The following is a 144179-nucleotide window of genomic DNA, read 5'->3' on the forward strand; positions in this document are numbered from 1 at the left end:
GAGCATAAAAGGCACTGAGCTCATCTGGGAGCAAAACCTTGTTGACACTTATGTCGCTTGGATTCACTTTGTAGGAGGAGACAGCATTCAATCCCTGCCACAGCTGTCAAGCATCCTTCAGTGATGCAAGCTTGGTTTGGAATTGCCACTTCACGTGTAAAATGGCCTTCCGAAGATCGTTCCTGGACCTCATGTATTTTACTCGGTCGCTATATTTGAACACCACTAGTCTCATATAGATTGCAGATCTCATGGTTCATCCAGAACTTTTGGTTGGAGAAGACATAGAATGATTTTGTGGGGGCACCTTCATTTACAACTGCTTTTATAAAGTCCATGATGACCATGGTGTATTCATTCAGATTCTCTGATGAGTCCTTGAACACAGCCCAATCCACTGACTAAAAGCAAACCTGTAGCCACCCTTCTGCCTCCTGTGACCACCTCTTTGTTATGTTAACTTCCAGAGCCTTGCTTTTTAGCCCCTGTCTATATGCAGGTAGGTGCAGGACAGATGGACAAATCATCAAATTTCCCAAAATATGTGACCAATAATTACTCCTTATATGAGCAACTGATATATTACATTCTTTATCAGAGCCTCTAATGGCTCTGGCTTTTTCAGTGCCCACTGCTCAGGTCCACAGCGAATAGGATTGATCCAGCATTTCACAAGTAAAATTAATTGCTGTCAAAATCATGGAGATGTGATACAACGCTAATGCAATCTATCATAATAGCTTATTCAAAACATATTCCAACTTCATTGCGGTGTATGCATCCTTACACAACAGTGGTAGAACAGACTTTTAATTGTCACATTGTTCTCACATCAAGGTTATCAAAGGTTTAATATAAATGCAAGTTTTCTTTTCTGGTAAGTCATCCTGAGGCACTTCAAAACAAAGTTTTTCCAAGTCAAACCGAGGAGAAAATAGGGCAGGTGTTCAAAGGAATAAAGCCAGAAAATGTTGGAAACACTGAGAAAATCAGTCTGCATTTGAGGAAAGAGAAACTTAGTTTATGTTTCAGGTCAAAGACTCTTCTTTCTTTTCCACAGATGGAGAATACCTTCTACAGTATGTCCAACATTTTAGGTTAATATTAGATTTCCAGCATCTTTTTTTTTTATTTTCATAGACTGAAGGAGTTTAGAGTTTTAAGGAGTGCTGAAAATTGATTATTTGCCATGCTATGGGTGAAGTTTAAACACACAGAACAGTACAGTAGAGGAATAGGCCCTTTGGCTCACAATGGCTGTGATGGACAGGATGCCAAATTAAACAGGATTTCCCAGTGGCCAACCATTTTAATTCCAATCCCCACTTCCATTCCAGCACGTTAGTTCGTGGCCTCCTCTACTGCCATGATAAGGCCAAAATCAGGTTGGAGAAGCAATATCTCGTATTCCATCTGGGTTGACTCCAACCTGATGACATTATCATCGATTTCTTTAACTTGCCCTAATTCTTCCCCTCCCACTTCCATCTTCTTCCATTCCCCACTCTGGCTCTTCTCTTACCTCATTGTTTCTCCTCATTTTCCTATCAACTCCCCCTGGTGCTCCTCCTTCCCTTTCTCCCATGTCCACTCTTCTCCTCTATCAGATGTCTTTTTTTCAACCCTTTACCTTTTCCAGCTCTCACCTCCCAGCTTCTCATTTCATTGCCCCTCCCCTCCTCCTCACACTCAAATTGTCAATCCTCGGGCCACAGTGGCAAATTTAAAAACTAAGCTTTGGGGAAGAGACCGTATATTATACTGCGAGATTCAAATCATAAAATAGTTGGTTAAATTATACTTCACCTCTGTGTTTTAATAATATCTGTAACATCACATACCAAAATGCCTGCACTGTTTCCTCACTGCTGCACTCTCCTTTTCTGAACACAGAACAAGTACACAGACTGCGCCAGCTGCAGAACCCTCAAGGCCGGGAGCATTTCTGACTTGCATTTCACAGTTTTTTGTCAGGTTCTACATTCCTTGTGGCAATTTGTTACGGAGATAACAGGGAGCATCACTCTGATTTAATCCCTATTGACAAAAAAAAAGAACTTGATGATTTCACTGAGAACAAAGAATTCATTTTCCATGATAATGTGACATCCTTCACTTTCATGGACTCTTCATTCTATCTTAAGACTTAAATAAAAAATTAAGCAACCAGATAATCTCTTTTATATAATACACAAAAAATATTGAGTAAAATACTCAAACAGAGAAGGAATTGTAACAATAGTATGTGAGCCACTTTGCATTCCAGGGAAACATGTAACATATATAGAATTAATAGCTCACAGACTGTTCAAGTTCCTTCAACTGATCAATCAACTTTTTCTTCAGTAGTTGCACTTCTGGATTTGATTACCTAATAAATAATACGTGTTTCATCAGAAATGTATTCAAATACTATAAACCACCATATAAACAACATTTTAGTTATATACTGTGTTTGCATATGTGTGTAGGAATATGGTATAAACTACCACATAAACAACTATTTTAGTATATACTGTGTATGCGTGCGTGTGTAGGAATATGGTACAAGCTACCATATAAATAACTATTTTAGTTACATAATGAGTGTGCGTGCATGTGTAGGAAGGGCGGAATTCACTAGGAATCTATTTCCTTTCTATATCTGTCCTGGTATCATACAGTAGAAGTTTTCAAGCCCCACCTCAAGGAATGTGTAGAGATAAAGGCTTGTTATTGTATAAACTCTGACGTATAGGATGTGAAAACATTTCACTTACCTCTTAAAGTATTGCCCAAGGAAATTAGTAATGGTTATAAACCTTGGGAGTGTTTCAATATCTCTGTAACTTCCAGAGCATTTTCCCACCATGTACTGTCAAATATATTAAAAAAGCAAAGGATTAAGCAGAAAATGTCCTTGGAAAGCAAATTAATGTCAACGTGTTAAGAGAGTAATGTTGGGTGGTGCTATGGGTTGTAACCTCAGGCAACTTAATGATATGGATTTACGCCAATGTAAACTTAACAATAGATAGCCATTAGTGTACAGTTATAGATACCATAAGTTCAATTTTTATCTTCATTCTGTGGTTCCCTAGATTTAGTAAAATCGTCCCTTGGCATTTGTTTCAACAATTATGAGCTCACATCTCAGAAAGAATTTCTAAATTCTCAGCTCACAGCTTTTATGCGTTTTCACTTGTACATTCCTTAAAACAAATTGTTCAGGAGACAAGAGAAATCCTTACTCTCAATTATGAGCCAAAAGCATTTGATGATCACATTGGAGACATGAAAAAATTGACTGAAGAAGATTTAATGGTAATTTAAAGCTATTGTTAAGTATCATAAATGTCAAGTTAGAAAGGTATGAATTATTCTCTTAGCTTTGTTAACTTTATAAGAAGTCACAGCTTTATATGACTTATCTACCTATATATAAATCTCCCTGCCTAAAACAATATGTAAAAATTTTAACTTAAACAAGTACTTACATATTTACTCACTTGTGGGGGAAACTATTACTTGTGAAACAATATATTAAAGGTACAAGAACTTTATGTTCAAATTTCAGTATCAGAGTTATTGTCACTAACATAAGTTGAAATTAGTTGTTCTGTGACACCAGTACAGTGCGGGCATAACAAATTACCAGAAGTTACAATAAAAATATAAATATTGCAAAATAGGAATAGTGAGGCTGTGCTGATGGGTTCACGGACAGTTCAAAAATCTAATGATGGAAAGGAAGGTGCTGTTCCTATAATGTTGAGTAGGGTCTTCTGTCTCCTGTACCTCCTCACTGATAGTAGTATTGAGAAGAGGGCATATCCCAGATGGAAAGGGTCCTTAATGATTAATGCTACCTTCTTCATGTGCTGCCTTTAGAAGATGTCCTCAAAGGTGGGGAGGCTTGTGGCTGTGAGGGAGCCGGCTAGGTCTACAACCCTCTGAAGTTTCTTACAATCCTGTGCATCATTGCCTCCAGAACAGATGGTGATGCGATCAGTCAGAATGCTCTCCAATGTACATCTGTAGAAATTTGCTAGTCTTTGATGACATACCAAACCTCCTCATGTAATGGATATTCACTTTCCAGGGCCCAAGAGGCTTAGATGAAATGATGGAATACGAAGGTAAGCTAGCCAATAATATTAAAGAGGATACCAAAAGTTTCTTCAGATATATTAAGTGTAAAAGAAAGACAAGAGTAGATATCGGACCACAGGAAAATTATGCTGGAATGGTAGTAATGGGGACAAGGAAATGGTGGACAAACTGAATAAGTATTTTACATCAGTCTTCACTGTGAATGACACAAGCAGTGTGTTGGAAGTTTGAGAGTGTCAGGGGACAGAAGTGAGTGAAGTTGCCATTACAAGGGAGAAGGTGCTTGGGAAACTGGAAGGTCTGAAGGTTGATAAGTCACCTGGACCAGATGGTCTACACTCCAGGGTTCTAAAACAAGTGGCTGAAGAGATTGTAGAGGCATTAGTATTAATCTTTCAAGAATCAATGGATTCTGTCATGGTTCCAGAGGACTGGAAAATTGCAAATGTTACTCCACTCTTCAAGAAGAGAGAGAGAGGGGCAGAAGAAATGAAATTATAGGTCAGTTAGTCTGAGCTCAGTGGTTGTAAAGATGGTGGAGTCGATTGCTAAGGATATGGCTTTGGGGTATTTGCAGGCATGTGATAAAATAGACCAAAGTCAGTATAATTTCCATAAGGGAAAATCTTGCCTGACAAATCTTTTGGAAATCTTTGAAGTAGTAACAAGCAGGATAAACAAAAAAAAAGAATTGGTGGATGTTGTGTACCTGGAATTTCAGAAGGCCTTTGACAAGGTGCCACATGTGATGCTGCCTAACAAGTTCTGAGCCCCCAGTATTAAAGGAAAGATATTAGCATGTATAGAGCATTGGCTGACCGGCAGAAGGCAAAGAGTGGGAATAAAGGGAGCCATTTCTGGTTGGCTGCCAGTGACTAGTTATGTTCTGAGGGGTCCATGTTGGGACCATTTCTTTTTACATTATATGTCAATGATTTGGATAATGGAATTGATGGCTTTGTGGCCAAGTTTGTGAGTGATACCAAGATAGGTGGAGGGGGCAGGTAGTGTTGAGGAAGAAGAGGCTACAGAAGGACTTAGACAGATTAGGAGAATAGACAAAGAAGTGGCAAAAGGAATACAATGTTGGGAAGTGTATGGTCATGCACTTTGGTAGAAGAGAAAAAAAACTGTAGACTATATTCCAAATGGAGATAAAATACAAAAATCTGAGATGTAAGGGGACTTGAGAGTCCTCGTGCAGGGTTCTCTAAAGGTGAATTGCAGGTTGAGTCCCTGGTGAGGTATTTAAATGCAATGTTAGCATTCATTTCGAGAGGACTAGAATATAAAAGCAAGGATGTAATGTTGAGGCTTTACAAGGCACTGGTGAGGCCTCACTTGGAGTATTGTGAGCAGTTTTGTGCCCTCATCTAAGAAAGCATGTGCTGACATTGGAGAGGGTTCAAAGGAGGTTCACAAAAATGATTCCAGGATTGAAAGACTTATCATGTGAGGAATGTTCAATGGCTGTGCTCACTGGAATTCAGAAGAAGCTGTGGGGGGTAGGTCAAGCTTATCAAATGTTGAAAGGCCTCGTTAGAGTGGAGGTGGAGAGAATGTTTCCTATAGTAGGGGAGTCTAAATCCAGAGGACACAGAATCAGAATGGAGGGATGTCCTTTTAAAACTGAGATAAGGAGGAATTTCTTTTGCCAGAGAGTGGTGAATCTGTGAAATGCATTGCCACAGGTGGCTGTGGAGGCCAAGTTATTGGGTATATTTAAGGTGGAGTTTGATAGATTCTTGGTTAGTCAGGGAATGAAGGAATACAGGGAAAAGGCAGGAGACTGGGGCTAAGAGGGAAATTGATTAGCCATGATGAAATAGCAAAGCAGACTTGATGTGCCAAATGGCCTAATTCTGCTCCTATATCTTATGGTCTTGTATTGCTAACCTCAGCTTTCTAGCTCAGTGGCATGACCTTTTCAAAGGGTCAGAGTTGTTGGTGATAAAGTTAAACTTTAAGCAAGTAATATAAATTGCAATCAGTAATCAGTTTGAAGCTGGAGGCATAGGTTTGTAAAGTGAAGTGACCAGGAAAGATTTTGCCTGCATTAACCAGATGCAAGACAATGGAGTTTTGCCACCTAGCACACCAAACATGTTTAGAAGTTGGGATGTTTGTGTACTCAGAGGGTCAGGCTGCACAGCATTAATTGTAGATGTGTGAGATCTCTGTCACTAGAAGCTTTAAAGTTCATCTGTGTGATTTACATTGTCCCAGCAGAGTTATCTGGAAAACATCATATGCAGATGCTCAAATCTAGTAGAAAATCATAAAAATATCCACAGCATTGGGAATTGTTTAGGAATGACAATGACAGAAAGGAATAGAATTAATTCCTTAACGTTTGGCTTCTGCAATGGATAACTCTTTTCTCTGCACCTCATTGATATGTTCTTCAAATTCATAAGATTTGTACTTGTTTTTGGAGATCTTTTGTAGTTTGTAAATCTTTTGTAATACGGATTTTTTTTTACATATTAGAAATCCTCTGTGAGCGTTAAATGTCTGTTAAGAACAATTTGTCTAAATTTAAAAGTGTATCATAAAAATAACTGTATTTAAACTACTTTGTTAGCTGTATCTCCTCCTTGATAATGAGGGGTTATCCACCACTCAAGCAGTAAGGATTAGCAGATAAACCTCACCACAGATACTAGACAGGGACATAAGCTAGTCCCTGAAGAGTAGCTGGATACAGTATAACCTCCCTATAGTGTGGGTACCCACAGATATCTATATTGGATAGGGCTTAAAGTCAAAGTTATCTCTAGTCCAGTATTATGTTTGAGCTCCACTGCTGGAGGTGATATCGTTTGGACTAGAAGTTAAATATAAACTCTTTTGATTCTCTCAGATGTGTAACATTGACCGTCGTCTTATTCTTCAATACTCTAGCTAACGTTTATCCCCAGCTAACACTCTAAACTGGAATATCTGGTCATTAACACATTTGGTTGTGCTAATTGGTTGATATATTTCTGTAGATGCCAAGGGTCAGAAATTTAAAATTTCTTGGCATTATCATTTCAGAGGATCTGTCCTAGCACTAGTACTTAAGTGCCATTACAAAGCAAACCAAAGAAGGCAAGGCAGTGTCTTTACTTTGTTAGAAGTTTGTGGAGATTTGGCAAGTCATGTAAAACTTAAGCGAACTTATATAGGTTCACAGTGAAGGGTATCCTGACTTGTTTTATCATAGTCTGATATAAAAACAGCAATGACCAAAAAATGGAAAAGCCTCTAAAGGTTAGTGGATAATGCCCAGTCCATCACAGGCAAAGCCTTCCCCATCACTGAGCACTGCCACTAGAAAGCAGCATCCATCATCAAGTGCTCCCACCAACCAGACCATGCTCTCTTCTCACTGTTGCCATCGAGAAGGAGGTACAGGAGCCTTAGGTCCCACATCACCAATTTCAGAAAGATGTATTACCCTTCAAACATCAGGCTCTGAACCAGCGTGGATAACCTCACTCACCTCAACACTGAACTGATTCCACAAACTATGGACTCCCTTTCAAGGACTCTACAACTCATGTTCTCAATATTATTTATTTATTTGCTTAGTTGTGATTTTTCATTGTATTTGTACAGTTTGTCTTCTTTTGCACATTGGTTGTTTGTCTGTCTTTGTATGTAGTTTATCATTTGATTTTATTGTCTTTCTTTGTTCTACAGTGAATGCCTGAAAGAAAATGAAACTCAGGATAGTATTTGGTGACATTTACAAAATTTGATAATAAATTTTCTTTGTACTTTATTCCTATAGTAACCAGTTCAACAACTTCCTACGTTCACTATCTATCAAGTTCTCACTGATTTTTCATCACTACCATTCTAAATTGAATACATAAATGAAATATTTTGTCATCTGTCCACTTATCCTACAACGCTACATGTGTTAAGCTTATATAACTACTTTTCTTAGTTCGTCTTCTAGACTGCATGTTGATGCTAGCTGCACTGAAGCAAGCCCAATGTAGATCCTGTTTAAAAACACATGGTGAATGTTACCGTGCCACTTTGCTTTAACTCAAAGTTTTCCACGAAGACTGATCATGAAGTGAGAGAGATTTTCAATCTCCCATGGTGACCTTCCTATTATACACATTTGGGATTCTCCACAGGTATTTGAACTCCTTCATGAACAACTTTGCATGACTTCACATTCTCACAGCAGTGACAGTCATTAATCTTTCAGCACAAATAGCACAATACATTGATACTGCGTGCATCAGGCTTTGACACTGACATCTGTAGATCCTCTACAATTCCTGACATAAGTAACAAAAAGGCAGAGTAGCCTGAAGCAAGTTAGCTTCAGCAGTTTAATCTTTAGGTTTGTCATAAATTTACAACTATCTGTGCATTTTTAGCAACTTCTAAATACCTGACCTACTGCATTGCTGATAACCACTCTGAGATAACACATTTAAGCATGTGATATAAATATTTATTTCCTGAAGGCAAAATATGGCTATACAGAAAAAGAAATTGACAAAATTATATGTTAATCATAACTAAATTATGGTCAACAATTTGACTGAAGCGGTTCATTTGGAACCACATAGAAATATAATTGAATCAGAATGGTACTGGACCCCAAGAAAGGGAGTTTGTGGAGTGCCTCCAAGATGGATTCTTAGAACAGCTTGTACTGGAGCCTACCAGGGAGAAGGCAATTCTAGATTTAGTGTTGTGCAATGAACCGGATTTGATCAGGGACCTCGAAGTAAAGGAACCATTAGCAGGTAGTGACCATAATATGATATGTTTTAACCTACAATTTGAGAAGGAGAAGGGAAAATCGGATGTGTCAGTATTACTGTTGAACAAAGGGAACTATGGAGCTATGAGGGAGGAGCTGGCCAAAGTTCAATGGAACAATACCCTAGCAGGGAAGACAGTGGAACAACAATGGCAGGTATTTCTGGGAATAATGCAGAAGGTGCAGGATCGGTTTATTCCAAAGAGGAAGAATGATCCTAAGGGGAGTAAGGGGTGGCCGTGGCTGACGAGGGAAGTAAAGGGCAGTATAAAAATAAAAGAGAAGTATAACATAGCAAAGATGAGCGGGAAACCGGAGGACTGGGAAGCTTTTAAAGAGCAACAGAAGATTACAAAAAAGGCAATACGCCAAGAAAAAATGAGGTACGAAGATAAACTAGCCAAGAATATAAAGGAGGATAGTAAAAGCTTCTTTAGGTATGTGAATAGCAAAAAAATAGTTAAGACCAAAATTGGGCCATTGAAGACAGAAACGGGTGAATTTATTATGGGGAACAAGGAAATGGCAGATGAGTTGAACAGGTATTTTGGACCTGTCTTCACTAGGGAAGACACAAACTATCCCCCCGATGTAATAGTGGCCAAAGGAACTAGGGTAAAGGATGATCTGAAGGAAATTTATATTAGGCAAGAGACGGTGTTGGATAGACTGTTGAGTCTGAAGGCTGATAAGTCCCCGGGACCTGATGGTCTACATCCCAGGGTACTTAAAGAGGTGGCTCTAGAAATCGTGGACACATTGGTAATCATTTTCCAATGTTGTATAGATTCAGGAACAGTTCCTGCTGATTGAAGGGGGGCTAATGTTGTCCCACTTTTCAAGAAAGGAGGGAGAGAGAAAACAGGGAATTATAGACCGGTTAGCCTGACGTCAGTGGTGGGAAAGATGCTGGAGTCAATTATAAAAGAGGAAATTACAACACATTTGGATAGCAGTAGAAGGATCAGTCCCAGTCAGCATGGATTTATGAAGGGAAAATCATGCTTGACTAATCTTCTGGAGTTTTTTGAGGATGTAACTATGAAAATGGACAAGGGAGAGCCAGTGGATGTAGTGTACCTGGACTTCCAGAATGCTTTTGATGAAGTCCCACATAGGAGATTAGTGGGCAAAATTAGGGCACATGGTATTGGGGGCAGAGTACTGACATGGATTGAAAATTGGCTGGCTGACAGGAAATAAAGAGTAGCGATTAACGGGTCCCTTTCAGAATGGCAGGCTGTGACCAGTGGGGTACTGCAAGGTTCGGTGCTGGGACTGCAGCTGTTTACAATATACATTAATGATTTAGATGAAGGGATTAAAAGTAACATTAGCAAATTTGCTGATGACACAAAGCTGGGTGGCAGTGTGAAATGTCAGGAGGATGTTATGAGAATGAAGGGTGACTTGGACAGGTTGGGTGAGTGGGCAAATGTATGGCAGAAGCAGTTTAATGTGGATAAATGTGAGGTTATCCACTTTGGTGGCAAGAACAGGAAGGCAGATTACTATCTAAATGGAGTCAAGTTAGGAAAAGGGGAAGTACAACGAGATCTAGGTGTTCTTGTACATCAGTCAATGAAAGTGAGCATGCAGGTACAGCAGGCAGTGAAGAAAGCTAATGGCATGCTGGCCTTTATAGTGGTGGTGGCATCCGTCGGTCTCCAGAGACTATGGATCTGCACCTGGAGTTTCCAGGGCGCAGGCCTGGGCAGGGTTGTATGGGAGACCGGCAGTTGCCCAAGCTGCAGATCCTCGGCCTTCCCCTCTCCACGCCACCAATGTTGTCCAAGGGACAGGCACTAGGACCCATGCAGCTTGGCACCGGTGACGTCGCAGAGCAATGTGTTGTTAAGTGCCTTGCTCAAGGACACAAACACGCTGCCTCAGCTGAAGCTCGAACCAGTGACCTTCAGGTTACTAGTCTGATGCCTTGCCCACTAGGCCATTATAACAAGAGGAATTGAGTATAGGAGTAAAGAGGTCCTTTTGCAGCTGTACAGGGCCCTGGTGAGACCCCACCTGGAGTATTGTGTGCAGTTTTGGTCTCCAAATTTGAGGAAGGACATTCTTGCTATTGAGGGAGTGCAGCGTAGGTTCACAAGGTTAATTCCCGGAATGGCGGGACTGTCATATGTTGCAAGATTGGAGCGACTGGGCTTGTATACACTGGAATTTAGAAGGATGAGAGGGGATCTGATTGAAACATATAAGATTATTAAGGGATTGGACACACTGGAGGCAGGAAGCATGTTCCTGCTGATGGGTGAGTCCAGAACTAGAGGCCACAGCTTAAGAATAAGGGGTAGGCCATCTAGAACAGAGATGCGGAAAAACTTTTTCACCCAGAGAGTGGTGAATATGTGGAATGCTCTGCCCCAGAAGCCAGTGGAGGCCAAGTCTCTGGATGCATTCAAGAGAGAGTTAGATAGAGCTCTTAAAGATAGCGGGGTCAAGGGATATGGGGAGAGGGCAGGAACGGGGTACTGATTGTGTATGATCAGCCATGATCCGAGTGAATGGTGGTGCTGGCTAGAAGGGCCGAATGGCCTACTCCTGCACCTACTGTCTATTGTCTATATTGTTTTGTTTCTCCAATATTTGCTGAGAATTATATAGTAATCTGCCTCACATCATTTTTTATTTTATTTCATTTATTTAGAGTACAGCGCAGAACAGGCCATTCTGGTCCAATAAGCCAAGGCACCCAGCAATTCACCTATTTAACCCTAACCTAATCACAGGACCTTTTATAATGACCAATTAACCTGATTTTTCAAGTGTTTGACAAGCTAAATGCGAGGAAGATCCTTTCCCGGCTAAGGTGTTTAGGAACAAGGGCTCAGTTTAAGGATATTGATAGGTTAAATAGAATTGAGATGAGGGGAAAATTTCTTCACTCAGTGGATAGTGAAGCATTAAATTTCTCAGCTGCTAAGGTTTGTGGAGATCAATAAATAGTACTCAAAAATGGTGCAGATTTAAGACCAGTCATGATAGAGCAGGTTCATCACTTTCTCCTAATCCTATTTCTTATGTTCTTATGTTTTCATATAAACTTTATCAACTCTGAAATTCCAGTGTGACCAAAATAGGTGCAGCAGCAAAGTGCCAAAGATAATTTTGGGCATTGCATATTTTCAGCATCAAACATTTCCCCTGTGGTTCGGAATTTTGACATTGTATCTGATGGCTGCACACACCTGGGTCTGTGGTAGGGCCATGGGGCCGGGCTGAGGACTTTGGAGTGAAATCAGATTTAGATTAAAATTCATGTATTTATCACAGGTATATCGAAGCATACATTTGCATTAACAACCCACACAACTTAATGATGTGCTGAGGACAACCTGCAATTGTCGCCATACATTCCGGCACCAACATGACATGCCCACAACGTTCAGCAGAACAACACCAGCAGCAACAAAAACAACAACAGCAAAGCACGCACCCACTCACGCACTGAGACAGGCCTCCAACCCCAGGACCGGCTGCCTAAGACTCAGACTCTCAGACCTGCACACTTTGGGCCTCCAATCTTGGCCTGGACTTACAGTTGTAGAGTCACAGACATTGAGCCTCTGGCTTCTGGACACATTGACTCAGTGGGTTCAGTTTTCAGGCACTCACTGACTATAGTCTTTGATCTTCAGGCTTCAACCTCCAGTATCGACCCCAGGACTCAATAATTGTGGGAGTTTGATCTCTTGTACCTCTTGCCCGCACAGTGCTGCAACCCTAGGACTCAGTGACCTGGATGGGCTACCGGTCTTTGTCTTTGGAGCCAGCTAACCACAAACCATGACCGCAGGGATCACTAGTCTTCGTCCTCAGTGCCTGCCAACCCAACCCAATCAGGTTACACTGATGTTCCAGTGCTGACAACTGGGGAGAGGTTTGAGAGTCTGGGACTTATACGTGGATGATGGATTGGTGAGGACATTGAAATACAGATGTTTGAGGTAGCAGGGAGGAGAATGTGCATTGGAATCCCTGCAGTGTGCTTGAATGGTGGAGGGAAGAAAAATCAGTATGTCAAAAAATATAATGCTTCATTCAGGAATTTTACAAATTACAGAGGTTCAGTTGCTGGCTTCCATAACCAAGTACCACAAATCATTTATTTGGCAACTCAGCCAAAACAAAAATAATGGTCAACATGTTCTATACACAGAAGTAACATAACTAAAGAGCTCTGAAATGTGGCAAGGGATTTTGGCACATATTGTGTTAGTATATAAACTGAATGCATGAATAGAACATTCTTGCTTCAGTTAAGTTTTTGTATGTAAAGGGGCACTGCTTGCATCATTAAATTTGCTCTACAATTCCAAAATGCTTTAAGAAAATAATGTAAAAATGAGCTGAAGAATTTACTAATGTAACACCACAGAGGAATAGAGTAGCAGAACTTGGTTAGCTGCACACTCGGGTAGACATCTGATTATTGTGGAACTTTTCTGTTGTTGGTGATTAGCTCCAATGTCAAGTACAAGCTTGCTATATGAAATTAGGAATCTGAATGGAAAAAAAAATAAGAAATATACAGTTAGTATTGAATTCATTGTTTTTGTTAGTTTAAAGTTTTGTCAAATAAGACTGAAGTTTTGAGTAAGTAGTATCTGAAAGTTATGGCAATGATTTTAATTGGCAGGATCACAACACAGATGGAAATTTAAGTGTCAAGAATTAAGGGGATAATTTAGAAGCAAACTCCTTTATGGTGTTTTGCATGAAAGTATTCATCAAGGAAAGCAAGTGCTATTCATAGCTCATCGCAATCTACAAATAACGTGCCAAGTACTAAAGTGTGGATTACTCCTGCTTCACCTGACTGCGCCTTCATCCCAATTGTTTCTCAATTCACCGGATGAGCCATATGGTGTCCTCGGGCAAAGTTAGAGACGGAAGGATCTGCTTTGTAATCAACTCCTCGCAGTCCTCAGGCATGACTGTTCTAATAAGCACCTGCTTACTCAACTTGGAATATCTAACAATGAAGTATCATCCATTCCACCTGCCACAGGAGTTCACTTCAGCTTTCCTGACGGCAGTCTACATCCCACCTCAGACAAACATGAAGCCTGCACTCAGTGAGCTATACTCTGTGGTTAACAGCCTTGAAACCTTGGAGTCGGACAATCCACACCAGGGGTGCGTAAAAAGAGCTACTTTTTATTCAGGGTGTCAATCGAGATCTCAAATGTAGAGTTTCGCTGCAGTTTCTCCGAGTTGAGGAGCGACCAATCAGCAAGAGGTATTACGTAAAAAGCGGTACCTTTCAGTCCGGCCTACATTCAATATTTTAAAAGCAGGGCTTTGAGCCGGTTTTCTCCGAGTTGGCCATTCATTTGAGTGTGCTAGTCTTTAGAGTGGCTTTGGCTCATCCGGCTTGGGTGAGGTAGACTGTCTTGTAAGCTACTCTCTCTCTGCTCTGTGTTCACTCCTCATCCATTTGTGCATAGTATAGTGTGAATAGCTCCAGAGGCAGTATTTTGTAGTGTGTGTGGAATGTGGGAAGCCTGGGAGACCTCCAGTCTCCCAGGTAAACACATCTGCACAGGTGTAGAGAGCCACAGGTCCTGAGAGAATGTATTAAGGAACTGGAGCTACAGCATGATGACCTTTGACCTGTATGGGAGAATGAGGTGATAGGCATGAGCTACAGGGAGGTAGCCACCCCTACATTGCAGGAGACAGGTAACTGGGTGACTGACAGGAGGGAAAGGGCACAGCCAGTACAGAGTACACCTGTGGCAGATCCCCTCAATAATAATTGGACTGGAGGGGTCCAATACGCTTGTGGGCAGGTTGGCTACAGTTGTTCAGGTGGGTTTAAACTAATTTGGCAGGGGGTGGGAACTGAAGTGATAGGGCTGAAGGTGAGGTAGCTGGTTTACAAACAGAGACAATGTGTAGTGAGACTCCTAGCAAGGAGAGGCTGATGACAGGGCAAAATTGCAGTCAACAGGATGTGTTGCAATGTAAAAGGAGGAAAAAAATCAAAAAGGTCTAAAGGTGTTATATTTGAATGAGTGCAGTATATGGAATAAGGCTGATGAACTTGTAGCACAGTTACAGATTGGCAAGTATGATGTTGTAGGCATCACTGAATCATGGCTGAAAGAAGATTATAGCTGAGAGTTTAGTGCCCTTGGTTACAAACAGACAGGCAGGAAAGTAGAGGGGGTGGTACAGCTCTAATGGTTAAAATGATTCATACGGGGAAAATTCATTAATTACATAATACCTCATAGGCCTGATTTTATTCTCACAAATCAATGAATATGTTGTAAAAAAAAAGATCACTCCGTACCTGTACATAATTTTCTCCTTTTGCTTGTTCTTTCTTTCCTCTCCTTTCTCTAAGTGTATACCTCAGATAAATATTATGTGGAGATTTGTGGCAAATATGACTATATGATATATATGTATAATATCTGAAATAAAGTTTTATGGAAATGTTTGCTTGATGATGAACTTCAATAAAAAAATAAATTACAAAAAAAAGAAATTAAATCATCAGAAAGAGGTAACATGGGGTCGGAAGGTGTTGAATAGAGCAAAGGAACTGCAAGGGTAAAAAGACACTGATGGGAGTTATATACAGATCTCCAAACAGTGGAAAGGATGTGGTCTATAAGTTACAATGGGAGATAGAAAATGCATGCCAAAAGGGCAATGCTACAATTGTCATGGGGGATTTCAATCTGCAGGTAGATTGGGAAAATCAGGTTGGTGCAGGATTCCAAGAGGGGAAAGTTCTAGAATGGCTAATGAGAAGGCTTTTTAGTGCAGCTGATGTTTGAGCCCACTAGGGGATCAGCTATTCTGGATTAGATGTTGTGCAATGAGCCAGAATTGATTAGAAGTAAAAGAACCCTTAAGGGCAAATGATCATAATATGATCAAATTCACTCTGAGATTTGAGAAGGAGAAGCTAGTATCAGATGTTTCAGTATTACAGTGGAGTAAAGGAAATTACAGAAGCATGAGAGAGGAGTTGGCTAGAACTGATTGGAAATGAGCACTGGCACAAATGATGGCAGAGCAGCAATGGCTGAAATTTCTGGAAGTAATTCGGAAGGCACAGGATATATACATCCCATGAAGAAGAAGTATTCTAAAGGAAAGATGACACAACCATGGCTAACAAAAGAAGTCAAAGTTTGCATAAAAGCCAAAGAGAGCATACAATTGAGCAAAAATTAGTGGAAAGTTAGAGGATTGGGAAGCTTTTAAATACCAACAGAAGGCAAATAAAAAAAGTCATTAACAAGGTAAAATTGGAATATGAAAGTAAGCAAGCCTATAAAATTAAACAGGATACCAAAAGTTTCTTCAGATACATAAAGTGTAAAAGAGTTGCGAGAGGCAATACTGGACCGCTGGGAAACAATGCTCGAGAGGTAGTAATAGGAGACAAGGAAATGGAGGATGAACTGAATAAGTATTTTGCATCAGTCTTCTCTGTGGAAAACACTAGCAGTATGGTGGCAGTTCCAGGTGTCAGGGGTCATGAAGTGTGTGAAGTTAGCATTACTAGAGAGAAGGTTCTTGGGAAACTGAAAGGTCTGAAGGTAGATGAGTCACCAGATTGTGGGAACATTAGCTTCTTCTGGGAGACTGGAAAACTGCAAATATCTCTCTACTCTTCAAGAAGGGAGAGAGGCAGAAGAAAGAAAATTATAAACAAGAGAAAATCTGCAGACGCTGGAAATCTGAGCAACACACACAAAATGCTGGAGGAACTCAGAAGGCCAGACAACCGGTCGACTGTACTCTTTTACATAGATGCTGCCTGACCTGCTGTGTGGTGAAAGGAAACTATAGGCCAGTTAGTCTAACCTCACTGGTTGGGAAGATGTTGGAGTTGATTGTTAAGGATGTGGTTTCGAGAGACTTGGAGGCACATGATCAAATAGGCCATAGTCATCTTGGTTTCCTCAAGGGAAAATCTTGCCTGACAAATCTGGTGGAATTCTTTGAAGAAATAGCAAGCAGGATAGACAAAGGATATTCGGTTTATTTTGTGTACTTGGATTTTCAGATGGCCTTTGACAGTTGGCACATATGAGGCTGCTTAATAACCTACAAGCCCATGATATTGCAGGAAAGATTCTAGCTTGGATAAAGCTGATTGGCAGGAGGCAAAGAGTGGGAATATAGGGAGCTTTTTCTGTTTGACTTCCGGTGACTAGTGGTGTTCCACAGGGGTGTGTGTTGGGACCGATTCTTTTCAAAGGTATGTTTAATGTCAGAGAAATATATACAATATAAATCCTGAAATTCTTTTTCTTCAGAAACATCCACGAAAACAGAGGAGTGCCCCAAAGAATGAATGACAGTTAAACCCAAAGCCCCACTGCTCCCCCCACCCACTCATAAGCAGTAGCAGTGCAATGAACCCTCCCCATCCCCCACCAGCAAAAAAAGCATCGGTGCCCCCACCGAGCACTCAAGCATGCAGCAAAGAATCAATAACAACAGACTTGCAGTACTCCAAAGACTACTCATTCACCCAGTAATTCGACATACCACAGGCTCTCTCTCCCTAATAAGGGAAAAGAGGTGTCCCCATTTCACACCAAGAGGGGAGACATAACAAACAACTCACTGATTTACAATGTTAAAAGTCTGTTGCGTCGCTTCTACCGAGCTCTGTGCCCAAAGAACTCGGGTCTCTGGGCACACAGCCAGCAGCCAGCTTGCTGCTTTTGATCTTCCATCTCCCACGACGCACCAATTTCCTGCGGTGGCACCAACCACAAGTCCACCCACCTCCAGAGCCACAAAATTTTGGAACCCTAAAGGCGCACTAGACTTCTAGGCCGTGTCCTTGGCATATCGAATAGCGGCAGGTCGTGACACCCCCAAGAGTGGATCCCATTCCCACAAAGAACCGAAGTCAGCGTGTTACTCCAGGTCAGGGTCTTCAAAAGAACCCTGAAAGGGTAAAATAGAGATATTAAAGATAGAAATAGAGTTGTTTCTGCAGATGTAAGCAAAGGAGTCGCTGTTAGGTGCCATCATTCTTCTAAGCTCCTCCTCTTACTTTGTTATGTGTCAATGATCTGCAATTGTTTGCTTTGTTGCAAAGTTTGCAGATGATACAAAATAGGTGGAAGGGCAGGTAGTTTTGAGGAAACAGAGAGGACTTAGATTGGGAGCATGGGCGAAAAAGTGGCAGATGGAATACAGTGTCAGGCACTGTATGGTCATGCACTTTGGTAGAAGAAATGAAAGGGTTGGCTATTTTCTGTGGAGAGAAAATACAAAAAACTGAGGTGCAAAGGGGCTTGGGAGTCCTTGTGCAGGATTTCCTAAAGGTTAATTTGCAGGTTGAGTCTGTGGTGAAGAAGGTAAATGTGATGTTAACATTTGTTTCAGGAGGACTAGAATATAAAAGTTAGGATGTAATGTTGAAACTTTATAAAGCACTGGTGAGGCCTCAATTTGAGTATTGTGAGCAGTTTGGGCCCCTTATCTTAGAAAGGATGTGTTGACACTGGAGAGGGTTCAAAGGAGGCTCATGAAAATGATTCCAGGATTAAACAGCTTATCATATGAAGACCATTTGATGGCTCTGGACCTGTAGTCACTGGAATTCAGAAGAACAAAGGCTGACCTAATAGAAATGGTGAAAGGCCTTGATGGAGTAGATGTGGAGAGGATACTTCCTATGGTGGGAGTGTCTAAGACCAGAGGACAGACTCAGAACAGAGGGGCATCATTTTAGAACAGAGATGAGGAGGAATTTATTTAGCCACATAGTAGTGAATCTGTGGGATTTGTTGCCACCGGCAGCTGTGGAGGCCAAGTCTTTATGTATATTTAAGGCAGAGGTTGATAGATACTTGATTGGTCAGGGCATGAATGGATATGGGGAGACGGCAGGAGATTGGAGCTGAGACAAAAAAATGGATCAGCTATGATGAAATGGCAGAGCAGACTTGATGGGCCTAATGGCCTTGCTCTGCTCCTATGGCTCCTATGGTCTTGAAACAAGATCCTCAGAGGCCCTTTCCATAATTGCGAGTGACTTTAACCAGGCCAACTTCAAGAATGGGTACTCACAATATTACCCACCAGAAGCCTAAATATCCATTGTTGTACAACCACCTAAGATGCCTACCAAGCCATCCTCCTCCCACAGTTTGGTAAATCACAATACAAGGTTGTGTTTTTCTCACTGAATAAAATGCTGAAGCTGAAATGTGAAGATCCAGCACAGAAATTCATACAGTGCTAGTCTGAGTAGACAAATGAGTTTCTATGTGACTTCTGTGAGTCAGCAGACTGGTCCATGACCCAAGACTCATCTGCCAGCATTGACGAGTATGACACCACCACCATGGTCCACACCACAACCGAGGCCATGCAGCTCCCCTGCCATTGGTCCCGCCAATGAACCAGTGAACCAGCCTTACAGTATTCTATATTACCAACGTCCAACAAGGTCTTGTAATCACAAGAAAGCATCCAAGACAATCATTTGCACCATCTGTTGAAGCACCTGTCTCCTTAGGTGGCTGTAGCCACTGGCAACACAATACTCAACATGTCCAGCTACACCACCATTGTGCAACTTGCTGGTGGGACAGACCTGCTGCACTTGATGTTCTCAATATCCAGCAGTTTCTTGCAATCGCACAAAAGATGCAAAGGACAAACAATTACACCTTGGTTTGTTCCTGCATAGGCCACTGTGACTGAGCATGCTACCAACTTACAGGAACTCCTACGTCAGACACCTGTGACAGACAATAGTTCTGCCTATTATTCCAAGCGAACTCATACCAAACTAGGAAACCGGGATGCCAATGCCTCCTTCTGCAGCTGAATCGCTGACTTCCTGAACAAAAGAACTCAATCTGTAAGGTTAGTCAGAAACACCTCTGCTACAATTATCCTAAGCACTGGTGTTCCTCAAGGCTGTGTCATCAGCTGCTACCCCGCTCCAGCTACACTCATGACTGCATGGCCAGATTCTACTCTAACCCATCTATAAGTTTACAAATGATACCACCTTAGTGGGCCATATCTGAAATAATGATGAGTCGGACTACAGGTAGAAGTTAGAGCGCTTGGTGACATGGTGTCAATGCAACAACCTTTCCCTCAATGTCAACAAAATAAAAGAGCTGGTCATTGACTTCAGAAAGAGGCACAGTGCACCAACTCTTGTTTATATCAATTGTTTTGAGGTTGAGAGAGTTGACAGCTTCAAGTTCCTAGATGTGAACATCAGCAATAGCCTTTCCTGTTCATGACTTCAACTTGATTGGGCTTCCTGACTCAATCACATTGATGTCCTGGCCAGGAAAGCTCACTATTGCCCTTACTTCCCCAGGAGGCTAAAGAAATTTGGCATATCCCTATCGATCTTTACCAATTCTTATTGATGCACCATAGAAAACATTCAATCTGGATGCGTAATGGCTTGGCATGGCAACTGTCCTGTACGTGACCACAGAAAATGGCAGATTTGCAGACACGGCTCAGCACGTCATGGGAACCAACTTCCCCTCTATGTCTATACTGTATACAGTACTTCTCATTGTCTCAGTAAAGCAGCCAACATAATCAAAAACCTCACCCACCCCAAGCATTCTCTCTTCTCGTATCAGGCAGCAGATACAAAAGACTGAAAGAACATACCACCTGGTTCAAGGACAGCTTCTATCCCACTATTATCAGACTTGAATGGAGCTCTTGTACGATAAGATGAAGTCTTGAGCTCACAATCCACCTCATTATGATGTTGCACTTTATCATTGATCTGCACTGCATTTTTTTAGTAGCTTGTACACTTTATTCTGCAATGCCATCATTTTACATTAATCTACCTCAACACTATTGATTTGATCGGTATGAACAGAACAAGCTTTTCTCTGTATCTTGATACATGTGACACTAATAGAACAACCAACCAACCAATAATACAGGAAATTGAAGTGTTAGATTTTAAGTGTCTACCAATGGATGTGAAATGTGCATCTGTAATCTTGAGTTTAGTTGCTTTTTTTATTCTTTTTTTCACAGCTTCTGGCTGATTTACTATGCTATTTTCCCCAGTAACCTAAGGGCTAAACAGCTCAAGAATTAAGCACCATCTAAACCTGTTCATAGAAAGTCAAAAATAATACTTTGTGCATATGTTCCTTTCATCAAATGGTGTTTCATTTGTTATTTGACACAACATTTTGCAGATTGACATGGTCTCAAATTTGAATTTGATTCTTTGGTCAAGATGTTCCATCTACATGGCATTGATCCAGAATTATCTTGAACTCAGTTCAACTAAATCATATTTGCTTCCATTACCAGATTCAATACAATGATTGTTCCTGGTACAGAAATGGATCCACATCACTAGATAAAATAATAACTGGGAACTTAATAGAAATGTCGTCCAAATTCCAACATTATGCACATAAAATACCCTAGATCATTTTGTTCCTCAGTTCTGATGTTCTCAACAAATTAATCCAAGATCAATGTCCCTGAGGGCGTGGAAGCCTGATCTGGAGGAAATGATTGAACATAGTGAACTATGGGACAGGTTTACACTTAAATTATCCCAGAAATCTAATTCATCACTTCTAACACCAACATTCTAATTATTTATATAAAAGACAGACTACAGCAAGGATTGATCTTACACCCTCCAGTCTTTTTACACCCATTACATTAGTTTCAACTTGATCATGGATAAAGATAGATCTGGTCCTCGGGTTGAAGTTCTAAACTGGAAAAAGGCCAAATTTGAAGAAATGAGAAAGGATCTAAAAAGCGTAGATTGGGACAGGTTGTTCTCTGGCAAGGATGTCATTGGTAAGTGGGAGGCCTTCAAAGGAGAAATTTTGAGAGTGCAGAGTTTGTATGTTCCTGTCAGGGTTAAAGGCAAAATGAATAAGAATAAGGAACCTTGGTTCTTGAGGGATATTGGAACTCTGATAAAGAAGAAGAGAGAGATGTATAACATGTATAGGCAACAGGGAGGAAATAAGATGCTCGAGGAGTATAAAAAGAGTAAGAACATACTTAAGAAAGAAATCAGAAGACATGAGGTTGCTTTGGCAGTCAGGGTGAAGGATAATCCGAAGAGCTTCAACAGGTATGTTAAGAGCAAAAGGATAGTAAGGGATAAAATTGGTCCTCTTGAAGATCAGAGTGGTTGGCTATGTATGGAACCAAAAGAAACGGGAGAGATATTAAATGGGTTTTTTGCATCTGTATTTACTAAGGAAACTGGAATGGAGTCTATGGAAACAAGGCAAACCAGTAAGGGAGGTCATGGAACTTATACAGATCAAAGAGGAGGAGGTGCTTGCTGTCTTGAGGCAAATCAGAGTAGATAAATCCCCAGGACCTGACAGGGTATTCCCTCGGATCTTGAAGGAGAATAGTGTTGAAATTGCAGGGGCCCTGGCAGAAATATTTAAAATGTCGATATCCATGGGTTAGGTGCCAAAGGATTGGAGGATAGCTCATGTAGTTCCGTTGTTTAAAAAAGGCTTAAAAAGTAAGCCGGGAAATTGTACGCCAGTAAGTTTGACATTGGTAGTAGGTAAGTTATTGGAAGGAATACTAAGAGATAGGATCTACAAGTATTTGGATAGACAGGGACTTATTAGAAAAAAGTCAGCATGGCTTTGTGCGTGGTAGGTCATGTTTAACCAATCTATTAGAGTTTTTTGAGGAAGTTACCAGGAAAGTGGATGAAGGGAAGGCAGTGGATATTGTATACATGGACTTCAGTAAGGCCTTTGACAAGGTCCCGCATGGGAGGTTAGTTAGGAAGATTCAGTCACTAGGTATACATGGAGAGGTAGTAAATTGGATTAGATGTTGGCTCAATGGGAGAAGCCAGAGAGTGGTAGTGGAGGATTGCTTCTCTGAGTGGAGGCCTGTGACTAGTGGTGTGCCACAGGGATCAGTGCTGGGTCCATTGTTATTTGTCATCTATATCAATGATTTGGATGATAATGTGGCAAATTGGATCAGCAAATTTGCTGATGATACAAAGATTGTAGGTGTAGTGGACAGTGAAGAAGGTTTTCAAAGCTTGCAGTGGGATTTGGACCAGTTGGGGGAATGGGCTGAAAAATGGCAGATGGAGTTTAATGCGGAAAAGTGTGAGGTATTGCACTTCGGAATGTCAAACCAAGGTAGAACATACAAGGTAAATGGTAGGACACTGAGGAGTGCAGTAGTGCAGTAGAACAGAGGGATCTGGGAGTACAGATACACAATTCCCTAAAAGTGGCTCCACAAGTAGATAGGGTTGTAAAGAGAGCTTTTGGTACATTGGCCTTTATAAATCAAAGTATAGAGTATAAGAGTTGGAATGTAATGGTGAGGTTGTATGAGACATTGGTGAGACAGAATTTGGAGTATTGTGTGCAGTTTTGGTCACCTAATTATAGGAAGGATATTAGTAAGGTTGAAAGAGTGCAGAGAAAGTTTACAAGGATGTAGCCAGGACTTGAGAAACTGAGTTACAGAGAAAGGTTGAAAAGGTTAGGACTTTATTCCCTGGAGTGTAGGAGAATGAGGGGTGATTTGATAGAGGTGTGTAAAATTATGATGGGTATAGATAGAGTGAATGCAAGCAGGCTTTTTCCACTGAGGCCAGGGGAGAAGAAAAACAGAGGTCAAGGGTTAAGGGTGAAGGGGGAAAAGTTTAAAGGGAACACTAGGGGTGGGCTTCTTCACGCAGAGTGTGGTGGGAGTGTGGAATGAGCTGCCAGATGAAGTGGTGAATGCAGGCTCACTTCTGACATTTAAGAAAAACTTGGACAGGTATATGGATGAGAGGGGTTTGCAGGGATATGGCCCAGGTGCAGGTCAGTGGGACTAGGCAGAAAATTGGTTCGGCACAGCCAAGAAGGGCCAAAAGGCCTGTTTCGGTGCTGTAATGTTCTGTGGTTCTATGTTTCTAACTCTACAGAATTTCATTCTTTTCACATAGGAGTTTTAATGATATAAAAATCAAAAATGCTGTTGACACAGGAAATCTGATATAAAATAGAAATTAATGGAAACACTCAATGGATCAAGTGACACCTATGGGAAAAGAAACACAATTAACATTTCAGTGAAACTGATTTGCTTTTGATTCTAGAAAGCTGCAGCAAGCTTCAACAAAAGATGAGGTGCTTTTCACAACTAGAAATGGGAATGGGATGAAAATGGGAGTGGGATGGAGAACCATCCTTACACATCTAGAGAAGAGGAATGCTAATGTGAGAATGCTGTTCTTGGACTACAGTTCAGCATTCAACACCATAATTCCCTCTAGGCTCAGCAAGAAGCTCAGAGACCTCAGCCTTCACCCTGCCTTGTGCAGCTGGATCCTGAATTTTCTGTCAGATCGTGCGCAGGTGGTAAGAGAGGGCTCCCTCATCTCTACCCCTCTGACCCTCAACACTGGTGTCCCTCAGGACTGTGTCCTAAGCCCCCTCCTTTACTCTCTGTATACCCATAACTGTGTCGCCACCCACAGCTCCAATCTGCTAATTAAATTTGCTGATGATACTACACTGGTCTAATCTCAAATAATAACGAGGCAGTCTACAGAGAAGAAGTCATCACCCTGACACAGTGGTGTCAAGAAAACAACCTCTCCTTCAATCTCACAAAAACAATGGAGCTGGTTGTGGACTACAGGAGGAATGGAGACAGGCTACCCCTATTGACATCAATGGATCTGGGGTTGAGAGGATGAACAGCTTTAAGTTCCTCGGCATACACATCACCGAGGATCTTACATGATCTGTGCATAACCGGCCATGTGGTGAGAAAAGCACAACAGTGCTTCTTTCACCTCAGACAGTTGAAGAAGTTTGGTGTGGGCCCCCAAATCCTAAGAACTTTCTACAGGGGCATAATTGAGAACATTCTGACAGGCTACATCACTGCCTAGTATGGGAACTACACTTCGCTCAATCACAGGACTCTGCAGAGAGTTGTGCGGACAGCTCAACGCATTTGTAGATGTGAACTTCCCACTACTCAGGACATTTACAAAGACAAGTGTGTAAAAAGGGCCCAAAGGATCATTGGGGACCCAAGTCACCCCAGCCATAACCTGTTCCAGCTGGCACCATCTGGGAAATACTACCACAGTATAAAACCAGGACCAACAGGTTCCGGGACAGCTTCTTCCACCAGGCCTCAGAATGATTAATTCATGCTGATACAATTGTATTTTTATGTTATATTGACAGTTCTGTTGTATATACTGTTTATTATAAATTGCACATTGCACATTTAGACAGAGACATAACATAAAGATTTTTACTCATCATGTATATGAAGGAAGTTATTAATAAAGTCAATTCAATTCAATTAAAGTGGCAGGCAACTGGTGTGGCAGCAAGTGCTCCCCAAAATTATCAGTCTGCTACTGAAAAGAGTGTAATTGATTTACTACTTCACCTGAAAAGAGTTATCTGTCCTGGATGGTGGGGAGGGAAGAGATAAAGGACTATTGCTGCACCTCTTGTCATTGTATAGGTCGGTGCTGTGAGCGGGGAAGTGATTAGCAGAAACAGAGCAGTAGAGCAGGAAGTTACAAAGGAAACAGTCCCTTCAGAATACTAATGTGGTTATATCTGGTGGTGGAATGTTGATCAATTGCTATTGATAACCTATTCAATATGGAAGCTGAGTGGGCAGAACCTGATGACTATGGGGATTTTACTCTTGTTTTGTCTCCGTTATCTCCTCCCTTGCTTCCCAAAGCAATCTGGGGTTGATTTTAACCAGATCTGGAGAATTATCAAACCCTTAGTGTCCAATAACATTTAACACCTTATTCTTACTATGAATCTGCTTCACATTATTATTGCCCCCATCCCTGAATTCATTATTTCCATGTCCTTCTCATTAATGAATTCAGCTGAGAAGTATTATTTTAGTACTTTATACACATTGGCTTGCTCGACACATAATAACTCCTTTGGTGCCAAACAGGACCTCCGTGTTCTCTTTCCTTAATGTACATAGAATGTCTTGGTATTCTCCTCAATTTTATTTGCTAAGGATATTTCAAGGCCACTTTTGTCCTCCTAAGTTCTTTCTAAACTTCTCTCCTACACATTGTACATTCCTGAAGTGTTTCCTTTGATCCCTGTTGCCAATATCTATCACGTGTATGCTTTTTTCCCTGAATCAAACCTTCAATATCCTTTGTCATCCAAGGTTCTCTAATCTTGTCATATTTGCTTTTCACCTCTACTGTAACATGCTGTCCTTGAACTCCCCCAGTTCTCTTTCAAAAGACTGCCACTTGCCAGTTGTTACTTTATCTGTGGGAATCTGTTTACAATCTACATTTGTCAAGTCCTCTCTTACTTTACTAAAGTTATCTTTCCCCAATTCAAGAACTTAACTTGAAGACCAACGTTACCTCTTTCTGTAACTACCTTAAAATTTAAAGAATTATGGTTACTGTTCCTGAAATGTTCCCTCACCAGCATGTCCACCAATTGCCATGTTCCACTTGCAAAGGTAAGGATGGGTACAGCTCCCTCTCTACATTTGTCTCGAAACATATTGTCCTGGTCATTTGAGCAGTTGTCCATCAAATTTGGTTTACCCCAAACTCATTTTTATGGTTACCTTCAAATTAGAGATTTCCTGCGTTCTCAATTGGCTACCTTTCCTTCAAGTTCAGATAGGAATCTCTCAGATGATATTTTAAATTTGAAACCTTTTTAGATGGATCAATCTCTGTTATATATAATAAACTGCTTATGTTTAAGCAGCTTTCTTTACATAATATTAGGCAAGCTTGGGAGCATGATCTGAATATGCAAACCTCTGATGAAGATTGGAATGCCATTTTGAAATTAGTGAATAAGTCATCTTTTTGTGCTCGCCATTCTTTGGTACAATTTAAAGTGGTACATAAAGGCCTATTTATCTAAAGAGAAATTATCCCGTTTTTAGTCTGATATTTCTCCAACTTGTGACAAATGTAATTCAGCCAATGCTTCGTTAATTCATATGTTTTGGTTATGTCCCAGCTTAGAAAAATTTTGGAAAGATGTATTTTCTACTTTTTCTCAACTTTTTAACACTAACTTTGAACCTAATCCTCTTACTGCTCTCTTAGTTATTCTCAGAACTCAAGATATAACTTTAACTCCCTCAGAGTTGTATGTTCTAGCTTTTATCTCACTTATGGCGAGAAGACGGATTTTGCTTAAATGGAAAGAAGCAGTCTCTCCTACTCATATGCAGTGGTGAGAAGACATTATGACTCATCTTAGTTTGGAGAAGATTCGGTGTTCGATTTCTAATTCAGTACAGTACTTTTATACAACATGGGGTCCTTTTATGAACTACTACTCTAACTTGTGAGTTTTTTTATGTAGATGTTATTAATTATGTTATTCTTTGTTAACAACTTAGCGACACTTAAAAAAAAATTTTTTTTTCCTTGTTCTTACCTACTGGCTTTCTTAGTAGGGGCTAGATGTTTTTTCTTATATATATAAAATTTCCAATGTATACTCTTTATAAATTTGCAGTATTAGTAATCATTACCAGAATACTATATACACATATGTTACTCAGTCCTATAGAGTTCAATTTTTCTATTGTCTGTATTCTGTTAGCAATATATATATATACACACTCTGTATTTGTTATATATTCTTGTATACATTAATAAAAATATTGAAAGAGAAACATACTGTCCTGGATAGATTCAGTCACTTGGTAATTCCAGTCAATATTGAGAAAGTTAAAATACTCCACTACAATAAGGTATTGTATTTACAGCTTTCTGTGATTTCCTTACAAATATGCTCCTTTAATTCCCACTGACTATTGGGAGAGCTGTAGTGTAACCCTCTTACCCTTCCGCTTCTCCAGAGCTGCCATCACTTCCCTCTGATGCCACCTTGTCCTTCCCTTTGTCAATTAATCCACTGTCCTCTTCTATCAGATTCTTCCTTTGTCAGCCCTTTACCTCTTTCACCTCTCAGCTTCTTACTTCATCCACTCTTCTCCAGCAACCCTCCCCCTCAACTAGTTTCACGTGCCACTGCCAACTTGTACTCCTTCCCTTCTCCCTACCGTGTTATTTTTGCTTCTGCTCCTTTCCTGTCCAAGTGTGATGATGGGTCTCAGCCCATAAATTCAATTTTTTGTTCTTCTTCATAAATGTTGCCTGACCTGCTGAGTTCCTCTAGTATTTTATTTATTTTTATATTTATTGAGCGATACACTGTGGGGTAGGCCCTTCCAGTCCTTTGAGCCACGCCATCACAGCAACCCCCAACAAACACAGTCAAGCCTAACCTAATCACAGGACAATTTACAATGTCTAATTAACCTACCCAGTAGGTCTTTGGACTGAGGGAGGTTACTGGAGGACCCAGAGAAAATCCATGCATTCCACAGTGAGGGTGTACTCCTTATAGAACAGTGCCAGAATTGAACTCTGGACTGCCCCAAGATGAAATAACATTGCACTAACCATTATGCTACCATGGCATCCAATCAGCTCGGGGCAAGTGGTGGACTTGCCGATGGTGGAGCACGTCAGGAAGAGTGACCATAATTCTATAAGTTTCAAAGAAGTTGGGGAAAGAGGTACAGAGGTGATCTTTGTTCTTGAATGGGGGGGAGGATAATTTCAGTTAAGTAAGAGAGGACTTGACAAAAGTAGATTGTAAGCAGATGCCTGCAAATAAAATACCGGTGTTTTTGTGTGCAACTCCAAACAAAGTAATCTCTTTTCTCAAAGTGACCCATGTGGTGTATTGGATGATTACTTCAGGATATCCTAAGTACTACTAGTCAGCAGTATGACTCTCCTTTTCTTTTGCATTCCCCTTTGACACATCTGAAACTTCGATATACTGGAACATTAAGCTGCCAGCCCTGCCCTTTCCTCAAACACATTATCATAATTGCAGTAAACATCATAAATGCTGAACCATGCTCTAAGTTTACTTGACTTGTTAATAGGCTCCTTGCATAAAATACAGCTGAGTCTGCAGGCCCTCTGTACCCCATAACCTGCCTCTGACTGCTCTGCCTGCAGGACTTGCTTAATTTATCCTCAACATTTTCCCCACCTGCTGCACTTTTGCTATGCTTCCATTCACTTGTCTCGACACCCACACGCACCCCCCCCCACCACCACATTACCTTTAAACCATCCTGAGTAGCATGAGCTAACTTTCCTGCAAGATTATTGGTCCCCATGCAACTCATCCTTCTTGTACAGATCCTTTTGATGTAAGTTCTCCAAGCTATACCTCCACAACAGCTCTTCAGCCATATGTTCATCTTCCCTAACCTATTTCTTTCCTTACTAGCAATGTGGCACAGGGAATAATCCTGAGATTAGGACCACAGAGGTCCTATTTTTTAAACTTTCTGCCTAACTGTAAGCAAGCAAATCTCAAAGCTGTATAATTTATACATTCTTTGATCATAGATTCACTTTGAAACTGCCCAGACTCACTTTACAGGTCCGTGTTTCTGCCTATATTGTTAGTAACAATCTTACTACTACCCCTGGCTGTTCTCCTTCCCCCTTGAGAATGATTTGTACCCAATCCAAAATATCACAGGGCAGAAGGGAGGCAATTGTCGCTTCCAGCTACAGAAGTACCTGTCTGCTCCCCTCACTACCAAATCCACTGCTTGCATAGACCTTTCCTTCCTCTGTCAGGTGAGTAGGAAAGGAAGAGGGCTGGTGGGGACCCAGGGGAGGTGGTATGCAGGTGAGAAGAGGTAAGAGGCCTGAGTGGAGAATAGAAGAAGAGGGAATTTTTTTTACTGGAAGGAGAAATCGATATTCATGCCATCAGGTTGGAGGGTACCCAGATGGAATATAAGGTGTTGCTCCTCCACCCCAGGGGTGGCCTCAACATGGCACTAGAGGCAGCCATGGACTGACATGTTGGAACAGGGATGGGAATTGGAATTAAAATATTTGGCCACTGAGAAGTTCTGCTTTTGGCAAATGAAGCAGAAGTGCTCAGAGAAACAATCCCCCAATTCACAACTCGTCTCACCAATGTAAAGAAGGTCACACCGTGAGCACCAGACAATAGATAACCCCATCAAATTCGCAGGTGAAGAAATACAGAAATTATTAGAAACACTCAGGAGAGTGCCACAGTAGGGTAGTGGTTAGCTGACACAATTACAGTTCAAAGTGCCAGAGTTTGGAGTTCAGTTCCAATGCCATCTGTAAGGAGTTTGTCCATCCTCCCAATGAACGTGTGGGTTTGCTCAGAGTGCTCCAGTTTCCCCTCACATTTCAGAGACATATTGGTTAGTAGGGTTTGTGGTCATTGTAAATTGTCCCGTGATTAGGCTAGGGTTAAATATGTGGATTGCTGGCCAGTGTGGCTCATTGGGCCAGTAGGGCCTGACCAACATTGTATCTCTAAACAAATAATAAGTAGATCAAGTAGCACCTATGAAATAAGAAATGACTAATTTTCTGTCAAAGGATCAATCTCAAAAACTGTGGATGCTAGAATCTTGAAGACATTCCATGGAAGAATTACACTTTTAAAAAAATGAATGTTGGAAATCTGAACATGGATCTAGAGAAAGTTAAATGGGAAATTCCATGGGCTTAGCCAAGCCTGTCTAATTTGTGAAATAATTAGTGCAGTCTTTACTTAAATCCTCCATTGGTCCTCTTCCTCATTTCCTTTCCCTGCATATCAACAACCTTATTTGTGCTGTATCCTGCACTCAGTTTTGGTCTGGCAGATAATAAAGACACAATAGTTATTTGCTGTTACCCAGAACAGAGAGGACACCAAAATATGGAACTTATCATATGCTGAAGGTTTATACTTGATACTGATCTTAGCCTACACAAGCTTGGTAAAAGTGGTACTTCTTTCTGCAATAGCAGTTCTGTATTGCTCCTATACTTATGGCATGTATCCAACTTGAACCCTCCAAGAGGACTAAAACCTTGTCGTGGTTTGGAGGCTTGTATGCCTCAATGACCCACAGAGCTAGTTTGGCTGGAGTCAGGGCTTTATGTCTTAACTCTTGGCAGGGTCACCCAAGCCAAACTGTTCAAAGGGTAGAGGGCAGACCAAGAGTGGTCCACTGGTCCTCCAGGTTCTGGGGTTCAGCTCAGGGCTAACAACCTTGACTGTTGAAACAAAACTGTTACGGAGACAGCAATGAAGAATCCTTCTACATCTGAGTGCGATAGTATTCCTGAGTCTCCATCCAGGACTTGCATGACTGACAGTAGTGAAAACCGAAGGGAAGTTACTGACACAATGAAGGAAGCCCTGAACACCACCAGTGACCGAGAACTTTCATTGCTGCCCTAAACATTAGCGGTGTAACGGGCAATAAGATCAAAATATATGATCTCATATTTTATTCTTGCCTGCAAGAAAATGAATCTCAGGGCTGTATATGGTGACATGTGTACATGTACTTTGATAATAAATTTTCTTTGAACTTAGAATTTTGAAAATTTTCTGGTAATAACCAACCATTACATTCGCACTGTCATATTTATGGAATATAAAGTCACTTAAGATTTCTTCAATAAAAGATAGATTGGCCATGTATTCATATTAATTTAGCACTGGTGAACATGGAGTGATAAATATTCAATTGTTATATGGGTTTCCAGCTAATCAATCTGAAATGAGTTTTGCTTTTAATGTGGATTATTAAAAACGATCCTATTTGCACTATTATTTTGGACTGGGTGTGAATAATATGTCAGATTGGTGAAAGACACCCTGCAGAGAAGCTAATATTCCTAAAATAAATCTCCTTTCAGGCAGTGGGCTGTCAAACTGAAGGAAAAGTCTTGCTGCCAAACCAGTTTAGAGTAGCACTCGATGTTATTAATGATACTGACAGTTTATCGCATCACTGCTAAAACTAACTGACTGGATTGTGCCGCTGGCTTCACAAGGATGATATTTTGATGCAAAAGCAGATGTTTCCACTTTCCAATATTCTTAGTGAAATAAATAAAGCTATAGCGACTTTTACCTTTAATCTCTGGCCACAGCAAAGACACCAATTTTGAGAAGTCTCTTCAATAGACCTGCTATATAGAGGGTTAACACGGTGTATTATTGCTCAGGGGAAAAGAGGTCATTGTAACTGGACTGCTGCTTCTCATACCACTCAGCAACACAGTTTTAAACTTTTCAGAGCTGAAAAATATACAAAGATAATGGATAGGGTGGCAAAGAAGTATTATGTTGGTGTAGTATAGGACGCATTTCTAAGTCAGAGTTGAACCATGTTGTCAGAATAAATTGTCTGGAACCAAGTACTACGATTGACCCTTGTTATATCTAACCTCCAAGAGCACAAAGCCATTGATCATATGATGCAAGAAAACCGCTCAGTCCTTGTGAAACTCAAAGGAATGTGAATCCAGCCCACAGAAAATTTGTGAAGTTACTTCTTTGTATAATCTCAAACTATGAATGCACTATTCTGAAAACATGCTGTAATCAATCAGAATATTTTTTGAGTTTTCTTTTCACTTTCTAATGAATTCAGTTTAATAGAAGGTGACTGAAAGAAAAGTGAAGATTTTCTATTAAGTGCATAATTGTGCCCATAATTTGGTACTGATATTATTCTGGAATCGACATCTTGGATAGCTACAAAGATTAGGATCATAAGATTTTCAAACAAGTGCAATAGAAAAAGTGCAACATTCCTAAACACACTGCCTTTGAATTTATCCAAAATCCAGTCACTAAATTAATTTTTTGTGCATGGATGGTACAGGTTGCCAAATTAATGCCAAGTGAAATGCACTGAGACTAGCTGATACATTTAGTTTGTGTGGTGAACTACATATACCTGTCTGGACACCCCCCCCTGCTGACTGCTCCTGTGGCTCCTCCCACTGACCGTGGCTCCTCCCACGGACCCCGGTATAAAGGCGATTGGAGACACAGCCCCGGCCTCAGTCTCCAGGATGTAGTGTGGTGGTCAATTGCTGCTTGTTCTTTCTTCCAGCCAATAAAAGTCTATATCTCACCTCATGTCTCCGAGAGTTAGATGGTGCATCAGTTTGCAATGCATTTTTTGTGCCACTTGTGTAGAATTAATCTGCATGTCATAGTCTGTGAAAAGGTGCAGGCACTTGTCCTAACAGAAGATTGTTTTTATTGTTATTTAAAGGGGATGAGCCTTACCTGTCCATGGCCATCAAGTCCAACACCTGAATCATACAAGATTTCTTTAAGATTCTTACTTACCCCTCATTCCCAACAACTTAATCTATTGTGAATGTTATAAATTAAGTCAATGAATTTCAAATTTCATAAATATCTTGTTCTGACAAATAGTGACTTATCAACAGTATGGTCAGCTTTCCCCAATGAATCATTCCTTTAATGTGACATAACCCATCCAAAAATGATCAACGGATAACATGCTCATGTTAAATTCCTTCAGCCGAAATTAAGCTATTAAGGCCTTCAGCAAATTAGCACCATCAGAATCAAAGGAAAGACTTACTCTCTTGTCCTCATCTACCACACACAAGCCTACCATCCAACATCTCATTGTCCGCAACTTTGACCATCTCCAGCAGGCATAGCTTATCTTCCCCTTTCCTTTCTCTTTTCAGCATGCTCTCTGTGACTCTTCTGTCCACTCTCCCCTTCCCACTGATCCTCCTTCAGGAACTTATCCCTGCAATTATGCTAAGCGTTACACATGCCCTTACACTTCTTCCCTTGCCACCATTCAGGGTCTTAAGCAGTCCTTCCAGGTGAGGCAGCATTTCACATGTGAACCCATTGGAGTCACCCGTTGCATCCAGCACTTCCTCTACATGTGTGAGACGCAGCACAGTTTGGGGGAATCACTTCATCAGAGCACTTTCGCTCCAGCCACCATAACAGCCAGGATCTCCCAGTGGCCATTTGTTTTAATTCCACTTCCTATTCCCACACCAATATGTCTGCCAATGGCCTTCTCAACTGCCGGTTTGAGGCTAGACACAATTTAGAGGAACAGCACCTCGTGTTCTGCTTTAGTAGTCTCCAACCTGATGGCAGGAATGTTAATTTCTCTTACAGCAACTATTCCCTCTGTCCCCTTTTGTCCCTTATCCCACCCACCACATCACTTCACCTCTGTTTCTTCCTGTACCCTCTCAGTCTGTCCATCACCCAGAGACACGTAATACACCATTTTAATAGGGAAGGCAATAATGATTAAAAGGCAAATGAATTAAAAAATGGTTGAGGCTGTGATGATGGCTCATCACACCTCTATGCAATTAGATTTTTCAGTTTATTTTTTTACCAAGTTAATAAGTTTTTGAAAGACGAGAAAATCTGCGGATGCTGGAAATCCAAGCAACACACACAAAATGCTGGAGGGACTCAGCAGGCCAGGTAAAGAGTAAACAGTCAATGTTTCGAGCCAAGACCCTATATCAGAACTGGGAGAAAGATGAGGTTAGATTCAGAAGGTGGGGTGTGGAGAGGAAGAAGTAGAAGGTAGTAGGTGATAGGTGAAACCGGGAGGAGGGAGGGGGGATGTAATGGGCTGGGAAGTTGATTGGTGAAAGAGATAAAGGGCTGGAGAAGGGGGAATCTGACCGGAGAGGGAAGAAAACCATGGAAGAAAGGGAAGGAGAAGGAGCACCAGAGGAAGGTGATGGGCAGGTAAGCAGATGAGGTGAGAGAGGGAAATGGGAATGGCAATAGTGACGGGGCAGGGAGTCCATTACTGGAAGTTTGAGAAATCAATGTTCACACCATCAGGTTCGAGGCTACCCAGACAGAATATAAAGTGTTTCCCTTTAAGCTGAGTGTGGTCTCATTGCAGCTTTGAAGTTTTTGAAGTCATTTTGTTGAACTGAGCATTGATGACTAAATACTGCACTGATGAAGACACTTATTGTAATTTTACAAATGATTGTGAATACACTGAAGGGGCAATGGTTAAATAGACTAGATATGTCCCTTTTGTGGACAGGACAAGCATTGTATATAGGTGCCAGTGATTTTGCTATGCTAGAACAGGTATGGCTGGATTTTGACAAGTTCTGAAGAACAAATTGTGATTACTACAACCAGCATTGTGTGCTTTCAAAGCCCACATTATTTCTAGCTTATATTGAGATTGTCTCCATTTAGCATCATGCATTCTGCTGTTATTGCCATGTTTTTCTTTACCAAATTCAAAATGTAAATTGCCTATGTAAAGGTGTAACACTGTAATCATATCTTCTTGCTGGATATGCTGATTTATTAAAACTGGTAGGTATGTCTCTAAGACTTATGCTGTAGATCTGCTACTTGAATCTTCCTGTGAGGAGATTCTTTTCGTAAAGTTATCCTGAGATGACTTGACAAATGGTTAAAAGAATGCAGCACCCAAGGGATAGTTAATGTGACAAAGCTTTATCGCTATAAACTGAATGATTCAGGCAGCTTCAGGTTGATATTCTGTGTTGCAATATGTTAAAAAGAGAAACATAGTGAACAGCGTAACCAAAGATATATCCCCATTTATAATTAGTGATAAATGGTTAACCCTGACAAACAGTCTTTATTTTAAAATGCAGTGGCCTTCAGCACTGCCCATATGGTTTCTCAATTTTAAGGGATAACAACAGCAGATTTTGGTGGAATAATATTTATACTATGATGGCTGCTGTGAAAGCCATTAACCTTCTCAATGTTCTGCTTGCATTGCACATCAACAAGCAGTAGTAGTCTATAAATGAATAAATAACATTTCTATTTTAGCATCAAAGCTCCATTTCAAAAATCAATAGGTGGAGAAAATTGAATCTACTAAATGTCAAACTAAATTCGGTTGGCAGATTGTTAAGGTGAATAAATGACTCTTAAAAAGAATACTTCTGTGTAAATTTGAGGGAGGGGAAATGACAGTAATGAATTAATATTAAAATATAGCCAATAATAATTAGACATACATATACCCATAATGCATCAGTACAGCACAAAGCCAACATATATATTTTATAAAATGTTAAGAATCTTTTGCTTTTCCTTGGTCTGTACTTAAATATAGAGCAACATTTAACAGTTTACTTGTTGGAAAGACCAATGTCAACTTTCCATTTTCAATGTATCTTCAATATCTGTTCAGTTTATTTAATTTTTTAAAAACTGTTTAGATTCCTACTGCTGCTTTATATCTATGGTCCATTCAGTGTAAAAGTTTGACCTTAGGGTTACCCCTGCTGTTTGCATGGAGCACTTTAATGTAGATCCTCCTTGGATTTTGTTTTAATACAAATCCCTTTCCAATACATACACATATAGGCACAGCTATGTAAACAGATTTTAGATCACTCCATTAATCTCAAGAAACATGAGCTCAAATCCAGTGTGGGACAAGATTAATGCTGCCCTCTATGAGATTAACAGCTAAAACTGTATATGATATTCACAATTTCTTAGCCTAGTGTTTTCATTTAAAGGATATTGGCAGCACTTAAAAAGTTGTAGTAGCACTATGGGAAATGCAATGTTGAAAACTATCTTTTACCATCTGTTTTGGCCATAACTCAAACCTATTCCATGCAAAAAACAAATTGTTCAATTGACATTAGGTGTCATGAGCTAGTGTTTCAAAGCCGTCCCCTGCATTTTTCAAGTGTTTTGGAGACAAGAGGAAAAACATCAACTCAGAATATCTTAATACTAATTTGTCTCTTTATTCAACAAATCCCTGATCAGTAGTACTGAACACTCTGTAAAGTAGTGCTGTACGTTCTACTCCATTTCCAAAATGCTGTCTCCATGATGTCATTCCCATTCCTCTTAAAGAGATTAACCATTGAATAACTCAGAGAGCACTCCGAGAAGCCATGGAAGTACAATACCACAACTTATTCACACTGCCCTGGAAACCCTGATAGAAGACATGGAAACCCCTGCATATGAGATATCCAGGCACACCCACATGCAGAGAAGGTGGCCATCAAGAGATGATGGCCACAGAAATTAATGGCTGGAGCAACGATTCCAAGAATCATACATGAGGTCAAGTTCAATAGAAACAGCAGTAAATTCAATCTGCCCACACGAGGTCAAGTTCAATAGAAACAGCAGTAAATTCAATCTGCCCACACAGGTACCACTGCACTCACATATACAAATGTATTTCAATTAGCACACAACATATGGCTCTTAGACCATGGCAACGAACATATAAAAAATTGCAACAAATGACAGAGAGGATCCTGAACTCAGGCTGGCTCCTAGCAGGAATGAGGTTAGCCAATGGAAGAACCTTTGGGAGTACTTAAAAACAACCAAACATTTAATCTACCAACTCTTTTCTGCCTTATACTATGAAGTTGGCCCAATTCCCTCCATGCCCCTACCTTTGACCCTTTCTCATTTACTTACACAAGAAGTGTTATCTGTTCAAGTTCTAGTAGCAGAGCCATGAACAAGAGAAGGAAGGAGACATTGTGTTGCATCCATATCTATTGGGCAAGGTGAATTAAAAGAAGCAGGGGTCCAGTCTTGCAATGGATCTTTACATGAAGACTAAAGCCAGTAATATGCAGCATGGAAGCCAGAGTCATCTCTTCAGGGCCTGCAGCACCTGATAGGCTCAAACAATGCCACATAATCTTTCAGAATTGGAAGTACTGACATCTTCCATGCAATATCTAACTGTTGGCATCATGGCTCTGCTTTCCGCTGTTGCTAGGGGCTCTGAAGAACAACAGGATTCCCATGCTCTATACTCCAGCAGATGGCTTAGCTTTCTGTGAGCTTTCTGGAGTCTAAAATTGTCGCAGTCTATTTTCTACCTCTGGCAGTTCCCCTGACGAGTTAGCCAAGACTGCCTGCAACTAATTCCATTCCTGGTGAATAGCCATCCATCTGCTCACTGGGGAAGGGATCTGGTAAGGCGTGCAGCTTGCTCAATGATGTGCATCAGGCAAAGTTGTGCAGACGAAAAGCACAGGAAGAATGTGCAATGGTGATTAGTTAACAATTGGATGCCTTTGGTTCTCATTTGATGCATGTAAATACACAGCAAATTGAGTTCCTCCAGCACTTTGTGCATACAGCACTGCAAATTGATTTACAGCGATCTGGCTTTTACTCTATCAATACTTCACTGCTGTAAAAGCTCAAGGTGGTTCATAATTGGTCATGCAACAGGCCAAATCGAGTGTGGGTCATTACATTCAGGACTGCACCCACAGGGGAAATGCAAAGCATTCTTCAGTGTCCTCCGGGGTGAGAGCTCACACACGCAGTCCAGTCTTTTAAATGGTCATCTGTTTTATGACCTTTCCCAGATAGTTGTCAGGAATGTAAGAGACGTGCTACGAGAATATTTTGCTCAAGTTTCCAGGTTCTTCAACAGTCTAACTAATGATCCTGATGGGGATAACTGGAGCCCAACAGTACAAGGAAGATAATTATTTTTGGATACTTGTGGATGTGGGAAGGAATGGATTGCACATCCTGTTCTCTGAAAAATCACCTTGCTACTCCCAAACCACAGAGACACAGAAAATAGGAACAAGAGTGGGCCATTCATCATACTGACTCCACACTATGTCTGTGGTTGATCATCCATCCAAAAGTGCTCCTGACTTCTCTCCCGCAAACCAGCCAGTTGTTTTATGATGTTAAATTTGTTGTCCACCTTGCAAGGGAAGTTCTCTGGTTGGGCTTCGTGTTTAATTCTGATCACATAGCAGGACTCTAGATTCTGGTAGTGTTAGTGTAAACTGCATTAGAATCTCCATATTTAAGCTCAATTGTAAAATCAGCTATTGGCACCCCAGTGCTCCTAGGAAGAAATGGCTGCCAAACTTCCAATCTGAAATTTTTGGGATCTGCAGTGGGGAAACAAAATCTAGATGGGGAGACTTGGTCTATGAACTTAACACCAAAGTCTAGTGCCTGTCATTTTCGTTCTCTGACCTACACCACTTCGGCATCCCTTTACTAGTGGAAGCCTTAATGTAAACTCAAGGAACAGTGTCTAATTTTTCCAATCTAAAACAATATCACTGTCAGAGTCAATAGTGAGGTCAACAATATTAGAAAAGACACCTCTTCCTGACCTGCTTTTTAATTGTTTATCCCATTGCCTTGGATCGTCCTCACATCATCTGTTTAATCTCTGTAACAGACATCCTCTTTAGTTCTATTCTCCCATTCTGCACATACCCCGAATCATAAAATTTGTTATTTTTCTGGTACTGATGACAGCTCATCGATCTAAAATGGCAATTGTGTTTTCCTCTCCACAAAAGCTACCTGGCCTATTCAGTATTTCTATGATTTTCTCTTTTTGGTTGAGGTTTCTATCACTGTTGTGCTTCTCCAACCAGACATAACTAGCAGGAAATCAAAGAAGCTCAGGACCAAAAAATTAGCCCCTAATTTCAGTCAGAATAGAGTTCATGGAGGAAAAACTGCTGACGTGAAACAGAACAAAACAATAAGGCAAAGTTATAAACTTCTTTTAAGGATTGAGAAATAGAATCCCCTTGGAACTTATTTAACAAAATTTAACTATTATACAGTATATTGTACTTTGTTTAAATTTGCCTATTAGATTCCCTGGAATTGGCATGTTAAGTATGCTTTGAAATTTCAAAATATAATAATTTTCCCTAATAACATCAGTGACCATGTAGTCAGCAATTATCTAATTTTGCTACAGAATTGCAATTAGATTGCTATGAAAAGCAACATTCTGTGTGGTACAAAGCATGCTCACCAACAATACAGCTTCTAACATAAATTGCCAATCTTTTCGGTTCATTTAGTAAAATAAATGAAAATAAAATCTGGAATCTAAATAACACTGATTTAATCTTTTCCCCTGGGAACTTGATTTGGAAGATGTTTGATTGCTACTGTCCATGCAACTAAACTACAAAAATATACACTAGTTCCAGTAGAACTTTTCGAAATTTAAACTAATGGAAGCAAATGGTTAATCCATCACATGATGAATAAAAGGGGAAGGATGGCCCCCACATGACTGCAAAGAAAATGCGCACAGTTAAAATGCATTTCTTGCATTGGTTGTAATATCAAACTCTTCAAAACTAATATCTCTTGGAAATAACCCTACTGTGGTCGAAGTGAACAATTGCAATTTCTGCAGTATCTCACTGCATCCGGCAGCTTAGGGTGGTTTAATTTCTTGATGAAATGGAGAAGATAGGTGGGGTAGTGAGGGGCAGGGCGGATAGAGTTTGCAGTTACTTACTATTTTCACTTTTATCATTTACTTTACATGGTGGAAATATATTTTTCTCTTAATTTAGACAATAGACAATAGGTGCAGAAGTAGACCATTCGGCCCTTCGAGCCTGCACCGCCATTTTGAGATCATGGCTGATCAATTACTATCAATACCCAGTTCCTGCCTTGTCCCCATATCCCTTGATTCCCCTATCCATATGATACCTATCTAGCTCCTTCTTGAAAGCATCCAGAGAATTGGCCTCCACTACCTTCCGAGGCAGTGCATTCCAGACCCCCACAACTCTCTGGGAGAAGAAGTTTTTCCTTAACTCTGTCCTAAATGACCTACCCCTTATTCTCAAACCATGCCCTCTGGTACTGGACTCTCCCAGCATCTGGAACATATTTCCTGCCTCTATCTTGTCCAATCCCTTAATAATCTTATATGTTTCAATCAGATCCCCTCTCAATCTCCTTAATTCCAGCGTGTACAAGCCCAGTCTCTCTAACCTAATCTTTCCTTTCCATTTTTGACTAATTAATGAAATACTTTGTTCAAACAACAGGGAATTTGCTAAGCTTGTTATATTTCTCCTCCTCTTTCCCTCATCATCTGTTCTCATTCCCAGTCTTTTATGTTAAACTTGACTTGGGCTTGTTGCTTAGCTCAATCTAACCCAATTTTTTTGTTATAATTATTTTCTTCAGTTTGTTTACTTGCCTGCTTTAACTTCAGATTATTTACTCGTCTCCTTTGACTTTGTTGGTACCCATTGAACTTCTTGAAAATGTAATTTCATTTTAAGATTAATCTAAATACATTAATCACTCTTGACAAAACTGAAAGAAGTGCATTGAACAAGTTCTATACACTCGTAATCACGAGTGCCTGCTGGTGCCCTATCAAGTAAACATATCCAAAGTGCTGAAAGAGCTATAAACACAACAGAAGTTCATAATCTGAAATGTGATTTAACCACAGGTGTTACTCATTAGCACTAGCTTTGTTCTCTATCTGCTTACTTCCCTTCAAAGAGCCGGTGTGTGCCCAGGCAGACTTGGTGCAAAATCAAGGTGATTTGATTTGAGTGACTCCACATAATAAAAGAACATAGAATGTAGAACTGTGTAGCACAGTGGGCTGAGTTTTTAATCCACTCCAAGATAATTTAATGCTTCCCTCCCACACAGCCCTCTATTTTTCTATTATCCAGGTGCCTATCTTAAATGTCCATAATGTATCAGCTTCTACCACGACTCTTGGCAGCATGATCCAAGCACCCACCACTCTGTGTAAAACACCTATCTCAGAATTCCTTCCCCCCCCCCCCCCCCCACACACATACTATCCTTCAATCACCTTAAAATTATGCCCTTTCATATTAGCTATCTTTGCCCTGGGAAAAAGGTGCTGGCTGTCCACTCTATCAATGCCACTAATCATCTTATACACGTAATCGCCTTCTCCCATCCTCCTTAGCTCTAAATTGAAAAGCCCTAGCTCACTTAAACTTTCCTCATAAGACATGCTCACTAAAACTCCGCTGCACCCTCTCTAAAGCTTCCACATTCTTGTAAATCTGCACAATTATATTTCAGTTAAAAAATGCACTGTAAGCATATTGAAAAGATAGAATCAGAAATGCTCAGCATTTTCAAGGGACCAACTGTCTGGAGCTGGTATCCATTGAAAGAGTATGAATTGGTTTTGTTGATTCCAACAAAATAGACTAGGCCTGTTGTAGAACTTCATAACCAAAGCACATTTCCAGTTGCAATGATGGGGAATCCAATTAAATTTATTTGCCTAATGACAAAAAAAATCTTTTGTCAACCAGCTATGCATCAACAGAACTTAAGTGATTCTTTTCCATTCCACTGTCATTGCTCATTCCACCCTCACCTTCTTTGTACCTGAAAAAATGCTTGATTTCTAACTTCTCCATGTTCTGATGGAAGGCTATTAACCTGAAACATTAACCCTGGTTCTTTGCCCAAAAATTCTACCTCACTTGTTGTTCATTTCCAGCGTTTTCTGTTTTCATGTCAGGCACACCCAATCATAGATTCCTGCCAGAAGTTTTGTTTTTGAGGTTGCCATGGAAAGAGTATCTTTGCAGGTAAAATGCAGGAAAATCACCTCCTCCCTAATGTCCAGGCAGATTGCCTTGAGCTCTGAAGCTGTCCAGTCAGATGTCTTGATATCAGCAGAGTGGCCCACTATCACAAAAAGAAAGCAGCAAGGTTGTGTTAGCTGCTGTTAGTTGAGGCTTGAGCATTTAATGGATGTGGCAGGTTCCTCCTCTCTTTTCTAATATGAATTTCATGGCTGTATATGTTGACATATAGGTACTTTGATAATAAATTAACTTTGAACTTTAAACTCAATTCCAGAGCTAATAAAGGCAAAATGTCATATGCCTTCTTTACCACACCAGTAACCTGTGTAAGCCATTTAGAACAACAATTTCCAATTTACAGTCTTGATTGCCTTGGGGCTTTCTCTGAAAATTTGCCCAGAGTTCCTTAAGATTAATAGCACTTATTTCTAGTTATCAATCTCCTCATGCACCTTGCTATGAAGTCTCCCAACTGGTTTTTCATTTTGCTTCTTTCTTTAAGTCCTTCATTCTCCAGTCTGCAAGCGCTGACCTCTGAGCCAAAATGCAGATGTAGGACTGTTTAGATTGAAGTGACTGGGCTGCAAATTATTGCCACCACATTGAACAAAAATAATTAGAAATAAGAGTTACTATGTATACTCTCTTTAAACTAATACAGGACTACCTGTGAATTAACTGTTGCTTTTGCCTAGAGGGGTCCTGGACCTGAATATAAGTAAGCTTTCCCCAGATATTATTTATCAATTTACACCACAGCCCTCTGCAACCAGTCCTAACAATTCACAAAAGAACTTGAGAACTAAGAGTTACATGTTCTGAATTTACAAATGTTTGGCAAGAATGTCAGAGAGTATGCCTGAGAAGAATCTGACTTCTCTTTTATTTTATTTATTTTCTCTCACTCTTTTTAATCATGGCCTTCTTTCACAGGAAGTAATTCTGCCTGAGGACTAAACACAATATTCCAAAAATTTAGAGCTGTCAGTCTTAGTTTGTGCTTCTGTGTTCACTTTCTTTTTTAAGCTCCTTTTATTTCTCTGTCAGTTGATCTAGAAACACCAGCCTCCTAAGCAGATTGTTTACACAGTGCTATTTGCATTGAAGTGGCTTATTTGAGAATTGCATCCAGTGCTTATGATAAATTAAAGCTTTAGAAAGGCACCTTTCATGTAAACATAGATGCAGGTTTATGCCCTGGATAGATCAACACTTTTCGCAAGTAGTCATGCCTGAGGTGATTTTATGAGCTGATAACTGCTGGACCAGAGATTTACCTACTAATGGTTCATAACAGAAGCTTGAACACAAACCCTTACAATTTAAAAGCATGGAGAACACCACCAACTATCTCAACAACTAATGCTCAACATGGACAGCACAAGCTTAAAATAGTCAACAGCAAAACACTATTACATTTCATTCTTAAAGCAATTAAGCTCCAAAACCAGGGCTTCTCTACCTCCCTCTGCAACTGGTTCTTTGACTTCCTTATTGGGAGATCATAGCTAGTGCAGATTGGAAATAAAATCTCCCCCTCACTAACAATCAAATCTGGAGCATCTCAAGGATGCCTGCTTAGCCCATTGCTCTACTCACTCTATACCCACGACTGTGTGGCTAGGTACAGCTCGAATACCAACTATAAATTCGCCAACGACACAACTGTTGTTGGCAGATTTTCAGATGGTGACAAGGAGGCATACAGGAGTGAGATAGATCAGCTGGTTGAGTGGTGTTGAAATGACAACCTTGCAGTCAGTGTCAGTAAGGCCAAGGAAGAGATAAGACCATAAGATATAAGAGCAGAATTAGGCCATTCAGCCCATCAAGTCTTCTCTGCCATTCTATCATGACTGATCCTGGATCCCCCTCAACCCCATACTCCTGTGCTCTTGCCTTATCCTTTGATGTCCTGACCATTCAGGAAACTATCAACTTCAACCTTGAATATACCCATAGACTTGGCCTCCACTGCAGTCTGTGGCAGAGCATTCCACAGATTCACTACTCTCTGGCTAAAAACAATTCCTCCTTACCTCTGTTCTGAGAGGTGGCTGCTCAAATTTGAGGCTATGCCCTCTAGTTCTGGATACCTCCACCATAGGAAACATACACCCAACATTCACCCTATCTAGTTCTTTCAACATTCTGCAGGTTTCAATAAGGTACCCCTCGCATTCTTCTAAATTCCAGTGAGTACAGGCCTAAAGCTGCCAAACACTTCTCATATATTAACCCCTTCATTCCTGGAATGACAACACATCCTTTCTGAGATATGGGGCTCAAAACTGTTGACAGTAATCCAGGTGCGGCCTGATTATTGTCTTATAAAGCCCTCAGCATTATCTCCTTGCTTTTATATTCTATTCCTATTGAATTTGCCTTCTTTACCATATACTCAACCTGTAAATTAACCTTCTGGGAGTCATGCACAAGGACTTTGCACCTCTGATGTTTGAACCTTCACCCCATTTAGATAATAGTCCACACTATTGTTCCTTTTATCAAAATGCATCATCACGCATTTCTCAACACTGTATTCCATCTGCCACTTTTTTACCCTTTCTTCCAATTTACCTAAGTCCTGCTGCAATTGCATTGCTTCCTCAGCACTACCTACCCCTCCACCTATCTTTGTATCATCCGCAAAATCAGATCCATTATCCAAATCATTGACAAACAATGTGAGAAGTAGTGGTCCCAATACTGAGCCCTGAGGAACATCAGTAGTCTCTGGCAGCCAACCAGAAAAAGTTTCCTTTATTCCCACTCACTGCCTCCTGCCTGCTAGCCATTCCTCTACTCATGCCTGTATCTTTCCTGTAAGGCCATAGGATTTTATCTTGTTAAACAGCCTCATGTGTGGCTTCTTATCAAATGATTTCTGAAAATGCAAGTAAATGACATTCAGTGCCTCTCCGTTGTCCATCCTGCTTGTTATTTTCCTTGAGGAACTCTAACAGATTTGTTAGGCAAGATTTCCCCTTACGGAAACCATGCTGACTTTGATTTATTTTATCATTTGTTTCCAAGTATCCCAAAACCTCATCTTCAATAATAAACTGCAACATTTTCCAATCGCTGAGGTTAGGCTAACTGACCTATTTGCCTTTCATTTGCCTTCCTCTCTTCTTTAAGAGTGGAGTGACTTTTGCAATCTTCCAGTCATCCAGAACCATGCCAGAATCAAGTGCTTCTTGAAAGATTATAACCAATGCATTCATTCTCTCTTCAGCAACCTCTTTCAGGACTCCTGGATCTAGTCCATCTGGTTCAGGTGACTTATCCACCTTAAGTCCTTTCAGTTGCCTAGCACATTTTCCTTTGTAATAGCAATGGCACTTGCTCCTGCTCCCTGACACTCACGGATCTCTGGCACAGTGCTAGTGCCTTCCACAGTGAAGACAGATGTAAAGTATCCATTGTCTATCTGCTATTTCTTTGTCCCCCATTACTACCTCACCAGCATCATTTCCCAGTGGTCCAATATCAACCCTCACCTCCCTTTTACTCTTTATATAACTGAAAAACTTTTAGTATCCGGCTTTATATTATTGGCTACTTTGCTCTCACATTTCATCTTTTCCCTTCTTATAGCTTTTTTAATTGCCTTTTGTTGGATCATCTAACTTCCCATTCACTCTGTGACCTTATGTGGCCTTTCCTTGGCTTTTATGCAGTCCTTAACTTCCTTTGTCAGCAACAGTTGCCTAGCCCTGCCATTCGAGAAGAACTTCTATAGGACCTATCTATCCATCATTCCTGCTAGTATCCTTCTCCAATCCACCTGGGCAAGCTCCTCCCTCATGCCTCTATAAATCCCATTATTCCATTATGATACTGACTTATGCTGCTTCCTCTCCAACTGCAGTATGAATTCAAACATATTCTGATCACTGCCTCCCAAGGGTTCCTTTACCTTAAGCTCCCTAATAAGATCTGGGTTATTATACAACACCCAATCTAGGATAGCCTTTCTCCGAGTAGGCTCAAGCACAAGCTGCTCTAAAATGCCATCTCGTAGGCATTGAACAAATTCCCTCTTATGATCCGATACCAACCTGATTTTCTCAATCCCCTTGCATGTAGAAGTCCCCCATTACAATTGTGTCATTACCCTTATTACAATGCCCTTTCCAGCTCCCTTTGCAATCTCAACTCCACATCTAGGCTACTATTTGGAGACCTATATACGATTCTCATGGTGGTGCTTTTACCCTTGCAGTTTCTTAACGAGGTTGTGGACTTCAGGAAGGGGAAGTCGAGGGAACACACACCAGTCCTCATTGAATGATCAGCAGTGGAATGGGTAAGTAGTTTCAAGTTCCTGGGTGTCAGCATCTCTGAGGATCCATCCTGGTCCCAAAATATTGATGCAATTACAAAAGCGGCACAATCGTGGCTATATGTCATTCGGAGTTTGAGAACATTTGGTATGATAGATAGATAGATAGATAGATACTTTATTCATCCCCATGGGGAAATTCAACTTTTTTTTCCAATGTCCCATACACTTGTTGTAGCAAAACTAATTACATACAATACTTAACTCAGTAAAAAATATGATATGCATCTAAATCACTATCTCAAAAAGCATTAATAATAGCTTTTAAAAAGTTCTTAAGTCCTGGCGGTAGAATTGTAAAGCCTAATGGCATTGGAGAGTAATGGCACCAAAGACTCTCGCCAATTTCTACAGATGTACCGTGGTGAATATTCTAACTTGGTACATCACCATTTGGTATGGAGCACCACTGCACAGGATCAAAAAAGCTGCAAAAAGTTTCAAACTCTGCCAGTTCCATCAAGCTTCCCCAACATCAAAGAAACCTTCAAAAGCCAATGCCTCAAAAAGGCGGCATCTGTTATTAAGGATCCCCATCACCGAAGACGCTCTGTTCTTATTGCTACAATCGAGGAGGAGGTACTGGACTCTGAAGACATACACTCAATGTTTTTATAACAGCTTCTTCCCCTCTGCCATCAGATTTCTGAATAGACAATAAACCCATATACTGCTGCTGCAAAATGACATATTTCATGACATACGTATGCCAGTGATATTAAACCCGATATTCTGATTCTATTTTAGAAGCTTTACATTCTGCACGAATGCTCATGAGGAAAACTAAATGTTGCAGCAATTGAGTGAATGTAAACTCCTCAAAATGTGACAGGCATCCTTAGTTCAGTATTCACATGTGTAAATTGACAGATCTGGGAGGTCTCCTGTCAGCCTATGTGAGGGCAATTTAATCCAGACCCTGTAGGCTGCAATACACTGTGAAAATATACGGACTTCAAAGTAAATTAAACATGCCCTGGGTATTTAATGTTCTTTGTTCAAAGTCATTAATAACATATTATTGATGGGCGTCACAGTATTGTGAAGTATTGAATTATGCTGCATGTGTGGCCAATAATCGGGGAACAAGTTGATCTTATTTGACACCTACCAAATGCAGAATTTATTCAACCTGCTTAAGTTATCATTATCATTTGTCTCTGTTTTGTAAAAGATTAGCACATAGAAATTTATCCAAAGTAAGTAGCAATACATGCTCAGTAAGTTGCACTTTGCCTCCACTGAAATCAATCACCCCGTGTTAAATGTCCAGACAAAAATCCTGCATTAAAAAGGGCAGACTATTTTTTTGTTGTGATGGATAATGCTAGGTCTAGAAATGGCCATGTACATTTTTTGGCATTGTGTGTCACCTTAAACTACATGTGAAAACCCTATAAAGAACAAGAACTTCATAGAACACATTTGCGAGTTTAGTTGTGTGATGTTGCACGGAAAATGACGTTGCTGATTTTGGCACGATGATCCTGATTGATGTGCAAGGAGTTAAGTGTAGGTGGCTAGGATCATGTGCTGGGCTATAAGATAAATATGGAAGGGTGCCCAGATGTCAGTGTGGATGAGCTGGGCTAAATGGCTTGTTTGCAAGCTGTATGATTCTGTGTCATCATATTTCATGAGCTGTAGCACATCAAGTAGAATCCTTGCATCTATCTCTTAAAGGGTCAAACCACAATCTGCTGTTACTGAGTGTTGCTGATGGACAAAGGGATGCTGAGATGTTGGAAGGGGAATAAGAGTGCTCTCCCATGGTTTCTAAGAATTTAGATGAACACTGCCCACAGAAGAGGTTTCTTTGTGCACAGGGTAGAAAGAACCCACAGAGCTCCAGCACTCTGGTTAGGTTTTATTAAGAAGGTCTCTGTAATGACATGATTGCAATATCTGAGTGTTTGCACTTTGGAGGAGCCTGCAATACAACCAAATGTCTGTGTTTCGTCGCTCCTTGGGCTTGGAGTAAAGTCACTTCTCCTTAAGTCTGGTTTCCAGGTGGGCTTCCTGTCACAGAACTGAGTCACAAACTATGAGATGTGGCAGAAATCAGCAGCAATCCAGCATGATCCTGAGCCTGGGAATCTGAGAGTGACCGTAACTCTGATCTCACAAATGTAATATTGTATATGAGGTGATATGAATTCTCAGCTTCAGTAGGGCTAAAAATATTGTTTGAGTACTGGCCCTTTAAACAGCATAGTTTCAAGGACTTATGGATAATAGAACCTGGATGTTCTGTGGGTAATTAATCTAGGGAGTTTGGAAATTTCACTGCCAGGAACTATTGTGTGTTGCACTAACGTGAGGTGTTTTAGACAACTAGTACATTTGCCCGTTTTAAAATAATAATTAGGAGAATTTTTCCCATCTATAGTTCTGAGCTCTGAATACATATCAGAGATTCATGGATTAGCTATCCACAAGTAAAACCATTTAGTGTGATTGATTTTCCAATGCTAGCATATCATTGTGGTTGAAAATCTTACTGCAGACAAATGCATGAGCTTATACCATAGGAAATTTTATTACAAGCAAAATGCCTGATTTCCAGCAAAGAATTTAAAAAATAATGCTATAACCAGGTCTCATCAGGTCAGAGTCATGGTTAGGATCAATGCTTTGATCCAAAGCTTACTTTTAATGACTTCCTACATGTTCCTGAAATTCTGACCACTAAGCAGTTTATTAGGATTTAACCTCATCTTGTAGGTTCGTGCTTCAGACAGCAGCATTTTAAGTCCAGGTCACCAAATGCCTTAAAAGACCAAGGACCATGGATTCAAAGGGTCCAGACTATACCCCTTGCCAACGGCCCCAGTTAAAAGGCACTGACACCACATTCTTCGAAAAAAAATGGAATGCAAATCACCAATTCAATGGAATGTACGAAAATACTCATTTCAACATATCTTGAATCATAATAATCCCTTATTCAGAATTAACTTGGATAAACACAGTAAGGTTATTTTTTGTTAGATGGATCTGTATTTTCAATGTACTTAAATTATAACAAAGTCCTTTTTCCTTTTTCATTTGCGTCTATGCTTATTAGATGTGGCTCGATCTTGTTCAAATTTGCAGAGGGTGTAAATTTTACTAAACCCAGACAAACTCTATTCCTTCTATCTTGAATTTATCACTCCAACCAATACAGAACTGAAGGAACAGAAGTATGAGGAAAACTCTCACTGAAGTTCTTTTAGCAGTCTGCCTCTGAACATGGTGCCCTGCTGAAGTGACTGGGCAATATGCAATAAAAACGTAAAAGCTTCGAGAAAGTTATTGCAGGCAATATAAAAAATAGTAAATTGGGCAATATAAAAAGGTAAATAGAATACATGTGGTTTGCTGAGACTGAATTATAACCTAAGCGATCAATTGCTCATAAAGTTTCAGGATCATGGTCACTTTCAAAAACAGTGTATTGTTTTTAAAATTGTTTCTTTTAAGCTTCCTCTTCTTATTTATTTCAAGTCACATGTTTATATTTCAACAATTAATAAGTTCATATGTGTCAATGGGCTACTAAGACTCCTTTCAGTCTCAATTATAGACACAGTGATGAGTAGACAAGCAAACATGGAAGGCACACACATTCCACCAGTCCTCCTTCACAAGCCTTCTTGAAAATAAAAGAGATGATAATGCAGCTGTGCATAAGTTTTTTTTTTCATTAAATCCAAGTTGTGTTTCTTTTTCTGATCAAAGAGCTGACTGACCTTTTACCAATGACTGGTCAACCATGAAAATGTGTAATCACAATGAGTCCATTTATTTAATGAGCTATTCAACTTGTGCACACTGTTAGGACTTCAAAGGTTAATTGTGACTGATCCAACCATTACCACTAATGAAAAAAATGTCCATTACTTTCCACTGGTGAAAATTCATCTGTATCAGTTTTCTTTACCAAATGGTGCACTGTGACAAAGAGTGAAATATCTTATAGAAAACATCTGTTTGATTGTTACTGGGCTTCTTCATGACAGAAGCTATACATTATCACAGAGAAAGACTTCTTAAAAAATAATAGTCCTATTTTGTCAATTCAATTCCTTTTGGTATGGTGTTAAGTAAGTTTAGAGTCATATGATACAGCATATTGAATAATATGCCCTTAATTGACTAGTGCCTGAAATAGAAAGGGACCCTCACTTACTTTTAACTGCAATAGATGAAGATCAGTTGGCTGGGTAATTGTCAGCACTGACTATTTCCAATTGACATTTAAATTAAATTGAGGCTGAGGGCTTGAGCATTGCTACTTCTCTGTTCAGAATTAATATACACAGTACCGGCATCTGTAGGGAGTGCACTTGTCAAGAAACGGTGCAGCAGATATTGCTTGAATGCAGTCCAGTGAGGTGCAAAGGAAACATCTAATTGCTAAAGTGAGATCTTTAGGACAGACACAGTTTAACATGGAACATTTAGAACCACAGAACATTACAGCACAGAAACAGGCCTTTTGGCCCTTCTTGGCTGTGCTGAACCATTTTTCTGCCTAGTCCCACTGACCTGCACCTGGGCCATATCCCTCCAAACCCCTCTCATCCATATACCTGTCCAATATTTTCTTAAATGTCAAAAGTGAGCCCACATTCACCACTTCATCTAGCAGCTCATTCCACACTCCCACCATTCTCTGTATGAAGAAGCCCCCCCACCAATGTTCCCTTTAAACTTTTCCCCCCTTCACCCTTAACCCATGACCTCTGTTTTTTTTTCTCCCCTGGCCTCAGTGGAAAAAGCCTGTTTGCATTCACTCTATCTATACCCATCATAACTTTATACACCTCTATCAAATCACCCCTCATTCTCCTATGCTCCAGGGAATAAAGTCCTAACCTATTCAACCTTTCTCTGTAACTCAGTTTCTCAAGTCCCAGCAACATCCTTGTAAAGCTTCTCTGCACTCTTTCAACCTTATTAATATCCTTCCTGTAATTAGGTGACCAAAACTGCACACAATACTCCAAATTCGGCCTCACCAATGTCTTATACAACCTCACCATTACATTCCAACTTTTATACTCAATACTTTGATTTATAAGTATTTTCTTTACAACCCTATCTACTTGTGAAGCCACTTTTAGGGAATTATGTATCTGTACTCCCAGATCCCTCTGTTCTACTGCACTCCTCAGTGTCCTACCATTTACCTTGTATGTACTACCTTGGTTTGATCTTCTGCAGTGCAATACCTCACACTTGTCTGCATTAAACTCCATCTGCCATTTTTCAGCCCATTCCTTCAACTGGTCCAAATCCCTCTGCAAACTTTGAAAACCTTCCTCACTGTCCACTACACCTCCAATCTTTGTATCATCAGCAAATTTGCTGATCCAATTTGCCACATTATCATTCAAATCACTGATAGAGATGACAAATAACAATAGACCCAGCACTGATCCCTGTGGCACACCACTAGTCACAGGCCTCCACTCAGAGTAGCAATCCCTCACTACCACTCTCTGGCTTCTTCCATTGAGCCAATGTCTAATCCAATTTACTACCTCTCCATGTATACCTAGTGACTGAACCTTCCTAACTAACCTCCCATGCAGCATCTTGTGAAAGGCCTTACTGAAGTCCATGTATACAACATCCACTGCCTTCCCTTCATCCACTTTCCTGGTAACTTCCTCGAAATACTCTAATAGATTGATTAAACATGACCTACCACGCACAAAGCCATGCTGACTTTTTCTAATAAGTCCCTGTCTATCCAAATACTTGTAGATCCTATCTTTTAATATTCCTTCCAATAGTTTACCTACTACCAATGTTAAACTTACCGGCCTATAATTTCCCGGCTTACTTTTTGAGCCTTTTTTAAACAATGGAACTACATGAGCTATCCTCCAATCCTCCAGCACCTGACCCATGGATATCGACATTTTAAATATTTCTGCCAGGGCCCCTGCAATTTCAACACTAGTCTCCTTCAAGGTCCGAGGGAATACCCTGTCAGGTCCTGGGGATTTATCTACTCTGATTTGCCTCAAGACATCAAGCACCTCCTCCTCTTTAATCTGTACAAGTTCTATGACCTCCCTACTGGTTTGCCTTGTTTCCATAGACTCCATTACAGTTTCCTTAGTAAATACTAAGGGAGAAGAAAGAAAAGGATAATAAATTTGAATGCATTGCTAGGGATGAAAAGAGAGGAGGAGGTGGAGAGTATCTTAAATGTATCTATTTTAATGCTAGGAGCATTGTAAGAAAGGTGGATGAGCTTAAAGTGTGGATTGATACCTGGAATTATGATGTTGTAGCTATCAGTGAAACATGGTTGCAGGAAGGGTGTGATTGGGAACTAAATATTCCTGGATTTAGTTGCTTCAGGTGTGATCGAGTAGGAGGGGCCAGAGGAGGAGGTGTTGCATTGCTTGTCCGAGAAAATCTTATGGCGGTGCTTTGGAAGGATAGATTAGAGAGCTCCTCTAGGGAGGCTATTTGGGTGGAATTGAGGAATGGGAAAGGTGTAGTAACACTGATAGGAGTGTATTATAGGCCACCTAATGGGGAGCGTGAGTTGGAAGAGCAAATGTGTAAGGAGATAGCAGATATTTGTAGTAAACACAAAGTGGTGATTGTGGGAGATTTTAATTTTCCACACATAGATTGGGAAGCTCATTCTGTAAAAGGGCTGGATGGTTTAGAGTTTGTGAAATGTGTGCAGGATAGTTTTTTGCAACAATACATAGAAGTACCGACTAGAGATGGGGCAGTGTTGGATCTCCTGTTAGGGAATGCGATAGGTCAGCTGACAGATGTATGTGTTGGGGAGCACTTCGGATCCAGTGATCACAATAGCATTAGCTTCAATATAATTATGGAGAAGGACAGGACTGGACCTAGAGTTGAGATTTTTGATTGGAGAAAGGCTAACTTTGAGGAGATGCGCAGGGATTTAGAGAGAGTGGATTGGGTTAAGTTGTTTTATGGGAAGGATGTAATAGAGAAATGGAGGACATTTAAGGGTGAAATTATGAGGGTACAGAATCTTTTTGTTCCTGTTCGGTTGAAAGGAAAGGTTAAAGGTTTGAAAGCGCCATGGTTTTCAAGGGATATTAGAAACTTGGTTCGAAAAAAGAGGGATGTCTACAATAGATATAGGCAGCATGGAGTAAAGGAATTGCTCGAGGAATATAAAGAATGTAAAAGGAAACTTAAGAAAGAGATTAGAAAAGCTAAAAGAAGTTACGAGTTTGGTTTGGCAAATAAGGTGGAAGTAAATCCGAAAGGCTTCTACAGTTATATTAAAAGCAAGAGGATAGTGAGGGATAAAATTGGTCCCTTTGAGAATCAGGGTGGTCAGCTATGTGTGGAGCCGAGGGAGATGGGAGAGATTTTGAACGATTTCTTCTCTTCGGTATTCACTAAGGAGAAGGATATTGAATGGTGTAAGGTGTGGGAAACAAGTAAGGAAGTTATGGAACCTATGACAATTAAAGAGGTGGAAGTACTGGCGCTTTTAAGAAATTTAAAAGTGGATAAATCTCCGGGTCCTGACCGGATATTCCCCAGGACCTTGAGGGAAGTTTGTGTAGAGATAGCAGGAGCTCTGACGGAGATCTTTCAGATGTCATTAGAAACGGGGATAGTGCCGGAGGATTGGCCTATTGCTCATGTGGTTCCATTGTTTAAAAAGGGTTCTAGAAGTAAGCCTGGCAATTATAGACCTGTCAGTTTGACATCAGTGGTGGGTAAATTAATGGAAAGTATTCTTAGAGATAGTATTTATAATTATCTGGCTGGACAGGATCTGATTAGGAGTAGCCAGCATGGATTTGTGCGTGGAAGGTCATGTTTGACAAACCTTATTGAATTTTTTGAAGTAGTTACGAGGAATGTTGACGAGGGTAAGGCAGTGGATGTAGTCTATATGGACTTCAGCAAGGCCTTTGACAAAGTTCCACATGGAAGGTTAGTTAAGAAGGTTCAGTCGTTAGGTATTAATGCTGGAGTAATAAAATGGATTCAACAGTGGCTAGATGGGAGATGCCAGAGAGTAGTGGTGGATAATTGTTTATCGGGATGGAGGCCGGTGACTAGCGGGGTGCCTCAGGGATCTGTTTTGGGCCCAATGTTGTTTGTAATATACATAAATGATCTGGATGATGGGGTGGTAAATTGCATTAGTAAGTATGCTGATGATACTAAGGTAGGAGGTGTTGTGGATAATGAGGTGGGTTTTCAAAGCTTGCAGGGAGATTTATGCCGGTTAGAAGAATGGGCTGAACGTTGGCAGATGGAGTTTAATGCTGAGAAGTGTGAGGTTCTACATTTTGGCAGGAATAATCCAAATAGAACATACAGGGTAAATGGTAGGGCATTGAGGAATGCAGTGGAACAGAGAGATCTAGGAATAACAGTGCATAGTTCCCTGAAGGTGGAGTCTCATGTAGATAGGGTGGTGAAGAAGGCTTTTGGAACGCTGGCCTTTATAAATCAGAGCATTGAGTACAGAAGTTGGGATGTAATGTTAAAATTGTACAAGGCATTGGTAAGGCCAAATTTGGAATATTGTGTACAGTTCTGGTCACCGAATTATAGGAAAGATATCAATAAATTAGAGAGAGTGCAGAGACGATTTACTAGGATGTTACCTGGGTTTCAGCACTTAAGTTACAGAGAAAGGTTGAACAAGTTAGGTCTCTATTCATTGGAGCGTAGAAGGTTGAGGGGGGATTTGATCGAGGTATTTAAAATGTTGAGAGGGATAGATAGAGTTAACGTGAATAGGCTGTTTCCATTGAGAGTAGGGGAGATTCAAACGAGAGGACATGATTTGAGAGTTGGGGGCAAAAGTTTAAGGGAAACACGAGGGGGTATTTCTTTACTCAGAGAGTGATAGCTGTGTGGAATGAGCTTCCTGTAGAAGTAGTAGAGGCCAGTTCAGTTGTGTCATTTAAGGTAAAATTGGATAGGTATATGGACAGGAAAGGAGTGGAGGGTTATGGGCTGAGTGCGGGTAGGTGGGACTAGGTGAGATTAAGAGTTCGGCACGGACTAGGAGGGCCGGAATGGCCTGTTTCCGTGCTGTGATTGTTATATGGTTATATGGTTAAATACAGATGCAAAAAACCCATTTAATATCTCCCCCATTTCTTTTGGTTCCATACATAGCCGACCACTCTGATCTTCAAGAGGACCAATTTTATCCTTTACTATTCTTTTGCTCTTAACATACCTGTAGAAGCTCTTAGGATTATCCTTCACCCTGACTGCCAAAGCAACCTCATGTCTTCTTTTAGCCCTCCTGATTTCTTTCTTAAGTATTTTCTTACTCTTTTTATACTCCTCAAGCACCTTATTTCCTCCCTGTTGCCTATACATGTTATACATCTCTCTCTTTTTCTTTCTCAGAGTTCCAATATCCTTTGAGAACCAAGGTTACTTATTCTTATTCATTTTGCCTTTAACTCTGACAGGAACATACAAACTCTGCACTCTCAAAATTTCTCCTTTGAAGGCCTCCCACCTACCAATCATATCCTTGCCAGAGAACAACCTGTCCCAATCTATGCTTTTTAGATCCTTTCTCATTTCTTCAAATTTGGCCTTTTTCCAGTCTAGAACTTCAACCCGAGGACCAGATCTATCTTTATCCATGATCAAGTTGAAACTAATGACGTTATGATCACTGGAACCAAAACGTTCCCCTGCACACATTTCCGTCACCTGCCCTAACTCATTTCCTAATAGGATATCTAATATTGCATCCTTCCTAGTTGGTACATCTATATATTGATTTAGAAAACTTTCCTGAACACATTTTACAAACTCTAACCCGTCTAGACCTGTAACAGTATGGGAGTCCCAATCAATGTGTGGAAAATTAAAATCCCCTAAAATCACAACTTTCTGTCTCCTGCAGTTGTCTGTTATCTCTCTGCAGATTTGCTCCTCCAATTCTCGCTGACTATTGGGTGGTCTATAATACAACCCTATTAATGTGGTCATACCTTTCCTGTTTCTCAGCTCCACCCATATGGCCTCAGTAGACAAGCCCTCTAATCTGTCCTGCCGAAGCACTGCTGTAGTATTTTCCCTGACTAGCAAAGCCACCACCACCCCCCCCCCCCCCCAATCCCTCTGCCTCTATCATGCCTGAAATATCGGAACCCTGGAAAATTGAGCTGCCAGTCCTACCCCTCCTGTAGCCAAGTTTCAGTAATGGCTATGATGTCATAATTCAACGTGTCAATCCAGGCCCTCAACTCATCTGCCTTTCCCACAATACTCCTCGCATTGAAATATACACACCTTAGAAGATTATTACCACCACACACAACCTTACTATTTGTGACTTAGCATGAGCTACTAACATCATTTATTTTTACCCCCGTTCCACTATCCACTCTGGCACTCTGATTCCCGTCCGCCTGCAAATCTAGTTTAAACCCTCCCCAATAACACTAGCAAACCTCCCTGCAAGTATATTGGTCCCCTTGTAGTTCAGGTGTAACCCGTCTCTCTTGTACAGGTCCCACCTGCCCCAGAAGAGGTCCCAATGATCTAGAAATCTGAAGCCCTGCCCCCTACACCAGTTTCTCAGCCACATGTTCATCTGCCAGAGCATCCTACTCTTACCTCACTGGCACGTGGCACAGGCAGCAATCTGGAGATTACTACCCTCAAGGTCCTGTTTTTCAACTTCCTACCAAGCTCTCTGTACTCACTCTTCAGGACCTCCTGACTCTTTCTACCTATGTCATTGGTACCGATGTGTACCACAACATCTGGCTGATCACCCTCCCACCTCAGAATGCTGTGCATGCGATCAGAGACATCCCTGACCCTGGCACCCAGGAGGCAACAAACCATCTGGGAGTCTCTGTCATAACCACAGAATCTCCTGTCTGTTACCCCTGACTATGGAGTCCCCTATCACTACCGCTCTCCTCTTCTTCCTCCCTCCCTTCTGCACTGCAGAACCAGACGCAGTGCCAGAGATCCGGCTGCCACAGCTTGTCCCAGGTAAGCTTGTCAGTATACCTGTTCTGGAGGGGAATGGCCACAGGGGAACCCTGCACTATCTGCCCTTTCCTCTTCCCTCGCCTGACGGTAACCCAATTAACTGCGCCCTGTTCCTTAGGTGTAACTACCTCCTGGAAGCTACAATCTATAAACTGCTCAGTCTCCCGAATGATCCGGAGGTCATCCAGCTCCTGCTCCAGTCCCCTAAAGCGGTCTGTTAGGAGCTGCAGATGGATGCACTTCTTGCAGGTATCGTTGTCAGGGTTGTCATTTATTGGGATATCATTGCCATCATAATGTAATTAAGTGTATATTTGACTTTCTGAAAAGCATTTTGATGTTATTTAAGCTTTTTTTTGGCGGGGGGAAGATGGAAGAATTTAGTCGGTATACTTCCTGTGTCTTAGTTTATACTTCCTGTCTTAGCTCCACACTCCAACTGACTAGGTGGTGGTAATGTTGATCTACCAACCGCCATTAAACATTACAAGAAGAACATCGCTACAAGTGCTAAAAGCTGACAGTAGCAAAGGCCATAACTGGACTTTGCTGCACAATTTCTGCCAGCAGCAGCAATTGCACGGTCCACAGTTCTCTTTTGTTTCTCCTGAGCCGCAAGGTTGCTGATCGCTCTTTTGCAGTTCCTCATATCTGAAGAACAAGTTAGTTACTTAGTTACAAGTAGCTTTCATAACAACTTCCAAGGAGGATGTCCTTGGCATGCAATCCCACTCCCAAAAAATAAATGACAATAACACAAGACGTAATGCAGGTGCTGGAAATCCAGAGTAGCACACACAAAATTCTAGAGGAACTCAGCAGGTCAGGCAGCATCTATGGAAAGGAATAAAGAGCCAATGTTTTGAGCCAACATTCTTAGTCCTGATGAAGCATCTCTGCCTGAAACGATAACTCTTTATTCCTTCCTATAGATGCTGCTTGACCTGCTGAATTCCTCCAGCATTTTGTGATCAGTGCTCACTTTTCAATTACTCAGTACACTGCTGAAACAGATTGTGTTCTCTGGGGTAAGCTGATATGCAGCTCAGGCCTTAACCAGCTCTGATACAGGTTCATGGTCCTGAAATGTTAACTTTGTTTCTCCCTCCACAGATGCTGAGCGATTCTAAGCGCTTTCTGTTTTTAATTCTGATTTAGTTTTGATTTTATTTTAAGCCCCATTGGAATCTTAGTTGATATTAATCCTTTTAATTGCTTCAAGGAATCTTGCATTTAATCTTATTTTCCCAAATTCAGTAGGTTAAGTCAAAGACTAAAATCTAAAATCCAATTTAGATCCACCCACATACAAAATGAATACTTTAATAGACGCTGTTGAACATGTACCAGCATTAAACATGCTGGCAGCGGGCTGAAAATATAAATATTATCCTGACTTTTGCTGCTCTCCTTTAAGAGTTAAGTATTTTAGCCATGTGTCTTAACCTTCAATTGCCTCTGGAAAATTCTCTCATGGAAACTCTGGTCCCAGAACACATCCTTCAGAGACAAGAAAGCTCACCAATGCCTCTAATTTCAGAGGATGCAAAATGGATTAAAAGATGCCGGGTGGTATATTATCTCTAAGGTGCCAGGGTCAAGGATGTCTCGGATTGGGTTCAAGGCATTCTAAAGGGAGAGGGTGAACAGCCAGAAGTCGTGGTGCATGTTGGTACTAACAAAATAGGTAAGAAAAGGGGGGAGGCCCTGAAGAGAGACAATAGGGAGTTAGGCAGGTGGGCACCATGGTAGCATAGCAGTTAGGGCAATGCTATTACAAATTGGGCCAATGGAGCTCGGATTTCAGTCCTGGCGTCCTCTGAAAGGAGTTTGTATATCCTCCCTGTGGAACGTGTGGGTTTCCTCTGGGTGCTCCAGTTTCCTCCGACAGCCCAAAGATGTCCCAGTTATGGGTTAATTGGCCACTGTAAATTGTGCCCTGATTAGCCTAGGGTTAAACGGTGGCTGCTGGCAGTGCAGGTCAACGGGCCAGAAGGGCCTATTCCATGCTGTATCTCTAATTAAAATTAAATTTAAAATAAAAGCAGGACTACACTCACAACTTTCTACAGCTGTGTTAAGAGCATTCTTACATGCTGCATGACTGTGTGGTACAGAAATGCAGTGCGGTGGACAGGAGGGCTTTACAACAGGTAGTTAAAACTGCCTAGTCATCATCGAAGAGATTTATACAGGAAGGTGCCAGAAAGTTGCCACCCAACCTGCTAATGAACTGGTTGTCCCACTCCCATCAGGGAAGAGGCTATGCAGCATTAACACCAGAACCACTATCAACACTCCTCCCATTAACCCACCTCACCAACCCCACCACAACTACATCCACATCAGCCAGTGCATTCCACAGCCCCTTAGCAAACTTTGTCCCCCATGCACTCCCACTCCACACCTCATACCTACACTGACACAGCCACTGTCCTACTGTGTTTTCATGTTGTCCTGCTTCTACCCAGAAGAGTTCATCTTGCCAAGAGTCACTTTTGCACTTTAACACTTCCTGTCAGTCACTTTATGTACAGATACTCCTGTACCTAGCATCACTTTGTATATATGAAATCTGGCTAAGTATATAAGCTAATCTTATCTATATATAGCCACACTCAAACACTTACTTGTACATGGTGTTTTATAGGATTGTTATTTTATATTTATACTTATTGTGTTTTTGTGCTGCATCATATCCAGTGTAACAATTATTTTGTTCTTCTGTACAGAAGAATTACAAAAAAATCTTCAATTTTGAACCTGTAATCTTGAAAAATTGACTGCTGAAAGAAACATTAGGATCTATGTCTTTGCAGTCATGCTTGAGGCTCTGAAGGAACAGACCAAATAGCCACAACATCCACAGCATCCCATCTCCACAAACTATCTTCTTCATCTTGATCACCACTGGATCACCTCCCCCACTCCAACCACTATTTACATCTCTCAGTTACCAGCAATCAAACCCACAACCCTCAATAGTTTCAGCATAATTGGTGCCGTTTAACGAAGGTCAGACTCAATCCTACCGTAACCAGCTCCTCCCCAATCGCTTCCAGAATGCTTCTCCTTGTCCTCTGCAATTAGAATCTTCCTACAATCCATATCGCCAATCCACATTAGTACTCTTTTCTCGCCCTAATTCCTGACTCACCCCCACTGCACATGATCCAGATTCCTTGTCATCCAACCACACCCACCACTCCCTGGATTTCTCTCAACCCACTGAAGTCCTCATAGGCCTGGGCCTTGTATAGCTTGCTTCCATTCTGAAGAATCTGTTAGCCCCTTGCTCCAATTACAACTGGGTAACAAAGTTTTCAAGTGGAAATGTTCTCACTTGGATTATTTGCTGCCAAAGGTACAATTCACCACATATCAAATCAATGGAGGTAGATTAGCAGCAGTGTTCAACTTTCATCCAATTATATGGAAGAAGAAGCGAGAATTATATGTCTGCTTACTACAGTTGTCAGTTCTGCTCATCTCCATCACACTTGGTTTCACAATCATCAGGAATTCAAATGTGCAGGTCTCATATACAGAAAGTACAAAAGCAAACTTCTCTGAGGAACTCTGGTTTAAACAGTGTGAAATGAAATGGCTACATTTGTAACATTGTTTTCATGACACTGATGTCAATACTTCTGATAATATTGGTGCGTACATAAAAAGACAAAGATAGAAAAAGATAAAATAATATTTTGAATTTGACACAGTGGGAAGAAATCCCAGCAGCCAGTGTAATGGTTTTGTTGGAAATTTCATTATTGCAGGAATTGTGCCTGACCTATTTGCCTCATCAGACCATTATAAGACATAGAAGCTGCCATTCTATTTTGCAAATGTTTTAATTTCAAACAGCATTCTGTGCTCAAATGTTACGTCCCTTGTCCCTGCTCACTCATGAATCATCATACCTTTCTCCAACTCTTGCCTATATTGTTCTCTCCTATCAAATACTGAATCCAACTTCAGACCTTACAAAGCAGGTTGAGAATCAGAATCAAAATCATATTTATTATCACTGACATATGTTGTGAAATTTGTTGTTTTGCAGCAGTACAGGGCAAGTCATAAAGATTATGATAAATAACCTACCAGCTTGTACTCTTTCCCCTTCCCCCACCTTTTATTCTGGTCTTTTGCTCCCTTTTCCAACTCTGATAGATGGTCTCAGCCCAAAATGTCACAGCTTATTCCCCTCCATTGATGCTGTCTGACTTGCTGAATTCCTCCAGCATTTTGTGTTTGGTGCTTAAGATTACAGCATCTACAGAAACTCTTGTGTTTATCATAAAATGTTTGAGTGTGGGTCTTCAGGATCCTGTACCTCCTCCCTGATGGTGGTAATCCAAAGAATCGGTTCAGAATCACAATCAGATCAGGTTTATGATCACTGACATATGTTATGTTGGTTTGCAGCAGCAGTATAGGGCAAGACATAAAAAATACTGCAAGTCACAAAAATAAATTAGCAGGGCAAAGTACATATAATGAGTAAGTGTTCATGCACCGCTCAGAAATCTGATAGTGGAGGGGAAGAGGCTGTTCTTCAAACATTGAGTTCTGCTCTTCAGGCTCCTGCACCTCTGCTCTGATGGTAGTAATTCAAAGAGGACATGACCCAGAGGTAAGGGTCTTCAATGACAAATGCCTCCTTTTTCGGGCACTGCTTCTTGAAGATGTCCTGGATAGTGAGGTAGGTTGCACTCGATGGAGCTGGCTGAGTCTGCAGCCTCCTGCAGCCTTCTACTATCCTGCGTATTGGAGGCTCCATACCAGGCTGTGATACAACCGCTCAGAATGCTCTTCATCATACATCTATAGAAATTTGTAAGAGGCTTTGGTGACACACTGAATCTCCTCAAACTCTGAACAAAGTAGAGTCTTAAAAGGGCTTGACGTGTAAGATGTCGAGGTGCTTATATGTACAGGATTGTCTCAAACGAGAGACTTGGTTTCATGATGGAGGGATAGCCATTTAGCAATGAGGTGTGCAAACATTTCTTCTCAGAAAGGATGGAGAATTTTTGTAATGCTCAACACCAGGTAACTGTGAAGACCAGCTCATTAAGGATACTTAAAGTGGGGGTATGTAAATTCTTGAAAGGTTGTGGGATTGAGGGTTTGACACAGAGGAGTTGAGGCCTGTGTTGGAACAGCAATGATTGTATTGAAAGGCCAGACATGCTTGAGAGGGCAGGTGGCCTTGTATTTTCTTTTGTTCTTGCATCGATGTACCAAGTCCATGAACCAATTTCCAACATCTAATCAAACAATTACTTGCCCTTTCAAAGTACTCACTGGTATCACTATGAGGACCATTTTCATCAAGTTCAATACTCCTGGTGTGATTGAATCATTTAAACATAGCATAATTACAACATGAGAGATGGCCTTTCAGCCCATCATATGCATACTGAATCGCCAATCAGTCCTACTCTCTGCACATTTATCAAGACCCTGAAATCCTTTTCTCCCTTAAGAGACTGTCCATCCACCTTTGAACATGACAATTGAAATTTTTCCACTTTCAAGTACTGAATTCCAGATTAAGTCTATTGGTGGCTCGATGAAATTTACTTTGTGCCACAGCACAACCTTTGACTAATCACCTTATATCTAGATCAAGGGCCATCCATTGCATCAAAACTGAGAGAGTAAAAACAAAATCAACTGATGAAGAGAGTGTGAGTTTGCACAATAGCTTTTAATTAGCATTCAGGACATGGAGCATTGCAGGACCATTACACAACTTCTAGATGAGATCTCAAGGTACCAAAAAATAGACCAAAGTCAGCATGGTTTCCTCAAGGGAAAATCTTGCCTAACAAATCTGTTGGAATTTTTTGAAGAAAAAACAAGCAGGATAGACAAAGGAGAATTGGTTGATGTTGCACACTTGGATTTTCAGAAGGCATTTGACAAGGTGCCACACTTGAGGCTGCTTAACAAGCTATGAGCCCATGGTATTACAGGAAAGATTCTAGCATGGATAAAGCAGTGACTGATTGGCAGGAGGCAAAGAGTGAGAATAAAAGGAATCTTTTCTGGCTGGCTGCCAGTGGTATTCCACAGGGGTCTGTGTTGGGACTGATTCTTTTTACATTATATGTCAATGATTTGGATGATGAAATTGATGTTTTTTTAGAAAGTTTGCAGACAATATGAAGATAGCTGGATGGGCAGATATTTTTGAGGAAGTAAGGCTAGAGAAGGACTTAGACAGATTAGCAGAATGGACACGTGGCAGGTGGAATACAGTGTTGGGAAGTGTATGTTCATGCATTTTAGTAGCAGAAATAAAAGGGCTGATTGTTTTCTAAATAGAGAGAAAATACAAGAAACTGACGTGCAAAGGGACTTGGGAGTCCTTGTGCAGAATTCCCTAAAGGTCAATTTGCAAGTTGATACTGAAGCAAGGAAGGTAAATGTGATGTTAGCATTCATTTCAAGAGAACTGGAATATAAAAGGAAGGATGTAATGTTGAAACTTTATAAAGTACTTGTGAGGCCTCACTTGGAGTATTGTGAATGGTTTTGGACCCCTTATCTTAGAAAAGATTTGCTGAAACTGGAGAGGATTCAAAGGAAGTTCATGAAAATGATTCCAGGATTGAATGGCTTGTCATATGAAGAGTGTTTGATGGCTCTGGGTCTGTATTCATTGGGATTCAGAAGAATGAGGGGTGACCTCATTGAAAGCTATTGAATCGTGAAAGGCCTTGATAGAGTGAACGTGGAGAGGATATTTCCTATGGTGGGAGAGTTTAAGACCAGAGGACACAGCCTCAGAATTGGGGACATCCTTTTAGAATGGAGATGAAGAAGCATGTCTTTAGCCTGAGAGTGATGGATCTATGGAATTCTTTGCCACAGGCATCTGTGGAGGCTAAGTCTTTATGTATATTTAAGGCAGAGATTGATAGATTCTTGATAGATCAGGGTATGAAGGGATAAAGGGTGAACGCAGGAGATTGGAGCTAAGAGGAAAACTGGATCAGCCATGACGAAATGGTGGAGCAGTGCTCGATGGGCCAAATAGCCTAATTCTGCTCCTATATCTTATGGTCTTATATTCAATTCTCAATTGCATGCAGGAAATGCAAAGAAGCTGCTTGTAAGCTTAACCAATTCATGAACACACCTTTAGGCTGCAAACTACCATTCATGATCCTATGGCAGCTTCAAATTAATCAAGTGCATAAAAGGACTGTTGTCATTGATGTACGATGGCAGTCCCAGCTGTGCTGTGGAAGTCGTCTGGAGGTCAGATTCAAGGCAATGGTAGAAGTCATTTACAGATATCTTACTGAAACAGAGCACAATTTCCCTATGGCATCGCAAAATAATTATACCTTTGCCAATACCTGTGAGTTCGTGGTTACAGACCATTTAATTCTGATGAAGTTTGATTTATTGTATATTCTGTCTTTAATGCCTTCTGAATAAAAAGAATAGTGAGTTTTGTAAAGATAATTGCAGCATTCAAAAGCCAGATAAGATAGTGAACAAAAGTACAAAAATTTCCACGAAGGTAGTAATTAGTTTAATACAAAGTAATATTTCCTGAAATATACCTTTACAAGATATGGATTCCCTCTTAAATGGTAATTTTGAAAGTAACTTGAAAATACTTTTCTTCTTGTGTATTTCATTGAGACAACATGAGTCCATAGTGAATTCTTTGCTGGAATTACCAAAATGTATGTATTTACCAAATATCGCTGGACTTGAATACAATTATGTTTCGTTACATCAAATTTAAGATGATTTGTCCAGCAAGGCATATCTAATTTTCTGCAATTGCATGTTAGTCCTTGCTTCAGTATAGTTCTATTTTTGTTGCCAATAGGAAATTTTTATGACAGCAAGGAGTGCAGGAACTACTTTTTTTTAGTATCTGAATAGAACCCTCTAAGAATTGGATATTTCTTCAGAGCTTTGCTGAGACCATCTGTCTAAATTATACAGTATACTCATGTCATGGGGGGGGGGGGGGCAAGTGTTAAAACTAAAAAAGTTCAAATGAAAGTACAACTTGCTCAGTTACAGCAGAGGAGTGACCTGACATGGAGAGAGCTGAAGAAGCTGAAGGAAGGTAGGATGCAAAATCAGTAGAACATGAAATGGACAACTGAATACATAAGCCTATTTAAGTGGCAAGAAGGGAATAGGATTCACAAGAGGACTGAGATATTAAAGGTATTACAAGACCAGAAGATCATTAAATATAGGAGCAGAATTAGGCCATTCAGAAAATCATAGGTGATTCATTTTCCCTCTCAAACTCAACTCCTCTCTTCTCCCTGTAACCTTTGACACCCTTACTAATCAAGAATTTATCACTCTCTACTTTGAATATATGGAGTTGCTTGGCCTCCACAGATGTTTGTGGCAACAAATTCCACTGATTCACCCCCCCCCCCCCACCCCCGGCTAAAGAAATTCTTCCTCACCTCTTGTTTTAAAAGAACATTCTTCTATGTACACACTGTATACCTGTACTCTGCTCCTAGAATCTCCCACTAGTGGTAACATCCTCTCCAAGGCCACTCTAGGTCTTTCAATACTCAGTAGGTTTCAATGAGATCCTACCTCATTCTTCTAAATTCCAGTTCACACAGGCCCACAGCTAGCAAATGCTCCTCATATGTTAACCCTTTGATATCCGGCATCATTCTCGTAAACCTCTTCTGGATCATCTCTAATGCCAGTACATCCTTTCTTAGATATGTGGCCCCAAAGCTGTTCACAATACTCCAAATATGGTCTAACCAATGCCTTGTAAAGGCTCAGCATTAAGTCCTTATTTTTATATTCTCATCCTCATGAAATAAATGCAAACTTTGATTTGTCTTCCTTACTACCAATTCAACTTGCAAGTAAACCTTTAGGAATCCCAAGTCCCTTTGCACCTCCAATTACTGAATTTGCTTCCCATTTAGAAAATAGTCTACACTTTTATTCCTTCTACCAAAGTTCATGACCATATACTTCCCTATATTGTATTTCATCTGCCACTTACTTTGCCTATTCTCCTAATCTGTCTAAATCCTTTTGCAGATTCTTTGCTTCCTTAACACTACGTGTCCCTACACCTGTCTTGGTATCATCCACAAACTCGACCACAAGCCCATTCAGTCTGTCATCCAGATCATTAACATTTAATGTTAAAAGCACTGGACCCAACACTGACCTCTGCAGAACACCACTAGTTATCAGCAGCCTCTCAGAAAAGGCTCCCTTTATTCCCATTCTTTGCCTTCTTCCAGAAGGCACTTTACACCACACACTGTCGGAGCAGTGCTGCCAGGATAATCAAGGACACGACCCACCCAGACAACACACTTTTTGTCCCTCTTCCCTCCAGGAGAAGGTTCAGGAGCTTGAAGATTCACATGGCCAGATTTGGGAACAGCTTCTTTCCAACTGTGATAAGACTGCTGAACGGATCCTGACCCATATCTGGGCCGTATCTTCCAAATATCCGGACCTGACTTGCACTACCTTACTTTCCCTTTTCTATTTTCTAATTATGATTTATAATTAATTTTTTTATTATATTTACTTCGATTTGTACTCCAGGGAGCATGAAGCGCAGAATCAAATATCGCTGTGATGATTGTACGTTCTAGTATCAATTGTTTGGTGACAATAAAGTAAAGTTTAGCAGCCTCATGTGTGACACCCTGTCAAAGGCCACACAAAAGGACTAAGTCTGCTGAGTGACTGCAAAGAAAGAATAAGAATTTTAGATTTTAAATGGAAGGAACAGGAACCAACTGGTGAAAATAAGAGTTGTGAGTAAACAATATTTGGTATCAGATAGGATACTGGCAGCAAAGCTTAGGAAGAAATATTTGCACGAGGAAAGCACTTATGCAGTAAAAGAATTTGCAGGGAATATTTAGTTGAGGAAACCAGAAGCAGACACTGTTTAGGAGAAATATTTTGAAATTAACGAGCATTCTTTTTCCTCTGAGCCCTTAAGGAAACAATTAAAGTGCAGAATCAGCACTTATAGACATGATTATATCTCAATCTAGTGATGACACTTGAGCTTATTTTGCTGAGTACAAAAATCTGTCTTCTCAGACTTTATTTAATACCCATTCTCTAATTAGCTGTCACTTTTTGACACTTACAACAAACTTGTCTGCAAGTAGTTGGAATCCCTTCAAATATTGTTTCTGCTTTTATGCATCCATAGTTCACTTATCCATTGCATTCTATTCCAATATTTCATTGGCTTGGGTGTACAATGCATATAAGTATAGTATGTCAAATAGTTGTTAAACCATGAAAAATAAATTGTAAATTGCAAAATCTTTTATTTTAATTAGTAAAGCCAAAATATCTTTAATCTATCAACTTACGTATTTTTCCAGTACTTAACTGAATAGTTAAGATACTATTTATGTATGAAGTTTATTTCTGACCCTTCACATCATAAATATGTAATTTGTATGTTTACATTGCAGTATTACTTATGTTTTAGCATTGGCTCAGAGCAGAAACCCAGTTTGTTTCAATCACCATCAACGAATATTGATGCTGGAACAAAAAGATGACAGGTTTGCATATGTTTATTGAGCAATTAAGTCTTATGGCCAATATAGCAACGTACACCTAACTGTCATGATTTGGGATTCTTGCATGGTCCACCATGGGCATTCAGTCATCAATCTGCTATTGCAAGCTTCAGTAATGTCCATGGCCCTAGATCTTGGAAGTTACTGAATCATTATTGCATACTTTCTTACAGATGCTACGAAGTACACTAAGGAAAGTACAGCATCAAGTATCAAGGTCAAAACTTGAGTATTCAGATAAGAGCACTGTGGCCCAAGCAGTGCCCGAGCTGCAGTAGGTAGCTGCCATACATTAAGGTCCTGATAGAGCTGTAACACCAAGTTGGAGGAATTAGTAATGCATTGAGGAGAGGAGTGGAACCAAACCCTGAGTACCAAACAGGTTTGAGGAAAAGTCAGGGCACCTCAAAATTCAGTGGCTCCATGGCTTTGATATTTGTAGGGGACAATCCAGCACTCAGAATAAGACAAAGAGTTTATATCACAGCATTGTGGATTTAGAGGAGCTGATAGATATAATGAGGGTAAAGGCATTGGAAGGGCTTACAAACAAGGGCAAGAAATTTTAAATCAATAGGTAGCTTTAAAAATTGTAGTTTAATATGCAAAGTGGCACATATTTAGCAGGGTTTCCTGTAAATTAGAACACAAGTAGCAGAATAAAAGAAGTTACCAGAATTGTAATGGAAATAGGTCTGTTTATAAGTTTAAAAAAAAGCCATAGCTGGTTCAATGTCATTTTCAATGAAAAATTACATCAAGATTATGAAATGTGTGGTTCAACTTCTGACAGTTTTGAGGAAATGTTAGTGTAGATGGCTATGGAAAGGGCATTGTGACAGGGACCAGAGATACTAAACCTTCCCGATAGTTAGTTGGAAATCTCTGGACATCCACTATTTTATATCATGTACACAACTTGACAATAAAGGGGCATGGATTGGAAGAGAGATTGGATAAGCTGGGTTTATTTTCCTCAGAGCACAGAACACTGAGGGGGACACATCATCAAGGTATGAGGGTGGTAGATAGGGTAAATAGTGAGAAATATTTGCCTTTAACAAATGTGTCTAAACCCCAATGGCATTGGTTTAAGGTAAGTAGGTCATTTTTTGTATTACCTACAAGATATTCTTCCCCACACTGAAGTCATTTGAAATATGGAATGCACTCCTGAGGTACAATCTTAAGGTAGTATATGCTAAAACATACATACTTTGTTAATAAATTTGACTTCAACTTTGGCTTTTGACTTTGAGGGGATAGTGGGGGTAGGTACTTTCACAACATTTAAGAAATACATAGTTAAATAACCACTAAAATGTCGTGGTTTAGAAATCTAAGAGACAAATTATGGAAAAGGGGATTACTATAGATAGGTACTTGACAGTCAGTATGGATGTTGTGGGCCAAAGGGCCTGTTTCTGTGTCCAAGATGGAGAACTATAACTAAGTGATATTAATTGATCTTATCCCAGAATTTGCTGGTGAGCGTCAATAGGTTGCCAATTTATAGCTATGCACCGCACTGTTGTAAGCTGCCAAAGCATGAGACTTTTATTGATTTGCTGGCTAATTGTTGCTGAATATATAAAGTCAACTGCAACTGGCATCACAATCATATATCTGTTACGATCTTCTCTTTTGAGACTCAAGCACTCATCTCGTTTTATCCCAGAGTCTTATCGTTGCCTTTGTCTTAAAATATTCCTCCATACAGTTTTTCTTTGTGCTGAACTTCATGTTTTGTCTGTTTGGGCAGGCACCCAATCTAAACAATCTTTCAAACGTAATAGGGGTATATTCTATAAGAAGATTCAATAAATAAAATTTGTGTTATTTTGAGGACAATTATAGTTTTAGTAATGCTGGACTGGCAGAATTTCTGGGCTTTTAGATGTTATTCCATTCAATATTCCAAAAACTTTTAATTTACCTTTGCTTCAGATGATGCACCATAGAATAATAAATTTTCCAACAAACCCAGCAAATATAAAAGGGAGCAGGAAACAGGGCCTGGGCAAGTTTAAAGGAAGCATGGGACTCAACACATGGTGAGCAATATTTTAAACATTATAAATTCTGAACAATCAAATAATAGATTGTTGGGCATTTACTATATGTCCTAATGCACCTAGGAGAATGTATTTTAATTTCTATGTAATTTATTACTGTTAGTCTTCCCCAATTTTTATGGGGAAGCTGTACAATAAAGCTTAATACTTTGCTTTCCATCAATTTGCCACATTCTAGTTTGTTAGAAAGTTGTTTACGTGGGATAAAGTTTTCCTGTCCTGTGCAAATGAATTAAATCTAAAATTCAATCACTAAATCTTATCAGATCCTTTGAGTACAGATGGGACCCATCTAGAAATTCAATTCATTTTTAACATATGTGTAATATGCAAAAAGGTTTCACTGCTGGTGTAATGGTTTTGCTGCGGCAGCAGTGTTTGGGTTATGACTAGAGATAACGGGGACTTTGGAATGTGTGCCGTCCAATGAGGGGAGTGTTTTCTTTCGTGTGTGCCCAAGAGCAAGGTATTTGTAGTCTTTTTGTTCAGCAGAAGATGGAGAGAGAAGATGCCAGAATTGAGAGATCATAGACTGCAGGACTGAGTGGGTGTGAAATGGGGCTGGGAGTTGACAACATTCGGAGGAAATCAATGGAGAACTAACAGACGGGAAAACCATGACCTCCAATGTGCACATTAGACAGTTTCATTAAAATGGGCCCTTTTTCCTTTTGTTTTCTTTCCTAACCCTGTAGTCAAATTAACAATTATAAAGCTCAATCGTTTAATTGCATATGGTGTACTGTCTGATATTTTGTGGTACAGATTTGTAACAAGCTAATACATCACGCAGCATCCACACAAACAAGATTTCACAAGTTTTGTGGGGCCAGTGACTATCTTCCCCTAGACTAACACCACCAGCCAAACTTGAGGGTTACATTATGTAAGATATTCAGATAAACAAAGGGGACTCCTTCTGGGAAATGACACCAAAGACCACACAAATGCATCTTGACTTGTACAAATTTCTTCTACAGATTTGAAGGCCAATAGACAGCATATTCTACTCATACCGCAGTAGTTCACAGCTATTTTAGAATTAATTATACAAGGCTGTATTTGGTGGTCACCCCCACCCCACTCTGCTCCAACTTCGATACCATTAACCTGAATATGCCCGACATATCCTGATTCCAAAAACCCAAATCTATTCTGTCTCAACCACCACACCAGCCACGTTTCCTTCCTTAACAAGAGAAAACTGCAGATGCTGGAAATCCGAGCAACATACATAAAATGCTGAAGGAACTCAGCAGGCCAGCCAGCGTCTAGGAAAAGAGTACAATCAACGTTTCAGGCTGAAACCCAAGAATGGGAATGGCAAGTGGAATTAAAAGGCAGGAGCTCCCACTGGCCACCAATTTTAATTCCACTTCCCATTCCAATATGTCCATCCATGGCTTCCACCACTGTCGTGATGAGGCCACACACAGGTTGGAAGAACGGTACCTTATATTCCATTTGGGTAGCCTCCAACCTGATAGCATGAACATAGATCTCTCGAACTTGTTAATGCCCCCCCAACTCCTTCCTTCACCATTTCCCATCCCCTTTTCCCTCTCTCACCTTATCTCCTTGCCCACCCATCGCCTCCCTCTGGTACTCCCCGCCCCTTTTCTTTCTTCCATGGCCTCTTTCACCAATCAACTTCCCAGCTCTTTACATTAATCTTCCCCCTCCAGGTTTCACCTATCATCTTATGTTTCTCTCTCCCTGCCTCCCACCTTTTAAATCTACTCCTCAGCTTTTTACTCCAGTCCTGCTGAAGGGTTTTGACCCAAAAGTCGACAATATACTTTTCTATTGATGCTGCCTGGCCTGCTGAGTTCCTCCAGCATTGCATGTATGTGTTGCACAGGTTTCCTTCCCTATCTAAATTTTGCCGTTAGTTCTTACGTACGATGGAATCTGACTTTTGCATCTGTTTGATATCTAAAAGAGTGCTGCCTAATTTGACAAGGCAAATGGCAAGTTGTTTTGTTGAAGTATGTAGCATGTTTCTCTGCCAATGAATCTTGATTAGCATCTCAAGTGTCCTTGAATTAGAAGTAGCAACCTCTTTCCTTTATATTGCAGTCATTTAGTGAGCATCCTAGAACAATTTTCCAGTACATAACCATTAGGATTCTCAATTCTAATTATAGCTATTTAAGTCCTCTGACATTGAAATTATTATTGTAACTTAGGAGAAAAGAAAAGACAATTTGCTATTAGGAGGATTCCATAAATCTCCCCAGATAAATGACCAGTAAATATACATAGAGGTCAGCAAGAGAATTTCCCTGTTCTCCCTGTAGTTCTAGGGCAGCCTCTGTGATAGTGTATCCTTCCCTTAGAAATTCTGAAGTGAAATACTGAAGCCCCAAGACTAGGTCTCACCCTCAAGTTCTTCATTCAGAAGCGAGAGTATGTCCACTGAGCCAAGAGCAACATACAATTCATAAAAGAGCACTTCAGTTATGTATTAGGATCTCATGCTGGGGTTGAGAAATGGTTTATTGGTCTTTCCATGACTTAGTAAAACCATAATGTTATTTTACATCTTTGTATTCACTACGTTCCAGTAGCAATATTACCAGTTGAGATGAATATCAATTCTAGTGGCTGCACAGATGACTTGACTTTTAATACAATGATTGTTTAGCTAATGTTCATTTCACTGACTTGTTGCCTAGACCTTTAGTGAAGACAGTCCATCATTCTTAGTACCTTCTCTTCACCCATTTTTTAAAAACTCTCCAAAGAAAAATGAAGGAGTACACCTTCATAAGCTGCTCTCAGGCAGGAGACTTGACTGGAAAAAGGGCAGAGTTGCAGGATGCAGGCTGGAGTTTCTGTCAGGAGCAAAATGGAATTCCTTGTTTTCCTGCATGCTGCAGAGTTTTGACCACAGGACAGGGATTGACTGAAGTAACAATGCGTGGTTAAGACCACACACTAGGTGGGCACACACACATTCACCTCATCATGATCCCCTTCCAATGTTTCAGAACATGTATAGTTTCATTTTGATAGATTTCCTGCCAAAAACTCGGACTGATTGTTAGCCTTGACTTGCCAATCTCCTTTTTCCATCTTTTATTTTCTCACTTTCCTTTATTGGCTGTATCTTTTGTACCTTCATCCAGGTTATTTATACTAGTTAAGGTCCCATCACCAATCATGTAGCCTGTGGGATTTTGCCACATAGAAAATAAGGCTTACTTATCCTGTACTCTGTATCCTGTAGGCAGCAAAGCTTCAACCTAACCCAATAGATTAACCCAAAAGCATAAGCTTATATCTTCAACAATAACCTGTGATGTGGCACCTTATCAACTTCCGCCACATCCTAGATCATTTACTTAAAATGGATTTGAACAAAAGCTCTCTATGAGTTTGGCATTGTAAAATGGAAAATTTATTGACTGTATGGCAAAGTGCCAAAAGAGTCAGCGTAATCCTATTTTTCTGATGGATTTCATGCGATAAACCTATTAGCCCTCAATCCGCAATTCCCTCTTCCACCCTCTCTAGATTAGACTGGTGGGTTTTGCCACCACAGAGGATGTAACTTGGCACATGACAATGAAGAACTCAGGTGTGTTCAAGTCTGTCTGCTGCTGATTATGCAGATAGAAACTTGTCTGGTCAAATGCAACCTTCATTTTCCTCCGGAGCCTGCTATTTTCCACAATAATCAATGCAAGTGTTTCACACTTCACAACATTTATTCACATCAGTGGCAACTACCATAACCTCTTTGCATTAGCATACATCACTCTGAGTAATTTCAAGAAACTCTGCATGTGCTGAAGCTAACCAGCTCTAATTGATAGGATGCTTGCCTCTGTTAGCAGGAGGTAATCTCGAATCACAGACTGAGAGAATTGCTTTTGAAAAATAGTGCTTCAGTCACAGGTGCAGAGTTCCCACTGCACCAGCGAAAACTCAGAAGTAGTGCTGAATGTCCAAGCTTAAGTGTTGTCCCCAGAACCAGGTCACTGTGAGGGTAAAGACTTAACAAGGATGGTTAAAAATCAAAAGAATCAAAACTCATCATGGGTTACAAATGCGCAACTGTGCCTCACACTTCTCTGTGAACCACACTGCCATCATTTACCTAGAAGCTCTGTTGGGAGAACAGTGGTGGAGTTGCTACCTCACAGCTCTAGTAATCTGGGTTCAATCCTGATTGCCACCACTCAGCGTGTAGCATTTGTACATTTTCTCTGCAACCATATGGTCTTCTGTTAGATGTTCTGGTTTCCTTCCATCTCCCAAAGACATACCAGTTGATATCTGAATTAGCCATGATGAATTTTGCCTCATGTATGTAAATGAGAGGTAGAATCTGGATTGATGAACATGTTGGGAGCTTAAAAATAGGATTAATGCAGATCCAGTGTAAATGGATTTTTGATGATCATAGTAGACTTGATAGACTGGAGGGTCTGTTTCAATGCTGGATGATTAACTGCTCTCTCCATGGAAGTCAATGTGAAAGCGACACAAGAGATTCTGCAGATACCGGAAATCCAGAGCAACATATACAAAATGCTGGAGGAACTCAACAGGTTAGGCAGCATCTGTGGAGAGAAATATCCAATTGACATTTTGGGCCAAGACCCTTCATCAGGACTGGAAAGGAAAGGGTCTCCGTTTGAAATGTCAACTGTTTATCCCGCCCCCATGGATGCTCGCTGACGAGGTGATAGTGACTTTTTGCTTTCTGTCAATTGAACCAATCCAAGCATGATACACTTGTCACTTTTCTTCTTATTGTGGAATGAGAGAAGTCATGCAGTCTTTCATCTTTGTTGATCTGAGTGTAGGAAAGACAGCATCTCACACAAGTTTTTCCAGCATTACTGGCCTCCCATGAGCGCTGGAAGCTCTTGGATGCTCTCATGCGAGTTGAAGAGATCCCACTGATAACCCAGAACCTTTCATTGACAGAAGCAGTCTCCACTCCCTCAATATACAGCCGGTCATGGATCATGAGATAAACTTGATGAATCGTGGCAGCACCCATGACTCAGTTACTCTTGAGGAGAGCACATAGATAGAAGTTTTCAGTGGTCAGCATAGACAAAACCTGCCCACTATTTCCTCACGACAGTTTGAATTTCAGCCACACAGAATGCAAGCCATTATGCCAAGATTTAGTATAGTTAACATCATAAGTTTTTGGAAAATTTCTAAGCAATACACACAATATGCTAAAGTAACTTAGCAGTCCAAACAGCATCGATAGAAAAGAGTAAACTGTCGATATTTCAGGCTGAGTTGCCCTCTATGCAGGTACAAATTGGATATTTACACATCAATCTACATATATGTTTTGCTGAAATGCCACTAGTCCACACTTGACCCATTATATATGGAAGGGACATGTCCATATTAGAATATGCAACACAGAAAAAGGCCCTTCAGCACACAGTGGTGGGCCAAATCTATTAAATTAGTAATCAAATGGCCAACTAATCAATTCTGCCTGCACAATGTCCATATCCTTCCATTTCCTTCACATTTGTGTGCCTATCAAAACATCTAAAGTCCCTATTGTTTCTACCTCTACCACCCACCAATCTTTGTGTAAAAAAAACTTGCTCCACCTTTGAATTTACCCCCTCTCACCTTCAATGCATGCCCTCTGGTATTAGACATTTCAATCGTGGGAAAAAGATACTGTCTGTCTACTCTATTTGTGCGTCTCTTGAACTTATAAATGTCTATCATATCTCCCGTCAGCCTCCACTGCTCCAGAGAACTCAAAATTGTCCAACCTCTCATTATAGCACATGGCCTCTAAAATGGGCAACGTCCTGGTAAAGCCCTCCTGCACCTTCTCCAAAGCCTCAACATTTTTCCAACATTAGGGTGACCAGAAATGTATGCAACACTCTATATGCGGCCTAAGTAGATTTTTATATTGTTGGTTCACGAGATCCCACTTGAAAGTCCTACATCTGCCAGCAAATGTAGGGCTCTGGTCTGCAGCGTAGTTCAATAGACTTCAAATGCAGATGAGCTAAGAAAACCCTCAGGGGGAAGAAAAGCATTAGTATCAACATGAGCAAGTAACAACACAGATGCAGGGCTTCTTCCTGCTGTTCAGAACTAATTTCCTGCCTGTGGTCCGTAGTGTTGTAATTGCATATATGTGAACTAATGTGAGAGCTCAGGTGTCACGTTAGCATTGCATGATGATTGATATCCTCAGTGTGTGTTGTGTGTGCTGCAGCTGTGAATGGGTAGTATGAATAAAAAGTTGGATTTAAGTTTTTCAATATCTCTGAGGCACCTGGTACGTCACCTGTCACAGCTTGCACGCAATTTTATACAACTTAGCTGAAACAAGGGGCCTTAAAAAAATTATACAGGCCAGTCAGCTTCTCCAATGAGAAAGGACAGGTTAAAGAGTTTTAATGTGCTCTTGTATATTTCATATTTCCTTACAACATAGAAGGAGGTCATTGGGCCCGTTGAGTCTATATAAGCTCAGAATCAAATCAGAATCAGGTTTATTATCATTGACATACAGTGCGTGATGAAATGTATAGTTTTGTGGCAGCAGTAAAATGCAATATGTAAACTCAAGATTCCAGATTTGAATACATTTATTTATTAAATTACGATGTTACAATTAGAATTTTTTTTTAAACTAAAATGAGAAGTGTAGAAAGAGAGCAGAATGTTCATGGGTTCATGGACTGTTCAGAAATCTGATGGTGGAGGGGAGAATCTGTTGCTAATACATCAGGCTCCAGTACCCACTCCCTGAAGAAGAGGGCATGTCCTGGATGGTAAGCATCCTTAATGATGGATGCCAGCTTCCTGAGGCATCGCCTTTTAAAGATATCCTTAATGGTGGGGAAGCGCATGCCCACGATGTAGCTGACTTTGCAGCTTTGTTTGATCCTGTGCAGTGGAGCCTCCATACCATGCAGAATGCTCTCCATGGTACACCTGCAGAAATTGGCTTGCATCTTTGGTGACTGTGGTGAACTACATATACCTATCTGGACACGCCCCTCTGCTGACTGCTCCTGTGGCTCCTCCCACAGACCCCTGTATAAAGGCGATTGGAGGCACTGCTCCTCCCTCAGTCTCCAGGATGTTGTGTGGTCGTTTCTTGCAGCTAATAAAAGCCTATCTTTTGCCTCCCATCTCCGAGAGTTATTGATGGTGCATCAATTTTATTAGCTGTAATTTTAAACCATTGAGAGCATTTTACGACCGGATAGATTGGACGTTGATCCTCAAGATCCCAAAGCAGCCATTGCCTTTGAACTCTGGCTTGCATGCTTCCAATCGTACCTGGAAGAGATTCCCATGACTGAGCCTGCTATCATGAGCAGAGTCAGTCCCCGTGTGTACCCCCTCATCAGAGACCGGCCGACCTACCAAGTGGCACTGGACGCCCTCAAAAGACAGTAACTGCGGCCGGTGAACACCATCTACGCGAGACATCGCTCAGCGACACGGCGGCAGCAGGCCGGAGAGTCGAGCGCTGAGTTTCTCCGGGCCCTACAGACACTCGTGCGGGCCTGCAACTGCAGGGGACTGACAGCGGAACAGCATGCAGAGCTCCTGGTACGAGACGCCTTCGTTACGGGGATCAGGTCAGTGTACGTGCGCCAATGGCTGCTGGAAAACGCCGATCTTACCTTACAGTCGGCGATCGATCTGGCCGACACGCTGGAGGCTGCTCTGCACAACGCTGACGCTGTCCAGCCACGCAATCTCCCACTGGCCCCGTGGACGCCGCAGACCCCGCCACCCACCTGCGAATCGACCTCGGCTGCTGCCAGTCGCGAGTCCGTGAAGTCCCTGCAATCCGCTGGCGAATTGACCTCGGCTGCTGCCAGTCGCAAGTCCGTGCAGTGTTACTTCTGCGGACTCGAAAAACACCCCGAAAACGCTGCCCGGCCCGAGAAGCTACCTGCTCCAGCTGCGGAAAGAAGGGCCACTTCGCCAAGGCCTGTAGGTCCAAACCACGAGCGGGGTCGAGCAGCGCCACGTGCGAGACATGGGGGTCGCCATCTTGGTCGCCGCCACCTTGCCTGCCCGCCTCGTGCGAGGCATGGGGGCGGCCATCTTTGTCGGCACCACCTCGCCCTGCCTCCAACCCATGGGTGCTTACTGGACACCAAGACGGCAGTTCAACTCTGGCCTCCGTAACCCTCGACCAAAGCGCTCCACACCAGCTTGCAAGGTCAATGATGGACATCCTGGTGGAGGGGCACAGGACTAGCTGCCTGCTTGACACGAGCAGCACTGAGAGTTTTATTCACCTGGACACGGTGCAATGCTGCGGACTCGTGACACGGCCTGTAAGCCAGATGGTCACCATGACTTCTGGATCGCATTCCACAGACATCGGGGGGGTTGTGTAGCGACATTGGTGGTGCAGGGCACAGAATATCGGGACTTTGCGTTACTGGTCATGCCTCAACTGTGTGCCCCTGTGCTATTGGGTCTCGACTTCCAGAGCCACCTGAAAAGTGTGACAATGGAGTATGACAGGCCCCTCCCACCAATCACTGTCAGAAATCCTCAGTTTTGTGGGGTTTTGTCATATACCCCGCTACTGACCACACACACACCAACCCGCACATCCCACCCAGCACCATGCCAACGGCCGCGCTACAGACACCACTTGCAGCCTCTCTACCCTCAAGATCCCTCCCCCACCGCTGTTCACCAACCCGACCCCCGACTGTAAACCTGTGGCAAATAAAAGCAGGAGGTACAGCGCGGGGGACAGGGCCTTCATTAAGTCGGAGGTGCAGCGGCTGCTCAGGGAGGGGATCATTGAGCCAAGCACAAGTCCTTGGAGGGCCCAGGTGGTCATTGTTCGGACAGGGCAGAAAAATAGGATGGTCGTGGTCTATAGCCAGACCATCAATAGGTTCACGCAGCTTGACGCGTACCCCCTACCCCGCATCGCGGATATGGTCAATCAGATAGCTCAGTACAAGGTGTACTCGACCATAGACCTGAAATCTGCTTACCATCAGCTCCCCATCCGCCCGGAGGACCGCCCCTACACCGCCTTCGAGGTGGGCAGCAGGCTCTATCACTTCCTGCGCGTCCCCTTCGGTGTCACGAATGGTGTCTCTGTCTTCCAGAGGGAAATGGACCGGATGGTGGACCAGTGCCAACTGAAGGCCACGTTCCCATATCTGGATAAGATCACCATCTGTGGTCACAACTGGCAGGATCACGACACCAACCTCCAACGATTTTTCCAAGTGGCCGAAGCTCTTAACCTTACCTATAACAGGGACAAGTGTGTGTTCGGAACCACCCGACTTGCTATCCTTGGGTATGTCGTGGAGAACGGAGTCACTGGCCCTGACCCCGACCGTATGCGCACCCTGTTAGAACTCCCTCTTCCCACCACCCTCAGAGCCCTCAAAAGGTGCCTGGGCTTCTTTTCCTATTACACCCAATGGGTCCCTCACTACGCAGACAAGGCCCGCCCACTGGTCAAGTCCACCACATTTCCCCTCTTAGCCGAGGCCCGCGCATTAAAGGGGACATTGCCAAATCAACGATGCATGCGGTGGACGAGACCATTCCCTTCCAAGTAGAGAGTGACACCTCCGACTTCGCGCTGGCTGCTACCCTCAATCAGGAAGGCAGACCAGTGGCATTTTTTTCTCGTACCCTTCAAGACTCTGAACTTCGGCACTCCGCGGTGGAGAAAGAAGCCCAGGCCATAGTGGAAGCTATTAGACACTGGAGGCACTATCTCGCCGGCAAAAAGTTCACCTTGCTGACCGACCAGCACTCAGTTGCGTTCATGTTTAGCAACCAATAGCGGGGCAAAATCAAAAATGATAAAATTTTGCGATGGAGAATGGAACTCTTCACCTACAACTATGATATCCTGTACCGGCCTGGCAGGCTCAATGAGCCCCCTGGTGCCCTATCCCGGGGAGCGTGTGCCAGCGCGCAGCTCGACCGGCTATACGCCCTCCATGCAGATCTTTGCCACCCGGGGGTCACCCAATTTTACCATTTTGTGAAAGCCCGGAACCTGCCTTACTCCCTTGAGGACATCAGGACGATGACCAGGGACTGTCAAGTCTGCGCTGAGTGCAAACTGCACTTCTACCGTCCTGAAAAGGCACAACTTATCAAGGCCACCCGCCCCTTCGAGCGACTGAGTGTCGACTTTAAGGGCCCCCTTCCCTCCACCGACCGCAATGTCTACTTTCTCAACATAATTGACGAGTACTCACGGTTCCCCTTTGCCACCCCCTGCCCCGACACCACTGCCACGTCCGTCATAAAAGCCCTGCGCCAGCTCTTCACTCTGTTCGGATATCCCTGCTATATCCACAGTGATAGAGGGTCCTCGTTTATGAGTGACGAACTGCGCCAGTACCTGCTGGCTAGGGTTATTGCTACTAGTCGGACCACGAGCTATAATCCCCGGTGAAATGGACAGGTGGAGAGGGAGAATGCCACTGTGTGGAAGGCCACACTCTTTGCCCTTAAGTCAAAGGGATTGCCGGTCTCTCGCTGGCAGGAGGTCCTCCCCGAGGCGCTCCACTCCATCCACTCCCTGTTATGCACGTCCACCAATGCCACCCCTCATGAGCGACTCTTTTCTTTTCCCAGGAAATCGGCCATTGGGACCACCCGACCAGCTTGGCTGACGTCCCCAGGGCCAGTGCTGCTCTGGAAACATGTGAGGAGCAATAAGTACTCCCCGATGGTCGAGAGGGTTCACCTACTTCATGCGAACCCCCAGTATGCTTACGTGGGCTTACCTGATGGGCAGGAGGACACGGTCTCTGTCCGCGACCTGGCGCCCGCAGGAGCACCAGACCCCTACCCCGAACACTCCACAGTGACTATGAATCCCGTACCCACCGATGTATATACCCACGAGACACCACGCACACCAAGCCCTACACAGACTCCTCACGACACTCCCATACCGGGCGCCTCGCACACGCATGAGGGATTACCAACGCCTAACGGGCTGGCACCTCAAGTCAGGCCGGAGCCAGCACAACCACCGTCACCAGTGCTACGTAGATCGCAGCGACAGATTCGACCGCCTGATAGACTTAACCTGTAAATATACTTGTAAGAAACTTCGCCCCATGGGGACTCTTTTAAAACAAAGTGGGGGGGGGGTGAATGTGGTGAACTACATATACCTGTCTGGACACGCCCCTCCGCTGACTGCTCCTGTGGCTCCTCCCACAGACCCCTGTATAAAGGCGGTTGGAGGCACTGCTCCCCCCCCCCCCCTCCTCCCGGTCTCCAGGATGTTGTGTGGTCATTTCTTGCAGCTAATAAAAGCCTGTCGTTTGCCTCCCATCTCCAAGAGTTATTGATGGTGCATCAGTGACATACTGAATCTCCTCAGATTCCTCATGTAGTGTAGATGCTGGCATGCCTTGTTCATGATTGCATAAGTATGTTGGACTCAGGACAGATCCTCTGAGATGTTTTTGCCCAGGAAGTTGAAGCTGCTTATACTTCCCGATGCTGACCTCTTGATGAGGACTGGTGTGTGTTCCCTCGACTTCCCTCTTCCTGAAGTCCACAATCAATTCCTGGGTCTTACTAATGTCGAGCGCAAGGTTAATGCTGTGACACTACTCAACCAACCAATCTATCTATCTTAGTCTTCACGATCTGCCAACAACAGTTGTGTCATCAGCAAATTTATGGATGGTGTTTGAGTTGTACCTAGCCACACAGTCATGAGCGTAGAGAGAGTAGAGCAGTGGGATAACTTGAGGTGCTCCTGTATTGATTATCAGCGAGGAAGGGATATTATTTCTAGTCCACACTGACTGTAGTCTCTTGAGCGAATCAAGGATCCAGTTGCAGAGGGAGGTATAGAGACCCAGATTTTGAAGTGTGTGATTAGTACTGAGAGGAAGATGATGTGGAATACTGAGCTGTAATCTATAAACAGCAGCCAAATAGAGAACCAGTGAGATAGCATTCACTGTAGGCCTGTTGCGGTGATATGCAAATTGCAGTGGGTCCAGGTCCTTACTTAGGCAGGAGTTGATTTTGGCCATGACCAACCTTTCAAAGCACTTTATCACAGTCGATGTGAATGCTACGGGGCAACAGTCAGTGAGGAAGCTCATCTTGTTCTTCTTGGTCACCAACTTGACTGATGCAGGCAGGGCCTCCAACTGCAACAGGGAGAGATTGAAGATGTCCTTGAAAAGGCCAATCAATTATTTGGCCCAGATTTGCAGTACCCTGCCAGGTACACCATGGAGCCTCACTCCTTGAAAGATGTTCTAATGTCAGCGTCCAAGACAAAGATCACTAGATGCTGCAGGGATTCACGCAAGTGTAGTTTTTTACTTCCTTTCAAAGAGTGCATATCGGACTATTTGCAAGTTCCCACTTATTTACAGGTAAATTATCCACTCTCACATGTCCCTCAACACCTCTCCATTTCTCTTCCCTTCCACCCACACTAAGGCTCATTTACACTGGTTATTTCATCAACCAGCAAATCTTTGGGAAAGGGAACTAGAGCAACCAGGGGGAACTGGGCAAAGAGCACAAAGCCTGCACTAAGGTTGTGATCACCCAGGGTCAACAGAGCTGTGCATAGCAGCACTAACTGCTGCATCACCAGAAATTGGCATCTATTCACTTTGCTAACTGCTCTGTCACGTGCTTCCGGTGTTGATTTCAACTCATGCTCAAGAAGCTATTCTCAATATTTATTCCATGGATGTAGCATTAACTCTGCCTTTTCATCACTACAGTAGTTTCATCAACCACAATAAGATTTGCAATATATTAACTTAACCTATCAGCTGTGTACTCACAGTCTGTTGCAAGGACGAGGCTGAGGACAAACCCAAGTGCAGGACACAGGCACGGAGGCGGAGTCGTGAGGCATTAGCACCATTGCGTACGGGGAATCGGTATCCAGGAGAGTCCTTACACAGAGACAAGGTTTATGTAGAGTATCTAGGAAATGATGCAGAGCTTAGAACTGCCAGTCCTAAGGAATCAGGAAACAAGGTTTACTCACACTAGAGTTGACCAATGAACTGGCAAAGCATGGCTGTGACGCCCAAGTTTTATCCGGTGTTCACTACTGGGAACCAGGTGTGCTGTGATTAATGGAACTGGGAATGATTGGAAATCAGACGAGGGTATTAAGGCCCAATTAAGGAGGTAATAGCAAGATGGGGAATTGCCAGATGGGGCCATGACATAGTCTAGTACCACGTTCACAAAGTCCAAGAACAGGGCATTAGAAAAACAAATACAAGAGAGAAGAAGTGCATGATAAACCTTCTATGATATTGGTAATTCCTCAACTGGAATATTGTGTTCACTTCTGGGCAGCTCAGAAGTTATATCACAACCTTATAGGGAGCTCAGAGTAAACTTACCAGAGATGAGAAAGTACGATTCAGAAACCGTTGGGTCATTCAACAGGAAGGGTTTTGTCCTGCTGAAGGGTTTCAGCCTGAAATGTTAACTGTACTTTTTATCATAGTTGCTGCCTGGCCTGCTGAGTTCCTCCAGCGTTTTGTGTGTGTTGCTAATATTAAGAGAGTATTTAATAACAATTCTCATAAAATATTTCCTAGAGTAAGGAAGGAGATGCAAAAGTTGAGAAGCATGCCAGATTCAGTTCACTGACTCCCTATGGTAAATACACATCATGTGATATCTCAGATAGCCTCAACTAAAAGAAGCAAAGAAATTTTTTGACATTGGGAGGTCAGGGCCTCACAGTAGGTGGATCCACAGCAAATGTAATAGAGTAGGGAAGTGTATGGTCACGCACTTCAGTAGAAATAATAAAGGTATAGACTAAATGGGGAGAGAATTCAGAAATCAGAGGTGCAATGGGACTTGGGAGTCCTGGAACAAGATTTCTTACGGTTAACCTGCACATGTGTTGGTAGTAAAGAAATTAAATGCAATGTTAACATTCATTTCAAGGGGACTAGAATATAAAAGCAGGGGTGTAACACTGAACCTTTTAAGCTATTGGTCAAGCCACATTTAGAGTACGGTACTGTAAGCAGTTTTAGGCCCAATAATTAAGAAAGGATGTTCTGGTATTGGAGAGGGTCCAGAGAAGGTTTATGAAAATCATCCCAGGAACAATGATACCAGCGGTGGGAGAGGACATCCCTCTGAAACAATGTTGAAGAAGAATACCTTTATCCAAATCTATGGAATTCATTGCTACAGATGATCATGAAGGCCAGGTCATTGGGTATACTTAAAGCGGAGGGTGACAGGTTCTTGATTAGGATAGTGAGGTCAGCTGAGAAGTTCATCGGGGTTTCTCTTCCCACCATTACAGACATTTACACCACACACTGCATCCGCAAAGCAAACAGCATTATGAAAGACCCCGCACACCCCTCATACAAACTCTTCTCCCTCCTGCCATCTGGCAAAAGGCACCAAAGCGTTTGGGCTTTCACGACCAGAGTTTGTAACAGTTTCTTCCCCCAAGCCATCAGACTCCTCAATACCCAGAGCCTGGACTGACACCAACTTACTGCCCTCTACTGTACCTGTTGTCTTGTTTATTATTTATTGTAATGCCTGCACTGTTTTGTGCACTTTATGCAGTCCTGGGTAGGTCTGTAGTCTAGTGTAGTTTTTTTTTGTGTTGTTTTACGTAGTTCAGTATAGTTTTTGTATTGTTTCTTGTAGCACCATGGTCTTGAAAAACATTGTCTCATTTTCACTGTGTACTGTACCAGCAGTTATGGTTGAAATGACAATAAAAAGTGACTTGACTTGATTTGAGTCAAGGGTTACAGGGAGATGGTAGGAGGAAAGGTTTTTGATGGAAAATAAATCAACTATGATCAAATGATGTAGCAGACTCAATGGACCAAATGACCTAATGGGCTCAGATTGTGGGGTTTCTTTATTCCCAAAGTGTAAGTTCAGTTTATTTGTCACTGAACTGTATGCATGTATACTGCCAAACAAAAGAACAGTCCTGCAAAAGGGTTTCAGCCTGAAATGTCGATTGTACTTTTTTTCCATAGATGCTGCCTGGCCTGCTGAGTTCCTCCAGCATTTTATGTGTATTGCTAACATTCCTCCAGACCAAGGTGAACAGCACAGTACATATAACTCACATGCACAACACATAAAGTAATTTACACGCATCATGTAAAGTAATTTTACCACAAATAAGTTAACAGATAATAAGTTGCATTTATGACACAAATTTATAAGTAAACAATATAATGCTTATGACTCTCCATACATGATGAGACGTGTGTGGTGGCAAGGAGTTTAGTGGTCTTACAGCCTGGGGGAAGAAGCTGTTTCCCATCCTAACAGTTATGATACCTCCTGCCTAATGGTGGGGGGAGGGTGACAAAGATATTGTAGTACATTTGGGAGGGATCATTGGCAATGCTAGGTGTCCTACGTACACAGTACTCCTGATAAATATCTCTGCTGGGTTGAAGGAAGACTCAAATGATCCTCTCAGTCCAATGTAGGGACTTGCAGTCAGATGCCCTGCAATTCCCATACAAGATAGTGATGCAACTGGTCAGGATACTCTCAATGGTGCTCCTGTAAAAATTGGTTAGAATTGGAGAGGGGGATCCTTTCTCACCTCATCTCCACAGGAAATGGAGACACTGCTGTGCGTTATTGACTGTAGAGATGGTATTGAGGGACAAGAAGAGTCTGTGCTCAGTGTCAGCTTCACAGAGTGCACAGGTTCTAGAAGAGGCTTTCTATCTCTTTAAAATTATATTTTTTTAAAGTTCTTGTTTCAACGCAAAAGGCCATCCTGTGCTTTTAAGAAAGCCTAGTGACATCTCCCAGTCACAATTTCATTATTCGACCTTCCCAGTAATGTTCGCACATGTCACTGACTATACACATGTACCAAATCCAACTTTGTATCATCAGTAGCAGGTTGGAGGTGGGAGTCACGCCTGCTGTATTTGTTGCTACAAAAAAAATGCTTTCAATATCAGACCTCTTAAATTTACCAGTTATAAACTCTGCCAGCTCCATCATGGGCAGTGGCCTACCCAGCATCCAGGACACCTTCAAACAACATGCCTTAAAAAGGTGGCATCAATCATTAAGGATACGTATCACCCAGGAATGCCCTCTTCTCATTGCTACCATTAAGGAGGAGGTACAGGAGCTTGGAGGCACACACTCAACATTTCAGGAACAGCTTCTACTCCCCCCCCCCCCCACCCTGCCATCGGATTTCTGAATGGACAATGAACCCATGAACTCTACTTCTCTATTATTTCCAATCACAAACCACAGAAAACTGCAGATGCTGGAAATCCGAGCAACACACACAAAATGCTGGGGGAGCCCAGCAGGACAGGCGGCATCTATGGAAAAGAGTATTGACGACATTTCAGGCCGAAACCTTCCTCCAGCATTTTGTGTGTGTTGCTTAGTATTTCTCCCTCTCTTTTTGCACTACTTACTTAATTTAATTGCTTATAATTTATATATTGTAATTTGTAGTTTTTATTATTATGTATTGCAAACTACTGCTGCCACGAAACAACAAATTTCATGTTAATTTTCAAATTTCAAATTAACCTTGATTCTGATTCTGATTCTGATCTTGAATTCTGACACTGATTCCACCCATGCCCAAGGCTAAAAGCTTAGACTTTCCATCAGCAAACTTGCCACTCATCCTTGCCACACTCACTGCTTAGCCCATTTAAAATTCCTCGATTTTTGGATGTTATCAGAAACAGCCAAATGGCACTACAGAAGCTTTCCCTTCATTCGCTGTAGCTGATTGTTGAATAAATAAAAAGTAAAAATAACGTAAGTGCAGTTTGGCTATTTTATTTTGTTTCCCTACCTCATGATTTCCTATGAAGTTAATGGCTGCATATCAGCGTAATCAAGAATTCAATTAAATTAACCATTTGCTCTCACTGGAGTAAATTAAATGAGCTTGACAGCAGAAAATATTTCATGAAGTTGGAAATAGTGAACAGGAATTGACAAGATGAGGAGTTTGAATTGATTGTCAAAATCCTTGGAATTTTTAAAATGGGAGTCTATCCAGAAATATGAAAAACTGCAAAAAAGTTTCATTCTCCTTTGTTACATTTTACAGAGATACATGTCAGCTCAAAAACAACAGCATGAGGTTATTTCAAATGAGTTCTCAGGATGCAAAGGAATGGTTTGTTGGGTGGTGATGGAATGTCTGATGCATATGAGAGAGAGAAAATAGTCTTTGTGTCACAATACAATGAATCCCACTGTGCTAACCATGGGAACCACACATTCTCATTCATTACTAAATCTGTTCAGAAAATCTTTTTCAGCATCTTACAAAGCCTGTATTTACAAATGAATCGGAATCTATGCATTCTCTTTACAACATATGTTCTACATTTCTAAAGGTTAGTGTCCACCATCTAGCTCATTTACAGTAGACTCAGCACAGAGAAATGTGCTTTATAGCGTACCATCCAAAAACAAATATAACTATAGTGTTATAAAGTATTAAACTATTTCCATTGTTTGAAAAAAAACCTTTGCTACATCTCTTGTTACTGCATGTAAGCTGTCATTATGGTGTCTGGGTTAATGGGGTCTCAGTTACCTGGCAGTGGTTTGAACAGGTTTTATGCTGTCTCAGAATACATCTGCATACCATCTTCAGTATTTCATATAAGCAAACAAAGACCTATCTGAGCATTGTCAGCCACAAGCAAGACTTCCCTGTGGCCAAACATTTTAATTCCAATACCCATTCCCATTCCCACATGTCCACAAGACCATAAGATGTAGGAACAGAATTAGGCCATTCAGCCCATTGAATCTGCTCCGCTGTTCCATCATAGCTGATCCCAGATCCCACTCAACCCCATACACTTGCCTTCCCGCCATATCCTTTGATGCCCTGACCAATCAGGAAACGATCAACTTCTGCCTTAAATACATGCCGGACTTGACCTCTACCACAGTCTGTGGCAGAGCATTCCACAGATATATGACTCTCTGGCTAAAAAAATTCCTCCTTACCTCTGTTCTAAAGGGTCACCCATCAATTTTGAAGCTGTGCCCTCTAGTTCTGGATACCCTCACTCCAGAAACATCCTCTCCACATCCATCCTCTCTAGTCCTTTCAACATTCAGTAGGTTTCAATGAGATCCCCCCGTATTCTTCTAAATTCCAGTGAGTACAGGCTCAAAGCTGCCAAACACTACTCATACGTTAACCCCTTCATTCTGGGAATCATCCTCGTAAATTTCCTCTGGACTCTCTCCAAGGTCAGCACATCCCTTCTGAGATACGGGGCCAAAAACTGTTCACGATACTTTAAGTGCAGCCTGACTAGTATCTTATAAAGGCTCAGCATTATCTCCTTGCTTTTATATTCTATTCCCCTTGAAATAAATACAACATTGCATTTGCCTTCCATTTGTCAACCCAGGGCCTCCTCTTGTGCCAAGAGAAGGCCATCCTCAGGGCAGAGAAGCAACACCTTATATTCCGTCTGGGTACCCTCTAACCTGATGGTGTGAATATCAATTTCTCTTTCCAATGAACAAATTTCCCTCCCCTCTTCCTCTATCCTGAACTCTGACCTTTCACCTCCTCTCACCTGCCTATTACTTCTCCCTGGGTCCCCTCCTCCTACCCTTTCTCCTATGGTCCACTCTCTTCTCCCATCAGATTCATTCTTCTCCAGCCCTTGACCTTTCCCACCTACCTGGCTTCACCTATTATCTTCCTGCTAGCCTCCTTTCCTTGTCCCCACTTTTTTATTCTGGCAACTGCTCCCTTCCATCTCAGTCTTGAAGAAGAGTCTCGACCCAAGAAGGCAGTTGTTTACTCTTTTCCATAGATGCGGCTCGACCTGCTGAGTTCCTCCAGCCTTTTGTATGTGTTGCATTGTCAGAACACATCACACTTATGTAGCCAAATAACAATCCCCATTTGACACCCAAAAGTGTAGACTTCTGTTTGGAGCAAGAAAATATTCCCCTCTATTCTGTTTTCAAAAGTATAGGGTGTTGCAAAGAACTCCCTAAAACACCATGCTCTTATATACTAAAAGTGCAATTCAATTGCAGAGTTGTTGATTTCAGACCCCACCAATGTGTCACCAGGCTATGAGCCTGGTTTGTCAAAATGCTGCTTACTAATGTTGAAAATTGAATCTGAACATTGCAGACTTGTGATTGCAGTGATTACCTTGTCATAGAGCCAACTCCTTATACTTTTACACAGAACTTTGGCTGTAGGTCAATCCACATTACTTATATGACTTTTTATTTAACTGTGTACTGCTTCTAAGAAGAATGTCACAAATATTTTTAATTGTGGTTGAACTTTACTGAACTTGTAAAACTTGAACGTATAATTGCTGTGTTCTTATATTTTGTCAAAATAGTTATAATTGTTGCTGTCTTGAAATATTGGACTTTTCAAATGTGGTTGCTGTTCCTGGGGGGAAAAAAAATCTTCCTTCTGGATTAGTTGTTGCCCAGACTGGTTTACCACCTTGTGACTCTTTGGCAGCTTGTGATAGCAACAGCATTACAATAGTAGTACACATTTTGCACATAATTATACCTCTGCTAGATGGTGCAACATCAAATAAATTCACAAGTGTGCAGAAGTAATTTCTTGTTTCCAAGCACCACAGGGTCACAACCCAGACATTGGCTGGAACAGCATGATGAAAGGTGTGAACCAAATAAGACAAAAGGTGTACTTTATCCTTTCAAAAATTCCAAGATTCCCAGTTCACTTGGAAATTTGCTACTATTTTGAAAAAGCTAAATGCACACTTACAAAATACCTCACGTGCAAAATATTGTTTCCTAGGTAGATATCTATATAAAAAAGGCATCAAAGTGAAATTGGGAAGTGTAATCAAAAACCAGAACAAACAGAAGATCTTCTTAGAAGATATTCAAAGAATACATTGAGCAGCTCTCTGTTGCTTCTGGGTAGAGATGAAGTGTAACTGAAAGGGGTGTACAATGCCTCATCCTTTTCTGGAGTTTAGATAATCAGGCACTAATCTTGACTGATTAGCGTGGGTGATTGATATTTACAAATGTATTAGGAAACTTTGATCTATGAAAGGGTTTTATGTCATAGAGTTGTACAGAATGGAAAAAGTTGGCCATGCCAACCAAAATGCCAACAAAGCTAATTCCAGTTTCCTTCATTTAGTCCATATCCATTTTTCTTTAAGTTCAGTTCAGGTTTAATTGTCATTCAACCATACATGAATACCCATGAATCCAGCCAAACAAAACAGCATTACTCTGAGGCCAAGGTGCAAAACACAGTACCAACAGTCATACTCAGCACAAAGCACATATCAGATAGAAGTAAAATACATTCTTTTTCTATCCATGTACCCATCTAAATGCTTCTTAAATATTGTGATTATACTTGCCTCCGCCACCTTTTCTGAAAACTTGTTCCAGGTGACCACCATTCTCTTATCTCCCTTAAATATTTTCTTCTTCTTTTAAATGTCCTCTTGCTTTAGACTTCCACACCCTTGTTAAAAGACTGACTAGCACTGCCCCTCATTATTTTTATATACGTCTATGAGGTTAGTCATCAGCCTCCTGCATGTTAGTGAGAACAATTCCAGCCTGTCCAATACCTTGGACTGAAACTTCCCACTTCAGACACAATCCTGGTAAATCTCTGCAGTACTTTCTCATACCATCACATCCCTTCTATTTTGTGACGACCAGAAAGGCACACAATATTGCAAAAGTATCCTAACCAATATCTTGCACAAATGCAACATGATGTTCTCACTCCAATACTCAATACCTCTGCCTATGAAGGCAAACAAAATATGTTATCCACCTGCATGACAATTTTCAAGGAGTTATGAATTTGCACCCCAAGGTCCCTCTATAAAAAACACTTCTAAGATTCCTGACATTTAGTGTACAAGTTTGGCCACTATTAGATGACCCAGAATGCATTTCATCACACTTGTCTGGATTAGATTCCATCTGCCACTCTCTGCCAAGTTTGTCTTTGCCCATAAGTATCCTTAAGCCACATGACAAACAGCAAAGGACCCAGAGTTATTCCCAGCAGTACAACACTGGTTACAAATTTCAAGTCAGAAAAATAACCCTCAACCTCTTATCGCTAAGTCAGTTGTGCACCATTTTGTCAAAATACATTGGATCTCATGTACACAAACTTTCTGAACCAGCATACCATATGGGACCTTCTCAAAAACCTTGCTCAGCTCCATGTATTATCACAACTACCACCTTGTCTTTGTTTTTCCTTGTGGTCTCCTCAGATAATTTTAATCAGATTTGTGAGGCAGGAACAGTATGTTGAAGCCATGTAGACTCCTCCTACAAGCAAGAGGAAATCTGCAGATGCTGGAAATCCAAGAAACACACACAAATTACTGGAGGAACTCAGCAGGCTAGGCAGCATCTATGGAAAAAAGTATAGTTGACGTTTCAGTTCGAGACCTTTCAACTTATCGTTTTGAAGATGGGTCTCTTTTCCATAGATGCTGTGTGGCCTGCTGAGTTCCTCCAGCATTTTGTACATGTTGCTTGGACTCCTCCGAACCAATCGCTGCCTGTCCAGGTAATCATAAATCCCATCTCAAATTATTTATTTTCCTGTTGATTTAAGGCTGGCTGGCCTTCAATCTCCTGGCTTATCCCTACCACCCTTCTTAAATACAGGAGCAACATTAACAGTCTTTCAGTACCTCACCAAGTTGATACAAAAATCTCCAGAGCCCCAGAAATCTCCTCCCTTGATTTTGAGTCAAAATCAAAGTTGAGTTTATATCAAATGTGCAGGTGTACGCTTGGCAGATTCAAAAAAAATTACTTGCAGCAGCATCACATTCATCACATACACATAGCATCATAACACCCTGGGATAGATTTAATCAGGCACGAGGAATTTGTCCACATTAATGTGCATCAGTATCTCTAATCCAGCCTCTGTCCTGATATGCACATGTTCCAGGCTTTCAGGAAGCACCTTCTGACTCATCAGCCTTCCTCCTAGTAATTACTGAAATGAAGTCCTCATTCGGGATAGAAAAAAGGATGTTTCCCATGGTGGGGGAGTCTAGGACAAGAGGGCACAGCCTTAGGATGGGGGGGGGGGGGTCCATTTAAAACAGAGACACAGAGAAATTTTTTCAGTTTGAAGGTGCTGAATTTGTTACCACATGCAGCTGTGGAGGCTAGGTCATTGGGTATACTTAAGGCAGAGATTGATAGGTTCTTGATTGGACATGGCATCAAAGGTTATGGGGAGACAACTGGGGAGTGGGGCTGAGGAGGGGAGAAAAGGATCAGCCACGATTGAATGGTGGAGCAGACTCAATGGGCCAAATGGCCTAATTCTGCTCCTCTGTTTTATGGTCTTATTTATCCCCTGGCTTCACACAAAGACTGAGACTCTTACCCTAGAGATCCTGCTTTTCAGTTTTCTACCTAACTCCCTAAATTCCTTTTGAGTGCAGGCAGCTTGCCACTCATGGAAGTTTCTGGCCCAAAGAAACTAATTTTGAAAGCAGGGTTTTCTGTTCATGCACAAGAGTATGTCCCATTTAGTGTCTGCGACTGGAATCTAACCTCCATTCGAACAGCCTGATTGGTGCTATTTAGGGCAAAATTTGAGTTTGCTTTAATCCTTAATTTAGTTTCTGGCCAGCGCTGATCTCTCAACTAATATAATTGCCACAGATTATCTTGTTATTTTACAAATTGTTTGTTATAAAAATTGCTTGTTATAAATCCTTAACGAGTGTAAATTGTTTCACCCTTCAGGAATAATTCATTAACTATAAAGTTCTGGGTAACTTCAGGTAGTGAAGGACGATTACAATTTATATTTTTTCTCACCCAGAGTTCTAGAGGAACTCAGCAGCTCAGCCAGCATTTATGGAAAAGAGCAAACAATTGAGGTTTTGGGCTGAGACCCTTCTTCAGGACTGATAAGGAGGGGGGGAAGATGCCACAATAAGAAAGTGGAGAGACTGGAAGGAGGCAGCTGCAAGGTGATAGGTGAATCTAAGTGGGTGGAAAGGTCAAAGGCTGGAGAAGAAGGAATCTGATAGGAGAGGAGAGTGGAGTATAGGAGAAAGGGAAGGAAGAGGGGACCCAGGGGAGTTGGCAGCTGAGAAGAGGTAAAAGGTCAGAGTGGAAAATAGAGGAAGGGTCTCGGCCCGAAACATTAACTGTTTACTCTTTTCCAAAGATGCTGCCTGACCTGCTGATTTCCTCCAGCAATACAATCCAAAGAAAGGATTGCTTTGGATTTCCAGCATCTGCAGATTTTCTCGTGTTTGTAAATATTTTATCCATTCTTTTCTCTACATTTTTTCTTTCTTTCCTGTTGTGTCACTAAATATTGCAACTAACCTGAGCTGCTTTCATTGTCATTTAAAATAAGCTGTCCATTTTTGAGATTGCAGAACTGAACGAATTATTTTATTAAGAGCACTGACATTGTTTGGTACTTTCAGTTCAGCAATCTGGATCTTCTCAAAAAAAAACATTTACTCCAAGTCATAAAGCAATGCAGAAAAATGATAGTGAGTAGTCAGCAATAATATTCATATGCAGAATCATCTACATTGCATGAAAGTACTGTTTATTTACTGATATTTATGAATTATTTGTTTTAAATATTTCCACATACTTCTATCCCCTTCACCCCTGTACAATATTTGATGCTCTTCCTTATTAAAGACACAGTCAAACATCCATTGGCGTGTTAACAAAAGTTAACTAAGATGAACTGTTACTTGTAGGAGAACACTTCACTTGCTTGACTTGATGTTGATTCATATGTCACGTGCATACAGTCTCCTTTGACCACATTAAAGATTAGCAGAAACGCTTCATAAAAACTTGGCGGACAGTACCTTGGAGTCTCTCTGAGGAGAGATAACACGAGAATGAGAAGGAGACTGAATGGGATCGAGCTTTACTTTAAGACTTTACCGGCAATAATCACAAGACAGATGAGAAAGGCCACGCAATGTTTCTTAGCTCATCCATCAAGAAAGACCTATATGGCTCTGCCCTGATATCCAACTGGTTTATAGACAATTCTGTGATCTTTTGCCACTACTACTCAACCCAAGTGTCCACATCAGTTATTGATCTCACTCTGCATGAAGAACTACTTCCTGACTCAATGCCAAAGCTATGTCCTACTGGTTTAAAACTGTACTCCTTTGTCCTAATGGGCAGGTCCACTTTGAAGTAATGAGCCAGATTTTTCCAGAAAGGAAAACTAATTTTTATTCACTTGTAAGTTATGGGTGTTATTGTTAAGGTCGGCATTTAGTGCCTGTCCTTAAAATGCCTAAGAAACTGGTTTTGATGCAACTTCCCAATCCATTAGTGTCCATATGATGAAAGTATATCCCATTTTCCTGCTAGGAAGAGAGTACAACAGTTTTGACCTGCAGTGATGAAGGAACACATAAGTCAGAGCAGAACGTGAAGCTAGTGGTTTTCCCTTGCACCTGCTCCTCTTGTCCTTGGATGATACAGGTTGCCGGTTTGGGAGGTGCCTCAAAGACTAGCTGAAGCTCATTTTATTGATGCCATGCGTTAGAGCTCTAGTCTGCCAAGTCAGAAGTGGATGAATTTAGCATGAGGTGAATGAGATACAAATTAAATAGACTCTTTTATCCTGGATGTTGTCGCTCCTGTTGTGTATTATTTGAGCTGCACACATCCAAACAGATGTGCAGAGTATTCCATATCGCCCCCAATTTATTACCATGTGGATGTCAAGAAGGATTTGTAGGATTACTCAGACTGCTCACTCTTTTTGGCAATAAACATTCAGAAGGAAATTAAAGAATTTCTTTTCATCCATAAAGTGGTTGAAATCTGGAATGAACTGCATGACAAATTTGTGGAGGCTGGTGTTTTCAGACATTTAAGGAGTATTTAGATGAGCACTTTAAACACTATGGCATGGATACATAAGACCTCGGCACCATGCAAAGGGCTTATTATGGGAAAATACCTGATGGCTAGGATGAACACAGTGGGCTGAATGGCCTATTTCTGTACTGTATGGCTCTTTGACTTCAGGACTGCCCTAACTTACTTGTATAGCAAAATCTTGAAGTGCTAATGTTTAGCATCAGCAGCCAAAACCATCTTCCTTCAATGCAATGTGTCAAGCCTCTGCAGAGTTTCCCTCTTGATTTTTTTTTTGGCTTCTGTGTTATATTGCCTCTTGATACCACTGCTGGTCCAAGGGTAATCAACTCACTTCTGAAATTCAGTTTACTTTCTTCCTTCTTTGGATTAAACATTTGATGAGGTCTAGAGCCAATTGGCCTTGGCAAACTTCAAACGGGTAACAGTGAATAAGTTATTCATGAGTAAGTGCCTCTTGATAATGCTGTCCATAATTTCCTCCTTTACTTTGCTGCTAATTTAAAATAGGCTGATAGGTTTTATATGGCTGGATGAGATTTGTCCTTTTTAACTTAAGACATGCTCAAGCAATTTTCCACATCCAGAAACCAAAATTGTAGCTGTACAAAAAAGGTTTGTATAAAGCACGGCTATTTCTGGAGTGAAAATCTTCAACACTGCAGAAAAGATGTGGTCGGGGCTTTATAATTTGCTCTGCCTGGTGCATAATGCTATTTCATGAGTTCACATGTTAAGAATTAAGTTGACTGATGACTCTTTCTGAAGTACAGTTGCAAATGCCTCATGCATGCCTTCTGCACTTACATGCTGAACTCCTGTGTCATTCAGGATACAGGAAGAATCATACAGCACAGAAACAGATGCCTTGGCACATGGAGTCACGCCAACCATCAAGCACCCATTTACACAAATTCCAATTTATTTTCCTCACATTCCTGTCAACTCACCCCAGATTTAACCATATGCTTGAGGTGCAGTCTCCATCCATTAATTCATTATTGTCCATTACAGTTAATCAGATTGATTTGATCATATTTGATGTGAACAGTTTTGGGCCCCTCATCTTAGAAAAGACGTGCTGTCATTGGAGAGGGTCCAGAGGACGTTCACAAGGATGATTCCAGGAATGAAAGGGTTATCACACGAGGAATGTTTGATGGCTCTGGGTCTGTACTCACTGGAATTCAGAAGGATGAGGGAGGATCTCATTGAAACCTTTCAAATATTGAAAGGCTTAGACAGAAGAGATGTGGAAAGGATGTTTCCCATGGTGGGAGAGACTAGGATATGAGGGCATAGCCTCAGGATAGAGGAGTGCCCTTTCAAAACAGAGATATGGAGAAATTTCTTCAGTCAAAGGGTGGTGAATTTGTCAAATTTGTTGCCACATGCAGTTGTGAAGGCTGGATCGTTGGGTGTGTTTAAGGCAGAAATTGATAGATCCTTGATTGGACATGGCATCAAAGCTCACGGGGAGAAGGCCAGGAACTGGGGTTGAGGAAGAAGAAAAAAAGGATCAGCCATGACTGAATGGCAGAGCAGATTCAATGGGCTAGATGGCCTAATTCTCCTATGTCTTATGGTCTTATATTTGGGTATAAGATCATTTTGTCCACAAAGCTAATGGAAGTTTGGGCTGCTAACAGAGCAGAAGTATACCCCAAATCATGCTGAACAGGACAGACAGCGCATTTCTTTTCTCAGGGGGACCTAGGATAGAAAAATAGCTGAGCCAGATGGTGAATCAGTTTGGGCGAAATCCACATCACACAAAGAGCATCCCCGAAAAGAATTCAAATATTATAATTGTTCACGGTTTGGGTAGTTGAAGTTGATTCGTAATGTATTCACCCTGCTCAACCAGGTTGTAATATATAAATCTATTAGATATGGGAGCAGAATTAGGCCATTTGGCCCATCAGGTCTGCTCCAGCATTCAATCATAGCTGATCCATTTCCCTCTCAGCCCCAATCTCCTGCCTTCTCATGGTATCCATTCATACCATCACTAATCATAAACCTATCAAAATCTGCCTTAAGTATACACAATGACTTGGCCTCCACAGCCACCTGTGGAGGTTCACCACTCACTGGCTAATGAAATACCTCCTCAGCTCCGTACAAAAAGGACGCCCCTCTATTCTGAGGTTCTGCTCTCTGGTCTTAAACTCCCCACCATAGAAACCATCTTCTCACACATCCATTCTATCGAAGTACTTCAACATTCGATAGGCTTCAATGAGGTCACCCCTCCTTCTGAATTCCAGTGAATACAAGTCCAGAGCCATCAAACACTCTTCATATTGCAAGCCTTTCAATCCTGGAATCATTTTTGTGAACCTCCTTTGATCCATCTCCAATGTCAGCATATCATTCCTTTGATAAAGGGCCCGAAACTGCTCACAATACTCCAAGTGAGGCCTCACCAGTGTTTTATCAAGCCTCAACAGTACATCCTTGCTTTTATATTCTAGTCCTCTTGAAATGAATGCGAACATCACATTTGCCTTCCTCACCACTGACTCAACCTGCAAATTAACCTTTTGGGAATCCTGCACAAGGGCTTCCAAGTCCCTTTGCACCTTAGATTTTTAATTTGACTCAAAGTGAACTTCAACCTCTTCTGGTCTCCAAGTCTAACTACTTTCACTGTTATAAACACCACCAATCCCCATCCCTTCAGATATGCTCCTAAAATCATCTCCGTGTTTTCTCATCTCTGGATTTAGCTGTCCTAGTCCCTTCCATCTATCTTTCCTCATTCTATGCTCCACAAACCTAAGGTCATCCAAAGCTTTGCTCTTCCCTAATTCAAATCAATGCACCTTCACACATCACAGATGCTGGCATTACAATGGTGATTTTCTAATTTAATACAAATTCTATAATTTAACAGTCACTTTTCTCCGGAGGCACCTTTACAACATTATTCATTAATCTTCTCTCGTTTCTCAATGCAAGATCTAAAATAACCTGTTCTCAAAATACCAACCTAGAAATTCCAGGAATTCTCCCTCTACATTGTTAGTATTATTCTGATTTTCCGAGAGCATCTAAAGATTAAAGCCCATCATAATTTCATCTATGTTCGTTATTTATACTGTGCCATACATTTCAGCTACTGCTCCAAGGCCACCAAAGTTTTCTGGCTCTGTTGCTTCTTCAATTTCCACGGCTTGTTTCTAATTCTATAAAATGACTTATCAAGCCAAAGTTTGTTCTAACTACAATAACAATGTCATCCCCCATGAACAATATCACCTCCTTCTCCTGTCTTCTATTACCCTGCAGCCATGTTAATGTAGTAACAAATGACATTGTACCCGTTTATGAATACACTTGCATCATTAATTCAGCCACGTTATTGTGGATGCAGAGTACACTTAAGTAGAATGCCTTTAAATGAGCCTTTTAGCATTTTTCCATACTCTGACCTGATTGTGCTTGCCTGTATCTCTGCTGCCCAGTTATCTTGTTAATTACAATTCTAAACTCCATTTCCAGCTTGGTTTCTTACTCTCTTGTTTCTTCTCTAAACTTCCCAAATTTCTGCCAAACTCTCGCTAAAAATATTAGCATCCACTAATTCCCCAGCCCCTGTGAGAACATTGGCTTTACTGATGTATTTTAAGACAGTTTTCCCACAAGTTTATTCTATGCAGAGGAAAGAAGACATGCCACATACTTTCACACAAAGGCAAAATATAGTCCAATCTACTGACAAATGCAATGTAAAAAAAATCAAACAATCTAGTTCTGACCTCAACAAATGATATAATTAGATTTTACCAGGTGGCACAGAAAAAAAAACACAATACAGGGGCCAATACTAAAAACAAATCAACCTTACAACAAAGCAAAGAATCTCTTTGATCTAACAACAGAATAATTGATGTGCAGAAATAAACCAAGGATGGTCAGGGCCTTGCTTTCTCTTGAGCAAATGAATTGGATGAATGCACTAATTCAAAAATCGAATGCAGTGGATAATGCGGGTGCTGTGATGGAGACCGGTTTCCATAACTGATGTACAGAACAATGGAAGTCTTTATCTTCTTCTCCTTTGAATGTAATTTTATTCTAGTTAGATGAGGGAGGTGTTTGATGATAAACACAATGGACAGCATTGAACATCAAATCCTTTCTCTGAAAGCCTGCTTCATTTCTGTCATATTCCAGGAGATAATATTCATTGGAATTGTCGTGAAATAGAATTGGAACCCAATTTAGGTCACAACCACCTACAGTATTTCTATTTACTGGGAATACCTTCATCATACAGAGATACGAGGAAAGTCAGGAGTCTGGGCAGATTTTGAAGACCCTGCATACTGAACCTAGTGTGGGAACTGTTATAAGGCTAGTGCAGTTAGGTCTGGATAGTTTAGACTTGACTCTTGAACAGGGAAAGGCATGAGGTTGATAGGAGGTTTTGCTTTTGACAAAGCCTCATATAGAACAACAAAAGTAAATGGGGTGAACATGCCATCTGAGGTGTTTTTGTGTGGTGAGGCTATCACATGCATTCTAAATAACAGAGGCAGTGTGCTATAACAGAGAATAATGATTGAGAAACCAAATGGTGAAGTCATGTTTAAACATAGAAACTGAGAAAACCTACAGCATAATACAGGCCCTTCAGACCACAAAGTTGTGCTGAACATGTCCCTACCTCAGAAATTATTAGGCTTACCCATAGCTCTCTATTTTTCTAAGCTCCATGTACCTATCCAAAAGTCTCTTAAAAGACCCTATCGTATCCGCCTCCACCACTGTTGCCGGAAGCCCATTCCACGCACTCACCACTCTCTGAGTAAAAAACTTACCCCTGACATCTCCTCTGTACCTACTCTCCAGTACCTTAAACCCGTGTCCTCTTGTGGTAACCATTTCAGCCCTGGGAAAAAGCCTCTGACTATCCACACGATCAATGCCTCTCATCATCTTATATACCTCTATCAGGTCACCTCTCATCCTCTGTCGTTCCAAGGAGAAAAGGCCGAGTTCACTCATTCTATCTTCATAAGGCATGCTCCGCAATCCAGGCAACATCCTTATAAATCTCTTTGTAAATGGTGCAACATTACCTCTTGGCTCCTAAATTCAATTCCACGATTGATGAAGGCCAATACACCATACACCTTCTTAACCACAGAGTCAACCTGTGCAGCTGCTTTGAGCATCCTATGGACTCGGACCCCAAGATCCTTCTGATCCTCCACACTGCCAAGAGTCTTACTATTAATACTATATTCTGCCATCATATTTGACCTACCAAAATGAACCACTTCACACTTATTTGGGTTGAACTCAATCTGCCACCTCTCATCCCAGTTTTGCATTCTATCAATGTCCCGCTATAACCTCTGACAGCCCTCCACACCATCCACAACACCCCAAACCTTTGTGTCATCAGCAAACTTACTGACTTAGATGTTTCTGCGGTCCCTCCACATTTAATCAGAAATCAAGCCAACAACTGGACGGCCAATGTGAAGAAGAAGTTCTGTGAATATTCACATCCTCAGTGATAAAGAAGTTGAACACTTGCCTGCAAATGACAAGACTGAAGTTGTTTACAACAACCTTCAGCCAGAAGTGTTGAATGGAGCATCCATCCCAGTCTTCTCCTGACAACTTCACCATCACAGGAGCTAGCATTTAGCCAATTTGATTCATTCCACATGTTAACAAATAACAGCTGAATGCAGCAAAGGCTATTGGCCCAGCAGCACTGAAGAAACAGCTGCACCATCAGCCAAGCGATAACAGTGTAGTTATAACACGGACATCTGCCTGATAATTTGAAAAAATGTCAAGTTATGACCTTTCTAGAAAAGGCAGCACAAATCCAATCTGAACCACTCTTGCCCCATCAATCTACCTCTTATCATTAACAAAATCATGGCAGATAGACCAAATAGTGGCATCAAGCACATAACACATATTTACCAATGCACTATCCTAATCCAAATATGAAAAAAGAGCAGAATTACTGAGATGGGGCAACAGTTATAGACTTGACTTTTAACTGATTGTGGTATCAGGCAACCTTACTAATTTGCATTGGAATTAGTTTATTATTATACATGTATTGAGATACTGTGAAATGCTTCAGGCATAATGTTCATACAGGTCAGATCATTACACAGTGCATTTGGATAGAACAAGGTAAAATGACAACATTGCAGAATAAAGTATAAATCTAGACAGAAAGTGTAGTACTGGTAAACAATAAGGTGCAAGATCATAACCAAGCAGATTGTGAGGTCAAGAGTGCAATTTATTGTACTTGGGAACTGTTTAATACTCTTGCAATAATGATGTAGAAACTGTCCTTGAAACTTGGTGGTATGTGCTTTCAGGTATTTGTATTTTCTGCCTAATACAAAAGAGGAGATACAAAGAAACACAATTAACTCAATGAAAAACTGCACACAACACGACAGACAACCTATGTGCGAAAGACAACAGATTATGCAAGTACAAAAAGAAAAAAAAACAAATAATAGTAATAAATAAATAAGCAATAAATATCCAGAACTTCAGATGAAGGGTCCTTTAAAGTGAGTCTCTAGGATGTGGAACAGTTCAGTGTTGAGGTGAGTGTAGTTGAGTGAAGTCATCTAATTAAAGAGCCTGATAGTTAACAGGTAATAACTGTTTCTGAACCTGGTGGTGTGGGGCCTGAGGCTCCTGTACCTGCTTCCAGATGGCAGTGGTGATCCTTGATGATGGATGCTGCTTTCCTGTGACAGCACTCCTTGTAGATATGTGATAGACTGGGCTGTATCAATTACTTTTTGTTGGCTTTTCTGTGAAAGGGCATCAGTGTTTCCATACTAGGCTGTGATGCAACCAGTAAAGTGTACTCTCCACCACACACCTATAGAAATTTGTCAAAGTTTTGGATGGTATGCCAAAACTTCACAAACTTCCCTGTGCCTTCTTTGTAATGGCACTTACATGCTGCACTGAAGAAATATCCGTTGAAATGGTAAGGCCGATAAATTGAAAGCTGCTGACCCATCAACCGCTATAATTGAAGCCTGCTTGAAGCAGGTGGATAGCACACTGCTGAAGTGAGAGGTTAAAGATCCCTGTGAACACTCCAGCCAACTGATCAACATAGGTTTTAGTACTTGGCCAGGAATGGGCCGGATGCTTTTCATGGGTTCACCATCCTGAAGGCTGCTCGCATATTGGCCTCAGAGACTGAAATCACAGAATCATCAGGGACTGTGGGAGTTTGGGATGGTTCCTCCATGTTCTAAAGGTCAAAGTGAGTGTAGAAGACATTCAGCTCATCTGGAAGCAAAGCTCTGCTGTCACCTAGGTCACTTGATTTAACTTTATAAGAGGTGATAGTATTCAAGCCCTGCCACAGCTGTCGAGCACCCTTAGTTGATTCAAGTTTAGTCTGGAATTGTCACTTGAGATGACAATAATTCCAGAGACTGTACCTGGACCCTTTGTAATTTTCTTGATCACCAGATTTGAATGCCTCTGATCTGGCCCTCAGCAGACTGGGGATCTCATGATTCATCCAGGTCTTCAGGTTGGAGAAGACTCTGAATGAGTTTCTGGTGACACATTCTTCTACAGCTGTTTTAATAAAATCTATTATAACCATGGTGTTTTCATTCAGATTCAAATTGCTATAGTTTGGTCCATGGGCTCAGAAGTCAGAGCCAGTATATCTGACCACCTGTTCTGTTCCTGAACTTATCTAAGAGTCCAGCAGCAGGAAATGTTCCTTGCTGGTATTTTATGGAGTAAATCTTACTTGCCACTCTCAGTCCATGCCAGAATTATTGCAGTAATATGCTTAAGTTTCTTTGTGAAGATTGTTGAAACTTATGACCTAAAGGTGTATGAGCGGCAGGTAGATGAGAATGGCATCAGCTCCAGGTTTCCCCCTTCCATTCACCACTCTTACAGATGCTACACTGTTATCACCACTGAAATTCCTGATGCAATGGGAGTATCTTCAGTAGACAGACTTGAGCTTCTACAAGTTAATATCCAGTCTTCCATGCAATGCTCAGCATGATGGGCATCAATCCAATTAAGAAGTTCAAAAAATTCCCCATTTTTGTTTTTATTTCAGATTTTAACAAGATAGCTTACATTTACAATCAAGCCTTTTCTGAAATAATTCAATTCTTCCAAATTATGTTTTTGACTATTATTAGGTAGAGCATTGTCAAGTCTGCAAAAGTACTTGCCAACAAATTGTGAGCTATCCACCCCGCCTAGGAATTGTTAACATTTGCTGAGACCTTGATACACTTCGCTGAACACATTGATTCCAGATGCATTAGTCTTTGATGCTGTCAACCTTCTAAATGTAAAAATATTAATCCTCTGCAGTGCATGGTAAATGTTTACATTGAAAAAATGATGAAAGGATATGTCAAATTAACGGAATAGATTTCCTTCCCAACCATGCCTTTAGGCTTTAAAACCTAATGGAGTGACATACTGTAGATATCTGGGATAAAGTCCTTTTAGTACTTTGTTTGCTACTTAGCATCTCTGACCTTTTATACACAAAGTGTAATCTGAGTAACATTAACAATTTTCCATATTATATTTTAGTATAAAAGATACAATTAATAATAATGGAATTTTATTAATCCTACAAGAAGAATCAATTTTCTAAATGGCACAAAGTTCCTTAGGTCAAGTCCCTTTCTGTCTAGAGCTAACTAACATCAATAGAAAAGTTTCCATGCACCTTGCATGGTTCCAGAGACCATATTAGAGACTACAGCACCAAACCAGGCTCACAACCACTCTTGCTGCTGTTTGTTTCTCCAACTGAAATTACTAATCTGTTTTTTTTCCAATTATCTCCATATTTTAAAATTTCCAGCCTTATATTCCTTTTAATGTTGCATTATTCTGATTCCAGACTTTTTAAAGCTTTGCTGCACGTTATCCTTTTCTACTTCCAGCTATCATAGAAACATAGAAAACCTACAGCACAATACAGGCCGTTCAGCCCACAAAGTTGTGCCACACATGTCCCTACCTTAGAAATTATTAGGCTTACCCATAGCCCTCTATTTTTCTAAGCTCTTATGTACCTATCCGAAAGCCTCTTAAAAGACCCTATCGTATCCGCCTCCACCACCGTTGCCAGCAGCCCATTCCATGCATTCACCACTCTCTGAGTAAAAAAACTTATCCCTGACATCTCTTCTGAACCTACTCTCCCGCACCTTAAACCTGTGTCCTCTTGTGGCAACCATTTCAGCCCTAGGAAAAAGCCTCTGACTATCCACATGATCAATGCCTCTCATCATTTTATACACCTCTATCAGCTCACCTCTCATCCTCCGTCGCTCCAAGGAGAAAAGGCTGAGTTCACTCAATCTGTCTTCATAAGGCATGCTCCCCAATCCAGGCAACATCCTTGCAAATCTCCTCTGCATCCTTTCTATGGCTTCCACATCCTTCCTGTAGTGAGGCGACCAGAACTGAGCACAGTACTCCAAGGGTCTGACCAGGGTCCTATATAGCTGCAACATTACCTCTTGGCTCCTGAATTCAATTCCACAATTGATGAAGGCCAATACACCATATGCCTTCTTAGATGCAGAGTCAACCTGCGCAGCTGTTTTGAGTGTCCTATGGACTCAGACCCCAAGATCTCTCTGATCCTCCACACTCTAAGAGTCTTACCATTAATACTATATTCTGCCATCATATTTGACCTACCAGAATGAACTACTTCACACTTATCTGGGTTGAACTCCATATGCCACTTTTCAGCCCAGATTTGTATCCTATTAATGTCCCGCTGTAACCTCTGACACCTCTCCACACTATCCACAACACCTCCAATCTTTGTGTCATCAGCAAACTTACTAACCCATCCCTCCACTTCCTCATCCAGGTTATTTATAAAAATCACAAAGAGTAAGGGTCCCAGAACAGATCCCCGAGGCACACCACTGGTCACTCTTGCAGAATATGACCCGTCTACAACCACTCTTTGCCTTCTGTGGGCAAGCCAATTCTGGATCCACAAAGCAATGTCCCTTTGGATCCCATGCCTCCTTACTTTCTCAATAAGCCTTGCATGGGGTACCTTATCAAATGCCTTGCTGAAATCCATATACACTACATCTACTGCTCTTCCTTCATCAAAGTGTTTATTCACATCCTCAAAAAATTCAATCAGGCTCCTAAGGCATGACCTGCCCTTGACAAAGCCAAGCTGACTATTCCTAATCATATTATAGCTCTCCAAATGTTCATAAATCCTGCCTGTCAGGATCTTCTCCATCAACTTACCAACCACTGAAGTAAGAGCTTCATCATAGTTTCACCATTCTCTTCCAGCCCACTATCCACTTTTAATAGCCTCTCAAAAAGGCTCCCTCTTTGGCCAACCTTCTGAAATCCTCAGTGTAATGTATGGATCTATTTCTTTTAGAGCAATGATCCCTCCCCCCCCCCCTTAGCACTATGTATTGATCTGTCGACTGCGTATGCACTGTTGTCTATGCATGCACATTGCTCTCTCTCTCATTATGTGAATACACCAGTTAAGGCCATCTCCCATGTGCGTGCTTTTATTCAATTGATACGTAGTTGTGCACAGACACAAGAAATCAGCGACGAGTACAAACCTGAATGTCAGAGAATATTATGAACTGCACTGACAGTTACGGGACGAAAAAGCAAAAGTTAAACAGCACGAGAAAGCCAAAGGATGTGTGAATAATAGTGAAAAAGGTGCTGAATTTAAAGTGAAAATAATGTGCCAATGACTTCATTTAGGAAAAGTGCCGAACTTGATGGCACTAATCAAGGCTGGGAGTCATCTATCGTGAGGGTTGAACTGTACTGTAACACGAACAACATGGAGCATAAAAAGAAAGCCCCGATGCTTCTTAGCTCAATGAGCTCAAGAGCTTACAGTGTCTTACACAACTTAATGAGCTCAAGAGCTTACAGTCTCATACACAACTTAGAAACCCCTGCAAAGCCAGCAAACAAGGCATTCAATGAAATTGTTACAATCTTTCAAAATCACCTGAGCCCTAAACTGCTGGTAATAGCTGAGAGATTTAGATTTTACAAAAGGAACCGGTCAAAAGATGAAAGCCTTTCTGAATACATTGCAGAACTGCGCAAACTTTTCCTGTACTGTGACTTTAGAGATGGAGTTTCTGATGCATTAAGGGACAGGCTTGTATGTGGCTTGCATAGTCAAAGCACTCAGCAGAGGCTACTGGCAGAAAGAGACCTAACCTTAGAATAGGTGTTAAATATTGCAATATCATTAGAAACTGCAGCAAAAGATGCAGCAGAACTATGGAAAAGGAGGATAGAATGTGAAATGCACAAAATGTCCGTGAATGGTGCAAAAAGCCAAAAATGTTATTGAAGTAGCAAATCCTCCCCTGATGCAAATGACTGTTGGTTGAAAGAAAAATTCAGCAGAAAGTGTCACAGACAAGGTCATAGAGAGAGTGAGCAAGGTAGTCAAAAAGCACAGCCAAGTGAAAAGTCTCAAACACAAAACTAAGCAGATGCATAAAGTTACTGAATGTAAAACAGAATCAGACAATATAGAGTCTGAGAAAGTGAACTGTCATGCCTAGAACTGCACAGTATAAATGAAGCAGATCACAAAATCTTCTGGATCACAAGTATAAAACTGAAGATGGAGCTGGATACAGGGTCAGCTTTGTCCATAATTCTAGAGGCTGACTACAACAGACTGTTCTCTAAGAAAACTATAAGAAAATACAATAGTGATTCTAAAGACTTACCCAGGCAAAACAGTGTCTCCCAAAGGCAAAGAGAAAGTAAATATGACATATGGAGGCCAAACACAACAGTTTAGAATTTTATGTATTGAAAAGTAGAGGGCCAGCACTTTTCAGACATGAATGTTGAGAGAAATCCAACTAGACTGGCGCTCAATCAAAGCACTCAGTGTGACATCAAAAGGCAACTGCAGCCCAAATGATAGCACTAACCAAAGGCTGTCACAGCTGCATAATGCTACTGGGAGGGTGCTTGAGAAGGGAGTAGATAAACAAATTGAAAACTTGGCCAAAATCTGTTTGGGATGCCAGGAAGTTAAAATACACCCCCACAGGCACTGTTACCCCCATTGGAGTGGCTGTCTTCACTGTGGCAAAGAGAACAGATTGACTTTGCTCAGCCATTCATGGACTCCCTGTTTCTGATTTCTGTGAATGCTCACTCAAAGTGACCAGAGGTTATTCCAATGAAGTCAAACACCTCAGCAAAGACTGTCTCTACCCTGAGGACTATCTTCATCATAAATGGCTTATCAGAACAAATTGTGAGTGACAACGAACTACAATCCATGTCAGAAGAATTCCAACTGTTCATGAAGTAAAATAGCATCAGACATTTCAAGTCAGATCTTCGCCGTGCAGCAACAAATGGGTTAGCTGAAAGGTTTATCCAAACCTTCAATGAGTCTATTAAAGCAATGGACATGGAGAACATTTCTTTACAGCACAAGGTGGACAACTTCCTTTTTGTCTATTGGAAATCTGTTCATGCGATGACAAATCAAATACCTGCAATGCTGTTCCTGAGCAGGAATCTATGATCTTGCATAGACCTCCTGAAACCAGACATACAAAGGGAAGTGCAGAATAAACAGTTCAACCAGTTGCCAAGTGAAGCAGCAAGATCCTTTGAGATTGGACAGGAAGTCCTAGGACAGGATTACCAAGAAGACAGGTGGACATCCGGTAGGATAGCTACAAGAACTGGACCACTGATGTACACAGAGGATGTTGGAGATCAGACATGGAGACATCACTTGGACCAGATAGTGGATTCTCAACGAATTGAACACACTTGAGTCGACTGCATGCAACAAGACGTTACAGTCATAGGACTTAACTCTCAGTGATGATATCACAGACAGCAATGTGATACGTGAAACCAAGAATGTTATTTTTGACAGGACACTACCAAACCTAATACCATTCCACAGGTCCAAAGGCACTATCCTGAAAGAAACAGAGTGCCACCCAAAAAACTGAACGTTTAGAACTGTGAAGTTATTTATAGACTGTTATTGTGAAAGCATGTGTACTTGGAATATGGATTTATGAAAGGGAAATTGAATGTTTTGCATGTATTCAGTTTTATGTTGCATTAATCTAAAGAGCTCCTAAAAATCCTACCTTGGCACCTCACCGTGGTATAGGAGTGACACTGGCCGAACATCAACAAAGTACAGTGGAGATTCGTTCTCTGGCAGGTCTAACCTAGCTGTGAAGGTGATGTTCCATTGGTATACTACTAGACTAGATCTAGTAGTAGGATCGTGGCTAGCTAAGTCAAGGAGATAAGTGTGCCTTTGCTACTTTGTAGGTTATGTCTCTTCAGGCAAAGGTTGCACCCAGTGAGGACGCTGGCAGCAGGGCGTCTGATCATGTCTGTGGCAGATGAATCCAAAAGGATCAATGGTACAGCCACCTCGGTGGCATGTGGAGGAACCAGAGTGCTGGTCAACAGATGGCATCACTGGACTAGTTAGATGTCACTGCGGGGCAGCTTCCTTATCCACTAAGTCTGTTACACTCCTGTGTACCACTTAGCATCAGATTTGGAAGCCCAGAGAGACTGTATGGTGGGGGCACAACACTGTCTGTCTTATTACTGTGCAAGGCGTGTTGGAGTGGAGTAACTCTCAGCACAGTCAACATCGAAATCGATGGACAGCCGGAGAAGAAGAACCTAAACAGGGAGGAAGGTAATGTATTTCTTTTAGAGTAATAACACCCCCCCACTTAACACTACATATTGATCTGCTGTCTGCTCATGCACTGTTGTCTACGCACGAACAATGTTCTCTCTTTCTCTCTCACTGCAATGTGAATACACCGGTTAAGGCCATCTCCCGCATGTCTGCTTTTATTTAATCAATATGTAATTGTGCACAGACACACCACTCAGTCTCTAGCTGCCATTATTTCTACACCTCAGTGTATAGATTGCTTATGTAAACATACGTTATCATTGCTGTTTTCAGCTTGGAAACTAGTTGTGCAAGTAGTCAATGACAATTTTCTTTAAGCTAATAGTTTTTGATAAAGAGGGAGAATTTCCTTGATAGCTACAAGCTAGAAACAACGGAGAAGGTGACTCTGATTAGATTCTGGCATTTGGGCGCCAAGAGAATATGAAACAAGTTTACCAAACCAAGCAGGAAAAATTGAGTTGTTTTTAAAAAAATAAGTTGCTAGTAAGTATATTTCCAGCTCAATTAAAAAGAGTTAATGGAGGACTTCTGTATTTCCTTTCTGGCAACCTGGGAGTATTCCTTTCTGAAGCTTTTTGGGCTCTATTTCAAAACCACACGAAATAAAATTACCTCTAGCCAAAACACTTTCCACCATTCTGAACAAAAGTTCCATTTGTAGATACTTCTTTAAGAAATGAATGAGCTCAAACATTAAAAAATAATTCATATGGTCTGTTAAACAGATGTGATCTACTTTTGCTGGATTGTTCCTAATCATCCTTTATTCCAATATCTGTAGGCTTTTAAAAAAGTTAATAAACCACTTACAGGACAGGTTTCTCCAACTAGGTAAAAAAATCAGATCACGATTACAGTGAATCTATTTTAAAATTGTTATTTTCTTAGACACATTCTGTATTTTTGTATGTGATGTCTTTATTATAATCCTATTTAGAAATGGAACAAGTGCACTAAGAAAATGCAAATGAACAGAAAAATTCAGTTTATCCAGTAGAGTTTCTAGTCATTTATAACCAAATACTTCATTTCACTGTGTCAGATAGTACGTATCTTTACAGAATAACTTCCGTGGAATACCATTGGCTATTCTCCATTCCCTATACTGAATACCTCCAATGTTATAGTTCAGCCAGTGCATTTGACCTGCTTCAACACAAACTCTGAACACAAGTAGGTTGAAGAGAGGGGCCAGATACAAAGAGTGAACAACCTTGAAGTTCACACAAAAGTGTGAGTGGGATATGACAGGGATCCAGTGTTATAACTAAAATTGTTAACAATATATATTAATCACTTACAGATTCATAGAGCTAACTATGGCAATCGAGATGCCCATCTACACTAATCCCCTTTGCCTACATTTGACCCATATCCCTCAAAATCTTTACTATCAATGCTCCTGTCAATAATGTCTTTTAAATGTTGTAATCTGCCTCTGTCAGCTTGTTTCATATACCAACCATCCTCTGTGTTGTAAAAGTTGCCCCTTAGATCCCCTTTAAATCTTTCCTCTCTCACCTTTAAACTATATTCTCTAGCTTTAAACCCTCTTACCCTGGGAAAGATACTGTAACTATCTACCCTTTCAAAGCTCTGCATAATCCCGCATTGTACTCAGAATGTCACTGGTTAACCCCATCACATTCAAAGGCTGATCTGTTCCATATTTTATAATATTTAATTTGTGCACTTTAGTTTGTTTTTTAATGTGTAATGTATCTGTAGATTTCATCATTGCTTCCATAAGTTAATATGTGTTATGTAACTACAGTACTTTACACTCTGGTTCAGAGAAACATTTTCTCGTTTGACGGTTTACATATATAGAGCTAAATGACAATAAACTTGACTTGACTTGACTTAAAATTTTTAAAACTATGTAAGATCACCGCTCAATCTCCTTAGCTCCAGGGAAAACAATCCCAGCCTATCCAAAGGCTTTGCAGAGTCCTGCCGAAGGTTTTTGTCCTGAAACGTTGACAGTTTCTCTGTACTCTAGATGCTGCCTGGCCTGTTGAGTTCCTCCAGCATTGTGTGTGTGCGTTGCCCAGCCCAGCCAAATTCTGCTCATAATTCAAGCCCTCCAGTCCAGACATCTGAGTATTTTAAGCATCCTCTCTAGCTTAATCACATCCTCCCTATGGCATTGTCACCAGAACCGTACACAGCATCCCAACTATACTCAGCGCCTCAGCTGATGAAAGCAAACACGCCCTATTTCTTCTTCCCCACCCAGTTTAACAGTGTTGCCAATTTCAAGTTGTACACCAGCCCCCCCCCCCCCCAAGATTTAGTTGTACTCCCCAGATTGCGGAACCTATGAGGTAACAGCTTTATCTGCTGCACTCCTGTCTCATTTCAGCAAACCTGATTGCAAATGTGATCCAAAATCTTCAGAGTACTATCCAGTTTGCATACCCAGGCGTGGAGTTGGAAACCACTGCGTACGTACACCCTTGTGTGCACCTTAGTGGAGCAGATGTAAGTAAGATCCAGGTTTTGTGCAAGTCACAGTAAATCTCTGAATTTCCTTAAACAATGGTATTTCAATGGAAGTGAATGATGCTGTACCCAAAAACCTTGGTGCAATGCAATCCAACTCCCAGACATTTACTTTTCAGGATGCAATCTGTACTTTATCTTGGTTCAAATCATTCTTAATATGGAGCCTTTTATACTCCGAACAAGTAAGATGTTTCTGAAGTAACTAGGGAACTTTGGCTCATATGCTGTTCATCCAACAACACACCAAAGATTGTGTGCATGTATATAAATTATCCTAAATGTAGTCTTGTGCAGATACCCTAGTTCTGCAATCCTAATACCCCTGCCTTCCCTTTAGTGTATTTCTGCACAGGATTTTAGTTATGAGGCAACAATATGATTGGAGTTTTGTAGGGTTGCCCAACTAGAATGTGGGAAAGTACAGAATAAAACAATTGTGTTCTCCAGAGCTAATGGAAATAATCAGCAGTTACCCCCCTTTTAATCCCCGTTCTGTTACATTACTGTCTATTAATCAAAATGTGATTTATCAATATTACCACAGTTTTAATACTCTTATTTTCACTGAAGCCATCCACTCTACTGGAAAATAGTATGAATACTACTAGGCACCTGAATAACTCTGAGCAACTCTTCAAGTAATATTTCATTGTTAAAAATTTTATACCAAGCTTGCAGTATTGCTAGGTATATGGTACAATTAGAAGCAGAACAGCTGTTGGTGGTTTACAAGAGAGGAACAAAAGGTAAGCGTTTCAATGAGTCTGTTTGGTCAGTAGGGCATGGATATTTCTCATCAATATATTTTTCAATAAATTCATTAAATCCTACTTATAATATATTTTTATTTTGGCTAAGCAATTCAAAACTTTAGGCACTGATACATTGTCACTAAAGTAATTGGTTTTAAAATTTAGCTTTATTTGAAGTATGTTGGTAGAAGTCAGAATCAGTACACAAGAAGAGGAGCAAAGTGAGCCTTATCAGGTAGATTACTCTTAGACATTACTGTAGACGTGGCCCAGCCATAACAACGCACACTGCTGAAGTAAGCAGTCTCTCATCTATTGTAAATAGCCTTCAAACAAATTCCAAAGAGCATGTTATGTGCCAGTGGATGATATGAATGATTAATGGTACAGTTTTCAGGACAAAAGAATATATGGCAGCAATAACAAAAAAACTTATCCCTATGTGTGACAGCTCCCTCTTATCAAGACAGTGTTGTAAACACAATTTTGTCATGGGGGAGGGTGCAGGAATACAACTCCTTCATACACTGCGTTTAAATCAGTTTACTTGGAGTCACCCATGTCTACTTTTAGCAAGTCTGACACCCGAAACAAGCTAGTGACTCTAGCATTGAGTATTCCACAAGCCATTGCGGAAGCAAAGTCAATAAATTAAATCAGGAAGATTCTATAAAACAAATCTTGTTTTGAATTATGAAGGTTTGCAGGAGGTGAGGTTTTAATGATAGAATTATCCTTTCCTGTAGCCAAGTCACCTGAGTGCTCAAATTTGCAATAAATGCAAGAGTGAAACTACACCCATACTTGCCTGAGATTGGTCACTGTATCTGATATTTTGGGAATAGGCTGAGTTACATCACTTGGAGATGGAGAGAAAGGTCATATTGTGCCATCCTTAATGTTGTATTGGCAGTATTAGTTTTAACAGTGTGGTCTGCCTTTCAAAGAATCATTGTGCTAGAGAATGGAGCCCTCAAAAAGTTTAGACTGGTATAATTTCCCCCGAGGCTTCCTGAGTGCAAAACAGGATTTTCTGGGTTGATGTGAAATTCCCGTGACATCTCTGCTGATATTGGACTGCATGGAAGATCGAAAACAAAACTTAAACACCCAATCTAAACAAAGCAGAATCCCAGAGGATCTGCGTTCAACCCCAGGACAAAAATAACTTTCAAAGGAGCAAGTCTCAGGATATAACAATTTGGAAAAATTGTACTGGTAAAAACAGAATTTTTGAAACATTTATGGACATTAAAAGAGAATATTAGTAGCAAGAAAAGTCATAGGCTTAGAAGTACTTGTACTTAATATGGGAGCTTTAGTTTCAATACTATCTTCAAAAGTTTGATTGATTTGCTAATAGTTTAGAGAAGATATTAGTATTATTAATATTACAAGAAAGATACCAGCAACAACAGAAAACTGGCAGACTGGCAGAAAGCAAAGATTTGGAATAAAGGGAGCCAGTGTAGTGTTGTATCTGCTAATTTTCATGATATATGTTTTATCTGGATGACAGAATTGATGGCTTTGTGGTCAAGTTTGTGGATGACACAAAGATAGGTGGAGGAGCAAATAGCATTGAGGAAGCAAGTAGTCTGCGGAAGGAATTGGACAGATTAGGAGAATGGGCGAAGAAAGGCAGATGGAATACACTGTAGGGAAGCGTATGGCCATGCACTTTGATAGAAGGAATAAAGGTGTAAATGGGGAGGGAATTCAGAAATTGGACATGCATCAGGACTTGGGAGCCCTAGTGCAGGGTTTCCCCAAAAGTTAACTTGCAGGTTGACACAGTAGTAAGGAAGGCAAATGCAATGGTAGCATTCATTTTGAGAGGGTGTGAATATAAAATCGAGGATATAATGCTGAGTCTTTATAAAGCATTTGTCACGCCACACTTGGGATACTGTGAGTAATTTTGGGCCCTGTATCTAAGAAAGAATGTACTGGATTTGAAATCTGGAGGAAATTTACATGAATGATCTTAAGAATGAAAGGGTTAATATGAGGAGCATTTGTTGATGTTGGGCCTGTACTCAGTGGAGTTTAGAAGAATGAGGGCAGATCTTATTGAAACCTAACAAATAATGAAAGGCCTCAGAACTTGGAGAGGATATTTACAATAGTAGCAGAGTCTAGGACCAGAGAGCACGTCCACAGAATAGGACAACTTCACTTTAGAACAGAGATAGGGAACAATTTCTTTAGCCAGAGGATGGTGAATCTGTGGAATTCATTGCCAACATGGCTGTGGAGATTAAGGTACTAGGTATATTTAAAGTTGCAATTGATAGGTTCTTGATTAGTAAGGGCTTAAAAGGTTATGGGCAGAAAACAAGACGATGGGGTTGAGAGGAAATATTCATCAACCATGATCAGCAGATCAGACCTAATATGCTGAATAGCCTAATTTTGCTCCTATGTCTTATGGTCATATGATCTATGATCCTGCATATATTGACTCCCTGTGAATTCAATTACTTCATGTAATTCATCCCTAAAAGTTCAGTCATTTCACTCAGCCATGTTATTACTGATATCATCTACATGCATTGATACAAAATTCCCAACCTTGTTTTAGCATGTACAGTAGGCTTGGAAATGCCGATTTTCCTGAAAGTTGTATTCAATGGACATTGCTTCCAACATTACTGAACCAACATTTCACATGTTCTTAACTGAAAGTTTGCCATCCTGGATTCCATTTTGAGATGATGTTCAACGAAGATAATCAGTCAGTGAATATAGGCTTGAATTCATGTGTTGTGGATGGTGGGGTAGGGTGATTGTAACATTGGAACTCTACACTGTAATGGTCAGGGACTGGAGAGAAACACAGAAGCTTGCTATTATGGTAAATGGGAGGGGGAAAGGAAAGAGATACCAGACATTTTGAGGTGATAAGACAGCAGGGGGTAGACCTTTCCTCTGATGGTAGATTGTTACAGTTTTGAAGAAGAAATAGATCAGCGATCATGGAATGAAGGTGAGTATAGGTGAGCTTCAATGATTTTCAACATGAATTTCAGCAGGTAGTGAGTTCATAGGATCATGTGTTTCAAAATATTGTCATGATGGATGTAGGGAGCCTCCATAAAGTCTCAATGACTATGCAGCAGTAATAGGTCACAGGGAGATCAGAGTGACAGCAAACAGAATGTAGACCAGGCAGGGTTCAGCTCAAATTGACCTGAAAGTGTGGTGGCCTAGCCGTCAACAAAGCGTGAACCAGGAGGCAGGATGGTCAGAGCAAAGAGTAACAGTTATAGGCCACCGGGTAAGCAAGGTGACTGCAGAGACAGAAAATGTACAGGGAGATGAGTGAGTGCCACAGGTAAGAGGATGCCCTGTAGTGGAACTGGGAAACTAGGAATGGACAGGCAAGTGGAGATCCAGCAAATGTGAAAGGGAGAGGGCAGAGTAAAGCTCAGCGGACCTGAGAAGGTGATGGCCTGACAAATGGTGTCGGGTACAGTAGCAATAGGGATGCAAAAGGACAACTCATCAGCATAGACACAGCAGAAACTGGTCACTGGGAGAGCAGGGTGACTGCAAGTGGACCACAGAAGGTGAAGCGATGTAGGGTGATGAGCCAGCACATCATGTAGGCTGAAGCAGGAACAGTCTGAGAAGGGAGAGCAAAGTGTGAGTGGACTTCACGGTCACAGGTGTCACGGGTGCAGGAGAAAGCACAGCAGCAGCTACGTGGCCCGCAGTGGAAATGGCAAATCGGAATCAGACCCGGCACGGCGAAGATCAGGTGGACGGCAGGCTGGAGCTCATGCAGAGGGCAGGATGAAGCTCAGCCAGTTTTGGGAGAGCTAGAGCTGGTAGGAGCTTATACAGGTGTGAAAGGGAGAAGGCAGGGTGGGGATCAAGCAGATGTGAAAGAGCAGTGGCTTAATGAACCAGGAGCAGGAATGGAAGGGGCAGTTGATCAAGGAATATGCAATAGCAATCAGTCTCAGTGTGAAGCAGGGGAGCCGGCTGATCAGAAATGTGAAAAGAGCGCGGACGTGGCAGTGTGAAGCACAAGTTAATGTGACACACACAAAATGCTGGAGAAACGCAGCAGGTCGGGCACCAGTTATGGAAGAGAGTAAACAGTCAATGTTTCAGGCTGAGACGTCACCTGTTTACACTTTTCCATAGATGCTGCCTGACCTGCTGAGTTCCTCCTGCATTTTGTGTGTGTTGCTTTGGATTTCCAGCATCTGAAAATGTTCTTGTGATTGTGACACAAATTAATGTGGGTAATTGGGATTAGTGTAGAGAAGGGTAAGGGTGACATAGAGATGGTGGGCTAAAGGGCTTGGTTTTGCACTTCATGATAGTACAGTATGGCTATAACTGATTTCCCCTGAGGCTGCTCAAGTGCAAAATAGGATATTGGGGATGGAATGAGATTCCTGTGACATATCTGCTGTGTTGGACCATGGGGAATTAGGACTTCTCCTTTGGAGGATTATGAGTTCATGGAAAGGGAATCAGAAGACAAGGAATGCTGAAGTGAGAAGGAATTAATTCAGTCTGTGACGGCTATCCTCTTGACAGAACAATAAATAAATGATTAAATGATAATGTCAAATGCAATACTAAGCTAGGAAAGCCCAGGCTGCCCGTGGAGTGCCCAAGCTTGGTCACAATGGATGAAAAAGAGTGTTACATGGAGGAAAACACTATTCTGTGTGCCTCTGACGTTTAGTCACATCAGTGGATCAAGATGACATATGACCAAAATCCCTGGTTTGATGGGAAACAAGCAGGAAATCATCATTACCATATTTCACTTGGAAATATATTATTATATGTTTGTATTTCTACCAATAATAGGAAACACATTTGTATTAAAGTTTATGGATTAAGATGAGAAAGTTTGAGATGGGAGTCTTCTGTGCTGCATTTCCACTCCAACAATCCCAAATATCCTTGTACACTGCGGCACCCACAAGCTTATATAATTTATCATGAGGAGTAGAACTGCAGCTCCAATTTTCCTGCATTTGAACACAAAATGCACCCAAGGCATGTCGCACTAAGAATTAATTGAGCAAAATACTGTGGGCATTTCTGCAGCTGGGAATCAGTGAACACAAAATTTAATTTAATTTGCTTTTAAGATTTGGGTGGTGTTGCCAAAATCAGAGTCTACTCTCCATCCTGAGTTTCCCTGAAAAGTTAGTGAAGCATAGAGGGTTTTATTTATTTAGCATTCTATCTATCTATCTATATATATATATGTTTGTCTTTTATTTGTTTAGAAACATAGAAAATAGGTGCAGGAGTAGGCCATTTGGCCCTTCGAGCCTGCACCGCCATTCAGTATGATCATGGCTGATCATCCAACTTAGAATCCTGTACCTGCTTTCTCTCCATACCCCCGATCCCTTTAGCCACAAGGGCCATATCTAACTTTCTCTCAAATATAGCCAATGAACCGGCCTCAACTGTTTCCTGTGGCAGAGAATTCCACAGATTCACCACTCTCTGTGTGAAGAAGTTTTTCCTCATCTTGGTCCTAAAAGGCTTCCCCTTTATCCTTAAACTGTGACCCCTCGTTCTGGACTCCCCCAACATCGGAAACAATCTTCCTGCATCTAGCCTGTCTAATCCCTTTAGAATTTTATACGTTTCAATAAGATCCCCCCTCAATCTTCTAAATTCCAGTGAGTATAAGCCTGGTCAATCCAGTCTTTCTTCATATGAAAGTCCTGCCATCCCAGGAATCAATCTGGTGAACCTTCTTTGTACTCCCTCTATGGCAAGAATGTCTTTCCTCAGATTAGGGGACCAAAACTGCACACAATATTCCAGCTGTGGTCTCCCAAGGCCTTGTACAACTGCAGTAGAACCTCCCTGCTCCTGTACTCGAATCCTCTTGCTATGAATGCCAACATACCATTTGCCTTTTTCACCGCCTGCTGTACCTTCATGCCCACTTTCAATGACTGGTGTACAATGACACCCAGGTCTTGTTGCACCTCCCCTTTTCCTAATCGGCCACCATTCAGATAATTATCTGTTTTCCTGTTCTTGCAACCAAAGTGGATAACCTCACATTTATCCACATTAAATTGCATCTGCCATGAATTTGTCCACTCACCTAACCTATCCAAGTCACCCTGCATCCTCTTAGCATCCTCCTCACAGCTAACACCGCCGCCCACCTTCGTGTCATCCGCAAACTTGGAGATGCTGCATTTAATTCCCTCGTCTAAATCATTAACATATATATTGTAAACAACTGAGGTCCCAGCACTGAGCCTTGTGGTACCCCACTAGTCACCGCCTGCCATTCTGAAAAGGTCCCGTTTACTCCCACTCTTTGCTTCCTGTTTGCCAACCAATTCTCTATCCACATCAATACCATACCCCCAATACCGTGTGCTTTAAGTTTGCACACTAATCTCCTGTGTGGGACCTTGTCAAAAGCCTTTTGAAAATCTAAATATACCACATCCACTGGTTCTCCCCTATCCACTCGACTAGTTACATCTTCAAAAGATTCTATAAGATTCGTCAGACATGATTTTCCTTTCACAAATCCATGCTGACTTTGTCGATGATTTCACCTCTTTCCAAATGTGCTGTTATCACATCTTTGATAACCGACTCTAGCATTCTCCCCACCACCGATGTCAGGCTAACCAGTCTATAATTCCCCGATTTCTCTCTCCCTCCAGCTTGTAAATTTGCTTAGAGGTACAGTAGAGTAACAGACCCTTAGGCTCAATTACACCCATGTGACCAATTAACCTACCAACCTGTATGACTCTGGAATATGGGAGGAAACCGGAGGACCCAAGGAAATCCATACCGTCATGGGGAGAATGCAGACTCTCCTTACAGAGACCGGCGAATTTGAACCCAGTTTGCTGTTTTCTTAACTAATAGAGCTTAAAAATCAGCACTGATAATTTTTGCTCTGTATAACGTACTATTTTACTTGGATATGAAACATAGACTGCATTAGTTGAGGATAGCAAATTCAATTAAACTTTTAGATGTGCCAGTAACAAATGCAGTGTAGAGAAAGATTACCGACGAACTTCAAGATATAGTGACTCTGTTGAAATTTTGCATTTGTTATGCATTCTCAGAGACTTCTTTTATGGACATCACAATTTTCAGAAATCTCCTTTTCTTGGTTCCAGCAACTCCAAAGTTGAGGGTATCTTTCCTTTCACTCTTCAGTTGAAAAAAGGGACAACCTGATCCACTTATCCTCAATATGAACCTCCTACTGGCAGTTGCTCAGTGAATGTGGTGTCAATCCTGATAAACACCACCCAACAGTGCTGAAAGTTTTGGAGTTGACAATAAGCAATGAAGAATTTCTGACTTAAAACTCCATAGAGCAAAGACAGCACATATATAACACATATCGGGTACCAGCTGCCCCGGTGGTAAACCAGTGTGTTTTACAGCTGTGACTTTAGTCATAAATTGAGCACAATTCCCATCAATTTCTGCCACATGTTTTTGATATTTTTCACTTTGTTTTGTCAATCTGCAAAGAGGCAAATTCACCAGACTGACGGATTCAGGCTCAGATTTAGATTGAACACCCTCAACTTTCCATGAGTAACTGGAAGTGCATCAGAGCAGTACCTTGGTGATGGATTAAAGCTGAGCTACGGATGGAGATGACTGCAGACTCCACTTCAAATGGCCGAGACACATGAGTTAACATAAACGGAAGGGGCAAGGCCGGAGTCCTGCAAAGGCACTTCAAGGACATGATGCTGATACCTGGAAAGAAATTTGAGCCGTAAATATTTGGAAAGAATTTCTGGAAGTGCTCTGATTTTCAAATAGTTATTCAATATATCACATGTACAGAAGGTTAGGGTTCCAGCCACACAATCTGGCCTCTTGGTCATAGAGTCGTTGAACGCTACAGAACAGAAAAATGCCTTTCAGCCTATCTATCCTGTATTGAACCATTAATGTGCCTAGTCCCTTTTGACCTGCACTTGGGCCATAGCCCTCCATAACCCTCCCACCATATACCTATCCAAATTTCTCTTAAATGTTAAAATCAAACCTGCATCTACCACTTGTGCTGGCAGCTTGTTTTACATTTTCATCACCCTCTCAGGGAAGAAGATCCCCCTCATGGTCCCCTTTAACATTCCACCTTTCACCCTTAATCCTGACCTCTACTTGCAGTCTCACTCAATGGAAAAAGTCTGCTGGTATTTTCCTTATCTATACCCCTCATAATTTTTTATACCTCCAACAAATATCCCCTCAATCGTCTCCATTCTGGGGAATAAAGTCCTAATCTATTCAACCTTTCCCTATAACTCAGGTCCTCAAGTCCCAGTAACATCCTTGTAAATTTTCTCTGCATTCTTTCATTCATATTTGCATCTTTCCTATAAGTGGGTGACCAAAACTGCACATGATACTCCAAATTAGGCCTCACCAGCCTAACTAACATAATTTCAACTTAACATTCCAACTCTTGTACATTGAGTTATGAAAGCCAATATGCCAACAGCTTTCTTTATGACCCTATCTACCTGTGTTGCCACTTTCAAGGAATTTTAGATCTGCATTCCCAGATCACTTTCTTCTACCAGACAGACAGACAGACATACTTTATTGATCCCGAGGGAAATTGGGTTTCATTACAGCCGCAGCATTACAGCACACTCTTCAGTGCCCTACAACTCACCATGTAAGACCTACCCTGGTTGGTCCTCCCAAAGTTTAACACATCACACAGGTCTGCATTGAATTCCATCTGACATTTTCAGCTCATTTTTCCAGCTGGTCCAGATCCCACTGCAAGCTTTGATAGTCTTCCTCGCAGGTCACTACACCCCCAATCTTGGAGTCATTCTCTAAGTTACTGATCCATTTTACCACATTATCATCCCAATCATTGATATAGGTGACAAACAACAATAAATCCAGCACTGAGCCCTGCGGCACACTAGTCACAGGCCTCCAGACAAAGAGGCAACCATGTACTACCAATCTCTGGCTTCTTCTGTGATGCCACTGATCAATTCTATTTACTACCTCATCTTGAATGCCAGCGACTGAACCTTCTTGACCAACCTCCCATCTGGAACCTTGTCAACAGCCTTGCTAAAGTCCATGTAGACAACATTCAAAAGCTTTCTGCTTCTTTATCTCTACAGTTCTTTCATGCTTATCCCCTCCCCCCTTTATTTTTCCTCTTATTGGTTTTCCACCTGGCACCTCTAGGCCCTACCCCCTCCCCTATCTCTATTACTGGGCTTCGGCCCTCTCTTCCCCCCCATTCCTGATGAAGGGTCTCGGCACGAAACGTTGGCTACTCTTTTCTCACAGATGCTGCCTGACCTGCTGAGTTCTTCCAGCATTGTGCACGTATTCTTTGATCCACAGCATCTGCAGTTGTATTTTTGTGATTCAATGCCTTGCCTACATCAGCTTTCTTGGTAACTTCCTCAAAAAACTCTATAAATTTAGTTAGACACAATCTAACACACACAAAGCAATGTTGACTATCCCAAGTCTCTATCTATCCAAATACTTTTACATCCAGTCCCTTAGAATACTTTCCAATAACTATCCCACTACTGATATCTAGCTCAGTGGCCTATAATTTCCTGGATTATATTTAGATCCTTTCTTAAACAATGGAAAAGCATTAGCTATCCTTCAATCCTCTGGCACCTCGCCCATGGCTAATGATATTTTAAATATCTTCTGCTAGGGCCTCTACAATTTCTGCACTTGCCTCCTACAGGATCCAAGGGAACACCTTGTCAGCCCCTGAGGATTTATCCACCTTAATTTGCCTCAAGACAGCAAACACCCCCCATCTGCAATCTGTACAGGTTCCACAACTTCATTGCTGCTTCTGTAGACTCTGTGTCTGTCTCCCAAGTGAACGCAGATGCAAAAGAATCTATTTAAGATTTCTCCCATCTCTTTCAGCTCCATGCGTAGATTACCTCAGAACTCCCAGAAAAATCAATTTCTCCCTTACAATCCTTTTGCTCTTAATATATCAATAGAAGTCTCTCATCCATTTTCCTCTCAGAGGGTCCTGTGAGTGTGAAATGAGCTGCCAGCACAAGTGGTTCATACTTTTCCATCACCCTGTCTACTACAGCAACCTCACGCCTTCTTCTTGTCCTCCTGATTTCCTTCTCAAGTGTTCTCTTGCATTTCTTATACTCCTCAAGTACCTTATTTGTTCCTAACTTCCTATACATGCTATGCAGCTCCTTTGTTTTCTTAACCAAAGCTTCAATACCTCTCGAAAACCAAGGTCCCTAGATCTGTTATTCTTGCCTTTTACTTTGACAGGAACATAAAAAATCTGTACACTCAAAATTTCATTTCTGAAGTCCTCCCACTTAGCAAGTACACCTTTGTGACCTATCCCAATCCAGATCCTTTCTGACACATCTAAGCTGGCCTTACTCTAATTTTGAATGTCAACCTGAAGACGAAATCTATCCTTTTCCATAATTACCTTAAAACTAATGGCATTATTATCACTGGATGCAAAGTGGTTCCCTACACATACCTCTGTCATCTGCCCTGTCTCATTCCCTAATAGGAGACCTTGTATCGCAGTCTTTCTAGTTGGGGCTTCTATGTACTGATGAAGTAAAATTTCCTAAAACACATTGTCAAACTCTTTCCCATCCAGCCCTTTTACAGTATGGGGGTCCCAGTCAATATGCAGAAAGTTAATCACTTACTTTCACAACCTTACATTTCTTGTATACGTCTGTAATCTCTCTACCAATTTGCTCCTATAAGTCCTGCGGACTGTTAAGTGGTCTGTGATATAATTCCATTAAAGTGGTCATACCTTTCTTATTCCTCAGCCTCACTAGACGAGTTCTCCAGTCTGTCCTGTCTGAGCACTGTCATGACATTTTCCCTGACTAAAATACCCCTTTTAATCCCACCCACTCTTTCACTTCTAAAACAACGGAACCCCAGAACAATGAACTGGCAGTTTTGCCCCTCCTGCAACCAAGGCGTAGGATCATTATGGGTGGAGCTAAGAAACTGCGAGGGTAAAAAGACCCTGAAGGGAGTTATATATAGACCTCCAAACAATCATAAAATGTGGTCTACAAATTACAACAGGAGATAGAAAATGCATGTGAAAAGGACAATGTTACAATAGTCATGGGGTTTTCATTATGCAGGTAGATTGGGAAAATCAGGTTGGTAGTGGAATCAAGAGGAGCAATTTCAAGAATGTCTATAAGATGGCTTTTCAGAGCAGATCATGGTTGAGCCCACTGGGGAATCAGCTATTCAGGATTGGGTGCTGTGCAATGAACCAGAATTGATTAGAGAGCTGAAGGTAAAGGAGTCCTTAGGGGACAGTAATCATAATGTGATAGAATTGACCCTACAATTTGAGGAGAGACTAAAGTCAGATGTATCAGTATTACAGTCTGTAAAGGAGAATTACAGAAGCATGAAAGAGGAACTGGCCAAAATTGATTGGAAGGAAACACTAGCAGGGATCATGGCAGAGACTTGGGAAGCTTTTAAAAACAAACAGAAGGCAACTAAATGGTTATAAAGAAGGAAAAGATGGAATATGAAGGTAAGCTAGTCAATAATATTAAAGAGGAAGCCAAAAATTTCATCAAACATATAAAGTGTAAAAAAGAGGCAACAGAATATATTGGACTGCTAGAAAATTATGCTGGAGAGGTAGTAATTTGGGACAAGGAAATGGTGGATGAAAGGAGTAAGTATTTTGCATCAGTCTTCACAATGGAAGACACTAGCAATATGCTAGAAGTTTGAGAGTGTTAGGGGGCAGAAGAGTGTGAGGTTGCTATTACTAAGGAAAAGGTTTTTGGGAAACTGAAAGGTCTGAAAGTAGATAAGTCACCTGGACCAGATGGTCTACACCAAGGGTTCTTAAAGGGGTGGCTGAAAAGATCATGGAGGCATTAGTAATGATCTTTCAAGAATCACTAGATTCCAAACTGGTTCTGGAAGACTGGAAAATTGCAAATGTCACTCTATTCTTCAAGAAGGGAAAGAGGCAGAAGTAAGGAAATTATAGGCTAGTTAGTCTGACTTCAGTGGCTGGGAAGATGCCGGAGTCGATTGTTAAGGATGTGGTTTTGGAGTACTTGGAGGAACATGGTAAACCAGGCCATGGTCAGCATGGTTTCCTTGAGAGAAAATCTTGCCTGATAAATCTGTTAGAATTCTTTGAAGTAATAACAAGCAAGATTGACAAAAAGAATCGGTGGATGTTGCCTCTACGGTATCCAAAGTGGTATTCCTGTTGTTGAGTGGAATGGCAATAGTGGTACTCTGCACTGGCTGCCTATCCGCTTTCCCTCTCCTAACAGTCACCCGGTTACCTACATCTACACCTTGGCTGTAACTACCTCCCTCGTCTGTATGTCCTGTCTATCAACCCTCAGCCTCCTGAATGATCTGGAGTCCATCCTTAATGTGATCTGTTAAAAGCTGCAGCTAGATGCACTTCTTGCAGGAGTATTCATCAGGAACACTGGAGCTCTTCCTGCCTTCCCACATCCCACAAGAGGAGCATTCCACTATTCTGTCTGGCATCCCCACTGCTCTAAATGTGTAATAAGAAAGAAAGAATAAATAACAAAACAAGTCTGGCTGTAATCTATGCCTCTCCTCGCTGAAGCCTCGATGAGCCAAAGCCTCAGCTCCCCACTCTAACACTGGCCCACTCGCACAATGACCGCTCACACAATAGTCAGTCTATTTAAACCTAACTTCCTTTTATTAGAGCTTGCCAACTGTCTAATTATGCACAATCCAGTGTCTCCTTGGGAACTGTGGCATGCAAAAAGTGCCGATTGCCCCTGTTCGCTTCTTTAAAATTCTCTCTCCCTCTACACAATACAATGCGTCCTTGGGATCTGCGACATGCAAAATAGTCTTCAAATTACAGAATGGTCCTCAAATCTTCTTGTCCTCAAATTACAGAATTTTACATTCAATGTTTTAAGGAGGAAGATGAGAATTTGTGGAATGCCTTTCCTGGAATAGCACTGACTAGAGAATAGGACACAAAGCAACTGAAATGCTGGAAAATTTCTGAAGAACATTAGATGGCTACTTGAAGGCAAAAATGGTCTAGATGCACTAACGTGGCCAGCTGGATTCCAGATTTTTTCTCATCCTTTTCTAAATTCATTTCCTATTTCATTAGACAGCTCAGCTTTGCAAACTACTAAAGGAAAGTTTAGTAATTGACTGTGGAAAAGAAGGAAACAGTCCTAAGCAGAGAACATTAATACAATGATGCAGATAGCTTAATCTAGCAATACCAAAACAAATGGATAAGAGAATTGCTTAAAACATGATTTTATCTTTAAAGCATAAGTACATTTAGTTTGAGAATATAATAAATGTTGGCATGGTGCTTAACAAATACATTTTGCTCAACATGTTACAGAGTTATAATTATGTACCCAATTACACTCACATTGTTTACATTTTAATAATGTATAAGGAAACCTCTACCTTCATTGTTTTCTTCTGCTTTTTCTGGGAGAATTTCCTTTATGCTCTATTATATCTGGTTCAATATCAAGTTCAGAATATTAATAAATCCACATAAAATTACTATGAAAGCAAATGACAATTAGATATCTTAACAAGATACGAATAATACCAATCTAACAAAATATGACAGTTAAAAATGGTAAAATGTGGCCATAAGTAATTCATAATCATGCAATAATGCTTGAAGTAGATATATAACAACTTTAAATTAATAAAAATGTTCCAGTTCACCTAATTGACAAGCAACAATAAAGATTTTTTAACAGGAAATTAATGTAGAGAGGCTGCAAGATAAATCATCATTGAAATGTAAAGTTGAGGCAGGTTATATTTTCCCAAAAAAATTACCATGCTCTCTCAGACATCCAAACCACAAAACATTATCTACTAATGTCTCAAGTACTACCTCTGACTCTTGTTAAGGGTATCTATTATCAGTGTGTGGACTATCAAAGAATCAATGGTGTAAATGATCTCTATCAGAGTAATCTCCCCATAACAAAGAAATAGATTTTCCTGCATAATCTGCCTATCTACCGCAGAGAGCTGATTAAATCAAGATTTTGCTTTAAAAAACAATGCCAACACATCTGTGAAATAAGCTAGATCTGAATCTTCTAAATAATGGGTGGTCTGTCAGCATTGGAATTTCCAACAATGTTTCAACAATAATGAGCGGCCACAAAAATGTTAAAAATTAGCCTGTAATTTTAATTAAGGCTAAATTTGCTCAGTAGATTATAATATTTGCCTGGAATCAGACCAAGTGAAATTTTGTTTGTCTTTAATTATTCCTGCAGAGCTTTCCAAAATGAGTCCTAGGCAACTATAATCTATTTGCTGCATGAGTGTAGATATATCACAGCCTTGGGTATTAAGGTACTGAGATTCTCATAATTAATGATATTACATATCACAGGGGCTGATGATAATTTTGAAGTTACTATGGTGGGTCATATTAACCTCACAAAAGTGCAAGTGACAAAGTATCATCTAATTATATCTTAACAATGAGGTTAGCTCCTATTATTGGTATATTATAATGGTTGGGGAAGGCTTAACTTTTTACAGCAGATCATGACAGTTACTTGTAGAGATGTAGTTTGCAGTTAATATCTTTTGATTTAAGTCAGATCATGGAACACAAGAAGTTTAATGCTTTTCTCATGTTACATTTTTTTGTCTTTGTCCTTAACTGATCATTTAAAGAGCCTAATATATTTTTAAAAGATAGTAAATGACACTGAAGACAGACACAAATAAATAGATCGACAGCTCCACCAGCATCTGTAAAATAAAGCAAAATTTTAGGTTTTTTCTGCACTGATATTGTCAAAGCTGTTATGAAATTCCAACACGCAAGCACGAGGAAATCTGCAGATGCCGGAAATTCAAGCAACACACACAAAATGCTGGTGGAACGCAGCAGGCCAGGCAGCATCTATAGGAAGAAGTACAGTCGATGTTTTGGGCCGAGACCCTTCGTCAGGACACTCCTGAACATCCTTTTGTATAACAGCAGAAATTACCCGGAACGATTATGGCTCTATCATTGAAGTTTCCATGTAGTATAGGATTGAGAAAGCAATCAATAGATTGGAAATTACTGTATATAGTATATAGTTATTATATAGAATAAGGATTGGATATTCCAGTCCCATCAGCATAACATGCAGTGAAAATAGTAATTGAGTTGTCCATGTCAACCATTTTAATGCAACCAGCCAATTTTGATTTCATATTTCAATTTCCCAACCCAGTTACATCAAACTATGGATTCAACAGCATCAACAACAAAAAAAATTGTTCAGAAAGAATCACACACATGCAAATTGAAGTGATGCTCTTCCAATAATTATTTTTAAAAAACTCATCTGCTTACTTACATTCAGCCATCACCTCATTATTGTGTCTATCTGTAAGTTCATCCATCACCACCACTATGCCCAAGCCTAATACTCTATTTTTCTAACCCAAAAGTTCAAAGTAAATTTATTATCAAAGTACATATACATCTCCCATATACAGCTCTGAGATTCATTTCCATCTTTAATAAAAACATCTTTTTATTGTCTCTTCAACTAAAATTAGCAGTGATGCCTTAGATGCTGAAACATCACATACTGCAATTCCCTCCATACTATTGAAAATAGGAGCAGGACTAAATCATTCAACTATATGGATATGATTTACCATTCAATATGGTATTGCAGAAGCATTAAGAAATTAAAATTTCCAAAATGACTGAGACAGTTCATCATGTAGCTAGTTCAACAATGCAAAGTCTAGTCTTTCTTAAAAATAGAGTTGACCTGTCCTCTAATGCCTTCTGTGATCAAGAATTCCACATGTTCTTCATCTTCCGAATAAAGAAATTTGAAATATCTTACCATGTATGTTGAAACTTTGACTCCCTGCATCCCTTCGATATTCTCTCTGCATCCAATCCATCTTAACCCTGTTAGAATTTTGCATGTTTTAAGGAGCTCATTATCCTTCTTTTAAATCGGTAGAGTATAATGATGGGACAAGGCAGAATAATAGTTTGGCATGGACTAAATGGGCTGAAGGGCCAGTTTCTGTGCTGTTGTACCCTGTGACAACAAGTATATGGACTTATTCAATTCATTTTCTCCTCATATGAGAAACCTATCATCCCAGCAATACATCTGTGGACCTTTGTTGCACTCTGATTAGAGTATATATTTTCTTAGCTAAGGAAATCGAAGCTGCACAAGATGCTCAAGTGTGGTCTCACAAAAGTCTAGTCTGTGGCACTGTCACTTCTTTCTTTAAGGTATCATATTCTCCATCATATTGTTGAATGAAATAATAATCTTATGCTATATTGGTTTGTGGTGCAGCACATAGTGTTCTGAACAGAGAGCAATGTGAATATTTGGACACAAGTTCATTATTTACCGAACATAGAGCCGCTACAGCCAAAACCTTTCCATGCTCTACAAGATTCCTCCCTGAAAAACAAAAACTTCATGAAAGAAGTTAATCATTGGTGTGTCAAAAAAGAATTAAAATTAAGTAATTCTTGAACTATTAAAGAAAACCATTAGAAACAGTTTTTTGCACTTTTATCAGTATTACTGGGCAATGTCGTCTCATTGCTGATTCGCTATTTTACTCTATTAGAGAACTCACACAAGCCACAACTAAATTGTATCTAGAATTGTATCACAATTTGCCATAGACATAGCAGTTTGCATTTAGCTAGTGCCAGTAGTACTCTGAAAATTCCCTGGGCAGTTGATGAATGTATTTTGGTCTTTGACGTGATGTTTATGAAATTCATTGTAAGCAATTACTTTAAACTAAAGTCCATTTTCCAATTGTTACATGAAAGAAAACCTGCATGTCTCCAAAACACTGATTCTTGAAGGGGTTAAAGCAATTTTAAAGTCCTGCCCTTTGTTGTGTCAAGGGAGTTCTCAAGTAATGAGCTGACTAATCTGTATCATTTTTGCACCTCCAAATATCCCCATGGCACAGCAGTTTCTCCCAAGACTTGTTTGGTTTCTGGACATTTCTCAATAAAAATCCTTCTCTAGTTCCTAGAAAAACAATAATAAAATATGCTGCTGCTTTCATCCACATCTGGTAATCACAGTGACAGCAATTCCCATCAGCATGAGGAATCTGGGGCTCCAGAACTCCAACTCCACAGACCCATTTCCATAGCTCATTGCAAAGTGTTTATGGTGGACCCCGAATCTGTCAGTCAGGAATGTGTGAAGAGTGATATAGTGCTCAGTGAGAAAGCAGATTGCTTGCTCTGTATATATTATGCAGCAGGGGACCAAAGTTCCAAATAAGCCACTGGGATTTTTGCAAAACCTAAAACAAGAAATCGATGTTGACAAAAAAGAAAATTAAAAAGTATTTTAAATTGTGTGCTTCACTGCTGTGAAGTTGTGGGGCACTACAGCTGCTGTTATATTTTGTCAGGTGCACTTTCTTTAGTTATGACATTTCCTCTGGAAAATAGACCAGTTTGGGGTCATTGCAGTTATAGTACACAAAACAGGGATTGCATTACAATGTTCTTATGAAATAAATAATGATAATTAACAATAAAAAACACTGGGTTGTGGTTTTCTTTTATGAACTTAATTCTGTGTAGCAAAGTCTCAACAGAAAAATAGTTTACAGTGTTTGTTTAACTCCGTTGCAAGCATGAAGACACTTAGGCAACTCACTGGGTCTTTTGCCATCAAATCAAGTTATACTGTACTTTTCTTCCATCACTTGCATTGATTTTTGTTGTAGGCATGAGAACATCTGGGAGGAAGATCAGCAGAATTTGAAATGATAATCTGAATTTTCGAACATTGTTTCTCAAACCTCTCAACCTGTGCTCAAATTGCATTGTGAAACCATGTTCCGCTGTTTACAATTAATTTCCCATCACTTCAGTGTTACTGCATTTCTTCTGATGAACCAGAGACATTCAAGAAGTCCAAAATTTGCCTAGGTTAAAGAAATACATAATTTTTTTAAAAATTTACTGTCAGAACTATAATTCTAAACTTATTTTCCCTTGCTTTAAGAATCTAGTTGAAGTTGATTTTTGTGAGAACAGTATGCTAATTACTAAGAACAGCATCCCAGACTTATTCTAAAGCGATTGAAACACACATCCAAGGCACTTCATAAATCATCAGGAGACTGGGTGGCACGGTTAGTGAGAACATTGACCTTTCACCTGTGCAACCCAAGTTTAAATGCAGCCAGATTGATGGAAGTATTGACACGTTTGCTCACAGCTGTTCATTGCTAAGTAAAGAGGTATTGAATAGTTTTAATCCGATGCTCATCAAGAAAACATCAATAGCATTATATTGCCTTTCAATTCAGAAATAAGTTGTGGATAAAGAGATAAACTTACTTAGAAGACCACTGGGACAGCTGCTGTGGGATGACTCAGGTTCTGTAGAGGTGGGTGGCAATCAGGAGATCAGGTTATGAAATGCTCCAACAGCAGGAAACCCTGTCTACTTGTGATCCCACCCACAGTGTATGATGTCCTTCCCACACACCAACGGTGACCCACTCTGTCCCTAAGTTTGACCCTTGCCACCAGTTATAGCTATATTTCCAGCTACCAGCTATAATCCTGCCTGCTTGTGTGGCACCATCGTTCAGTGGTAACCCTGCCTATTAACGTGATTCCCCAACAACCAGCTGTGACCCCTCCTATCAGCTATAAACTTATTCACTAGAGTGACCAAACAAAGCAGCTACCATCCCACGCACAAGCTGTGAGCCTGCCCATTAGAGTGGCCCCAGGCTCCATCTGTAACCAGTACACTACAGTGGTTCTACCCACTGCCTATTAATGTAGTTCCACCCATTAGTATGACTCCAGCATCCAGCTGTAACCAGTCCACTGGCTTGATGCTGCCCAGCAACTATAACTCCAGCTACCTGTAACTTGCCTACTAGTGTCATTTCAGGCTGTTTGCTAATACAGTTCACACCCCAGTAGCACTATAAACCTGTTTAGAAGAGAGACCCCAACAATCAACCACAATGCCACCAACCAGAATGACCTGTAACATTATCTTCTGATGTTGGATCAGGTGCTCTTTATTCCAGCTGTCCTCCACCTATCTGTATGACCAACTGTGCAGGTCAAAGATATTGTAGGTAACCACATTTTCCATGACTATAATTCCAGTTCTGCTCCACCAGAATCAGCATCAGACTTGGGTTTAAAATCAGTAGCATATGTTGTGAAATTTGTTATTTTGCAGCAGTAGTCTATTGCATTACAGAATAATAATAAACTATAAATTACAATAATATATATTAAATTAAATAGGCAGTGCCAAACGAGAGCAAAAAAAAGAAAAATTGTTAAGGCAATGTACCTGGGTTCATTGTTCATTCTGATGGCAGAGTGGATGAAGCTGTTCCTGAACATTTGAGAGTGTGTCTTTAGGCTCCTATACCCCCTCCTTGATGGTAGTAATGAGAAGAGGGCATGCTCTGGATGATGGGGGCCCTTAATGATGAATGTCACATTTTTGAGACATTTGAAAGTATCCTCAACACTGGGGAAGTTAGTGCCCATGATGAAGCTGGCTGAGTTTGCAATTTTCTGCAATTTCTTCCAACCCTTGCAATGCCCCTCTCCCCCATAGCAGATGGTGATGCAACCAGTTAGAATGTTCTCCATGGTACATCTGTAGAAACTTGTGAGAATCTTTGGGACATAGCAAGTCTCCTCAAATTCCTAATGAAATATAGCCCGCTCTCATGCATTCTTTGCAATTGCATCAATATGTTGTGCCTAGGATAGACCTAATCTCTCAATGATGACAGGTGTATGTTCCCTCAACTTCCTCTTCCTGAAGTCCATAAATAATTCTTTGGTCTTTCTGATGTTGAGTGCAAGGTTGTTGTTGCAACACCACTCAATCAGTTGATCGATCTTGCTTCTGTACACCTCCTCGTCACCATCTGAGATTCTGCAAGCAATAGCTGTGTCTTTGGCAAAATTATAGATGGTGTTTGAGCTGTGCCTAGCCACAAAGTCATAGTTGAAGAGAGACTGGAGCAGTGGGCTATGCACACACTCTTGAGGTGTGCCAGTGTTGATTGTCATTGAAGTGGAGATGTTACTTTGGATTCGCACAGACTGTGTTCTCCTGGTGAGGATGTCAAGGATCCAGTTGCAGAGGTACAGAAGCCCAGGTTTTGGAGCTTGTTGATTGGAATCGGTCATGTAATTGTGTAAAACACTGAGCTGTAATCAATTAACAACAGCCTGTTATTGTCAGGTGATTCAAGGCCATAAGGAGGGCCAGTGAGATGGTATCCATTCTAGACATTGTGGCGATAAGCAAACTGCAGCAGGTCCAGGTCTTTGCTTAGGCAGGACCTGATTCTGGCCATGACCAGCCTCTCAAAGCACTTCATCACAGTAGGTATGAGTGCAACTGGTCGATAGTTGTTGAAGCAGCACACCCTGTTCTTCTTGGGCACTGGTATGATTGTTGCTCTATTGAAGCAGGTGGGAACCTTAGACTGCAGCAGTGAGAGATGGAAGATGTTTTTGAGCTCTCCCACCAGTTGGTTGGCACAGGGTTTCGGTTCCCTACCAGGTACACCATCGGGGCAGACACCTTGTGAGGGTTCATCCATGAAAGGTGTATTGATGTCAGCCTCTAAGAAACAGATCTCAAAGTCATTAGATACTGCAGAGATTTGCAGAGATGCAGCTTTATTTTCAATTTCAAAGTGTGCGTAAGAGGCGTTGAGCTCACCTGGTAGTGAAGCATCATGGCCATTCATGGTGTTAGATTTCTCCTTGTAGGAAGTAATGGCCTAAAAATCCTGTCAGGGCTGAGGTGCACAATTCCATCCCTAACTTCAATCGAATTTATTTTTTTTCTCTTCAAATAGCCTTCCATAGGTCATACTTAGACTTCTTGTATAGTTCTGGATCACCAGCTTTGAATGCCATGGATATAACCCTCAGCAGACTACAAATCTCTTGGTTCATCCACAGCTTTTGGTTTGGGTATGTCCGGTATGTTCTCGAAGGCGCACACTCATCCACCGAGGTCTTGATAATGTCGGTGATGACTATGGCATATTCATTTAGGTTCAAAGGTGAATCCCTGAATATTGTCCAGTGCACTGACTCAAAGCAGTCCTGTAAGTGATCTCTGCCTCCCTTGACCACACCTTCTTGGTATTCATCACTGGTGCTGCAGTCTTTAGTCTTTGCCAATACACTGGAAGTAGATGTACAGCCAGGTAATTGAACTTTCTGAAGTGTGAGAGTGAGATGGCTGGTATGCATTCTGGAATGGTCAAGTGCATTGGTTCCTCTAGTTCCATAGGTGACATGTTGGTGGTACTTATTCCAAGACTTCTTCAAGCTAACCTGCCTGAAATCTCCCGCAATGATAGGGATGCAATCCAGGTGCACTGTTTTGTGACTGCTGATCACTGTGCTCAACCCCTCTAGTGCTTGCCTGATGTTGCCCAGAGATGGATGTACACCACAACCAGGATGGTGGCAGAAAACTCCCTCAGCAGAAAAAATGGACAACATTTGACATCTGGATGCTCCAGATCGGGTGAGCAGGATTGAGGCAGAACCGTCATGTCTGTGCACTATGATGAGTTAGTCATAAATAATTCTCTATTCCTCTCCCTTTGAAACACTCAGTCTTTACGGAGAGTAGTAAAACCATTGAGCTGCAGTACTGTGCCTGAAATGGTAGACATGAGCCATGTTTCCAAGAAGCAAAGTACACAGCAGTCCCTGATGTCCTTCTGCTACTGCAATTTTGCTCTGAGGGCTTCAGTTTTATTTTTCAGAGATTGTGCATCATTCTCCAGCAGGATAGTCAGGAGTGGAGGGAGGGGGTTTAAGGTCTCTGCGTTTCAATTGTATCTGTAGCCCAGTGCACTTTCCAAGCTTCCATTTTCTTAAAGAGGAACTGCACTCACAACCCTAGTCTGCAGTCCAGGAACTGCTGATCTTGAGTATCGATAGATTTACCAAGCTGGTAAAGAAAACATTTTGTTTCAGGCATCTTTAGATTTGAAGAGGGATGTGTTTACCAATGGTGTTACATTTTTTTCCTCTCAGGCCTTAAGTTTAAATAACATATCAGGCTCTGAAAGCATGATCAGACTCGTACACTTATGAAAATTCCAATAGCCTGGAGTAAATTGGCTAAATAAGAGTAGAAAGGAAGAACTAAAGATTCTATCCATTTTTCTTGATAGCTCAAGACAATAAAGAGATGGAGACATGCTGCTCAGAAGCAGGCTCTTTGGCACACCAAGTCTGCACTGACCAGCAACTACCCATTTAACTTACCCTGCTTAACCCCATTTGTTGTTCTACCCCATTTTTATCAATGCACCCCCCACTGTCACTCTGGTCCTCTGGTGCTGTAAAACAGTGGCTCTACTAGCTATGCCACAGTGTCACACAGTTGACCTTGTTTCTGTCAGGATTTGAGGCCAATCTACCTCATATCAAATTAATTGTTATAATTATCCATCTCACCAGAGTGGCCCTTTGGTATTTTGTGTTAGAATCCTAGCCCAGCACTGAAGAAAGAAATGAGAACCCACCTTAATGCCCCCAACTCTTCCCAACTTTCCTTCAGTGGAGATCCTTCTTTTGTCCAATGAATCCACTTCACTTCCTTCAAAACTATCTGATCACATGGTGCACTAGCTTTGCAACAACTAACAACCAATGGCAAGATTTTACAAGTTTTCTTTTATCCTTTCTAACAACCCCTTTCCGCTACACAGTTATTTCAATAGGATAAATAGCTTGCTTCAGACATTTCTAGAATGTTGATTTTTGTGCTTCATTTTTTAAGGTTTGTCAGATAGCTATATAATTTGTTCTAATTTCTCCTTAAAAATTTCACATTGCCATGAATAGTTTAACAGCAGTATCTCACTGTTCCCTGATGTGGAATTTGCCTTTTTCCTCAGCCTGACTTGGACTGCTTTCAAATGTGACTAAGACCCTAAGAACAACCAGGCAAAGAAAAAGTTAACCTCTTGTGAAGCTGAGTTGATGAAGAAGCAGAGCTGGGGTCACAATTGGACATTTCCTTTATTTCACTCAACCACAGATACTTCTGTTCAGCTCTGGTCTTCATCTTCCCTGGGGAGGATTTTCTTTCCACTCAGGAGGACTGCATTTCTTTTATGTTGTTGCTCGTAGTTATTCTCAGGAATAGAGTTATAGAGTGGCAGTGTCATATAGCACAGAAATAGCCCCTGAGGCACAGCACGTCCATGCTGACCTACTGGTACCTAACTATACCAGTTCTATTTACCAGCACTTGCTCCATTGCCTTCTGTGCTTTGGTGATTCAAGTGCTCTTCAATTTCACTTCATTTCCTTCAAAACTATTCTGGTGACATGGTGCTGCAGCTACCAGCCAATAACAAGAATTTGCAAGTTTTCTGCATCCTTTCTAGCAACCCTTTCCACTACACAGTTATTTTAACAGGATAAGAAGTTTGATTCATACAATTCTGAAATATTGATTTTTGTGCTCTAATTTTGTTGCATGGTTATAACCTCTAATGTAGAAATGATCAAAGGCCTTCCAAATAACCGAATGCACCTCAACCATCTGTTTACTTTCTTCTGTTCTGTTAATAATGGCATCAAAATCTAACAGATTTGTCAAGCATAATTTTAATTTCATAAATGTTTGTTGATTTATTGTTATTTCCCATTAGCCCAGTTACAGGCTCCTTAATCTGTTAGCCTGACTTCCCTACCTCAGATATCTGGCTAGCAGATTTCTATTTTCCTGTTTGCTCTCTCTCTCTCTTAATCACAAAGTTCAATTACTTATCTTGCAGGGATATTGATGTGCTTTTCAGCAATGGCATCAATATCCCCTTCTGCACATTTTTCAAGCACAAAGCAGTGTGAGCAGATGTAATAAATTTCCTGACAATTATATTTGGGTAAACAAATTCAATGACGAATAAGTTCTGCTTCTCTCATTTCCTCAGACTTGCTAGCCAAGTATAGATTTTGCAGAATTACATAGACCCAGATTTACAACTGCTTGTTGATTGTGAGCAAAGATCCCCATGATATTCCTGTTCTGTTTGTAGTACAGGGAAGCGGGGAGGCCATGAATAGGATGCACAAGAGACAGAGAGGTGAGGGACAAAAGAGCAGCTGTTTATTTTCCTTGTAAGTCATTTACCCAGAATGCCCTCTCACATTATGTTCAATGTGTAACCCTCAGGGAAGCCTGAGAGCAAACCGTAAGGGTCAAAATGTATATGAGTACATAACATATCCTTCCCCTTTATTTCAAAGGTTTCTCCCCATTCCCATACACGGTCCAGCTGTCCAACTACTAACATTCAATGGAGTAATCATATAATCCAAATAACAACAGAAAACTTTTTTTCTAATCTAGGGAAAGAGGTTAAAGTGTCTCTATTCATAGACATAACATTGGCGGTTTTTCTGCCCTGTTTGGTGAGGGTTAGTCTTCAGTCTGTCTGGAGGCCGCCTGCTCCTGTGAGGGAACTGTGGACCTGGGGATGACATCAAAGTCATTTTATCTCTTGGTGGTGTATGTATAGAATGTTGACTTGAGTACTGCATTGTCAGTAGGGGGTCACCTCAGAAAGCACAGGTGTCAGAATTGCGCATGGACTTCTCTTGCTGAAGGGAAGAAAACAATAAATATCACACAAGGACTTGTCACCTCGTCGCCAGTTGTTACATTTGTGGTACTGGGAAGGTGCGTGGCTGTTAACAACATACACGATAGACAGAGAGGTGAGAACAAATGTGCAGCTGTTTATTTTGCTTGCAATGTCCCCTCTCATATTGTTTTCTGCACATAACACACAGACAAGCTTGTGAGAAATCTGTACAAAACAGTCCCACTCCCAGTCTCTGCAGTGTGGATTTCTCAGATGCCCAATAACATCGCCGTCGTCAATCTGGTGGAATCACCCAGTGTCATTGAAGGAATTCCATCAACATCAAACCTGAAAGCAAAACTCAGAATAAAGAGAGAAACAGAAAAAGAAGCTGGGAAATTCCAAAGTTAAAGAACTGAATGAAAACTATATTTTAGTTACTTAAAACTATGAAGTTTAAAGAGCGTTTGAGGGAATTAGACACCAAACACAGAAAAGTATTTTAAAGCCAAAAAGATTTATGGAATAGTAAGCTATTGAAATATTACTTACAGTGGTGCTAGAAAGTTTGTGAACCCTGTAGAACTTTCTCTAGTTCTGCATAAATATGACCTAAAGTGTGATCCGATCTTCACATGTCCTAAACTAGACAAAGAGAATCCAATTAAATAAATAGCACAAAAAACATTATACTTGTTCATTTATTTATTGAGGAAAATGATCCAATATTACAAGTATTACAAGTTAGAAAAAGTATATGAACCTTTGCCTTCAGTAACTGGTTTGACGCCCTTGTACAGCAATAACTTCAACCAAATGTTTCCGGTAACAGTTGATCAGTCCCGCTCATTGGCTTGGAGGAATTGTAGGGCATTCCTCCTTAGAAAACTGCTTCAACTCTGGAATGTTGGTGGGCTTCCTTGCATGAACTGCTTGCTTCAGGTCCTACCACAATATTTCTATAGGATTAAGGTCAGGATTTCGATCTGGCCATTCCAAATCACGACGAAGGGTCTCAGCCGAAACGTCGACAGTGCTTCTTCCTATAGATGCTGCCTGACCTGCTGTGTTCCACCAGCATTTTGTGTGTGTTGCTTGAATTTCCAGCATCTGCAGATTTCCTTGTGTTTGCTTTTTAAAAACACGAACCTTCTTTTTCAGAATCAGAAGCAGGTTTAATATCACCAGCACGTGACGTGAAATTTGTTAACTTAGCAGCAGTAGTTCAATGCAATACATAATCTAGCAGAGAGAAAAAAATAAATAAATATAATAACAATAAGTAAACAAGTAAATCAATTACGTGTATTGAATAGATTAAAAATACATGCAAAAAACAGAAATACTATATATTAAAAAGAAAGTGAGGTTGTGTCCAAAGATTCAACGTCCATTCAGGAATTGGATGGCAGAGGGAAAGAAGCTGTTCCTGATTTGCTGAGTGTGTGACTTCAGGTTTCTGTACCTCCTACCTGATGGTAACAGTGAGAAAAGGGCATGCCCTGGGTGCAGGTGGTCCTTAATAACGGATGCTGTCTTTCTGAGACCCCACTCCCTAAAGATGTCCTGGGTACTTTGTAGGCTTGTACCCAAAATGGAGCTAACCAGCTTTACAACCTTCTGCAGCTTCTTTTGGTCCTGTGCAGTAGCCCCTCCATACCAGACAGTGATGCAGCCTGTCCGAATACTCTCCACAGTACAACTATAGAAGTTTTTGAGTGTATTTGAACCATTTGGTTGTTGATTCAGTCTTGTCTTTCGGATCATTGTCTTGTTGCTTTATCCAATTTCTATTAAGCTTCAGGTAATGGACTGCTACTCTGATATTTTCCTGTAATTGTATCTTGATACAATTTTGAATTCATTGTTCCCTCAATGATTACAAGCTGTTCAGGCCCTGAGACAGCAAAGCAGCCCCAAACCATGATGCTCCTTCCACTGTGTTTCGTAGTTGTAATGAGGTTTTGGTGTTGGTGTGTCATAGCCTTTTCCCTCCAAACATGTAATGTCATTTCTGCCAAAAATTTCAATTTTTGCCTCATCTGTCCACAGAACATTGTCGCAGAAGTGTTGTAGAACATTCATGTGGTCTTTTGCAAATTTGAGACATGCAGCAAAGTTTTTTTTTGGAGAGCAGAGGTTTGCTCCATGGCATCTTCCATGAACACCATTCTTGTTCAGTGTTTTTCTTATAGTGGACACATGAACAGAGACCTTAGCAAGTTGTAGAGATCTCTGCAGTTCTTTTGTTGTCACCCTTGGGTTCTTTTTCACCTCCTTCAGCATTGCATGTTGTGCTCTTGGTGTGATCCTTGCGGGACTCCCACTCCTATGGAGTGTAGCAACAGTACTGAGTTTCCTCCATTTGTAGACAATTTCTCTTACTGCGGGCTGATGAACACTCAGGTCTTTAGAAAAGCTTTTGTAGCCTTTTCCAACTTCATGCATCTCTACAAATCTTATAAGGTCCTCTGAAAGTTGTTTTGGTTGGGGCATGGTGCACATAAACGGATCTTTCTTGAGAAGAGCATGTTCTGTCAGTAACCTGACTTTGTGTCTTTTTTTATAGGGCAGAGCACCACTACAACTGTGGTGAACTACATATATCTGTCTGGACACGCCCCCTGTGACTGTTCCTGTGGCTCCTCCCACAGATCCCTGTATAAAGGTGATGGAGGTCTGAGCCCGGCCTCTCTGTCTCCAGTCAATAAAATTGATGCTCCATCAATAACTCACTCTGAGACGTAAAGGTGAGATATCGGCTTTTATTGACTGGAAGAAGGAACAAGCAGTGAGTGACCACTATACTACATCCTGGAGACAGAGAGGCCGGGCTCAGACCTCCATCACCTTTATACAGGGGTCTGTGGGAGGAGCCACAGGAGCAGTCATCAGGGGGCGTGTCCAGAAGTTTTAAAACATGGAAACCGTTTTACGTCCGGAAAGATTGGATTTGGACCCCTAAGACCCTGAAGCAGCTCTTGCCTTTGAACTCTGGCTTGCATGCTTCCACTCATACTTGGAGGAGGTTCGTGCAACTGACCCCGCTGTTATGCACAGAATTCTCCTCTCGAGAGTCACCCCAAAAGTTTATTCATTTATCAGAGACCTGCCGACCTACGAAGGGGCACTGGATGCCCTCAAAAGACAGTACCTACGGCCGGTGAACACCGTCTACGCAAGACATCGTTTAGCTACACGCCGACAGTGGCCTGCAGAGTCGTGCGCCCAGTTTCTCCGAGCTCTACAGACGCTCGTCCGAACTTGTGACTGCAAAACGCTCACAGCGGAACAGCATGCGGAGCTCCTGGTACGAGACGCCTTTGTGACAGGAATTAGGTCAGTGTATGTGCGCCAGCGGCTGCTGGAAAATGCCGATCTTACCTTACGCTCGGCGATCAAGACGGCCGACATGCTGGAGGCTGCTCTGCACAACGCTGACGCTGTCCAGCCGCACGATCCCCTGCCAGTTCCGTGGACACCTCAGACCCCGCCGCCGCCGGTTCCCGCGAGCGAATTCATCACCGCCGCTGCCAGTCGCGATTCCACGAACTCCCTGAACCCGACCACGGTGGCGGCCAGGCGAAAGCCCGAACTGTGTTACTTCTGCGGACTCGAAAAGCACCCCCGAAAATGCTGTCCGGCCTGAGAAGAGACCTGCTCCAGCTGCGGGAAGAAGGGCCATTACACCAAGGCCTGTAAGTCTAAACCGCGAGCGGGGTCGAGCAGCGCTGCGTGTGAGACATGGGGGCCGCCATCTTGCATACCCGGATGTTGGTGGCCATCTTTGTCGGCGTCACCATGCCCCGCCCCCTACCCGTGTGAGACGTGGGGGCCGCCATCTTGCATGCCCGGATGTGGGCGGCCATCTTTGTCGGCGTCAACATGCCCCGCCCCCAACCCACCGATGCTTACCGGGCACCAAGACGGCAGTTCAACTCTGGCCACTGTAACCCTCGACCAAAGTGCCCCACACCAGCTTGCAAGGTGTGGACATCCTGGTGGAGGGACACAGGACTAGCTGCCTGTTTGACACGGGCAGCACTGAGAGTTTTATTGACCCGGACACAGTGCAACGCTGTGGACTCGTGACACGGCCGGTAAGTCAGAGGGTCACCATGGCTTCTGGGTCGCATTCCACAGACATCCGGGTGGGTTGTGTAGCGACATTGGTGGTGCAGGGCACAGAATATCGGAACTTTGCGCTACTGGTCATGCCTCAACTGTGCGCGCCTGTGCTATTGGGGCTCGACTTCCAGAGCCACCTTGAAAGTGTGACAATGGCATATGACGGGCCCCTCCCACCACTCACTGTCAGGAATCCTCAGTTTGGTGGGACTTCGCCATATACCCCGTTACTGCACACACATACACACCGAACCACACGTCCCGCCCAGCACCATGCTGACAGCTGCGCTACTGACACCACTTGCAGCCTCTCCACCCTCAAGATCCCACCCCCATTGCTGTTTGCCAACCTGACCCCCGATTGTAAACCGGTGGCAACTAAAAGCCGGAGGTACAGCGCGGGGGACAGGGCCTTCATTCAGTCAGAGGTGCAGCGGCTGCTCGGGGAGGGGATCATCGAGCCAAGCACAAGCCCTTGGCGGTCCCAGGTGGTTGTTGTTCGGACTGGGCAGAAAAATAGGATGGTCTTAGACTATAGTCAAACCATCAATAGGTTCACGCAGCTTGACGCGTACCCCCTACCCCGCATCGCGGATATGGTCAACCAGATAGCTCAGTACAAGGTGTACTGGACCATAGACCTGAAATCCGCTTATCACCAGCTCCCCATCCGCCCAGAGGACCGCCCCTACACCGCCTTCGAGGCGGGCGGCAGGCTCTATCACTTCCTGCGCGTCCCATTTGATGTCACAAATGGTGTCTTGGTCTTCCAGAGGGAAATGGACCGGATGGTGGACCAGTGCCAACTGAAGGCCACATTTCCCTATCTGGATAACATCACCATCTGTGGACGCGACTGGTCGGATCACGACACCAACCTCCAACGATTTTTCCAAGTGGCCGAAGCTCTGAACCTTACTTATAACAGGGACAAGTGTGTGTTCGGAACCACCCGACTCGCTATCCTTGGGTATGTCGTGGAAAACGGGGTCATTGGCCCTGATCCCGACCGTATGCACCCCCATTAGAACTCCCTCTTCCCACCACTCTCAAAGCCCTCAGACGGTGCCTGGGTTTTTTTTCCTATTACGCCCAATGGGTCCCCCCGTTACGCAGACAAGGCCCGCCCCCTGGTCAAGTCTACCACTTTTCCCCTCTCTGCTGAGGCCTGCGTGGCCTTCAGCTGCATTAAAGGGGACATTGCCAAAGCAACGATGCATGCGGTGGACGAGACCATTCCCTTCCAAGTAAAGAGTGACGCCTCCGATTTCGCGCTTGCCGCTACCCTCAATCAAGAAGGCAGGCCAGTAGCATTCTTCTCTCGTACCCTTCAAGGCTCTGAAATTCGGCACTCCGTGGTGGAGAAAGAAGCCCAGGCCATAGTGGAAGCTATTAGGCACTGGAGGCACTATCTCGCCGGCAAAAGGTTCACCTTGCTGACCGACCAGCGCTCAGTTGCGTTCATGTTCAGCAACCAACAGCAGGGCAAAATCAAAAATGATAAAATTTTGCGGTGGAGAATAGAACTCTCCACCTACAACTATGATATCCTGTACCGACCTGACAGACTCAATGAGCCCCCTGATGCCCTATCCTGGGGAACGTGTGCTAGCGCACAGCTCGACCAGCTGTATGCCCTTCATGCCCATCTTTGCCATCTGGGGGTCACCCGATTTTACCATTTTGTGAAAGCCCGGAACCTGCCGTACTCCCTGGAGGACATCAGGACGATGACCAGGGACTGCCAAATCTGCGCTGAGTGCAAACCGCACTTCTACCATCCTGAAACGGCGCAACTTGTCAAGGCCACCCGCCCTTTTGAGCGACTGAGTGTTGACTTTAAGGGCCCCCTTCCCTCCACCGACAGCAATGTCTATTTTCTCAATATTATCGACGAGTACTCGCGGTTCCCCTTTGCCATTCCCTGCCCCGACACCACTACCACGTCCATCATAAAAGCCCTGCGCCAGCTCTTCACTCTGTTCGGATATCCCTGCTATATCCACAGTGATAGAGGGTCCTCCTTTATGAGTGACGAGCTGCGCCAGTTCCTGCTAGCTAGGGGTATTGCTACTAGTCGGACCACGAGTTATAATCCCCGGGGAAATGGACAGGTGGAGAGGGAGAATGCCACAGTGTGGAAGGCCACAATTTTAGCCCTTAAGTCAAAAGGGTTGCCGGTCTCTCGATGGCAGGAGGTCCTCCCTGAGGCACTCCACTCTATCCGCTCCCTGTTCTGTACGTCCACCAATGCCACCCCTCACGAACGCCTATTCTCTTTTCCCAGGAAGTCTGTCACTGGGACCACCCTACCAGTTTGGCTGACGTCCCCAGGGCCAGTGCTGCTCCGGAAACATGTGAGGAGTAATAAATACTCCCCGCTGGTCGAGATGGTTCACCTTCTACATGCGAACCTCCAGTATGCCTACGTGGTCTTACCTGATGGGCGGGAGGACACGGTCTCCGTCCGCGACCTGGTGCCCGCAGGAGCAGCAGACCACTACCCCAAACACTCCACGGTAACTATGAACCCTGTACCTGAGGTGACACCGCGCACACCAAGCCCTACACTGACCCCTCACGACACTCATATACCGGGAGTCTCGTACGCGTATATTCCTGGCACCTCGCACACGCGTGAGGGATCACTGACGCCTAGTGGGCTGACACCTCCAGTTAGGTCGGAACCAGCACAACCTCCGTCTCCAATGCAAGCACCACCGGCACCTGTGCAATCACCACCACCGGCACCTGTGCAATCACCACCTCCGGCATCTGTGCAATCACCACCACCGGCTCCTGTGGAATCACCACCACCGGCACCTGTGCAATCACCACCACCGGCTCCTGTGCAATCACCACCACCGGCACCTGTGCAATCACCACCACCGGCATCTGTGCAATCACCACCACCGGCATTTGTGAAATCACCACCGGCACCTGTGCAATCACCACCACCGGCACCTGTGCAATCACCACCGGCATCTGGGCAATCACCACCGGCACCTGTGCAATCACCACCACCGGCATCTGTGCAATCACCACCACCGGCATTTGTGAAATC

The sequence above is a fragment of the Hemitrygon akajei genome, chromosome 12 (genome assembly GCF_048418815.1).
Source record: "Hemitrygon akajei chromosome 12, sHemAka1.3, whole genome shotgun sequence".
Taxonomy (NCBI): domain Eukaryota; kingdom Metazoa; phylum Chordata; class Chondrichthyes; order Myliobatiformes; family Dasyatidae; genus Hemitrygon; species Hemitrygon akajei.